Source organism: Dendrobates tinctorius, unplaced genomic scaffold, assembly GCF_039654945.1.
Source record: "Dendrobates tinctorius isolate UK_male_01 unplaced genomic scaffold, ASM3965494v1 ptg000039l, whole genome shotgun sequence".
In the NCBI taxonomy this organism is placed as follows: Eukaryota; Metazoa; Chordata; class Amphibia; order Anura; family Dendrobatidae; genus Dendrobates; species Dendrobates tinctorius.
The window spans coordinates 26,698,970-26,843,148 of record NW_027361707.1 but is presented as its reverse complement, the minus strand read 5'-3'; the positions used below and the strand labels follow the sequence as shown (position 1 = coordinate 26,843,148).

Genomic DNA, 144,179 nt, shown 5'->3' with positions numbered 1-144,179 from the left:
CTTATAACTTTCCATGGTAAACATGGTTGTCACAATTTCCAAGTGTAACAAGTGTGTTGTACTGTAAATGCCCTGCTAAGGGCTGTACTGCTAAAAGGCCCAGGGAGAAAGGCGGAAAGCACTATAAAACCACTCACAAGGCCTTAGCAGCTTATGGACACTGGTTAGTGGTGGGTGTGGAGGGGAGAACACTGTCAAAGCCCTTACAACTGATCGAATATAGAGGAACCATCCAGGAGTTGTGAAAAGAGATAAAGCCCTTAACATTTTAAGAAATGCAGATGAACTCCATGAAAATGTTCCTCTCTTAAGAGTGTTGTACCAATTAAAAAAGATATCCCCTGTTCTCCATTGGACTGGCAAAGATAGGCAAGTATCGTACTTGATAATTTCCAACAGTCCCATAGACAGAATAGAGAGGAGATGTGCATGTTCAACCTACTCTCCATTCAGCTTTAGAGCTTGACGTCCATACTTGGCACAATTCTGTGCGTCAAGGATAGGTGATAGGTGGCAGGACAATGAACTTTCTTAGAGTGGAGTCAGGGTGCACATACTCAACTGCCGCAGAATTCATCCCTTGGAATTGGCTCTCATCGACTGCTCCCATAGTCAATGAATGGAGCTGCGGTCAAGCGTCTGACCTGTTGTGCCATTTTGTACAGGCTATAAAAGCTTCCTGTTTGGGATAAAAAATTTCCAGCCTCCCTAATGGTTTTGGTCCCAGTAGTTGGACCCCCACCGATCAGCATGTCATTACCTATCCTGTGGATAAGGGGTAACTTGTTTTAACTGGACAACCCCGTTAATGCTGAATGTGTTATTCTCCAAAACCCTCAAAAACTGTATTCTGAAGCATGGATTCAAGTTGTATACTCACTTAATCTTGGCATATACACTGCATTAGGCTTACAGAGTCACAGTGCCATTTAGTAAGCTGGCTACACATGTCTAGGATAGTTGTCACCGACATTCCTGAAACATTTCCATACTATCTGAGAACTGTGATGACAGCTATTTCTTGAAAATCAGCTACCATTAGAAGGGATCATTATTACTGAAACTGTCTATGTACAAGAAACACAACTCCCAGCACATCTTAAAACTGCATCAAAGGCTGCTAAATATTCTGCTCGTTGTGACACTGAATTACATTTACTCCCAAGCAGGTTAGAGAGAAGGATGATAAGCAAAGGTTCACTGCAAGTACAGATCTTCAGAGCAAAAGCTATTGCTCAACATATAAACAGGATAGATAGATAGTAGATAGATTATTGATAGCTAGATACATAGATATGATATAGATAATAGATATAGAATAGATAGATAGATAGCTAATAGATAGATGATCGATATAGACTAGATGGAGGCCTGATGCTATCGCATCGGGAGGGCTTTAGACCCGGGGGGCTGCACCCTCCCCTGATCTTGTTTTCCCTAGGCTATGTGTGGTCCTCCTCACCCCCCTTTCCTGGTATGCATGGTCACCCCCCTTTCCTGGTCTGCATGCTCCCCTCACCCCCTTATCCTGGTATGCATGGTCACCCTCACCCCCCTTTCCTGGTATGCATGGTCACCCCCCTTTCCTGGTCTGCATGGTCCCCTCACCCCCTTATCCTGGTATGCATGGTCACCCTCACCCCCCTTTCCTGGTTTGCATGGTCCCCCTCACCCCCCTTTCCTGGTATGCATGGTCCCCCTCACCCCCCTTTCCTGGTATGCATGGTCCCCCTCACCCCCCCTTTCCTGGCATGCATGGTCCCCCTCGCCTTCCTTTCCTGGTATGCAAGGTCCCCCTGACCCCCCTTTCCTGGTATGCATGGTCCTCTCACCTCCCTTTCCTGGTATGCAAGGTCCCCCTGACCCCCCTTTCCTGGTATGCATGGTTCCCTCACCCCCCTTTCCTGGTATGCATGGTCCTCTCACCTCCCTTTCCTGGTATGCAAGGTCCCCCTGACCCCCCTTTCCTGGTATGCATGGTTCCCTCACCCCCCTTTCCTGGTATGCATGGTCCCCCTCACCCCTAGGAAACTGCACACATAAAAAAATATTTATACTCACCCATCTTTCCTGTGGTCCAGCGCTGTCCCATTCTGCTGGAGGCTGGGGGAGGAGTGTGGCACCAGAGAACGCGCATGCCCATACTGTGCTGTTCGGCACCATTTTCCTGAAGACACACTGCAAATGTGTCTTCAGGAAAATGGCGCTATGCGCCGGCGCGATTCCAACCCGCACTCCTGCCTCGGTCACCGGCAGAAGAGAAGCGCCGCGGCAACGCTCCTCCCAGTGAGGTAAGTATGTAAGTATGGCGGAGGAGATCGCGATCTCTGGCGCCATACCGATGACCATACAGTACCTGTCTGTCACGGAAATCCTGCGTCGCTGATTGTTCGAACCCGGCCGGCCGCGACCAACCAGCGGAGGGGGCCGTCCGGGTTCGACCAATCAGCGGCGGGGGCCGGCCGGGCTCGACCAATCAGCGACGCAGGATTTCGGTTACAGACAGACATGATAAGACGACTATATATATATATATATATATAGATAATAGATGGATAGATAATATAGATCGATCACTATCTATAGATACATAGATAGATAGATAGAAGGATAGATAGATAAGATAGATGAGATAGAAATATAGATAGATAATAGATGGAGAGATAATATAGATCGATCACTATCTATAGATAAATAGATAGCTAGATAGATAATAGAAGATGGATAGATATATAAATAATAGACAGATCGGTAGATATATAATAGATCGATAAATAGATAGAAAATAGATAATAGATAGACAGACAGATAGATAGATAAAATATAGATAGATAATATATAGATTGCAAGTGCATGAAGTTGTCATCACGCAAGACCTTAAGTTTAACCAAAATGCTTTGGAATATAGGTATGGTCATATAATGGGAGAAAACTGACAGCCAAAAGTTTTGCACATACTATTTATTGATCACAAGAGTAATTCATTGCTTACACTGCCATAACTTAGTATTTTCTAGCTTAACCTCTTGCTGTAATTACTGCCCCACACCGACGAGTGTGGTATAAGACATCCTGAGGGATCTTGCTCCATTCCATTTGCAAATCTGCAAACAATTCATCTTTATTGCTATGGGTACGGGCCCCAACTCGTTGCCCTAGCTCATCCCAAAGGTGCTCTATAGGGTTTACATAAGGTGATTGGCTCGGCCATTGCAACAGGCAAACAATTTTCTTTTCTAACCAGTTTTTTACTAAATTAGATGTGTGCTTAGGATCATGGTCTTGTTGGTATTTCCAGTCCCTGCCTACTTTGGTTTTTACCATGTGGCAGCATTATATTCTCCAGTATATCCTTGTACATGGTAGAATTCATATTTCCATCAATTCTATGCAGAGGGCCAATGCCAGATGCAGAAAAGCAGCCCCAAACCTAACATGCCATCACTACCAAACAGACTTATTCCCGACCACAACACCTTAGACCAATCTGTCTCATTCCATTGGCTGTGTTCTTTGGCAAACACAAGTCGGACCTTCAGGTTCTTTGCAGAGATGAAAATCTTATTGACTGGAACTCGTGCATTCAACCCTACTGCTCTTAGCCATGGCACCACAGTTTGGCGACTCACTTTGACCCCATATTCTTCATTAATTTCGTGTTGTATCTTTACAGCACTTTTATGGACGTCAGATACTGAATTTTTCTTAATAATCTGATCGACTTTGGAGGAAGTTTCCCGTGGTCGCTCACTTCTAGGTGTCAGCTGTTCCATAACCTTCTTTTTCTTTCTTTATTGTATGTGACGCAACTCTGAGAGCAGCTGAATTCTTCTTTTTGACTTTTCCCAGATTTCACTCTCAGAATAAGCTTCCTGACATCTGGAGCTAAATTTGGTTTTATCTTTGCCATGTTTAACCAAAAAACACACACAAACACAAAAAAAAATGTGACTATCCATGACCGCAAATACAGCTCAGCTCTTTTGTATAATGTCCTCCATGTTGCTGCAGCTTGTCTCTGTTAGGCTGGTTTCACATTAGCGCTTTTTAAGCGCACGCACGGCCGGGGGTAGCTCCGCCCCCGAGCCGGCTCTCTGCCCGGCGTGCCCGCCCCTTGCTTGTAGCACCGCCTCCTAGCGCACAGCGGCGCCTGCGATCGGCGCACCCTATCTTTAGCATAGGGTGTGCAGATCGTGCGCAGGCCGTGCGCTAGTTGCGCTTTGACCTGCGCTGCGCACTTTTGACGGTGCGCCGTGCGCGCCAAAATCAAACTTTTCGAATTTTGGCGCGCACGGCGCACCGTCAAAAGTGCGCAGCGCAGGTCAAAGCGCAACTAGCGCACGGCCTGCGCACGATCTGCGCACCCTATGCTAAAGATAGGGTGCGCCGACCGCAGACGCCACTGTGCGCTAGGAGGCGGCGCTACAAGCAAGGGGCGGGCACGCCGGGCAGAGAGCCGGCTCGGGGGCGGAGCTACCCCCGGCCGTGCGTGCGCTTAAAAAGCGCTAATGTGAAACCAGCCTAAGCTAAAAAGTGAACAAAGAGCAGGACTTCCCCTCTTTGTGCTGAGCTGTTTTTTGAGAAATCACTGTAGCTTGTTTCTTTCCCCTTCTAATTGTTCTGAAAAGTTACTTGACTCAGAAATAGACAAATCCAAGTTTTAGCTTAGTTAATAAAGGGTTCATTCTCTAGCAGGACTTGGCCCCTGTCCACACTGCCAAAAGTTTCAATACCTGATTTAAAAACAACAGTATCACTGTGCTTGATTGGCCGCAAACTCGCCTGACCTTAACCCCTTAGAGAATCTATGGAGTATTGTCAAGAGGAAGATGAGAGACACCAGACCCAACAATGCACATGAGCTGAAGGCTGCTATCAAAGCAACCTGGGCTTCCATAACAGCTCAGCAGTGCCACAGGCTGATCGCCTCCATGCCACGCCACATTGATACAGTAATTGATGCCAGAGGAGCCCTGACCAAGTACTGAGTGCATTTACTGAACATACATTTCAGTAGGCCAACATTTTGGATTTTAAAATAATTTTTTCAAGCTGGTGTTAAAAAGTATTCTAATTTACTGAGATAATGACTTTTGGGTTTTCATTGGCTGTAAGCCATAATCATCAACATTAACAGAAATAAACACCTGAAATAGATCACTCTGTGTGTAATAACTCTATATAATACATGAGTTTCACTTTTTGTATTGAAGAACTGAAATAAATTAACTTTTTGATGATATTCTAATTTTGTGACATGCACCTGTATATGGCATCATGCGAAAAGAACATTATGAGGCAAAACTGAAGCAACATCTCAAGTCATCATAGCAACAAGCATTTCCTGGATATTGACAATGCAGTAACTGAAGGCACAATTCATGCAGATATTTTTTGAAAACCTACAGCCATCTTTATATATAATTGCCTTAAATTGTTTGTCATCCACTTCTGGATGTCCCCGAAACCCACAATCCATTGCGCCGCACTGGAAGTACACGGACCACTATTTTGGAACACCCAAGTGATGCTGCTTGGATCCAGGACACAGCAGTGATCCCGAACGCCGCTGCGATCCCGACCGCCGCTGGGATCCCAGCTGCCGCTCAGATCCAGGCCACCGCTGCGATCCCAACCGCTGCTGTGATCCCAGCTGCCACTTGGATCCAGGTCACCGCTGCGATCCCAACTGCCGCTTGGATCTAGGCTGCCGCTGCGATTCTGAACGCCGCTGCAATCCTGGCCGCTGCTTGGATCCCAGCTGCCGCTCAGATCCCAGCTGCCGTTCAGATCCCAGCTGCCGCTCAGATCCAGGCCGCCTCCGCGATCACAAGGCTGTGAAAGGGGTGTAACAAGGGGATATAATGAGAGGGGTGTAATAAAGGGGGTATAATGAGAGGGTGTAAGGAGGGGGTGTAATGAGAGGGTGTAATGATGGGGGAGTAGTGAGAGGCATGCCGCCGCTGGACCCCCGCCAGGACCCACCGCCTGACTACACGCGCAGGATCCCGCCGCTGCCTGCCCACCCACCTCCGTGCAGTCACAGTCAGCAGGAAAGACTGCGGCCTGAGGCCTGTGCTGGAGATTGGGTGCGGCCACCCTATGGTGGCGCCGCACACCATCTCCGGCACATGCCGCAAAACACCGTCTTTCCTGTCGGTTATGACTGCACGGAGGTGGGTGGTCTGCCACTCCCAGCGCCACAAAGCTGTCCCTGTCTGCGAACCTGCCACCAAGGCTAGGATTTGTTTACTCAGAGGCGAAGGACACTTCCGAAGCAAGAGTGTAAGCAGGTTACAGCCCAGACACTGAGGAGACAGTTGTACTTAACCAACACTATTTAACTATCACAAAATGGAAAATTTATAAGTCTATACAGCTCTGGCAAAAATTAAGAGACCACTGCAAAATTTTCAGTTTGTCTAATTTTTCTCTTTATATTTTTGAGTAAAATGTAAATTGCTCTTTTATTCTACAAACTACTGACAACATGTCTTCAAATTTCCAAGCACTAAATTTTTTATTTATTTTCAGAAAATGAGAAAAGGTCAAAATAACAAAAAAATGCAGAGTGCTTGCAGACCTCAAATAATGCTAAGAAAACAAGTTCATAATCATTTTGAAACAATACTAATGTTTTAACTCAGGAAGAGTTCAGAAATCAATATTTTGTGGAATAATCATGATTTTTAAGCCCAGCTTTCATGCGTCTTGGCATGCTTTTCACCAGTCTTTCACACTGCTTTTGGGTGAACTTATGCCACTCCTGGTACAAAAATGTAAGCAGTTCTTTGTTTGATGGTTTGTGACTATCCATCTTCCTCTTGATTACATTCCAGAAGTTTCCAATGGGGTTCAGGTCTGGAGAATGGGCTGGCAATGACAGGGATTTGATGTGGAGGTCCTTCATCCACACATTGATTGGCCTAGCTGTGTGCCATGGCGCCTTGTCCTGAGGGAAAACCAGTCCTCAAAGTTGGGGATCAATGCCTGAGCAGAAGTAATTAATTGTTTTTCCAGAATAACCTTGTATGCGGCTTGATTCACACGTCCTTCGCAAAGATTAACCTGTCCAATTCCAGCCTCGCTGAAGCGTCCTCAGATCATCACGATCCTCCACCAAATTTCACAGTGGCTGCAATAAATACACTGTGGCTTGTACATCTCTCCAGGTCTATATCTAACCATTGGATGACCTGGTGTTGGGCAAAACTGAAAATTAGACTCATCAGAGATTACCTTACTCCAGTCCTCTATGGTCCAATCCTTATGTTCTTTGCCAAACTTCAGCCTGGCTATCCTTTGCTTCTCATTGATGAAAGGATTTTTTCTAGCTTTACATGACTTGAGCCCTGCCTCTAGGAGCCTGTTACGAACTGTTCCTGCCGTGCACTTCACCCCAGCTGCCATTTGCCATTCCTTTTGTAGGTCACTTGATGTCATCCTGTAGTTGCTGAGTGACATTCGAATAAGATGACTGTCATCCCGGTCAGTGGAGAGTCGTTTTCGCCCTCTGCCGGTCTGTAGATTTGTTGTCCCCAATGTATGTTGCTTGACATTGCTGTAATGGACAGCCGTCTTAGAAATTTTAAGGATGGAGGCACCATGACACTCACTGTATCCCTCTGCTAAAGCCAGAATTGAGCCCTTCTTTTCCTCACTCAAGACTTTTCTTTTCAACTCCTTTGGCATGGTTAAAAGTTATTTTTTCATTCCTATTACTTTTGGGATATTACTAGCACTTGTTTTGCTATACAGCTTGTCCTATTACAAGAGCATTGAGAACACCACAGCAGGGTTTTATATACTTTCCTTGACTAAATAAGATTTGGTTCAGGTGATCACCTAATCAGAAGCACATTAAGTAGAATGAGGTGTACTCTGATTGGAATTCAACTGACACTGGAATGGAATGGCTGTCAGACAAGTAGAGAAGCTGATTTTTATAAAACTGCGCAGTGGTCTCTTAATTTTTGCCAGAGCTGTATGTATGTGTGTGTGTGTATATATATATATATTTTATAAACACTACTTTTCCGTATTGAAAATATAAAATGTAATAATTGTTTCTCTTGCTCTATAAATGGCACCCTAGAAGCCATACACTACCTTGTAACAGGTGTCCAATCCACCAGTATAAACAATAGGTTGCGGCAGCTAGTAGTTAATTTTGTCATTGGCTATGGCTATGATTGTACAAGGGTATATATAAATATTCCATGCACTGGAATTGGAGGTGTATATACCATACACTCACTGTGAGTTCCCCAATAACTGAGCTAGTAGTGGAAGCAGCCGCGGCCTCATCCATCACTTGTCAGTCGATTGCCTAATAGTCTTGACGATTGGAGACCGGGGAGTTAAGTTCCTCTTACAAATTGGTGGCAGCAGTGGGATCTGCGTGATCTGTCTTGTGTTATCCCTGCAAAACTTGTGACAGAGGAGGGATCTGCGTGATTCCCTGTGGTGTTATCCGTGACAAGGTTCTCTCTATTTTAATAGTGCCGCGTTCCTCTTTTATTAACTTCCTACACAGCAGCTGCACCTGCTACAACTCTTTATTCTGGCCATCGTTCCAACTCTGCTAGCTCTGCTACATCAGCCAGTATTGTTCCAGTACAGTTACATCAGCCAAGGCTGCTACAATTCTGCTGCTCCGGTAATCGCTACTCCACCACTGTTACATCAACCACCGCTGATATAATTTTCCTGTTGTGATCATTGCTGAACCAGCTCCTCTACCTTAGTTCACATCTCTCCAGCCTGTTACATTGTTGACACCACTTCTACCAACTCAACTGTCCTGCTGCACCAATGCTACCTTTGAAAATATGTCTAGTCCCATGCAGCACTCTGTGGGCTGTATAGTCTTGGTGCAACTCCGCACAATATTGCCAGATCATTAAAAATAAGAGTATCGAAGACTGCAGAAGTTCTCCAAGGGATCTCTTTATTGATTACTGAATAGAAAGGGTAAAAAATACAATCAACCTTATGGCCACAGATTATATTTGTCTTGTGCTACCTGTCCATATTGCTCAAGAAAGGCCCATGTGTACCAGAGGCTTAAAGGATCAACCTCCCCAGGTGAGACAGAACATCAAATATACTTTTTTTTAATATTTGATTCAATGATTCACACTGAGATTTTCAGGTCAGGGATCCCAACCAATAGCAACAATAAGGACCATCTCCTATAGCCTTCAATGAAGGTATGTGTTATCACCCAAGTCCTCTCCTATATGTAGCCACCTTGGTTTTCTGGACATGGTGCAAGGACCTGGTTATCCTTATTGCTTTGATTGCTCAAGTTTCACATTCACTTCCATTATGCTCATTATTCAAGTTGAGCCTGTATGAGCATCCGACGTTCTTGATTCAAGTACAGAGAACGTGAGCATTTCAGTGCTCGATCACCACATTTTTCCTGTGAACTGAGAATGATCAGTCCAGAAGAAAGAAGTGGATTTCTGTAAGAAAATATCTTGCAAAGTGTCTTATTTTCACTTTTACTATTCAGTTATGAAAATAATAAATATATGACGGCAATTCTATGAATTGTGAAAAATAGAACTCAAGCTTCTATTCCTTTTAATGGTTTTTTCTTCTTCTAATGAAGACATTTGAGTCGCAACAATTGGCTGTATATAACTCACGACAGCGCTTTCTGCAATGGGTTTTTGTGGTTTCATCACTATAAACCTTACAGAGCTGTAATTATACAGTAAGCCCGGATCGTTCCTGCTGAGCGGATTGCTGGAGGTAATTGCAATTTTGTAATAAAAACCGCAGGGTTCCTCCATCGTCACAAATCCTACATATTTATCATCTTGCATGAAATACTGGCTCCCATCACTGGGTGATGACCATGATCATTATCTTTCCACCAGGTGGATAAAAACCACATGGAGCCTTCAAGGAATGAAGATAATTCTTGTGTTCTGCAGAAATAAAACCAGAAGGAACATTGTGATGGATTGAGAAACTTGAGGATGGACAGCCGCTGGTGAAACCCTGTCCAATCTGTTAGGGTGCCACCACTTTGTTTGGAGTCCAAAGGGAACCCTTATGCACAATTGTATTTTTGGCATGGAGGTACTCGTTTTCTTTATGGTTGTGCCATTTTTCAAAACGTACGGTGCTCTAACTAAGGCCAGTCTCACACGTCCAGATAGTTCCGGTACCGGAAAAAATGGTACCGGAGATGTCCATGTGGATATGTGGTACATCCATGTGGCAACCGTGTGCCGTATTAGAACAACACGGAAGGCCGCCGGGGAAGAAGCACTACAGTATGCGCTGTTCCCCGGCGGCAGGTGCTGAACGCGGCTGTCATTCTTCTGCTCGCTGTTGCCGGTAGAGCATGATAGAAGAATGAATGAAAACCCGATTTGGGGTCCCCCTCTGTTTGTGAGCCAACCCGGCAAAACTTACAGCTGGGGGCTGCTAATCTCCTGCTGGTAAGGGACCATTGATCTTGGCCCCCTCAGCCTAAAAACAGCAGCCTGCAGCTGCCCAGAAAAGGCGGATCTATTAGATGCGCCTATTCTGGAGCTTACTAATCCTAGAGTTATTCAAGGGTTAAATAAACACACACAATAAGAAGAAAGTATTTTAATAAAAGAATACACTACACACAGTGTTTAATGCTTAATTATACTCCTAATTCCATATCGACGCCATCTGTCTCCTGTAAAAAATTATAGAATAATAAACCAACAATATCCATACCTGTCCGGTGATCAGTCACGTCCCACGGCGTAATCCATCTCGGGGGTTAATCAGTTTACAGCCAGAGCGCTGCTAATGTGACCGCTCCCACTGTAAACTACTGGGGAATGAATGGAAGCAGCACACAGGCTCAGTAACGTCACCGCTAGTTACTGAGCATGTGCCGGCTGCTTCCATTTATTTCCCAGTAGTTTATAGTCGGAGCGGCTGCATTATCAGCGCTCCGGCTGTAAACTGATTAACTCCCGACTGATCGCCGGACAGGTATGGATATTGTTGGTTAATTATTTTATAATTTTAAATGGGAGAACAATGGCGTGGATATGGAATTAGGAGTATAATAAAGCTTTAAATACTGTGTGTGGTGTATTCTTTCATTAAAATACTTTGTTCTTAGTGTTTATTTAACCCTTGAATAACTCTAGAACTAGTAATGGATATGTGTCTTATTGACACCTCTCGATTACTAATCCAGTCTTAATGTCACCTTACAATAGAAAGGTGACATTAACCCTATATAACCCCACTTGCCACCACTACAGGGCAAGTCGGAAGAACCCAACAAAGTTCCAGAGTAGGCGCATCTAATAGATGCGCCTTTTCTGGGCAGCTGTGGGCTGTTTTTAGGCTGCGGGGGGCAAGATCAATGGCGCCTTACCAGCCTGAGAATATCAGCCCTCAGCTGTGAGTTTTGCCGGGTTGGTTCACAAACAGAGGGGGACCCCACATCGGGTTTTCATTCATTCTTCTCTCCTGCTCGCTGCTCCCAGCAAAGCAGGAGAATGACTGCCGCGGTCAGCACCAGCCGCCCCGGAACAGCGGCTTACAGTATTTGCTTCTTCCCTGGAGGCCGTCCGTGTACACGGAGGACAGTGTGAACTGTTCTTCATGTGCCGTATTCAGCACGTTTTGCGGACCGTGCGCTCCCACAAACACTGACATGTCTCCGTGTTTTGCACACGGACCGTGTGTCCGTGAAAACACTGACTTGTGCAGAGAATCATTCATTTTAATGTGTCTACGTGTGTCAGTGTCTCCGGTACGTGAGGAAACTCACTACACGTACCGGAGCCACTGACATGTGAAACCGGCCTAAGCAGTTTTTTTTCTGCCACTCTATTCCCACAGACGTCCATTGCTGCCACCCTTCCCAATTGTTTAAAAATGAATACTTTAATGTGCATTGCATTTTTTGGTGCCATATTTTAATTTCTGACATTACAAGTCATGTAGTTCTAAAAGGAATAGTGGAAGCACATGACTGTAATGTTATAAAACAGGCCGTATAACGCATTAGGTTAAATTTTCTAAAGCCTTCGAAACTTGGCGCACCTTCAGACTGTCCAGCCTAAATTCATATTACCTGGTTAGCTTGCATGGTTAGAAAACTGAAATCAAATTTTTTAGAACATGGTGTTGCCTATGAAGTCACCCTCATTCCTACAAAAATGCTCCCACTTTCCTGCTGAGCCATAAGCACCGCGTCAAATGATGTCACAAAAAGTTTTTCAGACACTTAAGAAATGTGATATTTTTGGCATAGAATCCTGAAGTTGAAAAGATGGCTTCTACAAATGAAGATCATTGAAAATCTGTGGCTAGACCTCAAAATAGCAGCACATGCAAGACGACCCAGGAATGCCACAGAACTGGAAGAATTTTTCAAGGAAGAATGGATGAAAATCCCTCAAACAAATATGGAAAGACTCGTCTGGCTGCAAGAACAATTTACAAGCTGTGATACTTGCAAAAAGGGGGCATTTCTAGGTACTGCTCATTTTCTTTTTTTGTAATTTTTAATGCCTTCACCACCTTGGGTCTTTCAGTTTTTGAGTATGTTTTTCACTCTTCTGCTTCCCAGAACTGTAACATTTTTATTTTTCCGTCAATATGGCCATGTGAGGGCTTGTTTTTTTTTTGCGGGACGAGTTGTACTTTTGAACGACAATATTGGTTTTACCATATCGTGTACTGTAAAACGGGAAAAAAAAAATTCAAAGTGCGTTGAAATTGTAAAAAAAATAATATATATATATATATATATATATATATATATATATATATATATATATATATACGCGCAATTCCACAATTGTTTTTTGTTTTGCTTTTTTACTATGTTCACTAAATGCAAAAAACTGACCTGCCAAGTGGCGAAAAAAAATTAAAGTTTAAAAAAAAAAAAAAAAAAAGTTGCCATTTTCCTAGACGTGTAGCGTCTCCACTTTTTGGGATCTGGGGCTGGGTGAAGGCTTCTTTTTTGTGCGCTGAGTTGATATTTTAATTGATACCATTTTGGTGCAGATACGATCATTTGATTGCCCGTTGCGGCAACCAAAAAAACTAATTCCAGCGTTTTGATTTTTTACTTGTTACACCGTTTACTGATCGGATTACTTATATATTGATAGATCGAGCGATTCTGAATGTGGCGATACCAAATATGGTTTTTTTATTGTTTTACTTAGAATGTGGCAAATGGGGGGCAATTTGATCTTTTACATATTTGATTTTTCTAATTTTTTTTTTTTTTTTTTAAATGTTTTTTTACTTGCTTCAATAGTCTTCCAAGGGAGACTAGAAGCTGCGATTATCCGATCGCTTGTGCTACACAGAGCTGGATGGCGTTCATAACAATCCAGCAATGACAAAACAAAAAGGGGGTCTGCTGCAGAACTCTGGTTGTCATACTAACCCATCGGCAACCCGCAGTCATGTAACACAGGCGCAGATGGGTGGGTTTAGTGAGAATTCCGGCACAATCGTGTTAAATGCCACTGTCAGAGATTGACAGCGGCATTTAACATGATAACAGTTGCTGAAATCAGCTAACACGTGCCGGAAATGTTACGATGTGCATGCAGCAAACAGGAAGGGGGGGCAACAATAGACGGAACTATATGTCTAAGGTTGGAAAGTGGTTAAAATGTAAATAATGACAGTGATTTTTTTTAAATCTAAAATACAAAGGAAACCACCATGGTTACTTACCGGTAGCCGGTTTTTCCGGAACCCATGACAGCACCACCTGAGAGAGGGATCCGCCCCGCCAGGACCCTACTGAGACATAAGGGGCGGCACCTCTCCCCCCGCTTCAGTTGGGTTACAGAGCACTGAGAGGACTTCCCGGTTAGTTACATGTTTAATCCAACACCACAACACTCAAAAACACCCTACTAATTGTGCACACCCATACAGTGAAAAGGGGGGGGAATATACGGGTGCTGTCATGGGTTCCGGAAAAACCGGTTACCGGTAAGTAACCATGGTGGTTTTCCCTTCACCCATGACAGCACCACCTGAGAGATTTTTGGAGATTCGAAACACCTCAGGGAGGGACCACCGCTTGCAGCACCCTTCTACCGAAGGTTAAGTCAGCAGAGGAGGATAGATTCAACCTATAGTGCTTAAAGAAGGTTGAAGGTGAGGCCCAGGTAGCGGCCTTACAAATCTGTTCAATCGATACCTCTGCTTTTTCGGCCCAGGAGGTCGCCACGGCTCTGGTGGAATGAGCCTTGATGCCGTCAGGAATCGGGATACCACTAGCTGTGTAAGCTACACTAATGGCCTCCCTAATCCATCTAGCAATAGTCCCTTTTGAAACCCCATAGCCTTTCCTGGCACCCTGAAAAGCTACGAATAGGGACTGGGACCTCCTCCACTGGCTAGTCATAGATATGTATTCTTCGAGAGCTCTCTTAACATCCAGATTATGGAACTTTACCTCCCCCAGATTTTTTGGGTTCTCGCAGAAAGATGGAAGGACAATTTCCTGGCCCTGATGGAAATCTGATGCTACTTTGGGCAGATAAGCGGGGTCTGTTCTTAACACTACCCTATCCTGAAAGACTTGCGTATAAGGTGGATTTACTGAGAGAGTCTGTAAATCGCTTATCCTGCGGGCTGACGTGAGGGCCACTAACAGGATTGTTTTTAGGGTCAGAAACTTTAGGGGTAGCTGATGTAATGGCTCATACGGATCTTTTGTAAGGGCTTCTAGCACTAGGTTTAAACCCCAGGGGGCTATCCGGGGTATTGGGATAGGCCTAGCTCTATGGCAGGATTTAATAAATCTGGCAACCCATCTATTTGATGCCAATTTGCAGTTGTAGAGCGCCCCTAGTGCAGACACCTGAACTTTAAGTGTGTTCACTGCTAACCCCATCTGCAACCCCAATTGTAAGAACTCCAGGATGGCATTAATCGGGGGATCTTTTCCTAACGGCCTACCTAAGAACTGCAGGAACTTGTTCCATGTTCTGCCGTAGATGTTAGTCGTCACTGGTTTCCTACTCTTTAGCAGGGTGGCCACCAACCCGGGGGGAGAACCCTCTATCCGTTAAAAGCGACCTTTCAAATTCCATGCCGTCAGATGGAATCCTTTGACCCGAGCATGGAATATTGGACCTTGAGCTAGTAGGTCCAGGATTTCTGGCAGAACCCATGGATCGGAGAGGGACATCCTTCGTAGCAGAGCAAACCAGGGCCTTTTTGGCCAAAATGGAGCTATTAGAATCACCCTGGCCTGATCGTTTCTGATTTTTCTGACAACTGTTGGGATCAGAGCCACTGGGGGGAATGCATAAGCTAGCCTGAAGTTCAGGGTCGGACTGGGGTGTCTAGGGCCCACCAAGGGAATTAATTTTAGGGGCCCACCTACAGTAATGTACAACTCAACATTTAGGCTTTGAGACAGCGGAATTACACCATGGGTTCTTTTGCCGTATATCCCACGCCAAATCTGCATCATTTCAGCATCCTAATTCTACTAAAAGCTGCACCGTTGTTCATATGCTGCAGATCTTTCCGCACTACGATTCATTTAATCCTTTAGGGCCGCAGGCCTGTTTTCACCTTAATGCCCAGGCCATTTTTTTGCAAATCTGACCTGTGTTACTTTGAAGTTAAAAAGTGACCCCATTTTGGAATCTACACCCCCAAGGATTGACGTAGGGGGTATAGTGATCACTTTGTCCCAACAAGAGTTCCATGGTAGATGCTACACAGCCCAGCCAATCGAAGCGTTCGTATCTGCAGGGGGGGCTAAAATTCGCCCGGACCAGCCAGGCAGCGTTGCTGCCTGCCGGTCTTAGCGGCGAAAACCTCCCGGTACCCGTGCGATTAGCTGCCCCAATAGGCAGCACAGGTCCCCAATAGGCAGCACAGGTCCCCAATAGGCAGCACAGGTCCCCAAAAGGCAGCACAGGTCCCCAAAAGGCAGCACAGGTCCCCATAGGCAGCACAGGTTCCCAATAGGCAGCACAACTCCCCAATAGGCAGCACAGGTCCCCAAAAGGTAGCACAGGTCCCCAAAAGGTAGCACAGGTCCCCAATAGGCAGCACAGGTCCCCAATAGGCAGCATTGTTCCCTATAGGCAGCATTGGTCCCCAATAGGCAGCACAGGTCCCCAGTAGACAGCACAGGTCCCCAATAGGCAGCATTGTTCCCTAATAGGCAGCACAGGTCCCCAATAGGCAGGCACAGGTCCCTAGTAGGCAGGCACAGGTCCCCAATAGCCAGGCACAGGTCCCTAGTAGGCAGCACAGGTCCCTAATAGGCAGCACAGGTCCCCAATAGGCAGGCACAGGTCCCTAGTAGGCAGCACAGGTCCCCAATACGCAGCACATACAGACAGTAACTCACTGACCCGGCGTTGGCCTGTGTACCAGATACACAGGCGACAGGCTGCGACGCGTCTGACTCTGAAGAAGACGACTGTCACTGTAATCCCGCGGCCGCAGTTGAGGCCTCCTGGATGGCCAGGCCCCGCACCGCCCGTCCTGCTCCTCCGGCCTCCGGGTGTGCGCAAATCACCGGTCCGTCACGCTGCCTGGGCTCAGCTCACATTGACTTGACAAGTCTGGGCAGTGGTGGTGACTCCTCCAGCGAGCTCCAGTTACCCGCCAATGCCGCACTGCGCGCAGGAATCAGTGCGCGGGGCGGGAGCCTCCGGGGTGTGCTGTGCTCTGTCCAGTAGTCAGAAACAGAGCAGAGAACGACCCGGCGTATCAATGCGCGGTATCCAGCGTGGCGGGCGGGACTAGGAAGCAGAGCAAGAGTCCTCCTCTGCTCCTGCTCCTTGCCGGCTGCACTGCAGGAACATCAAAGTACCGGATCGCGGCTGTGAATCTCCCCGGTTCGGGGAACTGGCTGCTTTTTTAACAACCGGTTCCACCGAACCGGGGAGAACCCGCTGAATCCCACCCCTGGGCAGGGCCGGCTCCAGGTTTTTGAGGGCCCCGGGCGAAAAAGTGTCAGTTGGCCCCCCCTTAACACATACCACGACTCATGCCGTGTGACATCCGTGGTGACGGCCAAAAACGGACTTCTCTCTGTGTGGATCACACGGACACGCATGTAGATATAGTATATCTTGACTTCAGCAAAGCATTTGACAAAGTCTCTCATACAATCCTTATTGAAAAAATGACTAAGTATGGAATGGACAAGGCAACTGTTAGGTGGATTCATAACTGGCTTAGTGATCGGACCCAAAGAGTGGTCGTAAATGGCTGCACATCCAGTTGGAAGAATGTCTCAAGTGGGGTACCACAGGGCTCTGTCCTGGGCCCTGTATTGTTCAACATCTTTATCAACGATTTAGATGAAGGAATTGAGGGTAAACTGATTAAATTTGCTGATGACACAAAGCTAGGAGGGATAGCTAATACTAGAGAAGAGAGAGAGAGGATTCAAAAAGATTTAAATAAACTGGAGAAGTGGGCAGCAACTAACAGAATGGTTTTTAACAGGGAGAAATGCAAAGTACTACATCTGGGCAATAAAAATGAAAAAAGCATATATAGAATGGGAGGAATAGGGCTAAGTGACAGCACATGTGAAAAAGACTTGGGTATACTAATAGATCACAGACTGAATATGAGTCAACAGTGTGATGCAGCAGCAAAAAAGGCAAATGCAATTCTAGGATGTATTAACAGAAGCATACAGTCTAGATCACGTGAAGTCATTATTTCCCTCTACTCCTCTTTGGTCAGACCTCATCTGGAATATTGTGTCCAGTTTTGGGCACCACATTTTAAAAAAGACATCAACAAACTGGAGCAAGTTCAGAAAAGAGCGACCAGAATGGTGACCGGTCTGCAAACCCTGTCTTATGAGGAAAGGTTGCAGGATTTGGGAATGTTTAGTTTGCAAAAGAGAAGACTGAGAGGAGACTTAATAGCTGTCTACAAATATCTAAAGGGCTGTCACATTGTAGAAGGATCAACTTTATTCTCATTTGCACAAGGAAAAACTAGAAGTAATGGGATGAAATTGAATGGGAAGAGACACAGATTAGATATTAGAAAAAACTTTTTGACAGTTAGAGTGATCAATGAGTGGAACAGGCTGCCACGAGAAGTGGTGAGTTCTCCTTCAATGGAAGTCTTCAAACAGAGGCTGGACAGACATCTGACTGGGATGATTTAGCGAATCCTGCTTTGAGCAGGGGGTTGGACCAGATGGCCCAGGAGGTCCCTTCCAACTCTACGATTCTATGATTCTATGATTCTATGATCCACACGGACACTCGCTCTGTGGCAAAACACGTTCATGTGATGGAGGCTACTGATTAGTAGTGTACGCATGAAAGAAAGAAGAGAGGGGAAATAAAGAACAGAGAAAGAAAGAGAATGGAAGGAAGAACAGAGAAAGATACAGAGAGAGAAAGAAAGAAAGAACATAGAAAGAACGAACAGAGAAAGAAAGAAAGAAAATAAAGAACAGAGAGAAAGAAAGGAAGAACAGAGAGAGAAAGAAAAGAACAGAGAGAAAGAGAAAGAAAGAGGGTAAAGAAAGAACAGATAGAGAAAGAAAGAGGGGAAAGAAAGAACAGAGAGAAAGAAGAAAGAAAGAAAGAAAAAGAACAAAGAGAAAGAAAGAGTGGACAGAAAAAAAACAGAGAGAGAAAAAGAAAGAAAGAAAGTAAGAAAGAAAGAAAGAAAGAAAGAAAGAAAGAAAGAAAGGGGAATAAAGAACAGAGAGGGAGCGAAAAAAGGGGAAAGAAAGAACGGAGAGAGAAAAAGAGTTGACAGAAAAAAAGAACAGGGAGAGAGAGAAGGAGGGGAAAGAAAGAACAGAGAGGTAGAGAGAAAAAGAAAGAGGGGAAAGAACAGAGAGGAAGAGGGGAAAGAAAGAACAGAGAGAGAGAAAGAAAGAGGAAAGAGAGAACAGAGAGAAAGAACAGAGACAGAAAGAAACAGAGAAAGAAAAATTCTATAAAGATACTATAGCAGCCCAGCTCCCATTGTAGTGCTTACCTGAGCCTCCTGGTGCAGGACATATCATGATCCGCTCACATGGCCAGCATCCCCGATTCCAAGGCGATCTCGCTGTCCGCTGTCAGAGGAGGACACAGTGATAGATCTGAAGCATTTCCTGAAGTGCCTCCATGGTTCCGTCACAATCTCCTACTGAAATGACCTAATTTCTGGTCAGCTTCCAGCACGTCACTTCTGTTAGAATGTTACGTGCAAGTTTTAAATTGCTCCTTGGGGCTCCGCTGTGTACTCCTGTGTCCCGCGGGGAAAGTAAGCTCCCGGCTGGGGCAGTCTCTCTCTCAAAATCGGGACTGTCTTGCTGGATCCGGGACAGTTGGGACTCGGGAGGTATAAATGCTCCCCACCATACACCTCGTACACACACGGCTCCGCTTTGTATGCCTCGTACACACACGGCTCCGCTCCGTACACCTTGTACACACGCAGCTTCACTCCGTACACCCTCGGCTCTGCTCCGCTCCATAAACACACGGCTCAGCTCCGTACACACAGGGCTCCATTCCGTACATCTCGTACACACATGGCTCTGCTCCATACACCTCGTACACACACGGCTCTGCTCCATACACCTCGTACACACACGGCTCTGCTCCGTACAACTTGTAAACCCCTCCTGACCCCACCCAAGAACACACACGGCTCTGCTACATCCACCTTGTTAAACCCCTCCCTGACCCCACACAAGTACACACACGGCTCTGCTACATCCACCTTGTAAAACCCCTCCCTGACCCCATACAAGTACACACACGGCTCTGCTACATCCACCTTGTAAAACCCCTCCCTGACCCCTTACAAGTACACACACGGCTCTGCTACATCCACCTTGTTAAACCCCTCCTGACCCCACACAAGTACACACACGGCTCTGCTACATCCACCTTGTAAACCCCTCCTGACCCCACACAAAGTACACACACGGCTCTGCTACATCCACCTTGTTAAACCCCTCCTGACCCCACACAAAGTACACACACGGCTCTGCTACATCCACCTTGTAAAACACCTCCTGACCCCACACAAAGTACACACACGGCTCTGCTACATCCACCTTGTTAAACCCCTCCCTGACCCCACACAAGTACACACACGGCTCTGCTACATCCACCTTGTTAAACCCCTCCCTGACCCCACACAAGTACACACACGGCTCTGCTACATCCACCTTGTTAAACCCCTCCCTGACCCCACACAAGTACACACACGGCTCTGCTACATCCACCTTGTTAAACCCCTCCCTGACCCCACACAAGTACACACACGGCTCTGCTACATCCACCTTGTTAAACCCCTCCCTGACCCCACACAAGTACACACACGGCTCTGCTACATCCACCTTGTTAAACCCCTCCCTGACCCCACACAAGTACACACACGGCTCTGCTACATCCACCTTGTTAAACCCCTCCCTGACCCCACACAAGTACACACACTGCTCTGCTACATCCACCTTGTTAAACCCCTCCCTGACCCCACTGTCCCACACAAACGTTACCTCATCCATCCAGACCAGCACCATAATGAAAAGCGACCAGCACAACAGAGTCCTGCAGCCGCCCTGATAATGTGACCCCTGACTCCTCCCCTCCTGTGACCTCATCACAGGTCCTGTGCTGGCACCGCACACAAGATTACAGCCGAAGGAAGCGATGATAATTGCTGGCTGTAAGGGGCTGCGTCACTGCGTGGGTCCCTCGCGGAGGGCGCAGGATGGGGTCAGTACAAGGGGGCGTGGCGGCGGCCGGCGGGTATCCCAGACAGCGTGAGTGGGCCCTCCCATCTCGCCAGGGCCCCGGCGCTTGCCCAGGTGCGCACGCCGGCCCTGCCCCTGGGTACGAGCGACCAGTGAGTGACAGTGACATTCGGGGGCGGGGCCCACCGAGAGATTCAACGGTACCTCGGTGGGCCAGTCCGAGCCTGCTGAAGTTCCACTGGATGTGCAACGAGTCCACTGCCCATGGTTTTTCTCTCGGGTTTAGAGAGCAGAACTTTTCTGTTTGCCTGTTGTGTTTGTTGGCAAAGAGGTCTATCACCGGTTTCCCCCAAAGCTGAATTATTTTTTTGAAAAATGGACCGGTTTAGCGCCCATTCCCCCTGCTTCAGGGTATTGCGACTCAAGAAGTCTCCCTCTATGTTTTCTGCCCCATTTATATGTAAGGCTGTCAAGGAGTGTAGGTGTTCTTCTGCTCTGCTCAGAATGTCTGTCGCCGCTTCCATTAAGGAGTGTGATCTTGTCCCTCCTTGGTGGTTGATGTATGCCACTACTACCTAGTTGTCTGACATGATGCGTACATTTCGACCCTGGAGTAGCGGAATGAAGTGACTTAGGGCCTTGCTCACTGCCCACAGTTCTCTCAGGTTGGAGGATGCTCCCCTTTCTTGACGTGTCCAGGAACCCTGACCTATGATGCCCCTTAGGTGTGCCCCCCACCCCGAGGAGCTTGCATCTGTTAAGATTATATCTGACGTCTGTCTGTCTGTCCCACGGTATTCCCAAGGTCAGATTTCTCTTGTCCAGCCACCAATTGAGAGAGTCTCTGGTTTTTAAGGAAAGCTCCAGCTTTCCTTCTAAATGCCCTTTTAGCAATCTTTGTACCTCCCACTGGAGTTGCCGGGTGTGAAACTGAGCCCACCTGACCGCCGGAATACAGGATGTTAGGGTACCTAGCAGGGACATTGCTCTTCTTAATGTCATACGTGGTTAGTTTTGGCCCGTGAAGGCCAGATTCTGCACCTTTTCTATTTTGGACTCTGGGAGCAGACACTCTTGCTTTTCTGAGTCTAGTACAAATCCTAGGAAGGTCTGTTTTTTTAGGGGTTGCAATTTTGATTTTTTGAAATTGACTATCCACCCTAATTCCTGCAAGGTGTTGATCAACTGGGTCAACTGCGCTGTACAGTGGTCCTCTGAGCTGCCTACTATGAGAAAATTGTCCAGGTATGGTATTATGACCGTGTCGTGAATCCGGAGAAAGGCAGTCACTTCCGCTATGACCTTGGTGAAAACGCTCGGGGCTATAGATATGCCAAACGGAAGAGCCCTGAACTGAAAGTGCCTTAGTGTGCCTTGAATATAAAGTGCTACCCTCAAGTATTTCTGGTAATCTGGGTGGATAGGGATGTGATAATACGCATCCTTTAAATCGACTACTGCCATGAAGCAATCTTGGTGTAGCAGCTTCACCGCCGTAGTTACTGATTCCATCTTGAAGGTCGAGTTCCTTATCCATAGATTGAGCCGTTTGAGATTTATGATTGTCCTGAATGTTTGATCGGGTTTTTTTTTTTATCAGAAAAAGGGGTGAATAGAACCCCCTTCCCTTCCTGTAGGCGTGGTACCTCGGAGAGTACCCGCTTGTCTATCAGGCTCAGGATCTCTGTTTCTAAGGCCACCTGCTCTTCGGTCACCTTCCTGATGGGTGTGATGACGACCACGGATTTTGGCTGACGAATGAAGGGAATTTTCAGGCCTTCTGTTAGGATGGTTAGGATCCAGGCGTTGGAGGAGATCTTCTCCCAGGTTTGAGTGCCAATCTCCCACTGGAATACTGGCGTCACTGTGGCGACTTCTTTGAGGTGGAGGTGCCTCCATCAAACATAAATCCCGATTTTTTTTTCTTTTATCCTCCCATCTTCTCCTGTCAGCGGGAGGGCGCCCCCTATTGAATCTCCCCCCTCCGAAAGGGCTGTCTCCTCTGATCCATAGGGAATCTGGGGAAGCCTTTTTTCTTATCGCCTGCTTTCTCCAGTATATCGTCCAAGTTCTTGCCGAACAAGAAACGACCGTCGCAGGGGAGAGAGCATAATTTGGCCTTGGACTGAAGGTCACCCGGACAGCCCTTAAGCCATAACGCGCGTCTAGCAGCATTTGATAGTGACGCTGCCCTGGCTGTCATCCGCATAGAGTCCGCCGAGGTATCGGCCAAAAAAGCTGCTGCCCCGTGCAAGAGATACATCTCCGATAAGATTTTCTCTTTTGGGACCCTTGAAGCCAGCTTTTCTTCTAACTGCTGCAGCCAGATCATGAGGGAGCGTGCCGTGCAAGTGCCCGCTATCGCCGGTTTTAGTCCTCCTGCTGTCGCCTCCCACGCGTGCCTCAAATATGAGTCCGCCTTCTTGTCTAGCGGGTCTCTAAGAACCCCTGCGTCTTCCAGGGGCAGGGCCGACCTTTTGGAGGACCTGGACACTGCTGCATCTATTTTGGGGATTTTGTCCCATATCTCTGCATCCTTATGCTCGAAGGGATATCGTCTCTTAGAAGTGGATCGAAGGGCCCCCGATTTTTCGGGCTTTTTCCACTCTTTCTCAATAAGTGCCTGGATCTTCTCATTTACTGGAAAGGTTTGTTTTTTCGTCTCCTAAAGCCCCCCAAACATAACATCCTCTAGGGTTTTAGCCGCCTTTTCTTCCTGTAGGCCCATTGTAGCTCTAATGGCCTTTAGGAGGGCGTCTGTGTCTTCCACAGGGAAACATGGTTTACCCCCCATGTCGCAGTCTGAGGAGGATGATTTTTCCGCCTGAGATGATATTGACGCGGAATCCGAGGGGGAACTAGGGGGATCCTTCCTGGTTTTTTTCCCTTTTTTCAATAGGGACTTAATTGAGCCTTCCATTTCTGACCTTAGGGCAGATATCAGGTTGGCTGCGAAACTAGGCGCTTCCTCCGCCATAGTCCGCTGAATGCACGCAGCACAGAGATCTTTTTGCCAATCTCTTGCTAGGGGAGATTTACATATAGCTCAATCCCTATTGTTCTTCTTGCTTCCCGCTTTTCTAGGTCTTTCCTACAGGGTGAAGCATACAACAGAAGCCCTATTAACATAATGCTAACATTCACGAAGATCACTCACCACCCGAAATCAAGGGTACCGGACTCGGAGGCTGCGTCGGGGCACGTGACCTGCGCTCTTTGGATCTTGAGGAGTCCCCCGATCTGCGGCTGGGGCGACTGCTTGTGGAATGGCTTCCGTGCTTTCTGCCAGAGAGCTGAGAGGGAGGCAGGGACGCTGAACGTTCCTGCTCTGACTCCATGTTGCACCGCCGTCTGCTGCCGCCTTCTCTTTTTCAATACCGCGCCTCCGCTCAGGTGAGCGTCTCTCCCCTCCCCCCTGCGACCGCCAGCAGACCGCTTCAGAAAAACCGGCCGGCGTCGCACCCGGCGCCATTAAACCGTCGCCCTTCTCTGACGTCAGCCGGCTCACCCAGCATGCAACGCGCCGCTGACGTCAGCGGCCGGAAGCCAGCGTCTCTCCCCTGCTATGGGGATCGAGATGAGGCGTGCGCGGGGGGAGGGCGGCGCGGTGGGGGCTTCCCACAGCCCCGGGGATCTCACCGACGCCCGCACGAACCCGGAACCCCGGAGGGCCCGGGGACTGTGCATCCAGCACCCGATGGCCGGCGCTGCAGGTAAGACACCTGTTCTTCCTGCGCCGGGACGGGGCTGGGTCCATCTTCTTTTCTTCACCCATGACAGGTACCGCCGACAGTGGGGTTCCTTCCAGGACAGGAACCCAACTGAAGCGGGGAGAGAGGTGCCGCCCCTTATGTCTCAGTAGGTTCCTGTCCTGGCGGGGCGGATCACTCTCTCAGGTGGTGCTGTCATGGGTGAAGGGAAAATATGTTATCTTTAACTTAGGCCTCTAGGATATAATTGCATCTATACCTTAACTCTTCACAATAACAGTAATTTTGACCAGGGGTGCCCAAACTTTACATGCCACTGTAGTCTGTCATTTTTATCTTTGATTTTCCTGACAACATCTCTCCTCTCTCTATATCCAAAGATTTCTGAAAGTCCAGATTAATGATTCTTTCAGTATATACTACTCGTTTTTATAATAGATTTTTTTGGCAAGTTTGTAATTTTTTTTTGTTTTTTGTTGTGGAATAATATTAAATTATATATATCACACACACATATGGTGTCTTTTGCGTTCTATCCATTAGGGCGGTTTCACAAGTCCAGATAATTCCGGTACCGGAGCTATCCGTGTCCATATGTATGTCATCCATGTGCTATCCGTATGTCCGTGTGTACCATCCGTGTGCGTGTTTTTGAAAAATTATTTTCAATGTTAACCCTTTGATTCTTAAAAACGCACACGGATCGCACACGGACAGCATCCGTGTGCAGTACGTGTTTACACGGACCCATTGACTTGTATGGGTCCGTGTGATCCGTGCTGTTGCACAAAACGGACATGTCAGCGGGTTTTGCACACGGACACACGGTCCGTGAAAACACGCCGACATCTGCATAGACACATTCATTCAAATGTGTCTACGTGTGTCCGTGTCTCCGGTACGTGAAAAAACTGTCACTACACGTACCGGAGACACTGACGTGTGAAACTGCCCTTAGTCCACGAGTATGATTGCTAAAGGCACAGTAGATGTCAGGGTGTGACTTACCATCACCATGTGGAACCTTTTAACCTGATGGACATTAATAAAGTTTAAAGATTGTACTGTATTGTATTTGGATGTACCTATGCTCCTTTACTTTTACATTTCGGTTGTGTTATTTTTGCCCTCTCAAAATGATTTTGGTTTGTTTCTCAATGGATTTGTACAGATTATGAGTGACATTAAGGTGAAAAAAAGTTCTGGAATGATTCATGCGTTTTTTTTTTAAGGGCCAAAAACTGTGCATCTACTTGTAGAGAACACTAGTGATGAGGGAACGCGCTCAGATAAGGTGTTATCTGAACATGCCCAGGTACTAACCAAGCGTCTTCGGCGTGCTCGAATAATGTGTGTGCGTACCCGCGGCTGCATATCTCACCGCGGTTCAACAGTCGCAACACATGTAGGGATTGCCTAACAATACAGCTGGTGCGGGGACTCAAAACATATTTTGAGCACTCTAAAGACACTGTTAGCACGTGATCTTAAACACTGACCTTCAAAACCCTGCGCCATAAGGTGGTCCGATATATGCCTGGAAATGGTAGGCTCACAGAATTCCTGAAATAATAAGTTCACGATAATGCACTAGCAGTCACCACTAGAAAGGTTTGATGGGAAGCAACGCAAAGAACATTGAGGTTTCAATCATTTCATACAGACACGGCAAAGGTTTCATAGAAAAGGTTTAATTACTATCACAATCATCTGATCTCTAAAAGGCAACATGAACTCATTCGGCGCCATAAAATATGAAGAATATATACACGATCCAAATTTCTACAATGTGGCTACTAAGGAGAATTTTTGGCAACTCTACGAATGTTAGAAGATTTGGAATAAATGATTCGGATTTTCTAGAGAAATGTGTTTGGACAGACTGGACGATTCCCCTGAAAAGCAGACGCGGGCTGTCCGGGGACGGGGATCACATCTGTCATGGAGAGATTCCAGCATTCCCGACAGAAGCGGGACTCACTCCGCACAATGGTGGGGAACACTTGATTTGGCCTTTTATATGAAATGTCTCTGTTTTCACCTCCGTTGCCGATCACAGCTCGTTGTGGGGGAGGCCATCCTTAGACACGCGGCTTGTTAAATCCTGCAGATGCTTCTTTACCTACGCGAGATGAGAACATAGAAATATCCAAAGTGTTACTATCCTTAATTGTCTGGCTCTGTCTGACCGCTATGCAGGGAGGATAAGTTAAGCTGGAAAATAATGTGAAAAGTGGAGGAAAAAAAAAAACCAAAAAACACAAGCATAAAGCGGAGGAACGGCGATGATAAGTGACGATTGTCGGATCTTGTTATTTCAGTAGCACCAGGAAGCAATTTCTGTAGCACCAGGAAGCAATTTCTGCAGAATTTCCATGGAGTTTTTTTGTAAAAACGACTCCCCTCTTTCATCTCATGACGATCGGCTTAACCCATTCCAAACCATAGCTTAAAAAGGATAAAACGGTCTCTATTTTTGAGTTTTTTCTTACATTTTAATTTAATTTATTTTTTTACAAAATGTATTCATTTATTGCTCTGGGGCAGGAGAAAAAGCTGGAATGGTAATACCTGCTTCTTCCTAATGTTCTTTATATATAGATCACGAAAACATAGATCTCTCAGTTAACGGATTCTGCAATTAGCAAAAGACACCAACACAGCGGCTAACGGAGGCAAACGGCACAAAGTGATTAATGAAACCCACCTGCAAAGATGTGCCTTTATTAGCCCCCAATTACATTTATGGTAAATAATTGGAAAAAAAGTCCTCAAAAAGGTGGACAACTCTAAACATGGCTTCAGCCAAACTCTAATAGCGGAGTGAAATCAATCTAGCGGACTGTAGATATATGCCCCACCTACACGAGGCACCGACAATAAGGACATCGTTCCCATCTTCCCTGCCTGTTTACATCCAGACTTCCATTTTAGGGGGGCTTCAGACTACACAGCCACACTGCCATTATAGGGGGGCTCCACAATACACATCCACACTGCCATTATAGGGGGCTCCAGATTACTTAGACTGCTGTTATAGTGGGGGGGCTTCAGATTACTCAGACTGCTCTTATAGGGGGGCTCCAGAATACACATCCAGATTAAAATATCTATGGAATGGTTCAGATATTATTAGGAATACAATGTTATGTTACATAACTAGCAATGAAATTATAAAGAGCGATTAAAAAGACCTCAACATAGTACGTTTCTTTCTGTGTAAGCACTAGGACAGAAAACATCTCAATGGCAGCTGCCCTTTATACCATCATGCTGGTATATACAGGGGCAGGTAAATACAGCATATTAACAATGTGGGCCAAGTACATCAGCCCTATCAGGCAAATGTCAGGAGCTGAAGAACCTCACTGGTGGTGAATACAGATGGTGTTTTCTGTCGGACATTCACTGCAATAAACCTTGTTCTGGAGATTATACAAAAGACAAGGATGCGCTGGGTTATGTACAAACATGACAGACCAAGGAATCACCGAGAATTTTGTGTTCAAGTCGACTGCTGCATAAAATCCTTGTAAGCAAACACATTTTCTTATGGAAAAAAAAAAAAAAAAAAAAAAAATCAAACAATTTGATCAAAATACAGAACTTTCTATAGTATGGAATCCGAGCTGGCGTCCTCCTAACATGTCCTTTCGTTAACTCTTGCAGTCTCCATGAAACAACCCGTCTCATCTTTTCTTAAAAATCTACACTGTGTCGCTGTTATTCCCCTTGGAAATGCGTGAAGAAACTGACTACTGGATATTCCCAGTCTCCTAAACACAGCGACAATTTTCCAGCTGCAGCTTTATTACCCTTCACCTTCCCGCTTTCTTTGTCTCCTCGGTTATTGAGAGGGTTTCTGTACATTTACAGAGGGGGCAACAGGTACAAAACAGTAGATGATGGGGAAAGTAATACTTTATTCAAAAAAGCTACATTACAAACATTATGTACTGAAAAGCACCAATTTATGAAAAAAAAGCGTAAGGATTTTTTCACATCAAAATGTAATGACACTAACATATAACATCACTTTGGGGGTCCAATCACTGGGACCCTCACTGATCCTAGAAATTAAGTGAATAGTGTAGCTCTGCTTCTCCTAATTTTTCCCTCTTGGTTGTGCAGAGATCTGCAGTCGCCTCTATTCACTTAAAGACAACCTTTAACTGGATTAAATTTAAGGGGAGTTCCTTTCCCAATTGGGGCTGCTCCACAAATTCTGGAACAGTTTTTCTTTTTCTTCTGTGCCACTCCGTTCTAAAGTTATGCTCTGAGTGATAAAGATGCACATTTTCCTTTCAACCTACTGGGCGTGTACCACAGAACTTCTGTGGGCGTGGCAGTATTTTGATTGGTCAATGTCAGAGGACAAAAAGAAAAACGCCCACTAGGGGTCAAAGAAAAACAAACAACCAAACCCAGCAAATCACACATTTATGATCTGCCCTATCAATATGCCAAAATGTAAGTAGCTCATAATATAAAGAAAAACAAACAAAACACCCAAACTTGTGGATACAGACCTTATACCCCAGCTCCTTGATCTTGTCCGTGAGGGCATTATATTTCTCTTTACTCTTCTTGATATGCTCTTTGTCCCCAGAGCCTGCAATGTGCTTTAGTTTCTCCTGTGAGATTTCAAGCTGCTTCTGATAATGTTGGTGTTTCTCGATTTTTGTTTCAAAGTGTTTCAGTTCCTCCTTTAAAAAAAAAAATAAAAAAATTTAGATGAAAAATTTAAATTTTTTATAGAAGTGATTTTTGTTATATTCCTTTACCTTGAATGATTCCAATTCACTGGGAGAGAAGTTTGCACTCCTTGCCATGTCCCACAAGTCATTAACCCTTGGCTCGTTAAAATCTGAAATAAGAAAAACAATTGACAATTTTCATAAAATATTTACTTTTGCCTTTTTCTTCTGGCGACATTTGTCATATGACTGCTTTTCTTTTTTTTGACAAGTTGTAGTTTTGAATGACACCATTACAAATAAATGTTTAGCTTCAGTTATCATTCTGAGCGCCAGAACCATTCGATTTTTCAGTGGATAGCGTTTCTTTGCGGGATGAGCTGTAGTTTTTATTGGTACTTTTTTAGTGTCCACAATAATTTATGATACTTTTTTTCGGGGGCGGTTGGGGTTAAGGGAGGGGGACAGAATTTTTTTTTTTTTTAAATAAAGGAAGGGGCGATCCTAGCAATTCAATTCTGCCTTTCCATTTACTGTATGGGATGCATTCCAATATTCCATTATTTTGGGCAATTATACAGTGATACCAAATTTTTTTGAATTTATTAAAAAAAATTATATTATATTATATTATATATATATACACACACACACACACACACACACACACACACACACACACAGTGCCTACAAGTAGTATTCAACCCCCTGCAGATTTAGCAGGTTTGATAAGATGCAAATAAGTTAGAGCCTTCAAACTTCACACAAGAGCAGGATTTATTAACAGATGCATAAATCTTACAAACCAAAAAGTTATGTTGCTCAGTTAAATTTTAATAAATTTTAAACATACAAGTGTGGGTCAATTATTATTCAACCCCTAGGTTTAATATTTTGTGGAATAACCCTTGTTTGCAATTACAGCTAATAATCGTCTTTTATAAGACCTGATCAGGCCGGCACAGGTCTCTGGAGTTATCTTGGCCCACTCCTCCATGCAGATCTTCTCCAAGTTATCTAGGTTCTTTGGGTGTCTCATGTGGACTTTAATCTTGAGCTCCTTCCACAAGTTTTCAATTGGGTTAAGGTCAGGAGACTGACTAGGCCACTCCAACACCTTGATTTTTTGCCTCTTGAACCAGGCCTTGGTTTTCTTGGCTGTGTGCTTTGGGTCGTTGTCTTGTTGGAAGATGAAATGACGACCCATCTTAAGATCCTTGATGGAGGAGCGGAGGTTCTTGGCCAAAATCTCCAGGTAGGCCGTGCTATCCATCTTCCCATGGATGCGGACCAGATGGCCAGGCCCCTTGGCTGAGAAACAGCCCCACAGCATGATGCTGCCACCACCATGCTTGACTGTAGGGATGGTATTCTTGGGGTCATATGCAGTGCCATCCAGTCTCCAAACGTCACGTGTGTGGTTGGCACCAAAGATCTCGATCTTGGTCTCATCAGACCAGAGAACCTTGAACCAGTCTGTCTCAGAGTCCTCCAAGTGATCATGAGCAAACTGTAGACGAGCCTTGACATGACGCTTTGAAAGTAAAGGTACCTTACGGGCTCGTCTGGAACGGAGACCATTGCGGTGGAGTACGTTACTTATGGTATTGACTGAAACCAATGTCCCCACTGCCATGAGATCTTCCCGGAGCTCCTTCCTTGTTGTCCTTGGGTTAGCCTTGACTCTTCGGACAAGCCTGGCCTCGGCACGGGAGGAAACTTTCAAAGGCTGTCCAGGCCGTGGAAGGCTAACAGTAGTTCCATAAGCCTTCCACTTCCGGATGATGCTCCCAACAGTGGAGACAGGTAGGCCCAACTCCTTGGAAAGGGTTTTGTACCCCTTGCCAGCCTTGTGACCCTCCACGATCTTGTCTCTGATGGCCTTGGAATGCTCCTTTGTCTTTCCCATGTTGACCATGTATGAGTGCTGTTCACAAGTTTGGGGAGGGTCTTAAATAGTCAGAAAAGGCTGGAAAAAGAGATAATTAATCCAAACATGTGAAGCTCATTGTTCTTTGTGCCTGAAATACTTCTTAATACTTTAGGGGAACCAAACAGAATTTTGGTGGTTTGAGGGGTTGAATAATAAATGACCCTCTGAATAAACTTTTCACAATTTAAAAAAAAATTAAACAAAGAAATAACATTCTTTTTTGCTGCAGTGCATTTCACACTTCCAGGCTGATCTACAGTCCAAATGTCACAATGCCAAGTTAATTCCGAATGTGTAAACCTGCTAAATCTGCAGGGGGTTGAATACTACTTGTAGGCACTATATATATTAGCTAAAGGTCATTCCCTATATAGGATCACAGACCTTACTAATTAACATACATAACAAATTGTGAAACAAACATTTACAAAAAATATATAGTTATACAATATACAGAGTGCAAGATACTAGTAAAGAATAAATCTTTCCATATCGATTTACAAGATAATCTATATTTTTACAAGCATTATTGCAACAAGAAGCAAAATGGATCCTGAAAGCGAACGCACAAGGTCCTTTGGGACTAAATGACCGGATCGATCTATCAGTATTTTTATAAAAAAATGTTATATAAAAAAATTGTATGTAAAGTTATTTAGATTATAATCTTCTTATGATATTGTAAAAATATAGATTATCTTGTAAATCGATATGGAAAGATTTATTCTTTACTAGTATCTTGCACTCTGTATATTGTATAACTATATATTTTTTGTAAGTGTTTGTTTCACAACTTGTTATGTATGTTAATTAGTAAGATCTGTGATCCTATAAAGGGAATGACCTTTAACTAATCCCCTCACCTGGACCTGTAGAAGCGAGTAATCGCGAAACGGCCGTTGTCTGGCACCTCCCTCCCCTAGCATTCCTCCACGTCCTGCATGTCCACACATTTGATGGAAATTATGTGAAATAAAGACTCACAGTTTTTCAGCTACATTGGCGAGTGCTGCATATTTCTTCTTTTTTTTGCTTCACATTGAAATATTCATGTTTTTTCATGCAAGCACCTCCATTTTTTGACTGAATCATATGCCGCAATACTTCAGATAAAGAGCTCAGTCTGGTAATGTGGTGATTTGTGTGCCCTAGTATGCCGTCCATCTGTTTGCTCTTTGCTGGGATTATATATATATACACACACACACACACACACACACACACAGTGTGTATATATATATATAATTTTTTTTTTTACATGTTTAATTAGTTTTGCGATTGCTTGATTTTATTCTGAAATACATTAGTAAAGCAGTCTGAATGTATAATTGACGATCCCCTAAGAGGCACAGACACAGATGAGTTTTCATAGGTATACTAACATGGCAGGGGCTTTCAGTAGGCCACCGGCTGCCACGTCAATGCCATCAACACTCCAGGAGAACGACAGAATGGATGCCGGACATGATTGTCATCTAAGGATTCCAACTGGCGCAGATCCCATGAGTTACTCTCGGGTAACTGCAGTATAATGCAGTCGATAGCCGGAATGTATGGAGCCAACTTGACTCCTGAGCTCACTCACTTCATGCGCCACGCACGCCTGGCAGATGTCGCTAACGACACCAACATGCAGAAGATCCCTTTCCAAACCGGTGTTATTACTTATCTTGTAGGGATTCTATTTTGCATTACCGCACTTTTATCTTAGCAAAATTCTACACTCAACTAGACTAGCAACCCCTTCTAGCTCAGGTTCTCTTGGAGCCTACACCTTGGGAAGTGTAGTTTGGATACATCATGTTCCTGTACTTCACGTTTAAAAAAAAAAAAAAAAAAAAAAAAAAAAGAATATAATATAATAAATCAGTGGCTTGGACTTTAAAAACTAAGTGGTTAGAAAAGTGTATTTTGACAAAATTTCAGCAGGATTATGAATGCCGCTCTTAAAAGCCAGATAACGAAGCAGTGTTTGAGAATGCACGAAGGCCAGAGATAGCCAAGCACTCGTCACGTTCCCAGACTTTGGTGTTCAAATTGCGAGATCCCAGCAATCGGCAAGTCAGGATAGGTGATAAAGGGGTTGCTCCAACTTGGCAAATTAAGTATTACACAAGATTTAACTTGGGGTTCAACAGAAGTTAAATAGATAAATAAGTGATGGATTTACAAAGAGACTCAACTTTTAAAAAGTATAATTTGAGTAGAAAGCGCGCTGAAAAATGGTCACTTTACCGCCTTCGTTGCAAAAAATTAAGCTGTAAAATGGGATTTCATTATGTGCATTACGTGTCGGACACTCACCTCTTTCGCCGTTGAAACCTTCATGACTTATTTTCCGAAGACGGTCAAATCCTTGGTTTATGCTCCGGAGTTTCTCCTTTAAATCTGTGTGTCTGCTGTGCAGATCTTCTACCTTAATCTCATTTTCATCGGGGCTGATAATATTTTTGTGGATTTCTGTTACCAAAAAGAGAAATAGAAAGAAATGTGTGTCTTGTGTCCACTCCGCTGTGTCAGTGTCTTAGAAAATACTTTATTATTTGCTCAGCCATTTTAGGAAGAAACTCACTATGGACCAGAATAATTTAAGGATATGTACACATTATGTTTTTTAGAATGCCGGTGTACCAGCTTTGTTTTTGAAGCAGAAGATGCTTTTGGGAAATACCGGTGGCGTTTGCTCTGAAGCTTCTATTCTAATGTCTTTTACGGGCAGCAATTTTTTTTAAAATTCCTAATATAACATAGCGGCTGATGCCACGAAAAAAACGGAACCTAAGAAGAACGGACCTCAGGCTTTGAAAGCCCGAAGAGGATAAAAGTCCAAAAAAAAAAAAAAATCATATACAGCAAGTTTTTATGACATTGCAGTCTTTATGTTCCATGATCTTTTCGTATTCTGTAGCGTCTTTTTCAAGTGTTAGCTGCCTGAAAAAAAAACAAAAAAACACAACAACAACAACAACAACAACACACACACAAACACAGACCTCGCCCATAAATGTTAAAAAAAAAAAAAAAAAAAAAAAAAAGTGTAAAAAGCAAATTTCCAGTCTTTGGCCCCAATTCAAAGCTTTTACGCCAGAATCCTGCGTAAAAAGCTTTGCAAAGCCGCAAATGTTGGTGTAACACAGGCCTGCGTTTTGCAACTTTAGATGGTCTCAGTTTTTTTGCCCAGTTCAGACAAACTGGGCAGAATCTTGGCGGGAAAGGGGCATGACATTCCCCAATTAGCATAAATTCAGGTCTTAGCATTTCTTAGCCAAAAATGTTACTCCAGTTCCCGGATGGAGCATGATCTGTGGTGAGGCGCTCGAATCTGAATAAAATCAGGAGCGTTTCACTCCAGGCTGGTCTAGATCGGATTCTGGGCCTTTGAAAAACAGATGCCACGGTGATGGTAAATATGGACGAGTACCAGACACCGTGCACAAGTGGGAAACGTGTTGCAGATTTCAGCTTTCAAAAAAGTCATCAGCACTTAGATATTATGGGACAATAAAAATATTACCTTGGGACATACAGTAACCATTATCTGTACTATCATAACACTGAGGATCATAGGAGAAAAAGAAACCAACGGGGGTCATACAATACAGTATTAAATGAAAAACAATGCCTTCTGCCATAGTCCCTGCAAAGCATAAGCCTGAAGCTGTTTAGATTTAAAAAAAAAAAAAAAAAAAAAAAAAAGGAGCAGAAAGTCCAACTAACTCCCCACCAACTGTGTGGATCACACGGTCTATATGGAGTAATGACGAGAAGTACAAATATCTGGCTCCAAAAGATGGAGTAAAATCCTATTTCACTTTATTGAAGAAACCACATAAAATAGAACAGACATAAAGTACAAAAAAGTGAGTCACATGTATCTATGTAAAAGGAATATAAATGAAAAAGCGTCACTTTTTGCATCGTTGTAGTTGGATGTTTTACTTCTTTGCAGCTGTTGTATACTCCAACAATATTTATTTTTTTTAAATAGATCAGAAAAAAACAAAATACCGTAATTCAGAAAAACCACAGGATCTACACCCTTTCAAGGGTAAAAGTTCATACAATTCCAAGCTTTTCTTTTAAACAGAATAGGACAGCAATTGGATGGCATCTGCGTGCTGCAGGTCTCCATTTTTTCCTCTTTAGTTTCTTTTACAAACACTCGTTCCACCAAACTCCACAGACGTATGAACCGCTACAAACTATAATGGTTATGTGGATAGAACAAGTAAATAAAAAATGTAAGTCTGAATGAGGCCTTAGGCCTGTTTCACACTTCCGTTTGTGACCATCAGTCAAGATCCGCCGATTTGAAAAAAAAACCGGATCCGCCATTTTTCTTGGCGGATCCGTTTTTTTCCTCATAGACTTGCATTATCGGCGGATCTTGACGGATGGTCGTCCGTTCGATCCGCTTTTGTACGGATCCGCCAAGATTTTGGCGTCCGCTCAGCGGCCCGGACGGACCATGTAACGTTATTTTGTTCTCCGGATCCGCTATTTACTAAATTAACCTGCATTTCTGTCTGGCTGCTGGATAAAATTCTCTCTCTCTCTCTCTCTCCATACCCCTCCACATCGCCGCTGCCGATTTCTCTCTTCCACGACATACTCATCCACATCGCCGCTGCTGTCCCGCGAGATCTCTCTCGCTCCTCCACGACATACTCCTCCACATCGCCACTCCTTTACGGCAACTTCTCCACGACAGCGCACCTACTGATGCCGCGACCACCGCTGCTGCTCCCGCTACTTCACCGCTGCTGATCCCGCCGTGCCCACAGCTCCCGCGTCACCATGCCCGCTCACGGACAACGCTACATCGCCGGTAATTTTACTATTTTTTTTTCACAGGCGCGGTTCCTTTAATTTTTCAACTTCGGCGGATCCGTACATCCGCCGATCCGATGCCACCCGTTTTCCGCTATTTTGGCGGATTCGGACTGACAGGAAAAACTGAAGTGTGAAACAGGCCTTATTAGCGGGCACCCTTATGTGTACTTAAAAGGGTCCATCCTTGCTTGTGGATGGTAGATGAGAGACACCAGGGCACAAAAAAAAAAAAAAAAAGTTAGACTACCTTCCAAAAAGAGTAAATGGCACTAGAAAGTTTTTAAGGTCTTACCCTACATCTTTGGGGTCACAAGGAGGACCTTTGGTCACAATAAGATTTTATAGGATCTCACTTTTTTTTTTTTTACTACACCATAAGCAAAAGATGCCATGAAGTCCGAAAACTAGTATCACATACAAGTAATAAAAGAAAAAAACAAAAAGAAGTACAAAAATATATCACAAATAAAAGATCGGGACCATGGAAATGGTCTTGACGTCTCATGTTGTTACTAAATGTCCGTTTGACTACAAAACAAATGTCAGTTAAGGTTGTGGATTAGATTTATGAGAGTCATTTGCCAGCGGCTTAGACAAAACCCTTTACTTAGTCATCGCCACCTGTACCTCACCCCGAAAAGGGCAAGTATTATTTACCGGAATCCTCCCGCAAAGATCAAGGAAAACACTACACTTATTCTTAGTCTTCACCCTCCGCCTCTGGCACAATATTTCTGATCTTTCCGTGAAAGCTCTATATCCGGCCTTTAATGGTCTCTGTGCTGACAAATCTCCCATTCTGTCCAATGCTTTATCTATACAAACAAAAGCCTCTGACACGTACACGCTCAACCCGATTGAAAGATTGCATAAAAATACAATTACAATCTGAGAACATGGACCGAGCAAGAAGATTAATTAAATGGTATATTCTGCAAGAATCACAGAGATTGTCTGCATCAATAGAGGCTATGGATGAAACTGCAAATAGATTAAAGCGTGCTCAAGGGGCTTCGGCGTTTGCTGCTCACAAGCTTTTAGTCTTTGGACCGCACGATTAACAAAATCATCATTTTAGAAATGTGAGAGAGCTGCAGGTTTTTCTGTAAAGAGTTGACAATGCAGGTTTTTCTGAAACACTGCAGCAAACCAACCATGACATTTTGAAGGGTTAACCCAGTCTATTACAATGTATAAATTATAAAGAACAAGTGTTGCAACTTGGAAGATTCTGGGACTGAATAGAAATGCAAAGAAGGAATTCAGTAGCTTCACATTTGGTGGAGGATGCGGGCACAACTGTTACATCTGCACCATTTATAGCTATAAACCAAAAATGGAATAGGAAATGTAGTAAAACTCCACTTTATTAACTCCTTTAACTATATCCAATAAAGAAGGTTTACTGGACTTGCTGCATGTGTTCAACGTGTTCTCCACTCATGTATTACGTGGGAGCCACAATACTGCTGGCCTGCAGTATAGAAATGCATGGAGGAGGAGTTGGCACTCCCAGGAGAGATCTAGAGACAGGATTTTATTTATTAACCCCTTAAGCCCCAAGGGTGGTTTGCACGTTAATGACCAGGCCAATTTTTACAATTCTGACCACTGTCCCTTTATGAGGTCATAACTCTGGTACGCTTCAACGGATCCCGGTGATTCTGGCATTGTTTCTCGTGACATATTGTACTTCGTGTTAGTGGTAAAATATAATTCATATAACTTGCGTTTAATTGTGAAAAAAACGGAAATATGGAAAAAAATATTGAAAATATTGCAATTTTCAAACTTTTAATTTTTATGCCCTTAAAATAGAGAAATACAGTGGGGAAAAAAAGTATTTAGTCAGTCAGCAATAGTGCAAGTTCCACCACTTAAAAAGATGAGAGGCGTCTGTAATTTACATCATAGGTAGACCTCAACTATGGGAGACAAACTGAGAAAAAAAATCCAGAAAATCACATTGTCTGTTTTTTTTTCATTTTATTTGCATATTATGGTGGAAAATAAGTATATGGTCAGAAACAAAATTTCATCTCAATACTTTGTGATATATCCTTTGTTGGCAATGACAGAGGTCAAAGGTTGCCACACACTGTTGTTGGTATGTTGGCCCATTCCTCCATGCAGATCTCCTCTAGAGCAGTGATGTTTTTGGCTTTTCGCTTGGCAACACGGACTTTCAACTCCCTCCAAAGGTTTTCAATAGGGTTGAGATCTGGAGAATGGCTAGGCCACTCCAGGACCTTGAAATGCTTCTTACGAAGCCACTCCTTCGTTGCCCTGGCGGTGTGCTTTGGATCATTGTCATGTTGAAAGACCCAGCCACGTTTCATCTTCAATGCCCTTGCTGATGGAAGGAGGTTTGCACTCAAAATCTCACGATACATGGCCCCATTCATTCTTTCATGTACCCGGATCAGTCGTCCTGGCCCCTTTGCAGTGAAACAGCCCCAAAGCATGATGTTTCCACCACAATGCTTTACAGTAGGTATGGTGTTTGATGGATGCAACTCAGTATTCTTTTTCCTCCAAACACGACAAGTTGTGTTTCTACCAAACAGTTCCAGTTTGGTTTCATCAGACCATAGGACATTCTCCCAAAACTCCTCTGGATCATCCAAATGCTCTCTAGCAAACTTCAGACGGGCCCGGACATGTACAGAATTAAGCATTGGGACACGTCTGGCACTGCAGGATCTGAGTCCATGGTGGCGTAGTGTGTTACTTATGGTAGGCCTTGTTACATTGGTCCCAGCTCTCTGCAGTTCATTCACTAGGTCCCCCCGCGTGGTTCTGGGATTTTTGTTCACCGTTCTTGTGATCATTCTGACCCCACGGGGTGGGATTTTGCGTGGAGCACCAGATCGAGGGAGATTATCAGTGGTCTTGTATGTCTTCCATTTTCTAATTATTGCTCCCACAGTTGATTTCTTCACTCCAAGCTGGTTGGCTATTGCAGATTCAGTCTTCCCAGCCTGGTGCAGGGCTACAATTTTGTTTCTGGTGTCCTTTGACAGCTCTTTGGTCTTCACCATAGTGGAGTTTGGAGTCAGACTGTTTGAGGGTGTGCACAGGTGTCTTTTTAGACTGATAACAAGTTTAAACAGGTGCCATTACTACAGGTAATGAGGGGAGGAAAGAGGAGACTCTTAAAGAAGAAGTTACAGGTCTGTGAGAGCCAGATATCTTGATTGCTTGTTTCTGACCAAATACTTATTTTCCACCATAATATGCAAATAAAATGAAAAAAAACAGACAATGTGATTTTCTGGATTTTTTTTTCTCAGTTTGTCTCCCATAGTTGAGGTCTACCTATGATGTAAATTACAGACGCCTCTCATCTTTTTAAGTGGTGGAACTTGCACTATTGCTGACTGACTAAATACTTTTTTTCCCCACTGTATGTGACACAAAGTAATTACTAAATAACATTTCCCATATGTCTACTTTACATCAGCACAATTTTGGAAACAAATTTTTTTTTTATTAGGAAGTTATAAGGGTTAAAAGTTGACCAGCGATTTCTCATTTTTACAACAAAATTTACAAAACCATTTTTTTTTTTTAGTGACCACCTCACATTCAAAGTCAGTTTGAGGGATCTATATGGCAGAAAATACACAAAATTGACACCATTCTAAAAACTGCACCCCTCAAGCTACTCAAAACTACATTCAAGAAGATTATTAACCCTTCAGGTGTTTCACAGGAGCAACATTTTTTTATTTTCCCAAGGGTATTTTCCCCAAAAGTTGTTGTCCAATTTGTACTGAGTACGCTGATACCCCATATGTGGGGAGGAACCACTGTTTTAGCGCATGGCAGGGCTCAGAAGGGAAGGAGTGTCGTTTGACTTTTTCAACCTAAAATTGGCTGAAATTGAGATCGGACGCCATGTTGGTTTGCAGAGCCTATGATGTGCCTAAACAGTGGAAACCCCCCACAAGTGATCCCATTTTGGAAACTAGACCCCCTAAGGAACTCATCTAGATGTGTGGTGAGCACTTTGAACCCCCAAGGGCCTCACAGAAGTTTATAACGCCCGGGTGTAAAAATAAAAAATCATATTTTTTCCACAAACATGATCGTTTAGTCCCCAATTTGGTATTTTCCCAAGGGTATCAGGAGAAATTGGACCCCAAAAGTTGTTGTCCAATTTGTCCTGAGTGCGCTGATACCCCATATGTGGGGAAGAAACACTGTTTGGGCACACGGCAGGGCTCGGAAGGGAAAGAGCGCCGTTTGACATTTTCAACCTAAAATTGGCTGAAATTGAAATCTGATTCCATGTTCCGTTTGGACCCCTGTGTGCCTAAACAGTGGAAACCCCCAACAAGTGACCCCATTTTGGAGACTAGACCCCCTAAGGAACTCATCTAGATGTGTGGTGAGCACTTTGAAACCCCCAAGGGCTTCACAGAAGTTTATAACGCCCGGGCATAAAAATAAAAAATCATATTTTTTCCACAAACATGATCGTTTAGTCCCCAATTTGGTATTTTCCCAAGGGTATCAGGAGAAATTGGACCCCAAAAGTTGTTGTCCAATTTGTCCTGAGTGCGCTAAATACCCCATATGAGGGGGAGAAACACTGTTTGGGCACACGGCAGGGCTCGAAAGGGAAGTAATGACGTTTTGGAATGCAGACTTTGATGGAATGGTCTGCGGGCGTCATGTTCCGTTTGCAGAGCCCCTGATGTACCTAAACAGTGGAAACCCCCCACAAGTGACCCAATTTTGGAAACTAGACCCCCTAAGGAACTTATCTAGATGTGTTGTAAGCACTTTGAACCCCCCAAGTGTTTTGCTAAAGCTTATAATGCCCGGGCATGAAAATATAAAATCCTATTTTGTTTCCACATAAATTATTTTTAGTCCCCAATTTTTAATTTTCCCAAGAGTAACAGGAGAAATTGGACCCCCAAAGACGTTGTCCAATTTGACCCGAGTACGGTGGTACCCCAAATGTGGGAAAAAACTGTTTAGGCACATGTCGGGGCTCGAAAGGGAAGTAGTGACGTTTTGGAATGCAGAATTTGATGGGTCTGCTGGCGTCATGTTCCGTTTGCAGAGCCCCTGATGTGCCTAAACAGGAAAAAAACCCACATGAGACATCATTTTGGATACTAGACCCCCAAAGAACAAATCTAGATGTGCACCCAACTACACTAATGTAAATTAGTAGTGCATGGAGGTGTGGTACAATTTGAAGCAATCCTTCATACACAGGCCAGGTTTTTCGGGGCAGGTGTCGCACTGGTAAATTGTGTCCTTGCGTATTCCCTTTTTGTAACACACTCGGCACCTTTTTTGCGGCTTACCTTTTCTACCAGTTGGCGGGACCACCCCCGGAAAATGCTGACCTGGTACGATACGAGCACCTTCAGTTCCGGAAGTACTGGGACCCGCTCCTTCCTGAGCGCCAAACATCAGGGCCTTAACCACTACCTCCTGGAAATGAAGGTATGACGTATCGGTGGGGTGTGCATTGTGACAGCAGGAATGCGTTGAGCATTGCCATTTGTACGATGTGCACGGCCAGCTTTTTGTACCACGCCCTTGCCTTTCTGAGAGCATTGTACGGTTGGAGGTATTGATCGGAGAGATCAACGCCCCCCATGTTTTTGTTGTACCCAACTACACAGGTCGGTGGGCACAGAGGTGACGCAAAGGGGGATTGAGGGGGTAAAAAGAGGGGGAAGGGTGGGGATGAAGAGAGATCGGACAGGGATTAGCACTTACGCGTGTAGTCAGGTGGCGCAAAGGGGGGGTGAAAAAAAAAAAGGAAATCAGCAAGCACAAGCTATGATAAGTGAACTATGTCAACTTATCAAAGTTTGGCGGCTGTAGGATGCGAATACAGAGCTGGCGCAAAGGGGGCTTAGGGACAAAAAGCAAGCACGAGTGTGGATTGGTGAACTGCGTCACCAATCAACGCTCGGCGGCTGCTAAATGTGCGCACGGAGGTGGTGCAAAGGGGGGGTGGAGGGGGGTAAAAAGAGGGTGTAGGGGGAAGCTAGATTGGGGGGGGGATGAAGCTAGATTCGGCAGGGATCGCGGATCAGGCAATACTTACAGTTGTAGGGTTTTCTCTCTTTCTTTCTTTCGCAGGTATTGTGATGCTACAAGCTGCTGTGGCACCACAATACCCAGCACACCAGGAGATCCAGACGTATGACCGCTCTCTAGGGAATCCTCATCTAGTGTGAGGACCCCCTGCAGAGCTGTCATACAGGTCACAGGCAGGTCAGGGGCAGGTCACAGAGCGGTCACATCGCTGCTGTGACCTGCCATTGGTGGGATCGAATGATAATATCGATCCACCAATCCCTGCACTGCCTGGTGACCATGGCAACCACCTAGGATCGGAGCTCACAACTCCGATTCAAAGGCAGGTCATGCCCAGGTCATCAGGAGGGCACAGAGCGGTCACAGAGTGACAGCTGCTCTGCCCTCCGATTGGGGCGATCGATGCGATCGGCGATCGCGCCAATCCGGGGGGGTTTTGCCGGTGCCTGGTGTTGCCAGGCATCGGATCCAGGATCGATTACATCGGTACTCGATCCCAGCCTAGCACATCATTGTTTCAGCAGCGCCGATTGGCTGAAACAATGAGAAGCGCTGTGATTGGCTGTTTGGATTTCTACAGCCAATCACAGCGATCGGGAGGAAGGGAGGGCGGCGACAGACCCCTGGATGCCGAGGCCATCTACCATAAGGTAGGATGGCGTCAGAATTTTAATGCGATCATCGCGACTGAAGTCGCGATGTCGCATTAAATGCCATGACGTACTATCCCGTCCCGGGGAATTAAGTCCCAGGGCACATGGACGGGATAGTACAATAAATATATGTATATACCAATGGCGCTAAAGCGTACACCCACAGAACACAAAGCAGCAAGTAATAAGACAACACACCACTCAAGTTGTCTCCATAAAATAATAATAATAAATAAACCTGATAGAAACTTGCGCTAATTAAATGTGTCTTGGTTAAATAAAGATATCTTATAAAGAAATCTATTACCTTTACTGAAGCTAAAAACTGGCGAGGCAGGGAAAAAGGTCTTCAGAATGCAGGGTGGATTTCCAGGTCCTTTCCCAATGATACTCCCCGACACAGGTATATAAAAAGTTACTGGAGCTAAAGGGTGCTACCTCCTAGCATGCCGCCGTCCCGGCCGGTGACTGGCGCGCAGCTGGAGGTGTATATCGGCAGGCTGTAAGAGTACCAGCCGCCGCTTGCAAAAGCAGGCCTGCAAGGTCCGAAAAAGCTGAAGGACCTTGCGTGACGTCACAGATTATGCAATATTCAAAGGTTTTTTTGCTCTCCACATAAAGAACTATCAGTCCCCTATAGTAAAGAAGGTATTAATCTAGGCAACAGCTCTTTGAAAACATTGGAACAGCTTCTCATAAAAGAGATGAGGGACCTATGGGAGATTGCCACATTGGAAAGGTACATTTCCAGGGATATCATCCCTAAGGGACTTGTTGTATATAAACCCCTTTCGGGGGACATTGGTGATGGGGACACTTTAGCTCAATGGGACAATATGTTCCATGATTTTTCCAAAAAAGCAGTTTCCTTTATCATCAAAAAAAGAAAGGATGGCTTGATTAAGATTAGGGATGAAATCTCCAGTTTATTTGAAGTCATAAAAGCATACGAAAAACACCCTGATATAATACATCTCTCCGCTAGTATACGGAGGAGGATACATGTAAAGGAAAAGGAGATTATAGAAAGGAAAAAAAAAGAAATTTGGGAGAGATTTTGAGAACGATCCAGGCAATCAACATCATTCGACACGCTGGCATCAACCCACTTACTGTAGTAATGATTCACATATTGAGGAAAGCCATGTCTACTCCAGACCATTTAACCCATTGGTGACTCTTGATGAAGTACATGGACAGGAAAATTCTTCTCTTTTATCCTCTAGTGAAAGATTTTCGATCCATTTAACCTCTGGTATGGACGATATCAATGTCAATAATGGACAAGAAACAGCTCATATACAATGTGGGGACTCTAATGTAGATAATATACTACTCGGGGAGACGGCGGTGACTGCATCCACACCGGTGCCCGCTATTCCCACCCAAAATAGATTTTCTCCTCTTGCAAGTACAGTTAACCATCCTTCTACTTCTAATAACAATTCCAATCAATTACCCCTAGCCCTCAATGAGGGTCCTCTTCTCACAAAAAATAAACATAAAACTAAACAAAGCCATTTGCCGTTTTTTCAGGTGGGTCCAAAAAAATACGGCAGAGGGGATGTAGGGGCGGGAAATTTACCAAAAAAAAGAATAAACAACAAATACCAGAGGATCAAGTGAGCCATTCAGAACAAAAATTTTTTAATCTTAGTGACTACAGTTTAAAGGATAATGAGAAAAGATTACTGAGTAAAGGCCTCAAATTTGCACCCAGTGTGGGTTTTAACAAGTTCCAGGCGTTTATTGGTATCAAAACTTTTATGAGGAGATTAGCCATAAAAAAATTCTATATGAAAAAAAGAGTGACTTCTAGCGACGTCACGAATCCGTTTGAAATTATAGACCCTTATCAGCATACCGGTCTAAAGAAGAAATCCAATTTCAATCCGATTCAAGAATACTCAGAAGCCTTTGAGGCATTTCAGAATAACGTGATACAGGATATTACGAGTATATCTGATAAAAGATGCAGAAAATTTAAGTATAATTTATCTAGCAGTGAACGTTCAGCTATTAAACGGCTTCAGACAAATCATGCAATTACACTAAGACCGGCTGACAAAGGGGGCAGCATAGTAATTTTGAACACTTCTGACTATGAGGAAGAGTCTTTGAGGATACTATCGGATTCACGTACCTATGAATTATTGGACAGTGATCCTTCAGAAAGGTACCTTGCAGAAATGCAGGTCCTCATCAAATGTGGTTTCGATAAGGGGTATATAAAGAAAGAGGAATTTGACTTTATCAACACCACTCACCCTAGGATACCATATTTTTATTACATCCCAAAGATACATAAGAGTTTGATCAAACCCCCAGGCCGACCAATAATATCGGCTATTGGCGGCCTGACGGCTAATCTTTCTAAGTTTGTGGACTACCATTTACAGCAATTAGTCCCTGCCCTTCCAGCCTATTTGAAGGACACTACTCATGTTTTACAGGTTTTAAATACTATAGAATGGAAAGATCATTTCATCTTAGGGACTTTAGATATAACTTCCCTTTACACAGTTATTGAACATGAAAAGGGTTGCAAATCTGCGGAATTCTTTATGTCAGAGGCTAAAAGCTTTCCCAGCGACCAGATTGCTTTTATTGTCGATTGTATTTATTTTATACTCACCCACAACTATTTTTACTATGGAGCGAACTACTACTCCCAGAGTGGGGGACCGCTATGGGTACCAGATTTGCGCCCAGTTATGCAAATTTGTATGTTGGCAAGTGGGAACATGAAACCATCTTTCCCGAGGGCAGGCTGCGCGCGAATCTGGTACTCTGGCACCGCTTCATAGATGATATTTTTATTTGGTCTGGTGGGCCTACTCTTTTAACAGATTTTATTGATGAATTGAATAAAAATTGTTATTTTTTAAAATTTACCGCAACTACTAGTCTCACGGAGATTAACTTTTTAGACTTAAAATTCTTTATTGAGGACAACACCATTCAGACACAACTATTTCACAAACCCACTGATTCAAACAATTATATTTCGCTAGAAAGCTGTCATCTCCCAAGTTGGCTTCTTAATATTCCAAAGAGCCAATTCATACGGGCTCATAGAAATTGTTCCAAGTCACAGGACTATTTAACTGAGGCTGAAACTCTAATCAAAAAATTTTGTCAAAAAGGTTATGATACCCAATCCCTGCTAGCAACCAGGGAATATATTGGACATATACCAAGGGAACAATTCCTCAGACCTAAAATAAAAAATAAAGAAAATATTAGTATAGACGAGATTCCTATCATCACCCAGTATAATTCAAATAGTCAAATTCTCAGAAAAATTGTAAATAAACACTGGGGTATTTTGAAGAATGATAAAATCATAGGGGAAGTTCTACCAGCCCGCCCTAGGTTTGTCTTTAGAAGGGCAAATAATTTAGGTAACCTGGTAGCCCCTTCTATTTCAATATCTAAAAAAGGCCCCAATTCTCATTCACAACAGCAATTAAAAGGTTTTTTTCCCTGCAAAAAACGTGCATCTTGCAGAAAATTAGGCAGTAAGAAACAATTCTCTATTATAAATAAATCCATGGAGATTCAGATTCGTGATTTTATCACCTGTGACACGAAGGGGGTGATATATTGTGTCACATGTCCATGTGATAAATTATATATAGGTCGAACGATACGTCCCTTAAATGTCAGAACTGGGGAACATTTACGGAATATTTGTAAGAAATTCACAGGTCACCCCTCTCTAATCATTATCTTACACATCATGGGAGCTCCCTAAGGGACACTAAAGTGACTGGGATTCAAATAGTTAAAAGAAGTATCAGGAAAGGTAATTTTATCCATCAGATGTCCAGGGTGGAAAGTAAATGGATATTTGAATTGAATACTCTGATCCCAAACGGTTTAAATAGCGAGATTGAGCTATTTGCTTTTAATGCATAGTATAATGCTCCATTGCTATATACTGGAGGCTATATAAGGGTTCCTCTTGCTCTAGGGGGCCATCCCTGAAGAAGGAATCAGTGAATTCCGCAACGCGTAGGATTTGCCATTGCTTTCTGGCCCCATCAGCGCCCCATAGGGCTTTCTTGCCTGTCACGTGATCTATCACGTGACTGTGACGTCACGCAAGGTCCTTCAGCTTTTTCGGACCTTGCAGGCCTGCTTTTGCAAGCGGCGGCTGGTACTCTTACAGCCTGCCGATATACACCTCCAGCTGCGCGCCAGTCACCGGCCGGGACGGCGGCATGCTAGGAGGTAGCACCCTTTAGCCCCAGTAACTTTTTATATACCTGTGTCGGGGAGTATCATTGCGACGGGATAGTACGTCTCATGGCAGAAAGGGGTAAATATCTCCATTAAAAAAAAACAAACCCTCAAACCACCACCACACACGCCGTTCCATGTTAACCCTCTGACGCGTTTCCGGTGTGCCGCACGCCCTTAGTCATGGAGATAATTCACCTTAGACTGACCATATTTAACCCCTTCATGACCGCCAATACGTCTTTTAACTGACGTGCGATATAAGAGAATAGCTTCCCCATACAGGTGACCATCCAGCATCTGTCGGCTGTACACTATAGCTGACAAATTGCCACGATCAGTGTTCGCACCGCCCAAATCATTTTAACCCCTTAGGCCTCTTTCACACATCCGTCTGTCACCATCAGTCAAAATCCGCCGTTTTGCAAAAAAAAAAAAAAAAAAAACAGATCCGCCATTTTTCTTGGGGGATCTCTTTTTTTTCCTATTGACTTGCATTATCGGCGGATGGTCATCTGTTTTTTCACGGATCCCGTCTGCACACATGACAGGACGGACACTGCAACGTTTTTTGCTGGCCGGATCTGCATTTGTACACTGTGCATGCCTGGAAGAATTTAACCCTACATGCCAGGTCTGGCGGCTGAAAAAAAATTCTCTCTCTCTTTTAAATTTCTACCTTCCCCGGATCCGTCAAAGCAACGGTCCCGGTAGCACACGTTGCTTTCAAAACAGTTGCGGATCCATGTCCCGCCATTTTCACGGATTGCAAATGATATAAAAAAACGTACCTGTGAAACAGGCCTTAGATGCTGCTGTTAATAGTGACAACATCATATAAATGGTTAAAGGGAATCTGTCGCCCTTTTTTTGCCCTATTGGCTGCCGGCATAAACATCGGGGGGCTTATCTACAGGATTCTGTAATGCTGTAGATAAGACTCCGATGTAACCTGAAAGAGAAGAAAAACACGTTATATTATACTCACGGAGGTGGGCGGTCCGGTGGGTGTCGCTGTCCCATCCGGCGCCTCCCTTCTTCATGCGATGACGTCCTCCTCTCCCATCCTGTAATGCCTCCGGCGCAGGCGCACTGCTCTGCCCTGTTGAGGGCAGAGCAGAATTTTGCAGTGCGCAAGCACCAGACCTCTCCCGACGCCTGCGCATTGCAGGACTCTGCTCTGCCTTCAACAGGGCAGAGCAGTGTGCTGGCGCCGGAGCCATAACAGGACGGGAGAAGAGGACTTCATTGCATGAAGGGAGGCAACACCCATCGGACCAGACCGCCCACCTCCGTGAGTATAATATAATGTGTTTTTCTTCTCTTTCAGGTTACATCGGAGGCTTATCTACAGCATTACAGAATGCTGTAAATAAGCCTCCGATGTCTATGCTGGCAGCCAACAGGGCAAAAAAAGCGTGACAGATTCCCTTTAATAGAGTGTGGGGGCTTCCTCTTTATCCCCATTGGCACCCTGAGATCATGATTGTGTGGTCCTGATGTTTGCCATGGCAATTCACGACCAAATAGCGGCCTTAGAGTCTGACAGCTGTTGTAACCTGTTCAGAAGTTAGCCGCATTTAGGTGGTAAAAATACACTTTTTCATTTGTCATGCCACTTTGCATTAATTCCTCAAAATGACCTGATGGGTTAATAAACTACCTGACAGCAGTTTTCAATATGTCAAGGGGTGCAGTTTTTAAAATGGCACAACTTTGGGGGTCCTATATATTGGAAAACGCCCAAAGTCACTTCAAACCTGGATAGGTCCCAAAAAAAATAAATAGTAAATTTCCTTCATAAAATGAAAAATTACGGCTACATTTTGTTAACAAAATAAAAGAACGTTTTACAAATGGTGCTGATGTAGAGCAGACCTGTGGGAAATATTTATGAATGTTTTTGTGTGGTATGACAATCTGGATTAAAAGGGATAAGCATTGAAAGTTTGAAAATTGCTAATTTTAACATTTTTCTCAAATATCTGATATTTTTTATAAATAAAAACAAAACGTTTACCTAAATTTACCGTTATCATAAAGTACAATGTGTCACGAAAAAACAATCTCAAAATCACTGGATTTGTTGAAGCGTTCTAGAGTTATTACCACATAAAGTGACACTGGTCAGATTTCAAAAATTTGGCTCCGTCACTAAGGGCCAATGACATGTAAACAACCATATAATGTACATAATATACAAATATAAAGTATTACTATAGACAGGATGTTGTTATCCTCAATATATACACACACATCGTATTATTTTTATATTTTAAGCTATTTGGTTGTTTGGTGTTAAGCAGCAAAATCAAATGCATTTCTCATTAATTTTTATGCGCGAATTAGCTCTCCTTTCCGGGCAAGTAACCGTTTCCAACCCCTAACATATCAAACTACTGATACTATTATTAGGTTTCTCTTTGAAGTGCTTATGGTATTTAGGGGCAATACCTTCTGAATCCCTATGTTTCCTCTCCTTTGGGCAAATCAAGATACCTGAAGCAAGTGTAAGCAGCCTGAGTTCTCACTTACTCTGTTATGAATGGGTCACAGAGGAGGATGGCAAGAACAGGCTAAGCCACCAGAAGACCAGAGAGGTTGGTAACCAAGCGGATGCAGACCCCTGATCCTATCCACACAACCAGCAGTAGCCGTGGAGCGTACCTACGATGCCCTAGACGCCTCAGCATAGCTGGAGAGCTAACTAATCCTAAAGCAAGAAAGGGGAAATCTAAACTGCCCCGGAGCAGACCCCAAAGGAATAGATAGCCCCCAAACAGATTGACGGTAAGACAAGATGAAACACAAACGCAGGCAGAAAAATAGACTGAGCAAATGATGGGGCCCAAACTGACTAGATAGGATAGGAAAGGAAAGACACTGTCTGCGATCACGCAAAAACCCTGAAAAATCCAACACGTCTGATGTACAAAAAAACAAAAAACAAAAACACTGAAGTCACATGACTTCGCCCCCACTATATCAGCACTCCGGTATGAGCTGGTAGCAAAGCAAAAGAAACCAATATAACAGGGGACTGAACAAACTGACACAGGCTGTAACATATGGAGCGGTGGTCCAGCACAGCCCCCAGAGGAGCAAGCTGAACCCGCAGAGAGAGAGACAAAACCAGATCAGATTCAAAGGATTAGCAAATGAACCACTTAGCTGAACAATGCAGGATCAGGGCAGGAGACATCAGATCTCAGAATGCACAGGAAAGCAATCACCAGCAGGGATTGAAGGAAGTCTGCAGACTTAAACATTCCAATCAGTAACCCCAGATCTCCAATCGTCGTCATCATCATCATCATCATCATCAGGTGGCAGGCCTCTGTCAATCTGGCCAGCTCCACTACCTCCAGTAACCACCGAAGGGAGCAGGGGGAGCTTCCGCTCAGAAGTCTGAGCCAGGGAATTCACAACATACTCTGGATGTCAATTACGTCTGTAGGAGAGGAGAGTGAAGCCAGTGCAGACTGGCCACAGGGATCACATGACAGAATGTCACGCGATCACCAGGAGAGCCAGTGTTAACACCACTGGAATGGTTCTAGCACCGTAGCAGAATATAGGCATTATATAATTGGTAATAGATCTTATTGCTCTACTACCAGATTACAGCAGTTTCATTGCCCCACTACCTGAGAACAGCCGTCTTATTGCCCCACTACCCGGGGACAGGCATCTTGTAGCACCTGGCCAGTTTATGCATTGCAGTCTGTGCTTGTACTGTGTTACACAGACATTTGCATGAGCCATTACAATTATAAGCAACCTTTTGAAGGCAACCATAATGAGGATGTGGTCCTCTGAAATGGAGGATGACATTCCCAAATTCTAACATGTATCTGTATTACAAGCGATTTACCTTTTAAACTGCACAGAACTTTTATTATCTGTACCATACGATGAATTACTTCTACACCAGTCAGAGACTGAGGAATACAAACTAGTGAAGACAATGGAGATGAGTCAATTGGACCATTAGAAACCTCCTACGACAACACAGTCACTGTCTTGCTACCTACAACCACGCATTTTACTACCAGCACCAAGCAACAGGACATAATATTGGATGCAAGACTCAGCCTCCTCTACAAGGTGTGAAGAGAGGAGCTCGGACTGTCAGGACCATTGTTGCAGGATGGGTAAATTGTATTTCGTAGACATACTGTATATTAGAAAGACGTAGGGGACAAACAGAAGAAAGCGTATTTGCAGCATCATACTACATAACATTCTGTTACCATAGAGACATAGGACTCCTCATAAGAGCTGTATACGCAAAATTGTAGGACAATGTTAATTTAGACCATTTTCAAAGTTGCCTATTTTCTTCCTTCATTTTAGCAATACAAAAATGGAAACAGTGATAAGCCAAGGACGCTACCTTCAGTCCTGCTCACAGTGTCGAGCAATATATTGTATTCATTGGTCTTCTCCTTATGATGGAGGAACTCCCGCCACAGGTTATCCAGCTCCTCATCTGAAAATTTCCCTGATGTCTTGGCCTAGAAACGAAAAATCCCATGTTATACAGTGCAAACGCGCAGTCTAGGTTCTCCTAGAGCTTCCGGACTCACCTTGTTCCACAGCTTTTCTAACCGAGGATCATTTAACACATCATTTTCTGTGCCGTCCTTAATATAATTATTCTCTTCTGTCTGAGTTTGCTTTTTCCCATCCAGACCAAACTTGGCCAATATTACTGAAACACAAATATATAATAGGTGACAATACTGGAGCAAACCCCAACACATTTTTGGATCCCTTATCCCGATCCAAAAGTTGTCCACTCGGTGGAACCCCAAGTGATCCCAAGAACACTCCCATGGAACACCTAGAGCGAGGCGCTGTCCAACCACCTTGGATAGAAAGGAGGTTCGGATGCTGGACCTCTGCTCTATTCATTGTCTATAGGACTGCAAGATACAGCACAGCGCTATATTTGATTTTTAGGCAATCCCATAGACAATGAATGGAGCAAAGGTCGAGCATGTGCAGCTCGGCAGAGCACCATTCTCAGAATTGCAGAATCCTGATCTTAGGATCTCTGGTGGTTCCAGCGGCCTGACCACCGACAATTACAAAATGATCCCCCATGTGATGGATAAGGAATAACTTGTTTTGGGAAAAATCCCATTAATGAGGCTGACTGGCTTCACCCTATTCCCTGCAGTGTAAAGCATGGAAGAGAAGACAGACAAGCAGCAGACCAAATTGTGGTCACTGACCAAACTGTTCCTTAATGGAGCAGAGCTAAAAATCATCCGATATGTAAGAAAACCAGCAAACTATGGACTTTTGTTTAATGTCAAATACCGGCCTCAGAATTTTTTTTGTTAAAAGGAAACATAATATACAGCAAATCGGTGAAATTTAAAACATAACTTTTACTTTGTTCAATAAAAGACTTGAAAAATGTGTCACCAAAAATCATTAAAAATTGTTGATCTAGTAAGAGTACCTAATGATACAACAGAAATCAGGCCCAAAAATCGACACATTTAAGGATATCAATTGTCACCTAAATGCAATTAGACAACAAAACAAGTAATAGGATACAGCGATTTAGTTCATCAAATATACGCGCCATAACCCAAAATGCACATACATAGTAAATACAAGTATTAAGAGCCCATAATGCTGGCTATACATATGTATGAAAAGATGAGACCATAGGAAAAAGAGAAAAAATTGGAACAATCTCACCAAAAAGATGAAAGAAGGACGGGAGCCTTCAGGGATCATATAATAACAGAGGTCCCTGGAACAGGAGGTTGGGAAGACAATACCCTGTCAATCCCTATGGGGCTAGCAATCATCTATTCCCCAAAACTCCCACCCTAACAACAGCAGTCCGCATCTAACCCTGTATTGCACATGCCCTGCACTTTCCCTAAACAGGTGTCCCAACGCGTTTCGTCCAAGCGAACTCCTCAGGGGACTAGCTTGTCATAAAGTGCCATAGTGCTAAAGCTGGAGAGGCAATTAAAACCTTCTACTCTCAATGCTGTCCGCAGAGAATGGAGGAAAAGAGGGCATATTTATAAAGATTCACTTCCTGTATAATCATCAAAATGGTTAACAGATGTCACCGTAATCATCTCAGATGTGGTTCCTGATTGTAGTAAAGAAGCGCGCTCCCGATATCCTACCTGCTCACTGTCAGTTTCAAAGATGCGCGCCATTAACGTGATGGTATGTGAGGCGTGCCATGGCGGGTGTGCGCCGCTCACCAAGGTACACGTCATTTCCGGTGGCGCGCGCCCACAGCATCCCGACTTCAAATCATGGAATACCGAGCTGTGCGCCCCCGCCACTTCCGGGCCATGAGGCGCACGCCAGCGGGGGCGTCCCGCTCCCTGGAACGCATATGTCATTTCCGGTGCACATCCACATACCCGTCCGTGGAGCGTATCAATAAAAGGAAACACCAGTAAGAAATTAGCCATTTAAAATAACTCATTTACTTTTTTTTTTTGCAGACAGTTCCAAGAAATGCACTTTGAAGCAAAATAATGAACATATTAACTATCTGCAAAAAGCCATCAAATCACATTCCCCAAGATGATGGAAGGTGCTCATGATTACTTATTAACACTAAATCCTAGGGGAACAGGGTCAGGCAGCAAAGTGATCATGTGAGGAGGCAATAAGGCACCTGCAAAAGGGTAAAGAAAGGAAAGCACCATTCCCAAACCCCAGCCACAAATCATTGTGAAAAAGCTGACATTAACTGCATACATTACTAGACATGATTAGACTCGTGCTTACTGTACCAATCCATGTCAGAAAGGCAGTATATCCTTTACTGAAAGTTTAAAATTCCCTCTCCACCCACATAGCCAGACTTGCCTGCTCCTCAGTGTACTTTCTCCCTGCTGCATCTCCTTCCATCTAGCCTAAATGACAGCTCCTCACTCAATGCCCCTCCTCCCTGGTGAGATCTCACACTGCTCAGGACAAGCTGCAGCTGTCAATCAGGCTGGGTGCACATACACCGAATTCACTTGGACTACAAAATACACTCACTCTTTGCCAGGACTAATATATTGCATATTTTAATAATGTTATGCAGCCATTCTGACATGGAATTTCAAAGAAAGCACACCAGCCTCATCAGATCTAAGAGATCCATTTAATGATCTACTTAAGGGTATGTGCACACGGCATCTTTAATGAGCCAGCAGAACAGCCAAGTTTTCCAAGGTGAAGCCGATTCAGGACAAAGTGTCCAGTCTTTTTTAGATGCGACTTCGCTGGCGGTTTTGCGGCAGCTCCACTGCCGGTGTCTTTGTGCTGTAATTTCAAGTAAATAGAGCAGGCGACCTACAAATGAAGCCACTCGAAGAATGACCATTTACTAATTTTAACGGCTTCAAGATTTCCAAACTCTTATGTGTAAGGGTAAAAGGAGTAATAAAAGATGAAACATGTAAGGCTGTGCTCACACACAGCATTTTTTTAGCGGTATTTTTAGCAGTTTTGCTAATAAAACCGCTAAAAATAAGCTTCCCATTAATTTCTATGCATTTTGCACTTTGTGCATATTGATGCGTTTTTTTACTGCGAAAAAAAACGCATCGCGGTAAAATAAAAGCAGCGTGCTCATTAATTTTGCGGATTTTTCTGCGTTTCTGGCTAGTTCTATAAGTTTTGAAAACGCGCCAGAAAAAAAAAACGCGCAAAAACCGCAACGAAAACGCGCGGAAAACGCGCAGACAAAAAAGGTGTGGTTTCTGGGAAGGGAGTCAGGTTTTTGAGCAGAAATGTTCTGCTACGTGTGCACTTAGCCTAAAAAAAACAATGTCGTGCACATGTTCATTTTTTGAAGGCACGGATTCAGTGAGAAAAAGATGTACACACAAGGACAACACAAATTTACAAATTTTTCAGAGTTATTATACTGGCATTTTTCCTGTTTTTGCAGCAACACAGCATATTGGGAAGAGGAGAGGCGGGAGAGGAAAGACAAAAAAAAACCCAAAAAGTGATAAAGAGATATAATAAAAAAACAAGCATCCCCCCCATCACTTTCTTTTGTCTATCACTAGGTGCTTTTCAGCTGCACCTTTCTGGATGCCAACTCCACAGGCCTAGCACTTAGTCTCCAGTGATGAAGTTCTGGACCTGGGGAGGGCGAGTCTGGTGTAGAGTAAGTTGCCAACGGAAAAAGTTCTATAGGTGTATATATTTATTGCATGGTTATGAGGATACTATGTGAATGAAGGTTATATTATAGTACACGTGTTCTATCAAATATAATACACTTTATTTTACTAGGTTCCGCCCTCCCCCTTTGTTCAGTGCCACGATCAGAGCAATGAACAGGTAAAGTGTCACGATTCCACCACTCTGTCTTTGACACAGTGAGTGACAGTTCAGCAGTCCAATCTGGGGCAGGTGCGTGCTGAGCTGTCAGTATTGTGAGTGACAGTCCGACAGTCCGGTGTCTCCGATATTGGATCTGATTACTGCCAGTTGTAGTCTTGGCTCGGTGGCGCTTGTGTGCTTCTGAGCGATTGCTGCCTGACTTCGGACCTTGCCTCTAACCATCTGTTTGCCTAGCCCCTTTGTCTTGATCAGCTAACTTTCAGGAATTCTGACCATGACCCGACTACACCTTTGTTTTTTCCCTTAGATTATAACAAGCTCTCTTGGTATCTGATGACCCTGGACTTCTTGACTACCCTGCCCCATGGCATGTCCGTGAGTGGTGACTAGCGTCACAAAGTGCCAGGATCAAAGTTTTCTGTATTTCCAAGAATTTACAACCTGCATGCCCAGAAAACCCCTCAGTCACTGATAAAGTCTGGCTAAAGTATTGCAGTAAATACTTGGCTACTAGAGAGGGAGGAGGGAGATGCAGCTGCAGGTTCCTGAATGCTTTGTAAAAATGTACACATTAGAAGGGGAAGAGGAGCAGATATGGGCAGGTGACCAGGCGGCATATAGTGCAGAAAAGGTATGGAAAAATACCTGAAGTGCACAGGATACATTAAGATCTCAAAGAATAGAAAAGAGCAAGTACCATTCAGGGATCGTCGGAGTTTGGCCTCTTTCTCTCCATCGTCGTCTAAACCTTCCGCCTTCAGCTTTTTCCAGTTCAGCTCATCCTTCTCTTGGATTTTCAGATCACTGTGAAGTTCTGCCAATTTTACAGCAGAAAACTGGAGCTAAAATGGAGACAAGAATCAAAAACAGGGAGCTCAGGGTTACAAGTTCCCCCATTTAACACGAGGAAAGGTAAAGTAAAATACGGGCGATGGTCGCCTGCTGGACACACAGATGGTTGGATTTTTTTTTTCTTCATTTTGCAAAACCAAGCAGAGTAACCTGATAAATGTATGGTAAGGTGATTTACTGTATGTATATGTCTGCCTAATTAAGGGTTTTATCCAGTCCCCAAATATTGAGCCAAGTTAAAGGGGTGGTCCGAAAGCAAAGCTTTTTTCTCAACTCCCTATCTACTTAGTCCCATAATTCTAAGCTATTTTCAAATATACTTGCTTTAAAAATTCCCTAGCTACACCATCTACCTGTTTTTATATCCCCCCCCCACCCACCTGTGTGATGACGATTCGTTTGAGTATCATCAGTATCCTCCGGTGACTCATTCATAACAACTATTCTTGGAAGATTTTCTACAAGATTTTGGAGGAGTCTGTGGGAATTTTTGCCCATCGATCCTGAAGAGCATTTGTGAGGTCAGAACCTGATGTTGTGAGCCTGGGCTGTCCCCAATCTCCATTTTAGGTCATCCCTAAAGGTGTTCGATGGGATTGAGGTCTGGGTTCCTTGCGGCCGGTCATGTTCTTCCACACAAAATATGTCTCTATGGACCTTGTATACTGGGCACAGCCATGGGGAACAGAAGGGGGCCTTCCCCAAAGGTCAGAAGCTACAATTGTCCAAAGTGTCTTTTGCTCGACTATTAGCATTTCCTCTTGCTGGAACTAAGAGGCTGAGACCCACCCCTGAAGAACAAGCCCACAGTATTCACCAATCAACTGACACAATGCCGTTACGTTCTCCTAGTTTTCAGTAACATGAAGCTACAGGTTTCAGGCAAATACATCTTGTTTGTCTTGCACAATCGAGGGAGAACTTTGACATATTTTTTAATGGCCCTTTATTTTTCTGGCATATCTCCGGTTTTTCTGAAGACAACAAGCTCCTTCGATAATGGGAAAAAGATAAAATTTAAAAACCCCACGCTTCACTGTAAAAAAGTCACTTGCAGATTTCTCGCGCCGTTAGTCAAATATTAGGTGACATTTTAAGCGCAGAAGATTAATCTCATTCAAATATTCAAACACCAAATCCACGCTGCTATTTCCAATAAAAGCAGACTGACATTTTCAGAGGAGGTGAACAAACACCTTCCATGGTACAATGATACACACAACTTGAACTCTCAGAACTCCAATTCCCCCTGTATATCCACTGGGCACTATATGAATGTACAGGCCTAATTTACAGGACTTGTTCACTATGATCTTTATGACTAACGGGGCCTTGATGATGTAACGGGGCCTTAATTCGGCATTCAAGATCAGATCGGTGGTGGTCCAACATCTGGCAGCCCCCCCAGGTCAGCTGTTCTCAGCTCCGGCAGAGGACGGATGTAAACATATGGAACAGAAAAGCACTGCTCCATTAACAGTTTAGTATCCTCTCCAGGTAATTTCATTTTTTTCCTCACCTTCCTTCAACAGAAATTTTTTTTCCTCTTTTCATTATCGTCACATCAGGGTTTTTTTTTTTTGCATAACGAGTTACTATATACCATTTTTGCTATAGAATGTGCTAAAAAGTATGGGGAAAGAAAAACAAAAACGTGCAATTCCAGAGTTGTTTTTCATGTTTCCGTTTTAAGGTGCTCGCTCATTGTGTGATAAAAAAAGGGACCTGGCAAGGTTCTTAATGCGAGAAGGATTACGGCAATACCAAACTTATAGAGATATTCCCACCTCCAAGAAATAATAACTACATTTCTAGAGGCATTTTTTTTTAACATTATTATACACACACTACATATTGGGATAGGATCTTTGAGATGGGACTAGCCCTTTAAAAAGGTTAAAAATGTGAAACTTTGTAAGTAATTTCGTTTTTTGTTGCAAATTTTCCAAGACTTGTAAATATTTTAAAAAGGGCAAGTAGGATCAACTCTTCCCAATCAGTCTAAAGGCTATGTTCCCACGATGAGAATGTGAGTTTTTGATTTTGAAGATTTTCTGCACCCATTATATAGATTAGATGGCTTGCGTTTTCAATGCATTTTTCCTTTACATAAATTTTTATTGTTTTTGACGTTGAAGTTTATGCCCCTCTTTGGTTTGTCATGCTTTAAATAAAGTTGCTTTGGTTTTGGATATTTCCTGATATTTAGCTTTGACAAAACTTTATTGATAGAATAGGTTAGGTCCCCATTAGAGAAAGCTTGCCTTGTTGTGGCTGGTGGGCTCACATGAATTGACCAACTTGTGTGCCAAGTATTTTCTATGTGGCAGTATTGCAGCTCATTATTTCATATTGTCAATGTTTGCACATGTTAGCCTATAGAATACAGCCGCCTCTGTGAGCGCTATGTGCACACGGTGCGGATCCGCAGCGGATTTGGCCCTGCGGATTCGCAGCAGAACAGCACGTGATGTACAGTTCCATTCTTTTCTATGTAAAACAAAATTCGCAGTGCACATGCTGCGTTTTTTTCCGCACAAATTAGGTGCGGAATGGAAAAAGCAGCATGTCACTTTTGTGCGCTTTTGCTAGTTTTCCCACCTGTTCCATTCTAGAAATCCGCAGGCTGAAAACTGCACAAAACATGCATTAAAAATGCAGACCTGCGGATTTAGTGAATTCTGAACAGAAAATTCCTAAGCAGAATATGCACTGTATGCACGTAGCCTTAGTCTGTAAATTATGCAGTCACAGACGCTCGCTTCTGTTAGGTGCTCGCCAGTTATTTTTTTTCCTTTAGATGAAGGCTTGCATTTTTTTTTCGCGTGCGAAGCTTTAGTTTTTAATAGATAACATATTTTGTACATACAATCGCTGTTCATTAACATTTTAATAGGCTCCCAACCTGCATAGGCCAAGTCCCCACGTTGCAGAAATGCTGTGGAAATGTCCGTAGCATTTCCGCAACTCCCTGCTGCGGTTAAAACGCATGCAGAATTCAAAACACAAGCGTTTTGCAAGTGTTTTTTAGCTTGCAGAACGCTAGTGCTTTTCCAAGCGATTGACAGGTTGGTCACACTTGTCAAGCATAGTGCTTAACAAGTGTGACCAACTTTTTACTACTGATGCTACCTATGCAGCATCAATAATAAAAGATAAAATGTTAAAAATTAAAAAAAAATAGAATTAGACTTACCGGTAATTTGGTTTCTAGGAACCTTCCACGACAGCCACCTTGGAGGTTGTCTCCCCGCTCTAATGGGGGACAGGAAACACAAAGAGGTTAAAGAACCCTCCCCTTCCTGCTACCTTCAGTGTTTTTTCTGGACATACTAGCATGAATAGTTACCGCCAGTAGAGCAGGAATCATCCGGTAAACATTATATAGGGAGAGAAATTAGTGCTGTCGTGAGAGGTTCCTATAAACCGAATTACCGGTAAGTCTAATTCTATTTTCTCTTGTCACCTTCCACGACAGCCACCTTGGAGTTATACCAACGCAAAATTCTTAGGGAGGGACTACGGCCTGCAGGACGCATCTGCCGAATGTTAGATCCCCATTGAAATTTAACCTATAGTGTCTGGTAAAGGTGTGTAGAGAGGACCAAGTAGAGCTCTGCATATCTGCTCCGAAGATGCGTTCCCCCTTACTGCCCAGGATGTAGCGACTGATCGAATAGAGTGGGCTTTTAGCGACTCGGGAGGAGAGAGATCTCTTGAAGAATATGCCAGGGAGATGGACTGTTTGATCCAACCCGCTATTGTGTTTTTTTGCCGCTTTCTTCCCTTTATTCTGTCCTGAATATTGAAGGAACAGATTCTGATCGATTCTTCAGTCCCTGGTTGATGATTCGAGGTAGTGGAGAACCACTCTGCGGACCTCCAAGGTATGAAATTTTTCTTCCTTCGAGTTAGAAGTTAGAAGGATTTGGGCAAAATGAGGGCAACACGATATCCTGACCTCTATGGAATTCTGACACCACTTTGGGCATAAAGGAGGGGTCTAGGCGCAGTACTATACGGTCCGAATTGAGCAGGAGGTATGGTTCCTGTACCGATAGGGCCTGTAGCTCCCCCACCCGTCTAGCCGTGGCGATTGCTACAAGAAAGGCTGTTTTGAGTGTGAGAATTCTTAATGGAATTTCTGACATTGGCTCAAACGGGGCCTGTGTTAGGCTATTGAGCACTATATTAAGATCCCTGGGGGGAACCCGACTAGGGAGCGAAGGGCGAATTCTGCCTGCAGCGGTCATGAATCGGTGTTTGGCTAGGTCTTGGTCAAAAAAGGAGCTAAGGGCAGATACTTGAACTCTTAGTGTGCTTGGAGTAAGTCCTAGATCTGACCCTTTTTGTAAGAAATCTAGGATCTGGGCAATATTGGGATGGGTGGGATCAGGGGCCCCTGGAAAGCACCAGGAAGAAAAATTTTTTCCATATTTTGCCGTAAATGGCGTTGGTTACCGGCTTTCCACTTTTTTTTTTGAAGGGTTCGGATTACTTCATCCGAGAAGTTGGCCTCAATAACCAAGCCGCTAGACATAACTTGCTGGGGTTCGGGTGCAGTAAGGGACCTTGGAAAAGGAGGTCGGTCGGGGTAGAAGCAAGGGACCTTCCTGGGCCATGTCCAACAGGGCGCTGTACCAGCTTCATCCTGGCCACATAGGAGTCAGCAGGATTGTCGTGACCTTGTCTGCTCTGATGTTCTGTAACGTTCTTGTCAGCATAGGGATCGGGGGAAAGGCGTAGGCCAGTTTGAAGATCCATGGATGAGCGAATGCACCGTCCCCCGGGCCTCGTACGTGGGACTGAGGGAGAAATAGGTTGTAGTCTTTGCATTTTGCGCACTTGCAAATAGGTCAACTTCTGGGTCTCCCCATCTCGAGGCTAGTGCCTGGAAGACCTCCTGGTTCAGACATCACTCACCCGGATGGACATCTTTCCTGCTTAGGAAGTCTGCCTGGATGTTTTCCGACCCCTTCAGGTGTACCGCGGAGATGGATAACAGGTGTCTCTGCCCAGAGGAAGATCCTTGTTGCCAGCTTCTTTAGACTGGCGTACTTCGTGCACCCTGGTGTTTGAGATATGCCACCGTGGTTACGTTGTCTGAGTATATCCGAACGTGATGGTCCTTGATAAGGGAAGACGCGGCTTTCAGTGATTCTTCCACTGCCGTCAATTCCCTTTGGTTCGAGGATCTGGATCTTATGTCCTGGGGCCACTGTCCCTGAAAGTACGATTCCTCCACCACGGCTCCCCAACCTCTCAGACTGGCATCGGTACACAGTATTTTTAGAGGAAGCTGGTCCCAGCTTATTCCTCGTCTCAAGTTTCGATAATTCAGCCACCACAAGAGGGCCGATTTTACATGTCCTGGAAGTGGAACCCTTTTTGACAGGATGTTTGGACACTTCCTTGCGTTTACCATGACGTATGACTGGAGGACTCGCATGCGTGCTTGTGCCCAGGATACCGCCTGAATGCACGGTGTCAGGGAACCCAGGATAGACATGGCGTCCCTCAGCGTTGGTGCCCTTTGCTCTCTGTACCGGGCTATTCTCTGACGAAGGTCTGCTTGATGATCCTCGGGGAGAAAGGACGATCTCCTTTCTGAATCCAAGAGGATACCCAGGACTTTTTTCCTTGGGGAGGGATAGAGGGCCGACTTCTGGAGATTCGGTATCCACCCTAGGAATTCGAGTATCTGCAGGGCCTTCGATACGTCCTGGTTCAGCCTGGATACCGATGGAGCGACGATCAGGAGATTGCCTAGATATGGCACAATGCATATCCCCTGAAGACGAATAGAAATGACTACTTCCTTCATGATTTTCGTAAATACCCTTGGTGCCGGGGATAGGGGATACGCCAAATGGCAGGGCGTTGAACTGGAGATGACTGATCCCCTGGTCGTGGGAGACCGCGAACCTCAGGAACTTCCTTTAATCCGGATGAATTGGGACGGGGTAATAAGCGTCCCTTAGGTCTATTGTAGCCATCTGCCAGCCCCATCCAATAAGAGGAATTGCCGATTTCACTAACTCCATCTTGAGCCTTCGGTATTTGATGAAGCAATTCAGGGGTTTCAGATTTATGATAAGCCTGTGCTTTCCTGAGGGCTTTTTTTATCAGGAACAGGCAGGAGTAATGTCTTCTTCCAACCTCTTGTGGAGGTACATACGAGAACTCTTTCCCGTAATAGATCTTCTATTTGAAGAAGTAGGACATTTTGTAGACTTGGGGACTGTGCAGGGGTGATTCTTAGAGCATGTGTGTGTGTGTGTGTGTGTGTGTGTGTGTGTGTGTGTGTGTGTGTGGGGGTGCTCGAACTCCAGATTCAGCCCAAATTGTATAGTATGTAGGATCCACTGATTTGAGGTCGTGGCCTGGCATTGGGCGAGAAACTGAGTGAGATGACCCCCAACCTTGGAGTCACTGTTTATCCGGGGGCTGTTGCTGCTGGGGCACAAGGATGTTTCTCCCTTTACCCCCTTTCGGGTAGCTCCATCGTCCTGTCTTGCCTTTCCCTCTGAATACCTTCTGAGAGGTCTGCTCTCTTATGGGAGGGAGAAGAAAAAAAAAATAAAAATTTGCCTTTTGGTGGCTCTCTGCTCCGGCAGTGATTTGTTTTTGTCGGAAGCCTTTTCAAGGATGTCATCCAAGACTGGCCCAAACACGTGGCGCCCCTGGAAGGGGATGGCACAGAGCTTTGTCTTAGAGGTGATGTCGTCTCCCCATGACTTCAGCCACAAGGCTCTTCTGGCCGAATCTGAAAGGACTAGGGACCTTGCTGCTACCCGCACCGTTTCTCCTGAAGCATTGGATAAATAACCTATTGCTTTCTGTAGGATTGAAAGGGAATCTAAGATTTCCTCTCTGGGGGTACCCCCTGAGAGGTGGTCCTCCAACGTACGCAGCCAGAAGAACACAGATCTGGCTACGCAAGTGGACACAATATTTGCTTTGAGCAGGTTCGTAGAAGCTTCCCAGGATTTTCTAAGATGACTTTCTATCTTGCGATCCATAGAATCCATCAACTGGGAAGCATCCTCAAAGGGAAGGGACGTCTTCCTAGCAACTTTAGAGACTTGAACATCTATTTTAGGGATCTCCCACATAGAGTTGTCACCTTTGAGGGGAAAGCGATTTTTTAGTTCAGAGGGCACACAGAGTGCCTTCTCAGGGGAGGACCACTCCTGAGCTATCAGATTCTGCATAACTTTATGAACCGGGAAACCCTTCCTACCTCTGGGTTTCAACCCCCCAAACATCTCATCTTGGACTGAGAGCTTGACCTCCTCCTCCTCCACTCCCATGGTATTTCTCACCATGGAGACTAACTCCTCCATATCTTCAGAGGAGAAATAGTATTTTTTCACGTCATGTTTGGAGGAGGATGTGGAGCCCTCATTCTCCCAAATATCCTCTGACCCGGAGGAACGGACTTCCCACGAATCTGAGTCGGCATCCGTAGGCACCCTTTTCCTCTTTTTTGGAGGAGGGCCCTGGGTCACCGGGGTCTGGGCTGCCATGGAGGTCTGAACCTCCTGCCTAATGAGAGTCTTTATGCTGTCAAACAGGGAGGGTTGCTCGGTGAGTAGGATATTCTGCGTACAGGGTTAGCATAACTTCTTTTTATAATCAGAAGGAAACCTGGCACCACATATACCACACTTGCGGGGGTTTCTTCGGGCAGAGGCCTTGTCCTCCTGCAAGAAGAGAGATAAGGCTTCTCAGACCCGTGCCACCAATTTTGACAGATAAGGGACCAGCCCTGCTACTCACTGTAGGAGGGGGAACGCTGGGCTCCGCAGATGCAGCAGTTGAGGGCTTTTCCCCATCCATGTCTGCAGTCACACCACAGACACACTGTGCTTACCTGGAGCAGCGGCACCCTTATGTGGGTGTTGCAGCGTCTGGCTGTTTGGTGCTCCTCCTTCCTCCTGTTCCTGGGGAGGAACCATCATTCGACCCCTGCTGCCATAGGACTATCTGAAAGGGTTTCCCCCGGATCCCCGGCGTGCGTTTCCCATCACAGGAACGCAAACCGGAAGTGCACGCCACCGTCACTTCCGGTCTAGAGCCCGAGCCCCCCCCCCCCCGACGCGCGCGGCCTCCGAACCGCAGCGTGGGAGGAAGGAGGAAGCTGGAGAGCTGCTGGAGGACCCCGGTAGGCACCATACCGCCCCGCTTTACCCCGGAGGGCGCGGGAGGGGCGGAGGAAGTCCAGAGTCACACCAGCGATGGAGATGGGAGCGGCGCCGAGGAGGAGAGGCGACCCCCCCCCGACCTCGGCTGCCCAGCTGTAAGTATATAGAGGCTCCGCTCGCTGGCCACGGCAGCCCCTTGTAACCTCTTCATGCCACGATAGGGGACAGGAAAAACGCTGGCGGAAGCAGGAAGGGGAGGGTTATTTAACCTCTTTGTGTTTCCTGTCCCCCATTAAGGCGGGGAGACAACCTCCAAGGTGGCTGTCGTGGAAGGTGACTAGAGAAATCTGGTTATTCTCACCTTCTGACGGCCCCCGATCTCTTCAGCGGCGCTCCCGGTACGTTCCGTTCCCAGGGATGCTTTGTGCGAAGGACCTTTGTAACATCACGCTCGCGAGACTGCGACGTCATCTCAGGTGATTCGCGCAATGCATCCCTGGGAACGGAAGATGCCGGCAGCATGGCTGAGAGGCGGGAGCCATCAGAAGGTGAGTATATCACTATTTTTTATTTTAATTCTATTTTTTACAGGAATATGGTACCCAGAGCATGGAGGAGAGTCTCCTCTCCTCCAGACCCTGGGTACCATCCACACATGAAGCGCTCACTTTACGCATGGTGGGCATAGCCACATGCGTAAAGTGAGCATTTCAATGCAATCCTATGGCGGATTCCGCAGAATCAATGGACATGCTGCAAATTTTACCGTTATGCGATTCCGCAGTAGTTAAATCCGCAGCATGGGCACAGCAACTGCGGAATCCCATACGATTGCATGGGATGCGTTTTGTTAGCTTTTTTTAAGTGTTTCCGCTGCAGAAAAAAAGCAGCAAAAACGCTTAAAAAACACAAAAATAAATAAAGGCGGCAGTGGTTTTTTTTTTTTTGGGGGGGGGGGGGGCTCACCATTTGTTGGAATTTCCTTTTTTTTTTTTTTACCATTTTCCAGTGCATTGTACGGTAAAATGAACGGCGTCATTTACTGTAATACGAACAAACAAATGAGCCCTCACACAGCTACAACGATATAAAGCAAAAAAAAAAAAAATAGCTCTTGGTAGAAGTGAACAAAAGAAATAACGAAAAAAGTCACCTTTTCCATTCTCCTTTTTAAGAAACGTTAAAGAAAAAAAAAAAAAAAAAAGAGAAGTACCGTACATAATGTCAATGAATATCCAGAGGATATATTTATTCACTGGAGTTAGTGATTTGTAGATTTCTCATTATAAATGAGCACTTATTAACTTTACGAGCCGCTAAGAAATGCATCATCTCATTACCGTCGGATGTGTTCACATTGAGGTTTTTTGACAAGTGTTTCAGGCTGAAAGTCCATGTAAAAAAATGTTTTTAATTATAACACAGGGTGTAGGGACGGCTTTTAGACTTTTTTTCTATTAGCATTATGTTGACCAAGTGCCCTATTTTATTTTTCATGTACTATTGCTATGTATTTATTGCAGGGTATTACCTTGTTTTTATCTCAGGTTCTGTCTTGTTTAGTGGCCAGTGTGAACACGCACTTACACACCGCATGCAGAACTTATAGTTCATTTGTTTAGGTTTCTAAATATTACAAAAAAAAAAAAAAAAAAAAAAAAAGGGGAAAAGCCAAACGCTGCAAATGCAAGCTTAAAAACATACATTTTCGTCAGCAATTTAGGCTTGGAAAATGTGGCAAAGAATTAAAATGGATTTTTTGTTTTTTTCATTACTACACAGGAAATCTATTAGGCTATTTGCACATGTAGATTTTTTTCCTGCGGGTTTTTCTGCACGGATTTCTAAAAATCTGCAGGTAAATTCTCAGGTCAAAAGACCTGCGGTTTACCTGCGGATTAGGCCTTTTTCACATTTCCATTTATTGACGTCAGTGTAAATCCGCCAGAATGTGAAAAAACGGATCCGTTTCCGTTGTGGCACAAATGGAGGCCACCGGACCAGTTTTTTTTTGACGGATCCGCATTATCAGCTAGTGGTGCAAATTTAAAGGAGAGAGGGAGGCGCCAATCTGTTCAAAATGTTCATATGGCGAAATTATCTTTTTTTGGGGCCGCACAAAAGATAATCGTTCTCGACAGCACATTATACTGTGAAAATAGAGCGCTGCCGAAATTAATTCCAGCCTATCCGCAGTCTATTCAATGAGGCTCTGAAGAGTAAACTGGCGAATAACCCATCAACTCCCGCCGATACACCTTTTAACGGTGGCAGTTAAGAGTACTTATTCCTCAGCAACGCTTTTTACCGGGCTGAGAAATAAGCGTATAGCGCTCCCCAGCGCCAGAAAATCTCTGGGGTCACGGCTACCGGAAGGGTGTTTTGCTGAGACCCCAGAGAACATGATTTGAGTCAGTTTTTTACCATCTCCTGTCACGTGATCGCTGTTATTCACCAAACAACAACAATCACAAAAAAAAAACAAAAAAAACTATGTACAATTCATTTCTCTCTTCCCTGATATGATCTAGCATACCAGACGAGAAAGACATGGTGTCTCCTCCCGTCCCGAGTGCCCCCCAATACCTCCGCCATTCCCGGACTCTTCCGCTCCGGCCCTCCGCGTGATCTTCCTGGAAGAAAACAGCGGGCACATGCGCAGTGCGCCTGCCGAAATCTGCCGGCTGGCACCCGGAAACAAGAGATTTTTCCTATTGGTTCATGTTGATCACTGTGATAGACCCTATCACAGTGGGAAGAAAAAAAAAAAAAAAAAAAAAAAAAAAAAAAATAGTAAATCAACCCCCACTTTGGTAAAAATAATAACATTGTAATTTTTTCCATTCCTTGCAGTTAGAGTTGGAGTTAGAATTGGGGGGGGGGTCCCACTCTTTAGGTACATCAAGGGGTCTCCAAACGCGACATGGCGCCCGCCGTCAATTCCAGCCAGTGTTGCATTCAAAAAGTCAAACGGTGCTCCCTCTCTTCTGAGCCCTTCCATGCACCCAAACAGTGGCTTTCCCCCAGCTATGGGGTATCGGCGTACTCAGGAGAAATTGCACAACAATTTAAGGGGTTAAGCAGCCATGGTTGGTGCAGACACTGATAGCTGCGTGATTTTCACCCATCGGGGGGCGCTGTTCCCTTAAATCTCAGGTCAGTTTTAAGTCATACTAAGGGCTAAATGCCGCTAATTGAGTGATGTAAACGCAGCCCAACTTTTCTGATTTTAGGCAAATAAGGCTCGGTGAGCACTGAATCTGTGGCTCCAGTAAGTGTGCACATGCCCAGCAGGGGCCGCACAATGGCTGGATGACGCAGGGTGATAAGAGGCAGCGCACGCTCCATCTCGGCTTTATGCGGGGTCTATGGCAGTGTCTAGCGCGGCACAAAACTATTTCACAGATTTCATATTTCTCAAATTGAATTTGCACTAAAGTTTCTCCATGATAAAGATCAGCAGCACACAAGCAACAATGATGAGGCCATTTGTGGTGCAATATCTCACATTTGTGTGTTTTAAAGGGGTTTTCCTGCCCCGCTCACTGCTGCGCTGAGGGTGATCTGCGCCAATAACATTTATTTTACTCACTTACATAGAGCCATTAGTTCCTCAGCGCTTTACAGACATTATCGGCACTGTCCCCGATGGGGCTCACAATCCAAATTAGAAAACCCACACGAACACAGGGAGAACATAAAAAAACTCCTTGCAGATGTTGTCGTTGTGGGATCTGAAGCCAGGTCCCCAAGTGCTGCAGTGTTAACCACTGAGCCACCGTGCTGTCCTATACAAAGCAGTGCTATCCACCAAGTAGCCCTGTATATAGCACAGTGCTAACCACCGAGCCATCATGCTGCTCTATATATAGTATAGTGCTAACCACAGAGCCATCATGCTGCTCTATATATAGTATAGTGCTAGCCACCGAGCCATCATGCTGCTCTATATATAGTATAGTGCTAACCACCGAGCCATCAAGCTGCCCTATATATAGTATAGTGCTAGCCACCGAGCCATCATGCTGTCCTATATATAGAATAGTGCTAACCACCGAGCCATCACGCTGCTCTATATATAGTATAGTGCTAACCACCGAGCCATCATGCTGCTCTATATATAGTATAGTGCTAACCACCGAGCCATCATGCTGCTCTATATATAGCATAGTGCTAACCACCGAGCCATCATGCTATCCCATATAAGACAGTGCTAACCACAGAGCCATCATGCTGCCCTATATATAGTATAGTGCTAGCCACCGAGCCATCATGCTGTCCTATATATAGAATAGTGCTAACCACCGAGCCATCATGCTGCTCTATATATAGTATAGTGCTAACCACCGAGCCATCATGCTGCCCTATATATAGTATAGTGCTAGCCACCGAGCCATCATGCTGTCCTATATATAGAATAGTGCTAACCACCGAGCCATCATGATGCTCTATATATAGTATAGTGCTAACCACTGAGCCATCATGCTGCCATATATATAGTATAGTGCTAGCCACCGAGCCATCATGCTGCCCTATATATAGTATAGTGCTAGCCACCGAGCCATCATGCTGCTCTATACAGTGCCTACAAGTAGTATTCAACCCCCTGCAGATTTAGCAGGTTTACACATTCGGAATTAACTTGGCATTGTGACATTTGGACTGTAGATCAGCCTGGAAGTGTGAAATGCACTGCAGCAAAAAAGAATGTTATTTCTTTGTTTAATTTTTTTTTTTAAATTGTGAAAAGTTTATTCAGAGGGTCATTTATTATTCAACCCCTCAAACCACCAGAATTCTGTTTGGTTCCCCTAAAGTATTAAGAAGTATTTCAGGCACAAAGAACAATGAGCTTCACATGTTTGGATTAATTATCTCTTTTTCCAGCCTTTTCTGACTATTTAAGACCCTCCCCAAACTTGTGAACAGCACTCATACATGGTTAACATGGGAAAGACAAAGGAGCATTCCAAGGCCATCAGAGACAAGATCGTGGAGGGTCACAAGGCTGGCAAGGGGTACAAAACCCTTTCCAAGGAGTTGGGCCTACCTGTCTCCTGGAAGGCTTATGGAACTACTGTTAGCCTTCCATGGCCTGGACAGCCTTTGAAAGTTTCCTCCCGTGCCGAGGCCAGGCTTGTCCGAAGAGTCAAGGCTAACCCAAGGACAACAAGGAAGGAGCTCCGGGAAGATCTCATGGCAGTGGGGACATTGGTTTCAGTCAATACCATAAGTAACGTACTCCACCGCAATGGTCTCCGTTCCAGACGAGCCCGTAAGGTACCTTTACTTTCAAAGCGTCATGTCAAGGCTCGTCTACAGTTTGCTCATGATCACTTGGAGGACTCTGAGACAGACTGGTTCAAGGTTCTCTGGTCTGATGAGACCAAGATCGAGATCTTTGGTGCCAACCACACACGTGACGTTTGGAGACTGGATGGCACTGCATACGACCCCAAGAATACCATCCCTACAGTCAAGCATGGTGGTGGCAGCATCATGCTGTGGGGCTGTTTCTCAGCCAAGGGGCCTGGCCATCTGGTCCGCATCCATGGGAAGATGGATAGCATGGCCTACCTGGAGATTTTGGCCAAGAATCTCCGCTCCTCCATCAAGGATCTTAAGATGGGTCGTCATTTCATCTTCCAACAAGACAACGACCCAAAGCACACAGCCAAGAAAACCAAGGCCTGGTTCAAGAGGGAAAAAAATCAAGGTGTTGGAGTGGCCTAGTCAGTCTCCTGACCTTAACCCAATTGAAAACTTGTGGAAGGAGCTCAAGATTAAAGTCCACATGAGACACCCAAAGAACCTAGATAACTTGGAGAAGATCTGCATGGAGGAGTGGGCCAAGATAACTCCAGAGACCTGTGCCGGCCTGATCAGGTCTTATAAAAGACGATTATTAGCTGTAATTGCAAACAAGGGTTATTCCACAAAATATTAAACCTAGGGGTTGAATAATAATTGACCCACACTTTTATGTTTAAAATTTATTAAAATTTAACTGAGCAACATAACTTTTTGGTTTGTAAGATTTATGCATCTGTTAATAAATCCTGCTCTTGTGTGAAGTTTGAAGGCTCTAACTTATTTGCATCTTATCAAACCTGCTAAATCTGCAGGGGGTTGAATACTACTTGTAGGCACTGTATATAGTATAGTGCTAGCCACTGAGCTATCATGCTGCTCTATATATAGTATAGTGCTAGCCACCGAGCCATCATGCTGTCCTATATAAAACAGTGCTAAGCAGAGTTGCCATATAAATAGCAGTCCTAACAACTGAATCACCATGCTGTCCGATATAAAGCAGTGCTAACCACCCAGCCATCTTGTTACCATATATAGCAGTGCTATCCACTGAGCCACAGTGCTGCACTATACATAGCACAGTGCTAACGTGCTGCGCCAAACAGCTTGCATAATACCACGCCAGGTGTGCGGGGTTTCTTTCTTCCTTATACCATCTCTTCTTGCTGTTACCGTAAAGAACGATACTTGTTTACATTCAGGGGAAACTGCACGAGAATCCCCCTCACCTGTGCTGTAATCAGGCTGGGAGAACCTCGGGGGCGGGGCAATGCACTCTGACACCGCCCCCCCAATGCACTCCCAGGCTAATCTGCATGTGGCTTTAGAGCCTGATTTTTCAGCGCTGGCAGATCAGATCACTACAAGACTGCCAGGATCATCTTGATTGCTGTGTTAGGAATTATCGAGCCACAACAGGAGTCCGAATGAAAAATTATCCTGCCAGGTCCCTTTAAGCAGGGGTTCTTCTGGCTTCAGTGATCACTGTGTGGCAGGAGGCCTAGTGCTTCACAGCTGAGCCGTGCATCCAGCCTGTACCTGGGAGCAGCAGTCAGTGGATCAGTGCGCACCGGGAAACAGACCTGCAGCCATCACTGACCAATGCACGGTCTATGGAGAGCACATGACCTCATTCACATTACTCACCCTCTGCGCCTTCTCCCACACTTGATTCAGCCTCTGTATCCGGAACTCAGCCGCCTCCTCGTCCGCCCGGTTCTCATTCACGTCCCGGGAGTATTTTCCACCCCCGGCCCGGACACCGAGCAGCTGCAGGGAGCAAAGCAACAGCAGCAAGTAGCGCAGCGGTGCGGACATGTTTACAGGAGAGCACAAGGACACCGCAGCCACCGCCGCTCAGGGTTAGGCCGCAGGATCTAGCTGCTGATTGGTCAACTCCTGACACTGAAGCCATAGTGGCAGTTCATTGGTTGCCCGCAAGCACGTGGACCGCCCATTGTAGAACGTTAACTCGATCACTGCTGCAGTGCTGGGCTGCATTCCTCAGCATCATTACCTGCCGCAGACCGAGCTGCAGCAAGAGAAAGGGGGCAAACACCTGAGATTATGGGGGGATAGAGGGACGAGGGTGCAGGCAACAAGACTGCAGACCCCAAAGCAGCCATAAAAGTGCAAAAAATAAAATGTTCACAACGGGGTTAATTATAAATTAACCCCTTCTTGACTAACCTTTTTTTTATTTTTTAGCTTTGGTTTGTTTTTTTCCTCCCCCTTCCTCCAAGAGCCAGAACATTTTTTTCCATCTACATACCAGTTATCAGGGCTGGTTTTTTTTCGGGATTTTTTTTTTTTACACTTTCCGACCACGTTCAGTATTTGGTCAGTATTTGACATCAGTATTTGTAGCCAAAACCAGTAGAGGAACAATCAGAGGAAAAGTATAATAGAAACACGTCACCACTTCTGTATTTATCACCCACTCCTGGTTTTGGCTTACAAATACTGAGGTAAAATACTGACCAAGTACTGAGGTAAAATACCGACCAAATACTGAGGTAAAATACCGACCAAATACTGAGGTAAAATATCCACCAAATACTGAGGTAAAATACTGACCAAATACTGAGGTAAAATACCGACCAAATACTGAGGTAAAATACCGACCAAATACTGAGGTAAAATATCCACCAAATACTGAGGTAAAATACCGACCAAATACTGAGGTAAAATACCGACCAAATACTGAGGTAAAATACCGACCAAATACTGAGGTAAAGTACCGACCAAATACTGAGGTAAAATACCGACCAAATACTGAGGTAAAATACTGACCAAATACTGAGGTAAAATACCGACCAAATACTGAGGTAAAATACCGACCAAATACTGAGGTAAAATACCGACCAAATACTGTGGTAAAATACCGACCAAATACTGAGGTAAAATACCGACCAAATACTGAGGTAAAATACTGACCAAATACTGTGGTAAAATACCGACCAAATACTGAGGTAAAATACCGACCAAATACTGAGGTAAAATACCGACCAAATACTGAGGTAAAATACTGACCAAATACTGAGGTAAAATACCGATCAAATACTGAGGTAAAATACCGACCAAATACTGAGGTAAAATACTGACCAAATACTGAGGTAAAATACTGACCAAATACTGAGGTAAAATACTGACCAAATACTGAGGTAAAAAAAAAAAATACTGACCGAATACTAACCGTGTGAGCATGGCCTTAAATGACACATTCATTTTACCATATCATGTACTAAGAAAAAAAGGAAACCAATTCAAAGCGGGGTAAAGCTGTAATTCCGCTGTTGCTTTTTGGGGTTTTGTGCTGACGGGCCTCATGATGATGGAACAATCTGATTCTCCAGGTCAGCCCAATTACGGCGATACCAAACTTGTACTTTTTTCTTACATGTTAGTGGCATTTTAGGCCTTTAATGCTCATTTTAAATACATTTATATTTTAATAGATCGGACGTATATGGCTATGACTGCAAAAGGTAGGGTTTTTTTTATTATTTCTTTATTTTTGCATAGGGTTGTATTAAAAATGTTACTTTTTCTGTACATTTTGATTATTTTTTGCTTTGTTTTTTAGTCTCCCTGGGGAAATGTAAACTGTGCTCATTGAATTGCTTGTCCTATACACTATATACTTCTGTTTTGCCCTTTTTAGTGAACTTGACGTCCTCTTAAAGAGCAGCGTCAGTTTGAGTTTCACAGGAGCGCTGTAGCACACAGGATGGCATTTACGGGGCCTTTTCAGTATGGCTCCAGCTAGCATGCCAACCCATCAGTACACTGGGATTTCTTTGGGAGGATAGAGGAGGCAATGGGTGCTGCACATACTGGCAACGAGTCCATTTATATGTCAGTGATTGACAGTGGCATGTATAGTGTTGGACAGCAGCAATCGGAGGTAGCTCTGGTTGCTGCTGTCTCAGACACATGCCAGCTGTATAACACATTTCCGGAGTCCCCACCATACACCTGCACCTGATGTAAGATGTTCGTCGGGAAAAGGTTAATGACTTATCGGCTGCCCCCACCACCACACAAGAGAAGGAAAAGGCAGAAAAGCTCCAGCCGGTGACCTATGAACCCCACATTGTAATCAGCGTCGGACTGGAGCACCTTGGGTCCACCAAAGAAAATCATTCTTGGGGCCCACTATGTAACTACATAGAAATAAATACAAGACCGCCAATTGTGTGGTAAAACACGCTAATATCAGGGCATAACCTAAGGTAGTACACGTCTTAATGACATAGCAGGGGTTGGGGTAGCCCCCTCATAGAATATAATGCAGCCCCCCTAATATAGTATAATGCAGCCCTCCTGTGGCATGGGGAGCAATGAATATTCATTTCTCTTTAGCAGCGGGCACAGGCTTTAGCCGCAGCAGTCGGCTCCGGTCTCCGGTCACCCGCTGCTCCTCCACTGGGCGGGCCCCCCTGACTCACGGAACCCATAGCAGCTGCATAGTGTGCCGCTATTAGTGACACACCACTGGCTGGGGGACCCTGGGGCAGAGGGGGCCATAGGCAGCTGCCGGCCCTGTATGTCAGCAGATGTCAGTGCCTGGGACCACTGGAGAATCCTTCGGTTCCCGGTGGGCCAGTCCGACCCTCATTGTAATACCCAGTGTGATTGTCCTTGGTTCTGCAGCTCAGCCCATTCAAGTGAACGGGGCTCTGTGTGGTTGAGTAGCAGTACTAGCCATGGCCACACTCCTATGGATGTCGCTGTCCCAGGCACTGCAGAGTAAGTCTGTGATCCCCAACTATCAGTGATTGGTCTAAGGATTGGCCATGAATATCACTGCGTATTAAAAACCCCATTAAGATGAATCAAAGACTCTTCCTTAACAACAAGTGAAGGGTAAATGCTTTGCTGACAATAATCGGTGCAGCAAATCGGAAGATATATGCACACTGATCACTGAGCTGTCAGCACTGGGGATGACTCTGAACCCTATACTCAGCTTGGTCTATCAGTCCTGTAGACCTACAAAGAAATCCATAGCAGAAGTCCTAATTGTGACCCCCACAAAAATAAAAAAACAAAAACATTCGGCGAGGTCGCCGAAAAGCCTATCTCATAACTTTGTAGCCTTTGCAGGTATTGAAGCCTCTCAGTAATCTCACCTTTTTTATGGCCTCCTTAAATTATGATGCCAACAAAAGTGCCCTCCCCCAATTCACCCATGGTGATTTCCTACACAATACCCACCACATGCACAGTTTGATAGCCCTAGGTTACCCCCCACCCAACAAAGTATGATACCAACTATGATACCTCCACAGTGACACCAACACAGTCTTCCACTCAGTATGATGACCCCAACACAACCCTCCACATTGTATAATAGCCCATGCACAGTAGAATGTCCCCCAGTAGACCTCCAAACAGTATAACGGCCCCCACATAGCCCTACAAACAGTGTACTAGCCCCCACATAGCCTTCCAAACAATATAATTACCCCCACATAGCTCTCCAAAGAGTATAATGACCCCCTACATAGCCCCCCAAACAGTATAATGGTCTCCATATAACCCTCCAAACTGTACAATGGTTCACACATAGCCCTACAAACAGTATAATGGTCCTCATGTAGTCCTCCAAACAGTATAATGACCCCCACATAGCCCCCCAAACTGTATAGTGGCTCACACATAGCCCTCCAAACTGTATAATGGCTCACATATAGCCCTCCAAACAGTATAATGGTCCCCATATAGTCCACCAAACAGCATAATGGCCCCCACATAGCCCTCCAAACTGTATAATGGCTTACACATAGCCCTACAAACAGTATAATGGTCCCAATATAGTCCTCCAAGCTATAATGGCCCCATATAACCCTCCAAACTGTATAATGATCCCCATATACCCCTCCAAACTGTATAATGGCTCACACATAGCCCTCCAACAGTATACTGGTCCCCATATAGTCCTCCAGTCAGTATAATGGCCCCCACATAGCCCTCCAAACTGTATAATGGCTCACATATAGCCATCCAAACAGTATATTGGTCCCCATATAGTCCTCCAAACAGTATAATGGCCCCCACATAGCCCTCCAAACAGTATAATGCCCCCCACATAGCCCTCCAAACTGTATAATGGCTCACATATAGCCCTCCAAACAGTATATTGGTCCCCATATAGTCCTCCAAACAGTATAATGGCCCCCACATAGCCCTCCAAACTGTATAATGGCTCACATATAGCCCTCCAAACAGTATAATGGCTCCCACATAGCCCTCCAAACAGTATAATGGCCCCCACATAGCCCTCCAAACAGTATAATGGCTCACACATAGCCCTCCAAACAGTATAATGGTCCCCATATAGTCCTCCAAACAGTATAATGGCTCCCACATAGCCCTCCAAACTGTATAATGGCTCCCACATAGCCCTCCAAACTGTATAATGGCCCCCACATAGCCCTCCAAACTGTATAATGGCTCACATATAGCCATCCAAACAGTATATTGGTCCCCATATAGTGCTCCAAACAGTATAATGGCCCCCACATAGCCCTCCAAACAGTATAATGGCCCCCACATAGCCCTCCAAACTGTATAATGGCTCACATATAGCCCTCCAAACTGTATAATGGCCCCCACATAGCCCTCCAAACAGTATAATGGCTCCCACATAGCCCTCCAAACTGTATAATGGCTCACACATAGCCCTCCAAACAGTATAATGGCCCCCACATAGCCCTCCAAACTGTATAATGGCTCACACATAGCCCTCCAAACAGTATAATGGTCCCCATATAGTCCTCCAAACAGTATAATGGCTCCCACATAGCCCTCCAAACTGTATAATGGCTCCCACATAGCCCTCCAAACTGTATAATGGCCCCCACATAGCCCTCCAAACTGTATAATGGCTCACATATAGCCATCCAAACAGTATATTGGTCCCCATATAGTGCTCCAAACAGTATAATGGCCCCCACATAGCCCTCCAAACAGTATAATGGCCCCCACATAGCCCTCCAAACTGTATAATGGCTCACATATAGCCCTCCAAACTGTATAATGGCCCCCACATAGCCCTCCAAACAGTATAATGGCTCCCACATAGCCCTCCAAACTGTATAATGGCTCACACATAGCCCTCCAAACAGTATAATGGTCCCCATATAGTCCTCCAAACAGTATAATGGCTCCCACATAGCCCTCCAAACTGTATAATGGCTCCCACATAGCCCTCCAAACTATAATGGCCCCATATAGCCCTCCAAACAGTATAATGGCCCCCATATAGTCCTCCAAACAGTATAATGATCCCCATATACCCCTCCAAACTGTATAATGGCTCACACATGACCCCCCAAATGGTAAAATGGTCCCATCTTGTAGATTGTGAGCCCTCACAGCAGGGTCCTCTCTCCTTCTGTATCAGTCATGACTTGTATTATTTAAGATTACTGTACTTGTTTTTTATTATGTATAACCCTCCTCACATGTAAAGCGCCATGGAATAAATGGCGCTATAATAATAAATAATAATATAGTCCTCCAAACAGTACAATGGCCCCCACATAACTCAACAAACAGTACAATGGCCCTCACGTAGCCTTGGAAACATCCTGTGAAGTGAGACTTTGGTTACCTTAGGCCTCTTTCACACTTCCGTTTTTGACTATCAGTCAAGATCCGCCGATTTGTAAAAAAAATGGATCTGCCATTTTTCTTTGCGGATCCGTTTTTTTACCCATTGACTTTCATTATTGGCGGATCTTGACGGATTGCCGTCCGTTGCATCCGTTTTTGTGCGGATCCGCCAAAATTTTGCTGTCCGTCAACATGCTCAAAGACTTCCAAACGAAGCTTGCAACATTTTTTTGGCCAGCGGATACTCCACACACTGATTTAACCCGAAATTCTGTCTGGGTGCTGGACAAAAAAAAATTCTCTCTCTCTCTCTTTCTCCTTCCCGGCCAGTGGCTCCTTTAAAATTCTTCATTCTGCGGATCCGTCATAAAATTACAGACGGATCCGCTTTTCCGCCTTTTTGGCGGATTTTGACTGATGCAAATAACTGAAGTGTGAAAGAGGCCTTAGTATACAGCAGTCTAACGAAGGCCATTGGAGTAAATATATACAGTATGCTTAGTAATCATTGGGTCCCATGGCACTTGGACCCCTCTCAAAAAGCAGCGAGAGTAGTGGACCATTGGCAGGGTTGGTACATGTAGATGTAGTCACATCCCACTTCCTAACATACTCACCGTGATTCCTCTGCTTTCGATGATGCTTTTTCAAGGGGGGGGGGTATCGGGAGGGAGTGAAAATCCCAAATTGGACTTTTGCTCACTGTACCCCATGATTTGTATGGGCATCCCTGGTGTATTTTGCTTATAGGCACACAGATAAGAGAACTAACCGATACACCGCACAGTGCACTTTGTCGGACACTTTTGTGCTCAGTTTACCACTCTATTTGAGAGAGAGATGATATTGACACGTGTGCACATTATAGAAGTGCAGGATTTCTGGAAAAGTCAGTAACTTCATTTTGAGAACCAACACTGAGAATCAATTGCAGATCTTTAGGCATTACTGGACTTAGGGGAATCGATTTAGCAACTTTAAAGAGCAAAACCTGAATCACAACTTCAGTGATAACGATCCGCTCATCTGCAGTCTGTCTCTTAAAGGGTTTGTCTCCTCGTAGACTTTTATGGCAAGTCATTTGCCATCACTCTCTGTGTATCCAAAGTGCAGCACATATTACCAGTAAAAACTCTTCCAGACACTAAAGGGGTTCTTCAAACTTGAGGCTCAAGTCTGCAATCACTCGATGTGACTGCAGACTTGTAAATCCTCACAGCATGCAATGTGCGCTCTGTTATGTTTTTCTGATGCCAGCACCAGAAGCAGGCGTGTGACCGCAAATACCGTATGTGATTTGCATACATGCAGTCACATGCCAACTAGACGTGCGTGGTCTCGCTCAGGTCAAATGAATTGAGCGAGGCCAAACACGTCTAGTTGGAATGTGGCTGGAAGTATGCAAATCGTATACTTGCAGTCAAAGGACTGCCTGCTCCCACTACTGGAGAGTGCAACATTAGGCATTTTTCACATGTTTTTTTTAAACAGTTATTCATTCTGTATTACTGGTGGAAGAAACACAGAATTTCACAGTAACACCAATGTGAATTAGATTTCTAAAATTTCGTTTACACAGTGCTTTTTTTTTTTTTTAAATTGTTAAATTTAATTTTGTAAAACCCATGTTCACTAACATTGCACAGAAGAGCCGACAGTAAAAGCTGCCAATGTGAATGCCATACTGTTGTGTTTTTACGGTCCTGATCCATAAGCCCGGTTCTGGGTGATGGGGGTTTTCAGGTGACTGGTGATATCTAGGCTCCTGTTCTATCTGCTGCATTCCAAATTTAATTCCAAAAGAAGGTTGGCTTGGGTATTAAAGAGCACCTTTCACCAAATTTTTCATGTAGAGCTGATCACACAACTGCAGAGTGGACTAAAACTTTTTTGCTATTTTTTTCAACTTCGCCTCTTGACCTGACTAGCCCTGCAGGTGAAGGGGGCAAGCTCAGTTTAAAGGGGACCTTTCATTGCATTTTCACGTTACACTGGACACACGATGTGACAGTGGTTGCAGAGCGGAATAAAACTTTTTTTTTCTTGTTTTTAATTTCGCCTCACGCTTGCGGAGATATTAGCAATCAAAGTCTTGGCACCTAAAGAGTTACCTTTTGCCCAAGTGGGCGTGGTCAGATAGTGACTCGCCCCCCAGTGGACTTAGCAAAAGTTAACTCATTAGGTGTCAAATACTTTGATCACTAATATCTCCACAATGAAGAGGCGAAATTTAAAACAAACAAAAATGTTTTGTTCCGCTCTGCAGGCACTATTACATCCTGGGTCCAGTTCAACATGAAAAATTTGGTGAACGGCCCCCTTTAAACTGTGCCAGCCCTTTTCATGCACAGCACTAATCAGTTGACAACACAAGTGTGTCAAAGTCAAGCCAGGAGGGGAGCTAAAAGGACCCAAGACTGGCTGCAGGACGCCAGTAGTTTCCCTACTTAGTATTAAAATTTAAAATGAGAACTTTATAAGTGAAGCTCTACTCATAAAACTCTGATATGTATTTTCAAAGCAAGTACACCAGTCCCATCAGATCTAACATACCTATGTTATAACATATGCAGCTTGTATTGGAGAGGCTGACGTATGATCCGTTTTAATCATTTTCAACCTTTTCACTATAAAAGGTGGCCAAGGTTTTGGAATTATGAATTTTTCTTTTTTTTATCATTGCCATGAACAGCCTACCAGTCTGCCTGACCTTTCCAACCCGTGCAAAAAAAAGATTTTGATACACAGTTATTCAGACAAATAGTAGATTTCAGCATTATTGGCAAAGTGTTGCACATTTATCTCATTTTTTCCCACAAAAGCAATAACTTTCTGTCTTTATCTTCATTATTACACTTTGAAAGCTTGAAGATGTTTTCCACACAAAATCAATTGAACGCTGAGATATTATTCTAGATACGGAAAAAAAAAATATAGATATTTTTTTTTCTCTCTTTAGACGAAGTCAGGGAAGATAATGCTGCCAACGAAATACACACACTTTTATAAGAAATTCTCCATTATTTTTCTATTTCAAACAGTTAGCCCCTTCCAGCTGAAGACATTTATTTCCTTTCTTTTTTATATATTTTTTTTCCATTGTCACATTTGTATCAGGGCTTGTTCTTTATAGGATGAATGCCATGATTTTATTTACCATATAATATGCTAATAATAGGAAAAAAAAATAATTTGTGGAGGATTGTGTGTGTGGGGGGGTCATCATACTGTGGGTAGGGAGGTTGGGCCCATTATACTATATGGAGCGCATTCATACTGTATAGAGTGCTGTGGGGGCCTCATACTGTGTGGCAGCTTCTAGTCTTCCATGGAGACTATTGTAGCATGCCAAAAGTAAAAAAAAATGTTTTTAAAAATATAAAAGTTCAAATTCCCCCTTTTGCCCCATTCAAAATAAACCTGATCGCTAAACAGAGTAGCAAGAAAAAAAGTAAAAACGCCAAAATTACTTTTTTTTGGTTGCCGCAATATTGCATTAAAATGCAATAACGGGTGATCAAAAGATCGCATCTGCACCATTATAGTATCATTAAAAACGTCAGCTCAATGCGCAAAAAATAAGCCCTCACCCAATCGAGATCATGAAAAATGGAGACACTACTGGTTTCGGAAAATGGCACAATTTTTTTTTTTTAACAAAGTTTGGATTTTTTTTCACAACTTACATAAAAATCAACCTAGACATGTTTGGTGTCTGTGAACTCGTAATGACCCGGAGAATCATAATGGCAGCTTTTTTAGCTTTTAGTGAGCATAGTAAAAGATCAAAACAAAAAACAACTGTGGGATTGCACTTTTTTTTGCAATTTCACCGCACTTGGATTTTTTCCCCATTTCGCAGTATACAATATGTTAAAACTAATGGTGTCGTTCAAAAGTACAACTTGTCCCTCAAAAACAAGCCCTCACATGGCCATATTGACGGAAAAATAAAAAAGTTATGGCTCTGGAAAGAAGGGGAGCAAAAAACAAAATGCAAAAACGAAAATACCTCCGATCATGAAGGGGTTAAAGCTGATCTCTTGAACCTGATGAGTCATGTATGCTTATTTTGTAGATCCATATCAGAATGGATGTGTAATCATTTTTGAAAGTTTTAACTTACCTAGCCTGATTGACAGCTTGTCAGTGTCCCTCCTCCCTGTTGCTGAAACCTCACCCACCAGCCTGATTAACACCTTGTCAGTGTCCCTCCTCCCTGTTACTGAAACCCCACTCACTAGCCTGATAGACAGCTTGTCAGTGTCCCTCCTCTCTGTTACTGAAACCCTACCCACCAGCCTGATTGACATCTTGTTAGTGTCCCTCCTTTCTGCTGCCGAAACCCCACCCACCTAGCCTGATTGACAGTTCTTCAGTGTACCTCCACCCTGCTTTTATTGAATCGCTGTCCACCAAGTCTAATTAACACCTCTTCAGTTTCCTTCCACCCTGATGCTGCTCAATATACATCCACTTAGTTTGATTGGTGTCATGGTCACGCGCGGCTGGACACAGCACCCCCAGCAGGGCGGATTTAGATGACACGCGTGACCCTGGATACACTGCCTCCAGCTGGGTGAATTTAAATAATAACACGTGCAGCTGGATACGCCGCCTCCAACAGGAGAATGTAGGTAATACACGTAACACGTAAATCTGGAAACCCCGCCTCCAGTAACGCGAATTTAAACAATAAGGGAAAACCTGGGTAACAATAGCAATGGAGGCCCTGCGATAGGGAAACGGGGAAGTGGAGACCTCCTGCACTCCCCTGAGTCAGTGTCTTTACACTCCTTGCGTTCCCTAGGCCGGTTCCGCACCGGGCGCCGCTCAGGATACCTTTAAACCCTAGCTCGCCCTCCACCTAAAACCTCACTAGTGAAGTGGACGGTGCGAAAACTAAACCCACCACTGCACTAAACACACATAAGGAAAAGAGACAAAACAGGGGAACACCACTTAGCTTTGCTCTGTTGCATACGCTCCCAGCAATAGAGCCCACCACCTGCGTGCATATTTTCTTTTCCTCCGACCGGGTCCAACACCATAGTGCAGCCTTGGAGCAAACAGAGTCCACCACCTATGTGCAGCTGTCCAGAAAACAGAGTCCAGAATAAGAGTCCAGCTTTCCGCAAAAGAGTCCAGCATGTTGAGTCCAGCTTTCCAGCAACCGAATCTAGCATCATGAGTGCAGCTCTACACCATAGCTGCCACTCCACCAAGCCATGCAAGAACTCCTTGCTGACTCCATAGCTGCAACTCCACCAAGCCATGCCAGCCCTCCTTGCAGACACAATAGCTGCCACGCCAGGACTCTCATTGAGCTGCCCGGGTGTTGTGAGTTCATTTTCCCCTTCACCGTCGATGTCTGATGAACTCCCTCTTCTGGTGAAGGAAGGTAGTGAGGCTGATTACCAAACACCTGATCTGGTAGATGATGACTGGGTAACAGGAACTTTTGACTGGATATAAGGCAGCCAACGCCCTTCTGAGTCGCTGGTGATTCTCTGCTGGATTCTTGGAGACCAGTCTGATTCCTGCTTCCCAAAGATAAGTTTTTGCTCTGCTATTGAACTTATTAGTTTTGTTTTGTTTACCTTGTTTTTTGGAGTTCAGCCATCCCCGGTCGGGAGTGTGCTGAGTTCCATTTTTGTCTCTGATCAGTTTGTCTCTTTGCTCTGTCTTCAGAATTTACCTGAGTGCTGATATAGTCATTTTGAAGTCCTAGCGACTTCAGGGCCTGTTTTTCCTATCAGACAGTTGGGACATTTTTTGGTAGGGTTTTTTACGGATTGCAGATAGCAGCTTTTCTATCCTGTCCTTTTTAGTTAGCTTGGGCCCCATCATTTGCTCAACCTATCTTTCTATCTGTGTTAGTGTTTTCATCTTGCTTCACTGTCATTATATATTGGGGGCTGCCTATTGCTTTGGGGTCTGCTCTGGGGCAGTTTAGATTTCCCCTTTCTTTCTTTAGGCCTATTTAGTTCTCCGGCTGTGATCGAGGGGTCTAGGGCATCGTAGGAACCCCCCCACGGCTACTGTTAGTTGTTGTGGATAGGATCAGGGGTCTGCAATCCGATAGCTACCAACCTCTCCGGTTTTCTGGACTTAGCTTGTATTTTTGTTTTTTCCTCCTTCGGTGACTCATTCATAACAGAATCACCAGCCATACCGCAGATCCTAGGGTACTCAAAAGTAGGGAGGAATTGTAAAAAAAAAAAAAGTTTGTCAGAATATTTTTATATTTTTTTGTGTATATTTTTTCCTCTATGTCTCTGAGGCCGTAGGGGGAATTTTTTTTTCTTTCTCAATGGAGATGAAGCAATTGTCTGATCGTGTGGAGCAGCTCACTGCTGAAGTGCAGGGAATTTCCGCCTATCTTGCTCATTCACATGCTGCTGAACCAAAGATCCCTACTCCTGATGTGTTTTTTGGGGATCGGTCTAAATTTTTGAATTTTAAGAATAATTGTAAATTATTTTTTGCCTTGAAGCCTAACTCGTCAGGGAGCTCCGTGCAGCAGGTTGAAATTGTCATCTCTTTGCTGCGTGGCGATCCCCAGGATTGGGCGTTTTCTTTGAAACCTGATGATCCTATTCTTACTAATGTGAATGCATTTTTTCAAGCCTTGGGGTTGTTGTATGATGAACCTAATGCTATTGATCAGGCTGAAAAGGCCCTGTTGGCATTGAGCCAGGGTCGGGATTCTGCAGAGTTGTACTATCAAAAATTCCAAAAGTGGGCGGTCCTTACTACCTGGAATGATGGGGCCTTGGCTGCTCTCTTTCGGAAGGGTTTGTCAGAAACCGTAAAAGATACTATGGTGGGATTTCCTCTTCCCTCTGGTCTTGACGATTCTATGTCATTAGCCATTCAGGTTTATCGGTGTTTGCGTGAACGCAAAACCACACGGGAGGTGTTGCCACCTGATGAACAAATGTCTGAACCTATGCAATGTGATAGAGTTTTGTCTAGGGTGCAACGTCAGGAGTTCAGAAGGCGTAATAAGCTGTGTTTCTTCTGTGGTGATGCCTCGCATATTATTTCTGTCTGCCCTAAACGAGAGAAGCGTTTTGCACACACATTTGCTGTGGGTGGTGTTCAACCTAAGTTTCTTCTGGCAATTACTCTGATCTGCTCCCTGTCCACATTTTCCGCTAAGGCTTTTGTGGATTCGGGAGCAGCTCTGAACCTGATGGACTTGGATTTTGCTAAACGTTGTGGATTTCCTATGACACCTCTGCGGACGCCTATCCCTTTGAGGGGTATTGATGCTACTCCTTTGGCGAAGAATAAACCTCAGTTTTGGACCCAGGTGGTAATGCGGGTCTCCCCAGACCATCAAGAGAATTGCAGATTTTTGGTGTTGCATAATTTGCATTACCATTGTTCTGGGGTTTCCCTGGTTGCAAATCCATAATCCAGTTTTGGATTGGAAATCTGTGTCTGTGGTGAGTTGGAGTTGTCGGTGTGCCCTTAGTGATGTTCCTATTTCTCCACCTCTCCCCAGTCGCATGATGTTCCTGACTATTTGGCTGATTTTTATGATGTATTTAGTGAGAATGAGTCTGCGTCTTTGCCTCCTCATAGGAGTTATGACTGTGCAATTGAGCTGAGCCCTGGGTGTAAATTTCCCAAGGGTCGACTTTTCAATTTATTTGTACCCGAGCACGAGGCTATGCGATCCTATATTAAGGAGTCGTTGGAGAAGGGTCATATTAGACCATCCTCTTCACCCTTAGGTGCTGGGTTTTTTTTCGTGGCTAAGAAAGATGGGTCATTAAGGCCTTGTATTGACTATTGTTCCCTCAACAAAATTACTGTTAAATATCAGTATCCGTTACCTCTGATGTCTGATTTATTCTCCAGAGTTAAGAGTGCCTGCTGGTTTACTAAGCTTGACCTCAGGGGGCGTACAGTCTTATTCGCATTAAGCATGGGGATGAATGGAAGACGGCATTTAATACTCCGGAGGGACATTTTGAGTACCTGGTGATGCCTTTTGGGCTCACTAATGCCCCTTCTGTCTTCCAGTGCTTCATGAATGATATTTTCCGGACTTGGTAGATAAATTTTTGATCATCTATCTGGATGATATTTTGATCTTTTCCAAGGATTGGGACTCTCATGTGGAACATGTTCGGACTGTGTTCCGGATTTTGAGGGAGAATTCCCTGTATGTCAAGGGATCGAAATGCCTTTTTGGTGTACAGAGGATTTCATTTTTGGGATTTATTTTGTCTCCGTCGACTATTGAAATGGACACGGCCAAGGTACAGGCCATTTATGATTGGGTTCAGCCCACTTCTTTGAAGGCCCTCCAGAAGTTTTTGGGTTTTGCTAATTTTTATTGTAAATTTATAGTTAATGTTTCTGGTATTGCCAAACCATTGACTGATTTGACTAAGAAGGGTGCTGATGTGCTGAATTGGTCTTAGGAGGCTGTTTCTTCCTTTCAGGAGCTGAAGCGAAGGTTCACTTCTGCTCCGGTTTTGCGGCAACCTGATGTCTCACTCCCGTTTCAGGTAGAGGTGGACGCTTCTGAGATTGGTGCAGGAGCTGTTTTGTCCCAAAAAGATCCTGTAACATCTAAAATGAATCCCTGTGCTTTCTTTTCCCGAAAGTTCTCCCCATTCGAACGTAACTATGATGTGGGGAATCGGGAACTGTTAGCCATGAAATGGGCATTTGAGGAGTGGAGACATTGGTTGGAGGGAGCTAGACATCAATTTGTGGTCCTCACCGATCACAAGAATCTGATTTATCTGGAGTCAGCCAAACGCCTGAATCCTAGACAGGCTAGATGGGCCTTGTTTTTCATGCGTTTTAATTTTGTGGTCTCTTTTCTTCCGGGCACTAAGAATGTTAAGGCAGACGCCCTTTCTAGGAGTTTCTTTGCTGATTCTCTTAATGTGACCGAGCCTACTACTATCCTAGGTGAGGGGGTAGTTCTTTCTGCCATCTCGCCCGATTTGAGACGTGCTCTGGAAGAGTTTCAGGAGGACAAACCTGAGCGTTGTCCCATTGGAAAATTGTATGTTCCTGACCAGTGGAGGAAGAGAGTGATGTCTGAAGTTCATTGCTCTGCATTGGCTGGTCATCCAGGTATTTTTGGTACTAGAGATTTGGTGAGTCGGTCTTTTTGGTGGCCCGCCTTGTCTCGTGATGTCAGGAATTTTGTGTAGTCCTGTGGGACTTGCTCTCGGTCTAAACCTTGTTCTCGCTCTAGTGGGTTGTTGATGCCTTTGCCGGTGCCCAGGAGGCCATGGACCCATATTTCAATGGATTTTATCTCTGATATGCCTGTCTCTCAGAGAATGACCGTTATTTGTGATAGATTCTCTAAGATGGTCCATCTTGTACCACTCCCTAAGTTGCCATCTTCCTCAGAGTTGGTGCCCTTGTTTTTGCAACAGGTGGTTCGCTTGCACGGGATTCCTGAGAACATTGTATCTGACAGAGGAGTTCAGTTTGTGTCTAGATTTTGGATGACTTTCTGTTCCAAGCTGGGAATTCAGTTGTCCTTTTCCTCTGCGTTTCACCCTCAGACCAATGGGCAGACAGAGAGAACAAACCAGACTTTGGAGTTGTCGTATTTGAGATGTTTTATTTCTGCTGATCAGGATGATTGGCTTTCATTTTTGCCCTTGGCCGAATTTGCTTTAAATAATAGAGCTAGTTCTGCCACTTTGATGTCACCTTTTTTTTGTAACTTTGGGTTTCATCCTCGATTCTCTTCAGGGCAGGTGGAACCTTCTGCCTGCCCAGGTGTTGACACTGTGGTGGAGAGAATGCACCAGATCTGGGACCAAGTGGTGGATAAGTTGTCTCTCTCCCAGGAAAAGGCCCAGCGGTTTTCCAACCGGCATAGGACCTTTGGTCCCCAGTTTAAGGTGGGTGATATGGTTTGGTTGTCATCAAAGAATATCGCTATGAAGGTGGCTTCTCCAAAGTTTAAACCTAGATTTATTGGACCTTACAAGATTTTGGAGATTCTTAATCCAGTCTCTTTTCGATTGGCTCTTCCTGTTACATTTAAGATCCATAACGTGTTTTATAAGTCTCTGTTAAAGAGGTTTGTTGAGCCAGTAGTTCCTGTGGTGGCACCTCCTGACCCGGTATTGGTTGAAGGTAATGTGGAATATGAGGTTGAGAAGATACTGGATTCTCGCCTGGCTAGACAGAGACTCCAGTATTTGGTTAAATGGAAGGGTTATGGCCAGGAGGATAATTCTTGGGTCCCTGCATCCGATATTCATGCCGAAAGATTGGTTTGTGCCTTTCATCGGGCCCATCCTGATCGCCCTGGTGACGTGGATGAGGGTTCGGTGACCCCTCCTCAAGGTGGAGGTACTGTTGTGAGTTCATTTTCCCCTTCACCGTCGATGTCTGATGAACTCCCTCTTCTGGTGAAGGAAGGTAGTGAGGCTGATTACCAAACACCTGATCTGGTAGATGATGACTGGGTAACAGGAACTTCTGACTGGATATAAGGCAGCCAACGCCCTTCTGAGTCGCTGGTGATTCTCTGCTGGATTCTTGGAGACCAGTCTGATTCCTGCTTCCCAAAGATAATTTTTTGCTCTGCTTTAGAACTTATTAGTTTTGTTTTGTTTACCTTCTTTTTTGGAGTTCAGCCATCCCCGGTCGGGAGTGTGCTGAGTTCCATTTTTGTCTCTGATCAGTTTGTCTCTTTGCTCTGTCTTCAGAATTTACCTGAGTGCTGATATAGTCATTTTGAAGTCCTAGCGACTTCAGGGCCTGTTTTTCCTATCAGACGGTTGGGACATTTTTTGGTAGGGTTTTTTACGGATTGCAGACAGCAGCTTTTCTATCCTGTCCTTTTTAGTTAGCTTGGGCCCCATCGTTTGCTCAACCTATCTTTCTATCTGTGTTAGTGTTTTCATCTTGCTTCACCGTCATTATATGTTGGGGGCTGCCTATTGCTTTGGGGTCTGCTCTGGGGCAGTTTAGATTTCCCCTTTCTTTCTTTAGGCCTATTTAGTTCTCTGGCTGTGATCGAGGGGTCTAGGGCATTGTAGGAACCCCCCACGGCTACTGTTAGTTGTTGTGGATAGGATCAGTGGTCTGCAATCCGATAGCTACCAACCTCTCCGGTTTTCTGGACTTAGCTTGCATTTTTGTTTTTTCCTCCTTCGGTGACTCATTCATAACACCCGGGACTCTCTTTCAGCTCCACCCTTCACCCAGGCTTGCATGTAACTGATGACTATCACCAACAGTGATTGACACACCTGACACTCTTTTATAGAGCTATCACACCTGTTACATAATCATGTGCACAAACTAAGGTAACCAGAGTGCAATGACTCTAATGGCCACCGGGGGGAAAACTACAACTGAAATCACCACAGTGCAATGACCCTAATGGCCACCGGGGGCAAAACCACCTTTGGCACACAGCTAAAGGAAAAAAAAAGGTTACTTTGTGCATTTAATCTTACAGATCCAATCTGAATCATGACAATTGGCAGCTTATCAGTGTCCTTCCGCCGTGCTGCTGCTAAATCTCCGAAAACCTAGTCTGGTTGACAGATTCTTCCCTGCTGCTGTTTTATCGCTGTCCACTGTCCACGCTGTCCACAGCCTGATCGACAGCTATCCAGCATCCCTCCTCCCTGAAGCTGCTGAGTCTCCACCCACCTAGCCTGTTTATGAGCTCCTCAAAGTCCTTCCTCCTTGCTGCTGTAGAATTGCTGTTCACTTAGTGTGAGTCTCAGCATCTCAGGGTCTCTCCTCCCTGCTGGAATCTCTACCCACCTATCCTAACTTACCTTTTCTCACAGTCTCTCTGACTGCTGAGATCTCACACTACTCAGTACATGCTGCAGCTGGTTGAGTAAAAATTAATACATTGGACTGATGAGTTCTCACTCTCTCTCTTTATGTGGACTAATAAAATGCTTATTTTAAAACCAGGATTATACAGTTATTCTGACAAGGATTTACAAAATAAATACACCAGCCTCATCAGTTCTAAAAGGACTATTACATAGTATAGAAAGTTTATATTGGATAATCGGATGACATCTGTTCTAACACAGGTTTTATAATTGGAAATCACTATAAACTTGCTATCTCAATAAGACTGACCCTACTAGGGTTTATAGCAGGTGGGGGGATGGTTCTCCTGCTAACAAACAGTTCAAATACACCTGGTCCATATGGAGGCAGAGTTCATGGGCACCAATGCAAAAGCTTTGACAGGAGCCCCACCTGCTATGTTTCACTATGTTAGTGGCAGAGGAGTCCTGCTATCCTTATGCTTCAGAGTCAAGATGCAACTGCAGCTTCTGCATTCCTGATACAAGAAGTATTCAATAAATCTTCTATGTTAGAGAGCTGAGTTTTCTGTGCATGTTGAGAGATATCTGGACATGCAACACACACAGTAGAAGTTCAGTCTGATGAAAGCTTTGGAAGTGACAGGATGGCAAGTGCAGTAAAGTGCGGCGATACAAAGAAAGTGAAATATTTGGAGCTTTGTTCTGTGTGTCATGTCCTCACTAAATGAACGGGATTCATATAGCTTAACAAGCAGCAAAACCACTATACCGGGGTCCAATAAGGGAGACTGTAGTTGAATCTGTGATTTATTGAACGTAGGTATATAGATGTATGTGGTAAAACTACAACAGAAACAGATACATAGGATCAGTATTGGGTTCATGGAAATATACAATACATATAACATACAATCTGAACTACTAGCTGAGCAGGGGGTGTAACTAAGCTAGCTAATATAAGACAGAAATCATATACAGAGAGGGTGATTACATACCACTGATGGTGACACAAGAGGAAACAGAGCGATGAGGTGCTTCCAAAATGCAGACTTGAAAGAAATGGCCGACTGAAGAGAGAAAGGGGGCTGGGATAGACCATGGTACCTTGCAAAGTTACCCAGAATACATTAGGAATTGGAGGGAAATAATACAGGAAATACAGTGCATAATATCATGCAGTTATAACTTTTGGCCACTAGATGGAGCTGGAAACAATAAACATTAAATGTGTGGTAAACTGAGCATTATATACATACAGCATTGTATGTTATCAGAACAGGCACTTAAGAGTCATTGCTTATGTCGGAGACAGAACACTCCCCATCTGACATCAAACGGATGTCACCATTCTTATTCTCCGAGGGCAACAATAGGACCAGCTCAATCACTGGTCTGAAGAATGTCTTAGGTCCATCTCCTTTGGCCATCCTGAGTTCGACTTTACGAACATTGCCATCTTTACTCGGAAATGTAGTAGTCACTAGTCCAAGTGACCACTGGTTCCGATGGGCCTGGCAGTCTTTAAAAAGGACGAGGTCACCAATCTGAAGATTAGGCCTGGTAGATTGCCACTTCGTCCGTGGCTGTAGGGTAGACAAATATTGTTTGCGCCACCTGTCCCAAAATGCATTGGCAAGACTTTGTACCTGCCTCCATTGGCACTTGTAGAGGTCCTTAGCGTCGAATCCTCCTGGAGGGGCACTGGATAGTCCTGTTTTCTGGGTTAGAAGAGTAGCTGGAGTCTTTGTATGAAGTGTAGACACCTGAGGGTGGATTTCAGCACGAGTCCTCTCTCACAAGTTCAAAGTTGTCTGGACAACGTTCCTCAGTGTGCAATAGTTTTGGTCCTGAGAGCCATGTTGTGCTCTCTAGTTGACTTGCGTCAACTGCTCTAGTTGCATGATCTGCAGGGTTTTGGTCCATGGGGACGTAATGCCACTGTTTTGGATGAACTGATCTCCTAATTACAGTGGGGAAAAAAAGTATTTAGTCAGTCAGCAATAGTGCAAGTTCCACCACTTAAAAAGATGAGAGGCGTCTGTAATTTACATCATAGGTAGACCTCAACTATGGGAGACAAACTGAGAAAAAAAAAAATCCAGAAAATCACATTGTCTGTTTTTTTTCATTTTATTTGCATATTATGGTGGAAAATAAGTATTTGGTCAGAAACAAGCAATCAAGATTTCTGGCTCTCACAGACCTGTAACTTCTTCTTTAAGAGTCTCCTCTTTCCTCCACTCATTACCTGTAGTAATGGCACCTGTTTAAACTTGTTATCAGAATAAAAAGACACCTGTGCACACCCTCAAACAGTCTGACTCCAAACTCCACTATGGTGAAGACCAAAGAGCTGTCAAAGGACACCAGAAACAAAATTGTAGCCCTGCACCAGGCTGGGAAGACTGAATCTGCAATAGCCAACCAGCTTGGAGTGAAGAAATCAACTGTGGGAGCAATAATTAGAAAATGGAAGACATACAAGACCACTGATAATCTTCCTCGATCTGGTGCTCCACGCAAAATCCCACCCCGTGGGGTCAGAATGATCACAAGAACGGTGAGCAAAAATCCCAGAACCACGCGGGGGGACCTAGTGAATGAACTGCAGAGAGCTGGGACCAATGTAACAAGGCCTACCATAAGTAACACACTACGCCACCATGGACTCAGATCCTGCAGTGCCAGACGTGTCCCACTGCTTAAGCCTGTACATGTCCGGGCCCGTCTGAAGTTTGCTAGAGAGCATTTGGATGATCCAGAGGAGTTTTGGGAGAATGTCCTATGGTCTGATGAAACCAAACTGGAACTGTTTGGTAGAAACACAACTTGTCGTGTTTGGAGGAAAAAGAATACTGAGTTGCATCCATCAAACACCATACCTACTGTAAAGCATGGTGGTGGAAACATCATGCTTTGGGGCTGTTTCTCTGCAAAGGGGCCAGGACGACTGATCCGGGTACATGAAAGAATGAATGGGGCCATGTATCGTGAGATTTTGAGTGCAAACCTCCTTCCATCAGCAAGGGCATTGAAGATGAAACGTGGCTGGGTCTTTCAACATGACAATGATCCAAAGCACACCGCAAGGGCAATGAAGGAGTGGCTTCGTAAGAAGCATTTCAAGGTCCTGGAGTGGCCTAGCCAGTCTCCAGATCTCAACCCTATAGAAAACCTTTGGAGGGAGTTGAAAGTCCGTGTTGCCAAGCGAAAAGCCAAAAACATCACTGCTCTAGAGGAGATCTGCATGGAGGAATGGGCCAACATACCAACAACAGTGTGTGGCAACCTTGTGAAGACTTACAGAAAACGTTTGACCTCTGTCATTGCCAACAAAGGATATATCACAAAGTATTGAGATGAAATTTTGTTTCTGACCAAATACTTATTTTCCACCATAATATGCAAATAAAATGAAAAAAAACAGACAATGTGATTTTCTGGATTTTTTTTTCTCAGTTTGTCTCCCATAGTTGAGGTCTACCTATGATGTAAATTACAGACGCCTCTCATCTTTTTAAGTGGTGGAACTTGCACTATTGCTGACTGACTAAATACTTTTTTTCCCCACTGTAGTAGCACTCTGTTGTTGACATAAACGTAGAATCGCCTGGTTTCATTGTGGATGTATCCCAGGACTACCTTGCTGTCTGAGTAGAACTTGGCTTGTGTCATGTCGATATCCATCTCGGATGTGATGAACTCTGCTAACTCGACGGCTAAGACTACAGCACAAAGTTCTAACCTTGGTATGGTGTGCTCTGGTTGTGGAGCAAGTTTGGCTTTCCCCATGACGAATCCAATGACATTTGGAGTCCACAATTTTGAGATAGGCAACAGCAGCAATTGCTTTGACAGAAGCATCTGCAAATACATAGTCTTTGGCTCTGTATCTCTGTAGACAGTACAGGGGTGTATGGCCTTGACACATTTAGGTTGGAGAGACCTGCTAAAGAGTTCTTCCATACCTTCCACTGGATTCTCCTGTCAGGTGGCAGAGGTGCATCCCAGTCAGAAGTCTCCTTGTTTAAGTCTCTTAGTATGGCTTTGCCTTGTATAGTAACAGGAGCTGCAAAACCTAAGGGATCGTACAGGCTGTTGATGGTAGACAGGACACCTCTGCGTGTGAAAGGCTTTTCTTCCTGGCTGACCTGAAAGGTAAAAGTGTCTGACTGTAGATTCCAGAGAAGCCCGAGGCTGCACTGCATTGGTGTTGGGTCTGACCTCAGGTCTAGGTCTCTGAGACCGTTACACAAGTCTTGTGAAGGGAATGTTTCCATGAGTTCTTGGCTGTTTGAGGCTATTTTGTGAAGCCTGAGGTTAGAGCAAGCAAGCCTCTCCTGTGCTCTCCTGAGAAGACTGATGGCAGTCTCATTTGAAGGCATGGCTTTCAGACAGTCATCAACATAAAAGTCTTTTTCTACGAATTGTCTGACATCTGATCCATATTCTGAGTCTCCTTCTCGAGCTGACCTTTTGAGTCCATAGATGGTGACTGCAGGAGAAGGGCTATTGCAAAAAAGATGTGCACTCTCATGCGGTACTCTGTGACTTCTTTAGTAGGATCATTGTCTCTGTACCAGAAGAATCTTAGGAAGTTCCTGACTCTCTCTCACAAGGAAACTGTTATGGTCGGCGGAACACGCTAAATAAAAATATAAATAAAGCGTGTTCGCCGCTCGGGGTCCACCGTGCGGCAGATGTAGAAACCGCTGCTAAAGAGGCAGAGCACAAGGACGGTAATGAGCACAAGGACGGTAATGTGTACAGGATTAAACTGTACCTGGTGCACAAAAGCAAGCTCTGTTGAACTCACAGAACTGCAGGCCTAAACATATGTAAAATAACGCTGAAGCAGTCTGTTTCACACACAGAGCTGCAAGCAAAACACATATACAAAAACTCTGAGTCTGTTTTAGCTTCACAGAAGCTCAGCGCGACAGACGTGGTATAGGGTCACAGGAGTCGCCAAGAGTGACCGACCTGACTCCGTCTAGACCTACCGATAAACGTCTGACGCAGTGACGTTGCAACCGCGAACGCACACTAGGCTGCAACTGCAGAGCGGCAGCAACAGAGCCGCTGGAAAAAGCGCTGCAAAGATGCTGGCGCAATGCAGGGCGCAGGCTGCTGCAACAGGTGAGGCTTGAGTGCGCTGGCACTAGCGCTGCTAGAGACTGAATCCCACACACGTTTTATCAGAGGGAAGGGGTTTCTTAATGAGTCAGTCACCAGTCCAAGCATCCATCACCATACACACAGCAGCAGTATGAAAATACTAGCGCATGGCGGAACAGCCATGCGCACTTTTTATAGCGTACGGGACCTTCCGGAAATCTCCAGAGCCCAGAGCTGAACCAATGAAATCAGGAGCAGGACCTGAGCACCTGACTCCTGAACTCCAATGAGTGCTCTCCCGTGAGCATGCTCAGAAGCTGGGAAAAAGGACTTAGCCTCTGGAGATAAATGTGAGAATCTGGGTTGCTGCATGGGCATAGAAAGACCCAGATTCTTAACAGAAACAATGGAACATTTGCTGGATGTCAGCGATGAAGGCAATGGAATGCTTACGGAAGCGCATAAGTACTCCCAGCAGTTTGTTATTGAGATCTGATCCTGTCAGTAGAACATCATTCAGGGAGACATCATCAAACTTAGCACTGGAGTCAAACACCACTCTTAGGCTACTTTCACATGTTCGTCTGTGGCATTCCGGCGCCGTGCGGCAAAAAGATGGCGTGCCGGATCCAGCCGTGAACGGAGGGACCGGAAGTATATGCGGTACATCTTACGGTGCCTGACACGGCTATGTTGCAAAGGAGTCGCCGGGGAAGAAAAGGATCCACGAGCCGGTGAACGGGGTATGAAAAAGAGAGAGGGAGAACGGGGTATGAAAGAGAGAGAGAGAACGGGGTATGAAAGAGAGAGAGAGAACGGGGTATGAAAGAGAGAGAGAACGGGGTATGAAAGAGAGAGAGAGAGAGAGATATCCGGGCATGCGCACAGGGTAAAACCGTGCATGCGGTGGCCGGATCAGGTAGAAGCGTGATCCGGCGGCCGGAATGTGCCATTGAGAAACATTGTCCCGCAGAGCCGGAAGGGACGCATACGTCCATGTCCTGCTTTTTTCGCCAGACAAAAAAACGCTGCAACACCCGTCCTGTCCGGCCGCCGGACAGAGGAATTCAGCCGGATCCGGTAAAAACCGGAACAAACGGAAGCACATGCGGCGCGATCCGGCGCATGTGCTTCTCAATGACAAAAAAACGCATCCGGCGGTAAAAAACAATGGATCCGTTTTTTTACACACATGCCGGATTGTGCCTGACGGCACAAACCGGATGTGTGAAAGAGGCCTAATCTGGCCTGGTTTCTTAAGGTGGTATACTCCAAACATGGGTAGGAACCAGGATTCTTCAGAGTCTTTGAGAGTGGGAGCTAGTTCTGCATGGCAGTTCTCAAATATCTTTGACAAGAAGGAGAAGAAGTGATCTCTCATCTCTGGCTTCTTTTGCAGATTATGTTTGAGAAAGGAGAAACGTTTTAATGACTGATCTCTGTTGTTTGGTAGACGAGGTCTGTGGGTTCTGAAGGGGAGAGGTGCGACTCAACTGTTGGTCTCATCTTTTACGAGCCCTTTGTCCATTACCTCTAAGAACAGCTTATCCTCTACCGACCTTGCTACCTGGCTGTCTTGCTTAGTTCTCTGGAAGACTGTGCACCCCAACCGATCATCATAGCTTTCTGACATCATACTGCTGTCATGAGTAAAGTCTATTAAATGATTGGGTAGTTGATTGCTGTGTGGTAGTTCCTTAACATGGAACTCGTTGTTGCAAGGTTGAAACAGAGATGGGCGTCCTTTCTCCAGTGTATTTGTTAGCATGCTTTTCACAGAAGGTGAGGCGTGCATGTGTCCCAAGCATACGTTTCCTATTATTACCCATCCTAGGTCTAGCTTTTGGGCATAGGGAGCATTGTTGAGTCCATTGATATGACTTCTCACTTTATGAACCTGCAGGATATCTCTTCTCAACAGCAATAAAAAAAAGAGAAGAGCCAGCACTGCCAGTGGTCAGAACGCATAACATGAGGTGCATATGCACATATCTTACTGCATTCAAAATGAGACATTTAGCAAAATATTGATCAATATATTGAGCCACCCCGCCACGCCAAGGCAATCTCATATGGGGGGTCCTACTCTACATTTTTATTATTCACTGTGCCATTGCGGCCTCCTAAATGTTTTAAAAGCAAGACCATATCAAATGCAATCCATACCTGAAGCATATCTGCATCACTCCCGTGCAGCCAGATGGAGCAGGTGCAGATGAAGGCCAACCAGGTCTGAACACAGACATCTCAGGTTTGACCTCCACACACTGCCTGATCAGCAAACACAGATGAAGGGCAATGCAGGCTCAGACATGGATGCAAAAATAAATAGAGCCTGGGGCAGGGTGGGGCTGCCTTGAGTGTGCACAGCAGCCTAGATCAAACACAATAAAAACAGAAAAGATGGCGAACATGACCCAGCGTGCACGGCAACAGTGGTGGTCAGCCACAAAACCAATTTGCAATGAAAAAAGAGAAGAGCCAGCACTGCCAGTGGTCAGAACGCATAACATGAGGTGCATATGCACATATCTTACTGCATTCAAAATGAGACATTTAGCAAAATATTGATCAATATATTGAGCCACCCCGCCATGCCAAGGCAATCTCATATGGGGGGTCCTACTCTACATTTTTATTATTCACTGTGCCATTGCGGCCTCCTAAATGTTTTAAAAGCAAGACCATATCAAATGCAATCCATACCTGAAGCATATCTGCATCACTCCCGTGCAGCCAGATGGAGCAGGTGCAGATGAAGGCCAACCAGGTCTGAACACAGACATCTCAGGTTTGACCTCCACACACTGCCTGATCAGCAAACACAGATGAAGGGCAATGCAGGCTCAGACATGGATGCAAAAATAAATAAAGCCTGGGGCAGGGCGGGGCTGCCGTGAGTGTGCACAGCAGCCTAGATCAATCACAATAAATCACACATTGCTAAATGTCTCATTTTTGAATACAGATAGAAACCAATGTGTGTTTTCACACTTAATGTATTACGTTCTGACCACAAGCAGCGCTGGCTTCTCCCCTTTTATCTTGATATTGGTTTTGTGGCTGACCACCACTGTAGCCGTGCGCGCTGGGTCATGTACGCTATTCTTTCTGTTTTCTTAGTGATTGATCTAGGCTGCTGTTCACATTAACAGCGGCCCTGCCCTGCCCTAGGCTTTATTTGATTACGCACCTGTATCTGGGCCTGGATCGTCCTTTATCTGTGGTGCTGGTCAGGCAGTGTGGAGGTTGGACCTGAAATGTCTGCATGGACCTGGCTTACCTTTATCTGTGCTTGTCCTCTCTGATGCCATAGGAGCGATTCTGAAATGCTTGAGGTACAGTGTGCATGTAATGAGGTCTTGCTTTTATACATTTAGGAGGCCGCAATGGCACAGCGAACATAAAAAACGTAGAGTAGGACTCCCCATACGAGACTGCCTTGACGTGGCGGGGTAGCTCAAACAATTGATCAATTTTTTGCTAAATGTCTCATTTTTGAATACAGATAGAAACCAATGTGTGTTTTCACACTTTATGTATTACGTTCTGACCACAAGCAGCGCTGGCTTCTCCTCTATTTTCTTGATATTGGTTTTGTGGCTGACCACCACTGTAGCCGTGCGCGCTGGGTCATGTACGCTATTCTTTCTGTTTTCTTAGTGATTGATCTAGGCTGCTGTTCACATTAACAGCGGCCCTGCCCTGCCCTAGGCTTTATTTGATTACGCACCTGTATCTGGGCCTGGATCGTCCTTTATCTGTGGTGCTGGTCAGGCAGTGTGGAGGTTGGACCTGAAATGTCTGCATGGACCTGGCTAACCTTTATCTGCGCTTGTCCTCTCTGGTGCCATAGAAGCGATTCTGAAATGCTTGAGGTACAGTGTGCATGTAATGAGGTCTTGCTTTTATACATTTAGGAGGCCGCAATGGCACAGCGAACATAAAAAACGTAGAGTAGGACTCCCCATACGAGACTGCCTTGACGTGGCGGGGTAGCTCAAACAATTGATCAATTTTTTGCTAAATGTCTCATTTTTGAATACAGATAGAAACCAATGTGTGTTTTCACACTTTATGTATTACGTTCTGACCACAAGCAGCGCTGGCTTCTCCTCCTCTTTTTTCTCTTCTCAACAGCAGTATTATCTGTGCCTGAGGGTCAAGTTGCGGTATAAGGTGTGCTATGCGTTTTAAGTGAGCATGATGGAATGCAACATCCGGCGTAGATATTTCAGATTTGTTGTCTGGGATCTGATTACACTCGATGATTAAAGGTAGTGGCAGGCAGAAATGTCCGTCTAAGGACTCAATTTGGTAGTCAGTGGCTTTCCTGCCCGCTGTTGTTACAGTGCCTGCACATGTCTTTAATGAGTAATGAGTGCTTGGTCCTTTAATGTTGAATAGGTCAAAGAAGGTTGATCTAGCCAGGGATCGATTGCTTTGATCATCCAAGATAGCATACAGTCTCACAGCTTTGTCTCATGGCCCTTTGGGTACACTCTAACGTGGCATATTTTAGAACAAGACCTACTGTCTATTGTCCCTTTACAGACAGTACATTGTGAAGTGATCTCTAACATAGCTGCATCAGTGCTCTTTTCCTCCCCGCCATGCTCACTGTCAGCTGGCGTGTTTTGTGCACTCCATGGAGCTGGGTCAAGGTGTAGGGCAATGTTATGATCTGTGGTACCACATTCTGTGCATTTTACACTGACCTTACAATCCTTGGCGAGATGAGTGGTGGATGAGCAGCACTTGTAGCAGATACCGTTCTCTTTCAGTAAGCTTCTGCGATCCGGCATAGATTTTCCTCTGAAGGCTCTGCATTTTGGGAGAGGATGAGGCTTCTGATGAAGCGGGCACTGCTTGTCAGGTTCTCGTACCTTTGTCTCTGAGAGCAGCCAGCAGACCTGTAATTGGAACTTGGAGAAGAAACATTAGTCGTGTACACTGCCACAGATGTTCTGCATGGGTTTGCAGCTGGTGGTGGTGCGGCATATGACATTGTAAAGTAAAAGCCGGGATCATTTCTGATTGCCGCTTGTTCGTGTATAAAGTCTACAAAAATGGAGAAGGAAGGGAATGAAACACTGTGTATGTATTTGTATGTGGAGCCACGTGTGAGCCACCTCTCCTGTAGATTGTAGGGCAACTTTTGGAGAATAGGGTTAACACCTTTGGCTGTGTCGAGGTATGCAAGTCCTGGTAGGTCACCTTCACATTTGGCATCTAGGACCTCTTGTAGCAAGTCACCTAGTTCTCTAAGTTTTGGGAGACCTTTGTTACATATTTTAGGAAAGTCCTCGATTCTTTTGAACAAGGCTCTCTCTATGACCTCTGCAGAGCCATAACACTCATCTAGCCTCTTCCAGTTCTCTTTAAGGCCTATTTGAGGGTGGTTTATATTAATGTCTCTGATCCTTACTGCATGTTTGACTGACTAGTCTCCCAGGTATTTGACTAAGAAGTCTATCTCTTCCCTGTTTTTTAGCCCCAAGTCTGTAGTAACATTTTGGAAGGAATCTTTCCAAGCTCTGTAACCTTCTGCATGGTCAGTGAATTTCATGAGTCCTTTGGCAACTAGATCACGTCGTCTGAAGATCCTAGCAAGTTCTGATGTGAACCGGTTGACAGCAGAGTATACTGGTGTTGGGTCACCCTGATAGTGATGTGAGGTGCGTTCATACCTGTTAGTATCCCCAGGGTGGCGCCAGCCGGTGTCATATTGCTTCGGTCTGTCATGCGGTGTGTCAGGAAGGTGATTCACGTTGGTTACCTGGTGAGGGGCAAGGAAGACAGGAGAGTTGCTTTGCTTCACGTTTTCCTGGAGCTGAGCCTCATGATGACTCTCACTCGTTTCACTGGATGAGTCGTGATCTTGGTTATAGTTTGGATCAGGAAGTTCATTTACATACTGAGATGTGCGTTGTGGTGAATCTTGCAGCGGCAACTTCAGGCTTGACGTACTGCTGCGGCTATGCAGCTCAGGGTTGTGTGCGGCTTCCAGAGCTTCTGCCTCTGCCGGTGCTGCAGCCGCTTCCTTTTTTGCAGCTAGGCTCTCTAAGGCGGCATCCACACGTGCCTTCTATAACTGCGTCTATCTCTCTTGCTCATCTCTTTCTATGCGTGACTTTCTCTCTTGATCATCTAGGCGTGCCTTCTCTAATTTAAGTTGCAACTCTTCCTCAGCATACCTTGCTCGCATTTTGGTGGCCTCAGCATTTGCGCGGGCAATGGCGACCGCGCTGCTAATGGATACAGTCTTTGAGAAGACGGATGTAGCAGATTTTGTCCTGTGGGATTTTTGGGACATGGTGTCTTAGAGGGATGCTTGGCTGTGCAGAGATTGCTGTAGCTGTGTTAGTCTCTGTGTAGCCGGTGACTTGAATCTCACTAGATGGATTTCTGCAGCACTACTAGTTTCTGCAAGCTGGATGAAGGGGTGTCTTTTCCCTGAATTGCACTAGCTGGATAGCGCTGTGTAACTGGCCTCTGCAGGATGGAAGGCTGTTCTCTCTGTATTCCCACTAGCTGGAGAGCCGGTGTTTTACTGTCATGTCCTCACTAAATGAACGGGATTCATATAGCTTAACAAGCAGCTAAACCGCTATACCAGGGTCCAATAAGGGATACTGTAGTTGAATCTGTGGTTTATTGAACGTAGGTATATAGATGTATGTGGTAAAACTACAACAGAAACAGATACATAGGATCAGTATTGGGTTCATGGAAATATACAATACATATAACATACAATCTGAACTACTAGCTGAGCAGGGGGTGTAACTAAGCTAGCTAATATAAGACAGAAATCATAAACAGAGAGGGTAATTACATACCACTGATGCTGACACAAGGAGAAACAGAGCGATGAAGTGCTTCCAATATGCAAACTTGAAAGAAATGGCTGACTGAAGAAGAGAGAAAGGGGGCTGGTACCTTGCAAAGTTACCCAGAATACATTAGGAATTGGAGGGAAATAATACAGGAAATACAGTGCATAATATCATGCAGTTATAACTTTTGGCCACTAGATGGAGCTGGAAACCATAAACATTAAATGTGTGGTAAACTGAGCATTATATACATACAGCAATCATTTTATGTTATCAGAACAGGCATTTAAGAGTCATTGTAATGTCGGAGACAGAACACTGTGATTAAATTCTTTATAAAGGAAGATGAATATGAAAATTGCCTTTTCATAGAGGAAGAGGACTTTTATTCTATAGTGTGACCTATACCATGGTACCGTTAGGCTTGAATGAGAAGATCAGTTTTGCCCCTTTCTTGTACTATGCCCTGTGTGATCTCGTCCCCTAATCATTAGTAGGTGAGTGTAAAATGTTCATCCACTATCCTTGCAATTTTTTATTGTTATTTAATTTTTTGTGTCTTATTCTTGTTTTAGCAATGCCACAATAGCTTTCATCAGACCACAAACACCACAACCACCGAGATTATCCTCTGCTGCTATGACATCTTCTCATGAAAGTATGTGGATCACCTGCAATTAGAGGTTTGAATAATACAGACATCTTCTCTCTTTTCCACTGTATATCAACTTCTGAAGAACTGCATGTGTTTTCATTATTATATGGGGGGTTATATTCTTCTATATACTTACGTACTTTGTGGGGCATTCATGTATATCCTTTTTCTTGCTGCTTTGTGGACATATTGGATATCCTTTTCCAATTTTTCCACAACATGTACTGGGTATCGTTTCACTTTAGTATTTCCAGATCCTTAGTTGGTGTGGACATTTTTTGATGTATGTTCTACATTAATCTTACCTATTATCACTACTAAGGATTGATCCTTTTGAATATTTTTCATTAATGGATTTATCCTTTCTTTGTGATTGACCATATATCAGTATAATAGTTGCACTTGTCACTTTTTTTCATCGTTTACACATGCACTTTTCACCTTATTACACTTACCTAAGGATTGGACTATTTGTGACAACTATCAATTTGCACTGTTTTTTTTTCTTTTTTTTTTTTTTTTTAATAAACCTTAGACCTCGATAATTTTTTTGCACCATATGAATTTTTTCTCATTTCTATACCGCGACCTGTTGGAAGCAGCAATCCTTTTCCCTTGGCATGCCAGAGCTGATATGTCACTCTCCAGAAGGACAAATGTTACTCATTAGACCTCAGTTACAAAGGAAGAAAAGAAGTCTAAAGAAATCCATGAAAGGATGATTGCTGTATATGATGATGATGATATACCTTGCTGCTACCAAGTAAAAGTTTAGGCAAGCAGTTAAAATGAGGTAAGGACTCAATTGAAGATGACCTCAGTTCAGGTCATCCTCTCGAAGCACCCTCAGAGGAAATGTACCGTAAAGTGGAGGCCATCTTTTTAGTAAATCGTCAGGTCAAAGTCCGTGCCGTAACTCGTTAATTAGGCAATTCAGTTGGCACAGTTTCCAATATACCATAATTTTCAGATTATAAGACGCTTAACCTAGAGTGTGCTTCCTTTCTTGTTTGAATGTATATGACTCTAGGTTAAGCACCTGTTCACACTATGCTTATGCTTGGATGTGACGGTCAGTTTTTGAAATGTGAAATTTCTCCAATAAAGGCATTACGTGAGGCAGTCACAGAAATGCCATGGGAAGTTGACGGCAACTTCACACCAATCTATGAAATCACAAGCTGTTATCATGGGGCTCAACCGTCCACAATACAGTCCAGACTGGGCTTCCAGTGATTACTTTCTATTTCGGAATCTGAAGAAATTTCTGCGTGGGGAACAATTTGAGGCAGTGACGGGGGTCTTGCAACAGAAAGAAGTCTCCTTCTATTTTGAGGGCATCCAATCACTGGAGGCAAAATGGAATACGTGTGTTGAAGTCCAGGGGATTCCATGGAAAAAGAATAAATTCAAATTTCTCAGAAAATTTTATTTTCATATTCAGGTGTATAAAGTATTGAACACCTCTGGTAGCTACCGCCTTCTCCTCCATGTCTTTGAAAATGTTATGTTGTCCTTTTATAAGAATTAGTCAAAAATATTCTGTCATCTTGGAAAAAATACTAAAATTGCTAAATATACATTGACCAATCCCTTTAATCTAAATTGGTTTGAAAGCAGAATAAACACAACAATAAAGGAAATATTGATCCATTTATTCTCTACAAATCATTTAATGCTATAGATAAATATGGAGCCGGCATCTATTATTGATGGAACTTTAATCTCCCACTTATCAAAACTCCATTATCTTTATACTGAAAAGCCATTGTAATATAATAATTCATTTATGTTGTGCAGTGAATTCTCAGTATAGGGGACAACTCATATAGGAGCAATAGAAATGGCACGTAATGCATTTAACCCTTAGTGTACAGAGATGAGAGAGGTGTTAGGCTGGAGTCACACACAACGTCTGAAAAATCGGTCTGATTTTGACGGACCACAATCGCATCGTTTCATGAACAGTGATGCGTCTTTCATTCAATTTTCATGCGAGGATGTGATTTTCTGACATCTGAGCATCCATGTTACATCCGTATGCCGAGATTTAGTCGGTGGCTTGAAAAATAGACATATAAAGGATCCCAATGACATGGTAAAATAGAAACGAAAGAATAGATATATACACATAGAATACACACACATATATATGTATGTATACAGTATATGTCATTGAGACACATATACATATACAGTCATGGCCAAAAGTTTTGAGAATGACACAAATATTATATTTTCACATGATCTGCCGGCCTCTGGTTTTTATGTGTGTTTGTCAGATATTTTTATCACATACAGAAATATAATTGCAATCATATTATGAGTAGCAAAAGGTTATATTGACAGTTAGAATGAGTTAATGCAGCAAGTCAATATTTGCAGTGTTGACCATTCTTCTTCAGGACTTCAGCAATTCTCCCTGGCATGCTCTCAATCAACTTCTGGATCAAATCCTGACTGATAGCAGTCCATTCTTGCAAAATCAATGCTTTTATTTTGTCTGAATTTGAAGGTTTTTGTTTGTCCACCCGTCTCTTGATGATTGACCACAAGTTCTCAATGGGATTAAGATCTGGGGAGTTTCCAGGCCATGGTCCCAAAATCTCTATGTTTTGTTCCCTGAGCCATTTAGTTATCACCTTTGCTTTATGGCAAGGTGCTCCATCATGTTGAAAAAGGCATTGTTGATCGCCAAACTGCTCTTGGACGGTTGGGAGAAGTTGCTCTTGGAGGACATTCTGGTACCATTCTTTATTCATGGCTGTGTTTTTAGGCAAGACTGAGAGAGAGCCCATTCCCTTGGCTGAGTAGCCACCCCACACATGAATGGTTTCAGGATGCTTGGCAGTTGGCATGAGACAAGACTGGTGGTAGCGCTCACCTGGTCTTCTCCGAATAAGCCGTTTTCCAGATGTCCCAAACAATCGAAAAGGGGATTCATCAGAGAAAATGACTTTACCCCAGTCCTCAGCAGTCCACTCCCTGTACCTCTTGCAGAATATCAGTCTGTCCATGATGTTTTTCCTGGAGAGAAGTGGCTTCTTTGCTGCCCTCCTTGAGACCAGGCCTTGCTCCAAGAGTCTCCGCCTCACAGTGCGTGCAGATGCACTCTCACCTGCCTGCTGCCATTCCTGAGCAAGCTCTGCACTGCTGGTAGCCCGATCCCGCAGCTGAAACACTTTTAAGAGACAGTCCTGGTGCTTGCTGGTCTTTCTTGGGCGCCCTGGAGCCTTTTTGGCAACAAGGGAACCTCTCTCCTTGAAGTTCTTGATGATGCGTTAGATTGTTGACTGAGGTGCAATCTTTCTAGCTGCGATACTCTTCCCTGTTAGGCCATTTTTGTGCAGTGCAATGATGACTGCACGTGTTTCTTTAGAGATAACCATGGTTAACAGAAGAGAAACAATGATGCCAAGCACCAGCCTCCTTTTAAAGTGTCCAGTGGTGTCATTCTTACTTAATCATGACAGATTGATCTCCAGCCCTGTCCTCATCAACACCCACACCTGTGTTAATGGAGCAATCACTGAAACGATGTTAGCTGGTCCTTTTAAGGCAGGGCTGCAATGATGTTGAAATGTGTTTTGGGGGATAAAGTTCATTTTCTAGGCAAATATTGACTTTGCAAGTAATTGATGTTAAGCTGATCACTCTTTATAACATTCTGGAGTATATGCAAATTGCCATTAGAAAAAATGAAGCAGTAGACTTTGTAAAAATTAATATTTGTGTCATTCTCAAAACTTTTGGCCATGACTGTATATATATGTGTCTCAATGACATGTATGTGTATATATATATATATATATATATATTTATATTTGATAGAGTTCTGCATAGCAGAATAGCCGCTAAATCAATTGCCGGCTTCTGTAAAATCATTCTAAGACCCGACATGAAATGACACATGGTTTACATACAGTAAACCATTTCATTTCATGTATTTTTTTTTATATGTCCCTGACTAATAATTAGATTAGGGTTTGTGTGCAAATTTTGGGAGATCTAGGTGTTAAATAAAGGGGTTAATTCATTGAAAAAAATTGCGAGGGCTCCCGCGGTAAATGCGCAACCAGAGAGGGAAAGCCAGTGAGTGAGGGCATATTTTAATAGCCATGAAGGGGACCATTGTTTTTGTCCCCCCCGGCTGCAAAAATCTGCCCCCAGACACCCCAGAAAAGGCGCATCTATAAGATGACATATAAATATAAGATGACATAAGATGACATATAAATATATATAAATATGTGGGTCTCAATGACATGTATGTGTATATATATATATTCAGACAATGTGAAAAACATATAGCCAGCTCACCATAAAGGAGTTCCTCTTGATGCAGTAATCGGTGTTCACCCTATGCTTTGCACGGATCCAGGCAGGGAGTATTCCCCAACAAATAGAAATATGAGGAAATTGGGATCCAGCAAAACGATGAAAGTTCACCAGATTTGTAAAAACTTCTTCTTTATTAATCCATTATGTCATAAAAAGTATGAGGAACTCCAATCAATTAGTAGCATTCCAACAAGGGACTACATGTTTCAGCACTATGTGCCTTCCTCACGGTCCTATTTGAACTGAGCTCCAACACTAGCAATATATCCTCCTTTGTGGAACATATTCAAATGACCCTTAATTAAAAACAGTGGAACAAACCAATTAAAAACATCTGAGTAGATGGTTGAAACTCAGTTCAAAAATGTTGCCAGAAAAATACCTATATTGAACATGTTTTATACATAGACAAATGATATAAACATTTGGTAATGAATCAACAATAATATGGAATAACTGCCACAAAAAGCAACAATATATAAACATATATGAAAAGATGCATCATATAGTAGGCATGATCTAAACATCAGAAACAATCACAAAAATAACTCTCAGAAGGTCTAATATCATAGAGTAGGTTTAAGATAAAGATATAATCTTTTGTAAATTCATACATGAACTCTATCCCTTTTCTTTTCCTCTCCCTTTCCTCTCTTCCACCTTCTGCAAAAAAAATAAATAAATAAATAATTATTTATTTTTCTTCTACTATTACCTAATATTGTGTATTTTTCTGGCAACATTTTTGAACTGAGTTTCAACCATCTACTCAGATGTTTTTAATTGGTTTGTTCCACTGTTTTTAATTAAGGGTCATTTGAATATGTTCCACAAAGGAGGATATATTGCTAGTGTTGGAGCTCAGTTCAAATAGGACCGTGAGGAAGGCACATAGTGCTGAAACATGTAGTCCCTTGTTGGAATGCTACTAATTGATTGGAGTTCCTCATACTTTTTATGACATAATGGATTAATAAAGAAGAAGTTTTTACAAATCTGGTGAACTTTCATCCTTTTGCTGGATCCTAATTTCCTCATATTTCTATTTGTTGGGGCATACTCCCTGCCTGGATCCGTGCAAAGCATAGAGTGAACACCGATTACTGCATCAAGAGGAACTCCTTTATGGTGAGCTGGCTATATGTTTTTCACATTGTTTGAATATTGCTTTGGGAGTATTAGCCGAGCACCCATAATCAAATTATTGAACTTGAAGTTCTATTACATATGACTAATCCCATTAGTAAAAAACCTTTTTTTGCTATGGAAGCGGATTACTGCAATACAAGACGCAATAAACTTGCCTTGATATTTAATGACAATGCTAATGGAGTGTATATAGCATTAGAGGGATTGAATTCCATCATGTATAAATTGGAACGTATTATGATAAAGGAACAGAAATTATGGTGGGACCACAACGCTCTCACCTGTTACTGGGAGAGGAAAATGATCCCACGTGGTCTGAGATTAAAAAAAGTGGCTACAACAGCTTACAATAATGAATTCCAGACCAAATGGGAAAATGTCCTTAGTGAATGCTCTCTCAACCTTATAAAATTAATTATTGAAGAAGAGGAGATGGAACTTACAAAACTCAGTGATGAAATTAAGATTGTGAAAGATTCTTTGGAAATTTATCAGGGCAATCATTCTTATAAATTACTATATGACAAGATGCAACAAAAATTAAATAAACTGGAGGATACCTTTATTGAGACTAAAAAAAGAAAATACACACGAGATTTGGAGGATTACAACAATAAATGTGTATATAATTGGAGTAAGAATCCATCATCAATATTAAAAAACGGAAACCCTGGTTTAGCAAACAAAGTGACTTTTCAAAAAATTCAAGAAAATATGGACACTACTTTTGGTGATACTTCGGATGATTATTCAGATTCATCAGTGGCTTGTGCATCCAATAATAGTATGGAAAAAAGAAAAAAATCTTCCCAAAGAAATTACAACAAAGAGGGAGCTAAACCAAAAAACGGATTAGAAGGAGAGGAGGAAGACGCCATAAGAGAACAGGCTTACCAGGACAAACTCCGGAAATGGAAAAAGTAACTGTACCAGTCTATAATCTTTCCAGTTATATTCTTTCAGCACCGCAACTTTCACTTTTATCAAAAGGACTTAGTTTTTCCCCGGCATGTAAATTTAACGTATATGACACGGTGTTGGATGTTAATCATCTAGCACGTTGTTTAACCCTAAAATGTCATTTTGAGGATAACATTTGTACTGATAATCCTTGTCCTATAGTAAATAGGGATGTTGAAAGGTTACTTACGTTTGAAGAACAGGTGGGTTTGTATAATTTGAGACAATTGGAATCTGAAAGCTCCAAAGAATACCAGATTAATTTAAATAATTCTTTTCACGTAAAAAATACAAAATTTTACCCACTTAAATCTAGACCTCCGATGCTAGATGTTTTTCAAGAAGCGGTGGAAAGGGATTTGGTGGAATTAAATAACAGAGTTGAATTGACCCATCATAATCTGACATTTATGAGCGTAAAGCTCTTCAGGAATTGAGTAAGAATAAAGATCTAAAAATTGTCCAGTCGGATAAGGGTGGATCAATTACTATTCTGGATGTCGGTCTATATAAAAAACTTAATTTAATCGCATTGGGTAACTCCACTGTGTATAGGGAATTAAATGAAAATCCCACTCTCCCTTTCAATAAGGAAATGAAAAAAATTTTGCAGGAAGGTGTATGTATAGGAGCTATTTCAGAGAAATTGAGTGAAGCTTTATATTGTGACCATCCTATTATACCTATTTACCACTCACTCCCCAAGGTGCGTAAGGAAATTTTTCCTCCCCCACTAAGACCTATTGTTTCGGGGATAGGATCTTTTAGTGAGCGCCTTGGAGAGTGGGTGGACCATTATTTACAACCCCTTGTGGCTTTGACTCCTAGTCATTTGAGAGATAGCAAAGCAGCTATTAATATGGTAGAAAAAATTGAGCGGGAGAATGATTTTCTGTGGCTTTCATGTGATGTTATTGGATTATATCCATCCATTCCACATTCTGTTGCATTGGAGAGCCTCAAATATTACCTATCTAAATATAGTGAGTAAACATTTGAAATTCAACATTTTTTGTTGCTTACAACACACTTTTTGCTCACTCATAACTATTTTGTTTTTGATGAGAAATATTATTTACAGATACAGGGAGTGAGCATGGGGGCCAAATTTTCACCATCTTTAGCAAATTTAACTATGTCAGTATGGGAGGAAAGGTATATTTTTCATCTTAATAATCCATTTGGTTATAACATTTTTTGGTTGGGACGTTTCATTGATGATTTGGTTTTTGTGTGGAGGGGGAAGAAGGATTTAGTATCCTCCTTTTCATATTTAAACAACAATAGTTTTAATCTCAAATTCACATGCCACATGAATGAGTTGTCAATCAATTTTTTAGATTTGACCTTGAAATTAGATTCGAATCGAAAAGAAGTGTTGGTGGAACCCTATCGTAAATCTACAGCTGTGAACAGTATATTGATGGCAAACTCATGTCACGCTAATCATGTAATTAGGAATATACCTACTGGGGAACTGATTCGAACGAAAATAAATAGTACAGAAAAAGATACTTATATGAAAGAATCTGAACTATTGGTAAAAAGATTAAAATCTAGGGGTTACCCAAACTGGTCCCTAAAAAGAGCGAGAGGCATAGTAGACAATTTAAATAGACAGGAATTGTTGGAATATAAAAATATCAAAGAAAAAAAACAATGACTTGGGTATAGTTTTTAGCACCAAATTTAGTCCACAGTATCAAGAAATAGTCTCCATTATTAAAAAACATTTTCCCATTTTAGAACAAAGTGGTGAATTGAAAGAAATATTAAAAAAACACTCAATTAAATTTGTTGCGAGGAGAGCTCCTACTATAGGTTCTATGTTGACGGCAAGTTTATTTACTGATCCAGACAAAAAATTGAAACAAAATTGGATGAAAATTGTAGGCTGTTATGGTTGTGGTGCAAAAATCTGTAAGTGTTGCAAATATATTGTTAAAACAAAAACATTTTCTTCTATAAAAAATGGAAAAAACTTTGAGATTTTTTCCTTTATTAATTGTAATACAGAAAATGTAATATATCTTATTGATTGCAATATTTGCGGACTTCAATATGTGGGTTGCACCACTAATTCATTGAAACAGCGTATGCGAAAACATTTGTCGGATTCGGTTAATTTGCCTATTGCAGGAGCCTCTGCGGTTTCTAAACACTTTGCTAATGTGCATAAAGGAGATTTAAAAAGTTTTTCCTTTAGGGGAATAGAGGTGGTTACAAAACCACATAGGGGTGGTGACTTTAAAAGTAAAATCCTTTCTAGAGAAAGTAGGTGGATCTTTCTATTAGAGACTAGAGTTCCAGACGGACTGAACAGTAGAATGGATCTCATTACACAATATTAGGTAAGAGTAGAAGAAAAATAAATAATTTTTTTTTTTTTTTTGGAGAAGGAGGAAAAGAGGAAAGGGAGAGGAAAAGAAAAGGGATCGAGTTCATGTATGAATTTACAAAAGATTATATCTTTATCTTAAACCTACTCTATGATATTAGACCTTCTGAGAGTTATTTTTGTGATTGTTTCTGATGTTTAGATCATGCCTACTATATGATGCATCTTTTCATATATGTTTATATATTGTTGCTTTTTGTGGCAGTTATTCCATATTATTGTTGATTCATTACTAAATGTTTATATCATTTGTCTATGTATAAAACATGTTCAATATAGGTATTTTTCTGGCAACATTTTTGAACTGAGTTTCAACCATCTACTCAGATGTTTTTAATTGGTTTGTTCCACTGTTTTTAATTAAGGGTCATTTGAATATGTTCAACAAAGGAGGATATATTGCTAGTGTTGGAGCTCAGTTCAAATAGGACCGTGAGGAAGGCACAAAGTGCTGAAACATGTAGTCCCTTGTTGGAATGCTACTAATTGATTGGAGTTCCTCATACTTTTTATGACATAATGGATTAATAAAGAAGTTTTTACAAATCTGGTGAACTTTCATCCTTTTGCTGGATCCCAATTTCCTCATATTTATATATATATATATATATATATATATAGATATATATGTGTATTCTATGTGTCTATACCTATTCTTTTGTTTCTTTATTAAATATGTCAGTGTGATTTTACTGTCTAGCAAAATGAATTGCCGGCTTTTGTTAAAGCACAACGGGTGCGATTTTCTCGCAAGTCACACTTGTGGTCTGTTTGTAATCCGATTTTTTATTGCACCCATAGACTTGCATTGGCGAGTCCGATCCGATAATCGGTGACAATCGCAGCATGCTGCAATTGTATCGGCCCAAGGAAAACGGCCGATAAAAAAATCGGATGATGGGAGCTGCCCCATAGATTAACATTGGGACAATTGCAATGCGATTTTTTTATCGCATTGCACTCGTCCGTTTTTGTCGCTAGTGTGACTCCGGCCTTAGAGTGGTCGTGATATGAGGATTCACAGGTCTGCAGTCACATAGAGTGACTGCAGACTCGTAGTCTAAGGATGAACAACCCCTTCATTGTGCTATTTGACCTGAGCAAGGAGTTTAGTTGTGTGTTATTTGCTGTGTGTAAGGAGCTGAGTTATGAGTTTGTCTGATTGTAAAAGTATTGTAAGAGAATTCTTGGTGAAACTGTGTTACTGGGGCACTCTGTAGGGTGGTAGTTATGGACAAGGAGCTTTTGTGTTCCCCCGCCTTGGCACCCTACAATTAAACAGTGTTCTGATTCCCATGTGCTATGTATGTTGTGCAGTACACTCATGTTTCGGCCGCAGGCCTCCTTGATTCCAGATCCAGAAACATCCGCACACAAATCAGGGGACAATCGCCTCTTAACAAACAGTTCAACTTTACTTAGCATCTTGAGTTCAATTGCAGCTACAGCACAGTACGTTTCCACAGTCTCTGTTTGTTCTGCCTGATCTATCCCTTAACTTAATGGTGCCCTTGGTCCTGAGATACTCCGTCCGGCCTCACAGTTTCCAAGAGTCCAGTCTCCTTCACGCGTTTCTCCGTCTGGCTTCCACTTGTTGGAAGGGAATAAGGCACGCCTCTCAGCACCTAGTTAGGGCCATAGGCTCCAGACGCTACAGGGATGTCCATTGACAAGTGTTGGCAACGTTCTCATACTGCCAAACAGTCCTTACTACTTGTGCCCTCCAGCCATCTGTCCTTGAACTCCTGCTAAGACTTTATCTAGCTCAGATCTAATCTTCAACTCTAGACTCACTGCACTAATCAGAAAGTACTTCCCTTATTAACTGACGTTGCTCTTCCCATGCAGGGGCTGGTCCCAACCAGTTAACTGTATATTAACCTTTAAACCCACATACTGTATCTAAGGTTTCCACAGCTGAATCTTTCCATGTTATAACTTAATCCCTATGTCCTATGCTATACCATTGCCTTTTATTTAACCCTGTTCTTTTCTTATATACTATACATAAATCTTTTTTTACATTTATCACAGCACATTACATTAAGGCATACATTAGTGCCTATAATATTCTAAGGGGTAAGGTTTCTCCTAGTGGAGAGTGACATACCAGCTCTGGCTTGGCAAGGAGGCTTATTCGCCGTGCAATGCTCCTCTGGGAAAATAATATGCAAATTACCTCTTCAGAGAGGAAGAGGACTTGAACTCTATAGCACCACCTGTTGGTAGTAGCAATCCTACAAGTCACAATCAACCCTTTAACGAGTCAACCCTTTTATCCTAAGTCATATTACAAGGACCACAACTTGATGTCTAGCTCCCTCCAACCAATGTCTCCACTCTTCAAATGCCCATTTCATGGCCAACAATTCCCGATTCCCCACGTCATAGTTACATTCAGATGGGGAGAATTTTCGAGAAAAAAAGGCACAGGGATTCATTTTAGAAGTCACTTGATCTTTTTGGGACAAAACAGCTCCTGCACCAATCTCAGAAGCATCTACCTCCACCTGAAATGGAAGTGAGACATCAGGTTGCCATAGAACCGGAGCCGAAGTGAATCTCCGCTTAAGCTCCTGAAATGCCGAGACTGCCTCTGGAGACCAATTCACCGCATCCGCGCCCTTTTTGGTCAGATCAGTCAGTGGTTTGACAATACCAGAAAAATTACCTATAAATTTACGATAGAAATTAGCAAAGCCCAAAAACTTCTGGAGAGCCTTCAAAGAAGTGGGCTGAACCCAATCACAAATGGCCTGTACCTTGGCCGGGTCCATTTCAATAGCCGACGGAGACAAAATAAATCCCAAATATGAAATCCTCTGTACACCAAAAAGGCATTTCCATCCCTTAACATACAGGGAATTTTCCCTCAAAATCCGGAACACAGTCCGGACATGTTCCACATGAGAATCCCAATCACTGGAAAAGTTCAAAATATCATCTAGATAAATGATCAAAAACTTATCCACAAAGTCCCGGAAAATATCGTTCATAAAAGATTGGAAGACAGAAGGGGCATTAGTGAGCCCAAAAGGCATCACCAGGTACTCACAATGTCCCTCCGGAGTATTAAACGCCGTCTTCCATTCATCCCCTTGCTTGATGCGAATAAGATTATTTGCCCCCCTGAGGTCAAGCTTGGTAAACCAGCAGGCACTTTTAACTATGGAAAATAAATCAGATATCAGGGGTAACGGGTACTGATATTTAATAGTGATTTTGTTAAGGGAACGATAGTCAATACAAGGCCTTAATGAACCATCTTTCTTGGTCACAAAAAAACCCCCAGCACCTAAGGGTGAAGAGGATGGTCTAATATGACCCTTCTCCAATGACTCCTTGATATAAGATCGCAATAATCATGTTCGGGTACCGATAAGTTGAAAAGCCGACCCTTGGGAAATTTACACCCAGGCATCAACTCAATTGCACAATCATAACTCCTATGAGGAGGCAAAGATGCAGACTTACTCTCGCTAAATACATCAGAAAAATCAGCCAAATAATCAGGAATATCATGAGACTGGGGAGAGGTGGAGAAAACAGGAGTGTCACCAAGAACACACTGACAACCCCAACTCACCACAGACACAGATTTCCAATCCAAAACAGGATTATGAGTTTGCAACCAGGGAAAACCCAGAACAATAGTATCATGCAAATTGTGCAGCACCAAAAATTTTCAATTTTCTTGGTGGTCCGGGGTGACCCGCATTATCACCTGGGTCCAAAACTGGGGTTTATTCTCTGCCAAAGGTGTAGCATCAATACCCCTCAAAGGGATAGGAGTCCGCAGGGGTATCAGAGGAAAACCGCAACGTTTAGCAAAGTCCAAATCCATCAGATTCAAAGCAGCTCCTGAATCAACAAAAGCCTTAACTGAAAATGTAGATAAGGAGCAGATCAGAGTAATTGCCAAAAGGAACTTAGGTTGTACACTGCCCACAGCAAATGTGTGCGCAAAACGTTTCTCTCGTTTAAGGCAGACAGAAATAGTATGAGAGTCATCCCCACAAAAAAAACACAGCTTATTACGCCTTCTAAACTCCTGATGTTGTGCCCTAGACAAAACCCTATCACATTGCATGGGTTCAGACGTTTGTTGAAAAGGCGGCAACGCCTCTCGTGTAGTTTTACGTTCATGTAAACGCCGATCAACTTGAATGGCTAATGACATAGAATCATCAAGACCAGAGGGAACAGGAAATCCCACCATAACATCTTTTACAGTTTCTGATAAACCCTACCGAAAGAGAGCTGCTAAGGCACCATCATTCCATATAGTAAGGACCGCCCCCTTTCCGAATTTTTGACAGTATAACTGCAGAATCCTGACCCTGGTTCAATGCCAATAGGGTTTTCTCAGCTTGATCAATAGCATTAGGTTCATCATACAACAACCCCAAGGCTTGAAAAAATGCATCTACATTAGTCAGAATAGGATTTTCAGGTGTCAGAGAAAAAGCCCAATTTTGGGGATCGCCGCGCAGTAAGGAGATGACAATTTTAACCTGCTGCACAGAGCTCCCCGATGAGTTAGGCTTCAAGGCAAGAAATAGTTTACAATTATTCTTAAAATTCAAAAATATAGACCAATCCCCAGAAAACACATCAGGAGTAGTGTTGAGCGATACCTTCCAATATCGGGAAATATCGGATCAGATTGGATCGGACCGATACCCAAAAAGTATCGGATATCGCCGATTCTGATACCGGAAACCAATGCAAGTCAATGGGACAGAAATATCGGAATTAAAATAAACCCTTTCTTTCCTTGTAGGTTAATTCTACATGAAGGAAAACAACTAAGAATAATTCAGAATGTATTGGGGGAGGTGGAGGAGACATTAAAGGCATAGAGGTTTAGCCCAATCAAATGTAATAGCAGGAATTAATTTTTTTTTTTAAGACGCTCGGAGTTACAAAGATATTGACTATGTTAACCTTTTTTATATTTTGTCAGATATGTATGTTTCACTACTTCCATGCTCTTCACCTTCTTTTTTACTTCTCCCACACTCTCCCCTTCATTATCCTCAGCAGGAGCAGCATCTTTTTCATCAACTTCTTCTTCACCTTATTCATCTTCTTCTTCTTCACCTTCTTCCTATTATTCTTTTTTTTACATTCTTCATATTCTTCTTATTCAACTATTATTCTTCTTCACATTCTACTTCTTCGTCTTCTTCCTATTCTTCTTCTTCATCATCATATTCTTATTTGTGACAGGCATTCCTGTAGTTGTTATCTATAAAAGTTTGAAGATTACACCTTCCGTTCTGCCTGTGACAAAAGATTTACAACAGGATTTATCCGCGTTTAGTTTGGCCTGCAGCAGCAGGCATTTTCCAGGGGCACCAAGAGGAGGAACGGACTCACCCCCATACACTGCTTAGTCTTCTTCTGCTTATAATTTAGATAATATCTTTTGCTCTGATTTTTAGTCTTATGCTTAAGGTTCTTCTGCTTCTTGGTCTTCTGCTTCTTGGTCTTCTGTCACTTGTTGTTCTGTATCTTGGTGGTTGTCTTCATGTTCTTTGTCCTCTTTGTCATCTTCTTCAGGGTCATCTTTTTGGTCTTCTTCGGGGTGGTTTTCAGGGTCGTCCTCTTCAGGGTCATCGTCTTCGGGGTCGTCGTCTTCTTCGGGGTGGTCTTCAGGGTCGTCGTCAGGGAGATCCAGATTGATTAACAAAAGCCATTTCAAAAAGCTTGCACTTGGAAATATAGCAGAATGTTCAAGAAGGCTGAGGAACTGCCAAGGACCAGCTGACGGTACTGGAATAAGGATGGGTAGCAGAAGGAACAAGAGCCAATGGCACTACCGAGGACCAGCTGATGGTACTGGAACCTGGTTACTAAGCAGGAGGTACTTGTGCTAGAAAGCACTACCAAGGACCAGCAGACGTTGCTGGAACTCGGATACCGAAAAGAAGGCACCTAAGCCAAAGGCACTGCCAAGAACCAGCTGACGGTGTTGGAACCCGGAGGGGCAGCAGAACGAAAAGAGCCAATGGCACTACCGAGGACCAGCTGATGGTACTGGAACCCAGTTACTAAGCAGGAGGTACCTGTGCCAGAAAGCACTACCAAGGACTAGCAGACGCTGCTGGAACTCAGATACCCAGAAGGAGGCACCTAAGCCAAGGGCACTGCCGAGAACCAGCTGATGGTACTGGAACACGGAGAGGTAGCAGAAGGTACCCATGAAAAACAAAGTTGCAAGGCCACGAGCCGGCCGCAGTTACCGAAACCCAACAGTCCAACAGGGGGTGCTTGTCCTATTGGCACTACGGAACCAGCCTTTATTGCTAGATCCCGCAGCCCACATAGGAAGCACCTAAACTGCAGGCACCATAGAGTCAGCTAACCCGACCGCAACACGACAGGACAAAGTTTTGGAGGTAAAGTGACATTGACACTACCCGGAAACAGCTGGCGTGCTGGAACCAGGCAGGGCAGGAGGGAGTACCCGTGCCAAAGACACTGCCGGGAACCAGCTGGAGGTGCTGGAACCCAGGGTAAATACTACAAACAGAGTGGAGACAGAGGCCTTATTGGAGCAAGTTTAAAATCTGTAGTTGTGTGAGTGTGGACAGAGCAGGAGAAATTGCCGGACACACAGCTGGGGAGCAGCTGACATTACTGAACCCCAATAACACTGGAGCATATGTTGACTGTGCAGACCGCACTTCTGAGCAGCAACTGGTGGTGTTGGAGCCCAGGGTCAATAGTACAAACAGAGTGGAGGCAGAGGCCTATTTGGCGCAAGATTAAAATCTGTAGTTGTGTGAGTGTGGAAAGAGCAGGAGAAATTGCCAGACACGCAGCTGGGGATCAGCTGACATTACTGAACCCCAATAACACTGAAGCATATGTTGACTGTGCAGACGGCACTTCTGAGAAGCAACTGGCAGTGTTGGAGCCCAGGGTCAATAGTACAAGCAGAGTGGAGGCAGAGGCCTATTTGGAGCAAGTTTAAAATCTGTAGTTGTGTGAGTGTGGGCAGAGCAGGAGAAATTGCAGACACACAGCTGGGGATCAGCTGACATTACTGAACCCCAATAACACTGGAGCATATGTTGACTGTGCAGACAGCACTTCTGAGCAGCAACTGGCGGTGTTGGAGCCCTGGGTTAATACTACAAACAGAGTGGAGCCAGAGGCCTAATTGGATCAAGATTAATACCTGTTGTATACTACTACTGATTTTAAACTTGCTCCAATTAGGCCTCTGGCTCCACTCTGTCTCTAGTATTTACCCTGGGCTCCAACACCGCCAGTTGCTGCTCAGAAGTGCCGTCTACACAGTCAACACTTGCTCTTGTGTTATTGGGGTTCAGTAACGTCAGCTGATCTCCTGCTGTTTGTCCGCCAATTTCACATGCTCTGTCCACATTCCCACTACTAGTAGTGGGAATGTGGACAGAGCAAGAGAAATTGCCAGACACACAGCTGGGGATCAGCTGACGTTACTGAACCCCAGTAACACAGGAGCAAATGTTGATTGGGCAGACGGCACTTCTGAGCAGCAACTGGCGGTTTTGGAGCCCAGGGTAAATACAAGAGACAGAGTGGAGCCAGAGGTCTAATTGGAGCAAGTTTAAAATCAGTAGTAGTGTGAGTGTGGACAGAGCAGGAGACATTGTAGGCTGAGGCCTAACTGGAGCAAGTTTAATATCTGATGTTGTGTGAATGTGGATGGAGCAGGAGATATTGCCGGACGCACAGCAGGGGAGCAGCTGGCGTTACTGAACCCCACTAACACAGGAGCTAGTGTTTTTCTCTGTGCAGACAGCACTTCTGAGCAGCAGCTGGCGGTGTTGGAGCCCAGGGTCAATCAGGGTGTAGGCTGAGGCCTAATTGGAGCAAGTTTAATATCTGATGTGTGAATGTGGAGGGAGCAGGAGATATTGCCGGACACACAGCAGGGGAGCAGCTGACATTACTGAACCCCACTAACAAAGGAGCTAGTGTTTTTCTCTGTGCAGACGGCACTTCTGAGCAGCAACTGGCGGTGTTGGAGCCCAGGGTCAATCAGGGTGATCAGGGTGTAGGCTGAGGCCTAATTGGAGCAAGTTTAATATCTGATGTTGTGTGAATGTGGAGGGAGCAGGAGATATTGCTGGACACACAGCAGGAGAGCAGCTGACATTACTGAACCCCACTAACACAGGAGCTAGTGTTTTTCTCTGTGCAGACGGCACTTCTGAGCAGCAACTGGCAGTGTTGGAGCCCAGGGTCAATCAGGGTGTAGGCTGAGGCCTAATTGGAGCAAGTTTAATATCTGATGTTGTGTGAATGTGGAGGGAGCAGGAGATATTGCTGGACACACAGCAGGAGAGCAGCTGACATTACTGAACCCCACTAACACAGGAGCTAGTGTTTTTCTCTGTGCAGACGGCACTTCTGATCAGCAACTGGCGGTGTTGGAGCCCAGGGTCAATCAGGGTGTAGGCTGAGGCCTAATTGGAGCAAGTTTAATATCTGATGTGTGAATGTGGAGGGAGCAGGAGATATTGCCGGACACACAGCAGGGGAGCAGCTGACATTACTGAACCCCACTAACAAAGGAGCTAGTGTTTTTCTCTGTGCAGACGGCACTTCTGAGCAGCAACTGGCGGTGTTGGAGCCCAGGGTCAATCAGGGTGATCAGGGTGTAGGCTGAGGCCTAATTGGAGCAAGTTTAATATCTGATGTTGTGTGAATGTGGAGGGAGCAGGAGATATTGCTGGACACACAGCAGGAGAGCAGCTGACAGTACTGAACCCCACTAACACAGGAGCTAATGTTTTTCTCTGTGCAGACGGCACTTCTGAGCAGCAACTGGCAGTGTTGGAGCCCAGGGTCAATCAGGGTGTAGGCCGAGGCCTAATTGGAGCAAGTTTAATATCTGATGTTGTGTGAATGTGGAGGGAGCAGGAGATATTGCCGGACACACAGCAGGGGAGCAGCTGACATTACTGAACCCCACTAACACAGGAGCTAGTGTTTTTCTCTGTGCAGACGGCACTTCTGAGCAGCAACTGGCAGTGTTGGAGCCCAGGGTCAATCAGGGTGTAGGCTGAGGCCTAATTGGAGCAAGTTTAATATCTGATGTTGTGTGAATGTGGACGGAGCAGGAGATATTGCCGGACACACAGCAGGGGAGCAGCTAATATTACTGAACCCCACTAACACAGGAGCTAGTGTTTTTCTGTGCAGACGGCACTTCTGAGCAGCAACTGGTGGTGTTGGAGCCCAGGGATTACAGTTCAGGTGGTAGAAACATGAACACAACAGGAGACCTGGATACTGTTGTCAACCAATTATTTAATCTGGAAGAGGACTGGCAAATTCTGGCGAGATCCAGGCCTTCTTCATTTTCAAAAAAGTAAGCCGGTCAACTTTATCGGAGGATAGTCACATGCAATGGTCTGTTAGAACACCACCTGCGGCACTAAAGACGCCTTCCGATAATACACTAGCAGTAGGGCAAGCCAGCACCACCAATGCATAATGGCTTAGCTCTGGCCATGTATCCAGCTTAGAGACCCAAAACTTGAAGGGAGAAGAGCTGTCTGGGAGTACACTGAGAGGGCAAGACATGTAGTCTGTGACCATCTGACGGAAACGTTGCCTCCTGCTGACTGGAGCCGTCTGTGATGGTGTAGACATTTGTGGCGGGGACACAAAACTTTGCCACATTTGGGCCATACTGATCTTGCCTTGTGCTGAGGCGCTGCTTCTGCTCCCTCTTTTTGTGCAGAGCTTCCTCCACTGCCTCGACGCACAGAGCTGCTTTGTAAAGCACTAGCAGCACTGCTCTCGGGTGGAATGGAGAACATGATGGAATGCACCAGTGTGTCTTGGTACTCCCGCATTTTACGCTCCCGGTTCAGTACGGACTGTTGACGTTTGGCCACGGCTGTGTTCATAACGGTCGTAATAGGTAAGCGTTCACGGGTCCATGTGGAGGTAGACTGTGACGGCTCCTGCAGCGCTGATTCAGAGAAACTGGAGTATAAGGAGGAGTCAATGTGTACAAACTGGATTCCTGCAATGCTTGGAGTTGGCAGAACACGTACAGCGCCACTCTCAAGATCTGTACCCGGCTCCACAACATTTACCCAATGGGCAGTGAGGGAAAGGTTTTGTCCCTGTCCATGGTTACTGGTCCACGCATCGGTGGTCAGGTGGACATTGCTACTGATGGCGTTAAGTAGCGCATGTTTAATTTTTCCCTCCATATGCTTTTGCAGGGCAGGGACGGCTTGCCTGCTGAAATAAAAGCGGCTGGGCACGTTGTATTGTGGGACTGCCAATGCCATGAAGTTACGGAAGGTGTCAGTCTCCACCAGCCTGAATGAGAGCATTTCAAGGGACAGTAGTTTTGCAATGCCAGCATTCAGAGCCTGTGATCGGGGATGGTTTGCCGAGTATGGCCACCTTTTCTCACATGCCTGTGCTACCGATGGCTGTAGAGTGGCCTGGGAGTGTGAGGATGACAGGGAACATGGTGCTGTGGGTGGAATTACACTGGGTCTCTGTACAGCAGTGCCAGAGGTTCTTCCATGGCGATCCTGTGAGGAAGCCGAACCAGCTGTGTGTGAGCTGGAGGAAGAGGCTACAACACGAGCTGAAGAGGTGGTAGGTGGTGCTGTAGGTTGGTCTACCTCTTCAGTGTGTCTTTGTAACTTCACCACGTGCTTGGTCCGCACATGTTTCCACATATTTGTGGTATTGAGGTTGCTGACACTTTTCCCTCTTTTGACATTCTGCTTACAAAGCTTGCATTTGACAAAGCAAATGTCATCTGCAACTGTGTCAAAAAAGGACCACACACTGCAAGTCCTGGGAGCGCCCGTTTTGGGTTTTGGAAGAGGAATGCTCCTAATGGGTACCGAAGTGGAGGCTACAGGCAACCAAGTCTGCCCCCTCCCTCTCCCTCCTGTTTTGGCCATTCGGGGAATTTCTTCCTCAGAGCTGCTCCCACCACCTTTCTGTTCCTCACGCCATGATGGGTCAAGGACTTCATCATCTACACTACCCTCTTCAAACACCTGCTTAGTCCTGGGTAGTCTCGCCAGCACAGTACGCACCAGAAAGTGGCATCTGAGTCTCATCATCAGATGCGTACTGAGGTGTGCTGACCATAGGCACTGGCCCACCCGCCTCTTCAGATTCAGAGAGACAAAGCTGTTGCGCATCACTGCATACTCCCTCTTCTTCACATTCTAGAATGCTGCTTGGCTGGCCCCCTCTTTCCAAGCCAAGAGATTCAGAGAACAGAAGTAGAGATGGCTCCTGTCCAGGGCTCTCTGACTGTCTGGGCAATTTGGCAGGTTGTGAAGAGACAGATGGTTGCTCTTCAGTGCTCTGGACCTGAGAGGATGTGGAAGTAATTGAAGTCGATGCGTTAGCTGCCATCCATCCGACAACGGCTTCTATTTGTTCCTCCCGCAGCAGTGGGGTACGGCGAGCTCCTACAAAGCTGCGCATAAAGGACTGTTCCCTGGGAAAACTGGGGGATGCTGAGTCACTGGTGCCCGCAGCAGGCACAGAATCCCCAAGTCCTCTCCCTGCTGAAACTCCACATCCATGACCACGTGCCTTACTCCCTGCCTTCTTCATCTTGGTAGACTGATAAAGATAGGCAGAAAAGTACTAAGGGCTTAGTGTGCTTATTCCTGACCAGCTGCTAACAGGTATAAAAAACACAAATTTTATAAAGTGTGGACTACACTTTAGTATGAGCTAATGTGGCCAACACAACTGTAAAGTGGAGTGTTTGGTGACCTTTTTTTACGTTTTTTTTTCACAAAAAAAGAAAAGGATGTGACCAAAGATGTAAAAGCAATAGTATCACAAACTTTTTGTAGCTATTATAATGCAGGAAGGTAACCTACAATGCAATAGATGAGGCTACAAAAAATAGGCTAATACTAATCTGGCTGGGGCTGCAGGGCACAAGCCAGCAGAAAGGCTCCTGTATCTACTCCTATATAGTGTTTGCAACCAATCTAGCTGGATACGGATGGAAGCACACTAATAGGAGAAATTCAGGAAAAATAAGCAGCACTACAGCAAAAAAGGACAATGTATGAGGCAGTGACGCACGCTGAGCGGACTACAACCAGAGGTGGCTGCAGAACACACTACAGCGTGAGCTGCACTCACACACAGAGACCTCACAGACAGCCGTGAACAGTGCAGAGAACTGTGCACTAGCACTGAAAGGCTGCAGAAAAGCTCCGCTATCTGCTCCTATATAGTGTTTGCAACCAATGTAGATGGATATGGATGGAAGCACACTAATAGGAGAAATCAGGAAAAATGAGCAGCAATAAAACAAAAAAGGACAATGTATGAGGCAGTGACGCATGCTGAGTGGACTACAACCAGAGGTGGCTGCAGAACACTACAGCGTGAGCTGCACTCACACACACAGACCTTGCAGACAGCTGTGAACAGCGATGCAAGGCAAAATAAAAGCTACAGCGGTTGATAAAGTAGCCTGGGTAAAGCACTATATAGAAAATCGCTATCTCAAACTGTCCCTCAGAGTCTGAACAGCAGCGTCCTGTCCCTAACTGAATTCACAGCAGAGTGAACCCAAAGTGGCGGCGGCGGCTTTTATAGTGCATCATGACATCATCATTTCAGCAGCCAATCACAGCCATGCCATTAGTTAACATGCCTACATGCCTAACATCATGTGCCCACACTTCTTAGGATTCCTCATTGGCTGAATCAAATCAAGCTGGCTCATAGCATTATGGGAACTTCCGATTCCGGTATTCTATTTGCAAAAAGTATTGGAACTCAGTATCGGAATTCCGATACCGCGAATATCGGCCGATACCCGATATGTGCAGTATCGGAATGCTCAACACTAATCAGGAGTAGGGATTTTTGGTTCAACAGCAGGTGATTGAGCGAGATAGGTGTAAATTCCGCGCACTTCAGCAGCGAGCTGCTCAACACGATCAGACGATTGCTTAATCTCCATTAAAGAAAAAAATCCTCCTACGGCCCCAGAGAAAAAGAGGAAAAAATATATATATATATAAAAAAAAAAAAATTCTGACCCTTTTTTTTGCAATTCTCTCCTGCTTTTGAGTACCCTAGAATCTGCGGCTTAGGCTGATGATTCTGTTATGATTGGGTCACCGAGGAGGAAAGCAAGACCAAGCTAAGCCAGAGAAAACCAGAGAGGTTGGTAACTAAGCGGATTGCAGACCCCTGATCCTATCCACACAACTAGCTGTAGCCGTGGAGTGTACCTACGATGATTCTAGATGCCTCGACACAGCCGGAGAACTAAATTAGCCTAACGCAAGAAAGGGGAAATCTAAACAGGCCAAGAGCAGACCACAAAGGAATAGATAGCCCCCAAAGATATATTGTTGGTGAGACAAGATGAAAACACAAACGCAGGTAGGAAAATAGACTGAGCAAACGATGGGGCCCAAACTAACTAGACAGGACAGGAAAGAAAAGACTGTCTGCAATCACGCAAAAAACCCTGCAAAAAATGACCAACACGTCCAATAGAAAAAATACTGAAGTCACTAGACTTCGCCCACTATATCAGCACTCTGGTACATTCTGAAAGCAGAGCAAAGAGATGCCAATCTAATAAGGGACAAAAACAAACTGGCACAAACAGTAACATAAGGATGGAAATTCAGCACAGCCCCAACTGGGGCTGGCTGACCACACAAAACTGAAATAGACAAAACCAAATCAAATGTGAACAATAGCAAAAGAATACTTAACTTGAGCATGCAGGGTCGGAGCTGGAAACTAAGACCACAGGAGGCAGGAAAAAATCACCAGCAGGGATAGAGGGAGTCGGCTGTCTTAAATCCAGTCAGAAACTCCAAATGTCCAATCGTCCTCCTCATTATCAGGTGGCAGGCCTCTGTTAATTAGATCAGCTCCATTACCTCCTGTAACCACCAGAGGGAGCCCGGAAAGAGAACTCGCGACCCCTCTGTCAAAACAACTAGCTCCACTACCTTCACTAGTAACCAGAGGTAGGCCAGAAAGTGAATTCACAACAGAGATCAATCCTTTGCAAGCATACCTCTTACACACTCGTATTATTACTCAGACCATCCTTGGATTAGATATTCCACTGGTACAAGAGTCTTCCTTGTATGCAGCATTTCTGCAGCACTGATGTACAGTACAATCTGTGTGCTGTGTGTTGTGAACGTGTAACACATGTGTTAGGCTCCAAGGAAACAATTTGCTGTAAATAGTATAAGTGGCGCTAAACCAGACAGCTCATCTCTGGGCTTTTACAGATGTTTGACTTGTGCTGGAAGAAAAATCAATAGAAACTAAATTCTTCTTCCAAGTCAAACCACATCCAGTTACATAAATTCTCAGGTCGTTGAAGCAAAGATCACAGAAAGAGTGGTGTAGGCTGCTGACCCATCATGTCTAGTGACCATTAATGTAAATTGGCTCTCTCCCAGAAGGAATGCCATAAAGCATTGGCATTCAGTCTTTAAGGTGAACATGTTATGAAGTCAAAAGAGGACATTGTTTTTCTATTCTATTTCCACCCCTGCCATGAGTAGTCATTTTATTTATTTTTTCAAAATCCGCCATATGGTTCCCGAGACAAGGGCTTTTTATTTACTGTTCATTTTTACAGTCTTTACAAAAGGGCGTGACTCGCAGGGAAATTATGCAGAGCAGCCTAAAGACACGCCCCAGAGGATCCTGAGAGTAATGCCACCTTGTAAAGAACTGAAAAATTAGCACTAAATACATTTTTTTACCTTGTGATAGGTCATCTTTAAGAAGAGCTAGTCTCTCTCCCTCCACCAACCCGCCTTCCGAAATAAAAAAGCTAGTGACCATTACCAATCAAGACTAAAATTCTATCCAAAAAAAGTGTACCTAGCTCATCTTTGTACTTTGCCATCTCCAAACATAAGATTAATGATCCTGTGAGTATAATAAAATATTAGTATCAGCCAGGTACGGACTGGGGCTGAAATTCAGCCCTGGCATTTGAAATCATACAGGCCCATACTCTCCCCCTCCAGAAGCAGCAGATGGAATACCGTATATTGCTAATATTACCCTGGATGGAGGAAAGCAAGATTTACTACATGCCCATATTTCTAATGATACCTGTTGCCCGCTGAGCAAGTAAATGTCAAGATGTACCAACTGTGGATATAACATGTGAAGTACTCAGTAAAGAAAGTGTTAAAGTTAACTTGGACTGTGTCTCCATTGCTGGGGGTTGCCTGAAATAGGGACCGTCATCGTCTGGGTAGTGCCCAGAAGAAGCTGAAGCTGGAGATGCAGGTATGCTAAAGAGAAGAGTACAGTTTTCTGTAGGGGAATGACTGGACATAGATATTGCGGTTATTCAGGTCACGACTACAGTCCTGTCCCTCCCTTACACCCCCTCCACACAAGTCACCCTATTTTGGAAACTAGACCCCTTAAGGAATGTATCTGCATGTGTGGTGAGCTCCTTGACACCCCAGGTGCTTCACAGAATTTTATAACGTTGAGCTGAGAAAACTTCAAATCAGATTTTTCCCACAAAAATAAGTTTTAGCCCCAATTTTTTCATTTTGACAAGGGTAACATGAGAAATTGCACAATACAATATGTTGTGCAATTTCTCCTGAGAACAACGATACCTCATATGTGGAGGAAAACTATTATTTCAGCGCCTGGCAGGGCTCAGAAGGGAAGGAGCGCCGTTTGACTTTTTGAACTCAGAATTGCCTGGAATAGATATCGGATGCCATGTCATGTTTGCAGTTTCTAGTGTCCTAAAAAAATGGAAATCTCCCGCAAGTGACCCCATTTTGGAAACTAGATCCCTCAAGGAATTTATCAAGATGTGTGTTGAGCAAAAATGCTGTTTTAGCCCCAATTTTTTTTTTAAATTTTAACAAGGATAGTAGAATCATAGAATCATAGAATCTAGGAAGGGACCTCCTGGGCCATCTTGTCCAACCCCCTGCTCAAAGCAGGATTCGCTAAATAATCCCAGACAGATATCTGTCCAGCCTCTGTTTGAAGACTTCTTTTGAAGGAGAACTCACCACCTCTCGTGGCAGCCTTTTCCACTCATTGATCACTCTAACTGTCAAAAAGTTTTTTCTAACATCTAATCTGTGTCTCCTCCCATTCAGTTTCATCCCATTGCTTCTAGTCTTTCCTTGTGCAAATGAGAATAAAGATGATCCTTCTGCAACGTGACAGCCCTTGAGAGATTTGTAGACAGTTATTAAGTCTCCTCTCAGTCTTCTCTTTTGCAAGCTAAACATTCCCAAATCCTGCAACCTTTCCTCATAAGACAGGGTTTGCAGACCGGTCACCATTCTGGTCGCTCTTTTCTGAACTTGCTCCAGTTTGTTGATGTCTTTTTTAAAATGTGGTGCCCAAAACTGGACACAGTATTCCAGATGAGGTCTGACCAAAGAGGAGTAGAGGGCAATAATGACTTCACATGATCTAGACTGTATGTTTCTGTTAATACATCCTAGAATTGCATTTGCCTTTTTTGCTGCTGCATCACACTGTTGACTCATATTCAGTCTGTGATCTATTAGTATACCCAAGTCTTTTTCACATGTGCTGTTGCTTAGCCCTATACCTCCCATTCTGTATATGCTTTTTTCATTTTTATTGCCCAGATGTAGTACTTTGCATTTTTCCCTGTTAAAAACCATTCTGTTAGTTGCTGCCCACTGCTCCATTTTATTTATATCTTTTTGAATCTTCTCTCTCTCTTCTCTAGTATTAGCTATCCCTCCTAGCTTTGTGTCATCAGCAAATTCAATCAGTTTACCCTCAATTCCTTCATCTAAATCGTTGATAAAGATGTTGAACAATACAGGGCCCAGGACAGAGCCCTGTGGTACCCCACTTGAGACATTTTTCCAACTGGATGTGCAGCCATTTACGACCACTCTTTGGGTCCGATCACTAAGCCAGTTATGAATCCACCTAACAGTTGCCTTGTCCATTCATTTTTTTAATAAGGATTGTGTGAGATACTTTGTCAAATGCTTTGCTGAAGTCAAGATATACTATATCTACAGCATTTCCCTGATCCACCCAATCAGTCATTCTGTCATAGAAGGAAATTAAGTTAGTCTGACATGACTTATTAGTTACAAACCCATGCTGACTCTGTTTAATCACTTCATTGTTATCCAGGTACTAACATACATGTTGTTTAATAATTTGTTCAAAGCTCTTTCCTGGTATAGAAGTCAGACTCACCGGCCTTTAGTTGCCTGGGTCTACCTTCTTCCCCTTTTTGAAGATAGGAACAACATTTGCTCTTCTCCAGTCTTCTGGGACTTCTCCTGTTCTCCATGAATTTTCAAAGATTATGGAGAGCGGTTCAAAAATTTCTTCTGCTATCTCCTTCAATACTCTGGGGTGTAATTCATCCAGACCTGGATACTTGAATTCATTTAGGTTAGCTAAGTGTTTCCTCACTATATTTCTGTTTATAGTTATCCTGGATTCTTCTATTCCCTTAATACAACAGTGAAGAATAGCTGATGTTACATTTCCTTTCTGAGAGAAAACAGATGCAAAATAGGAATTTAAAAGTTCGGCCTTCTCAACATCCTGTCTTACCATTTCATCATTTTCATCCTGTAAAAATCCTATAGCATCTTTGACTTTTCTTTTACTTTTGACATATCCCCAAAATCCTTTATTATTGCTTTTGATGTCTCTTGCAAGCCTCAATTCATTGTCAGCTTTAGCTAATATGATTTGTGCCCTGCAGGTTCTGCAGACAGCATTATATTCTTCTTTAGATATGCCTCCCTCTTTCCATTTTATAAACATTTCTTTCTACCTTTTTAGCATGTGCTTAAGTTCTGTGTTCATCCATCCTGGTTTCCTTAAATGCTTCCTATTCTTCCCTCTTTTCGTAATTGTTAACAATTGTGCTTTGAGAATTTCATTTTTCAAGATTTCCCATCCTTCCTGGACATTTTTGTCCTTAAGGATATCCAGCCATTGGATCCCTCCAATTCTCTTTCTGAATCCCTTAAAATCTGCCTTTCTGAGTTCTAACCTTGACGTCTGAGTCTTCACAGGTCTTCCTCCTCTAGTTATCCAAAATTCTAAAATAGCAGTAGGCAAAATAGTAGGCAATAGTAGGCAAAAATGGACCCAAAAATTTGTTGTACAATTTCTCCTGAGAATGCCAATACCTCATATGTGGTTAGAAACTAATTTTGAGGCACAGTGCAAAGCTCAGAAGGGAAGAATCACCATATTGGAATTCAGATTTTGCTGAAATGATTTGAGGATGCTTTGTTACATTGGCAGAACCCCTGTGATGCCAGAACAGCAGAACCCCCCCATAAATGACCTCATTTTACAAACTAGACCACCAATTAATTCATCTAGAGTTGTACTGAGCATGTTGACAACACATGTGCCTCACAGAATTTTGGGTGAAGAAAGAATACTTACCACTAAAATGTTGTTTTAGCCCCAAGTTTTTAATATTTACAAGGGCTAAAGAGCAAAAAAATGAACCTGTTTATTGTGCAATTACTCCTGAGTGTGCCAACGCCCTATATTTAATTGAGAACTACTTTTCAGGTCCAGTACAAAGCTAAGAAGGGAAGGAGTGCCATATTATAGTGTACATTTTTCTGTATGGTTTCCAGGTGCCATGACCCACATGACCTATATTTCCATTAACAGATAACGGGCCCGAATGGGGACTTTCTTTTTTTGTGGATTGATTTGAAGCTTTTTTTGGGAACAAAAGTGCTCTACGCTAAGCACTTACATTGGGGTTTCCATCTGAATCTTTGAATGACATCAATCAGATGAAACCCCTGAGGGATCTATTCACCATTATGAGGCATCAGAGTTACTCTGAGCTCATTCTTGCCTCTGTTCAGCATTGTCCTTTTCAGAAGTGCACAACACTGTGGTGGACCACGCCTAAAAAGACGGACACCGCCAGATCACAGGTCCCATGGCATCCAGAGTGTCTCCATCTGCCTCATTATAGGGAATCTTCTGCCAGGAGTTCCATCTGAATCACATATTTCAGAGATTTACATGGAAATCCCAGTGGAAGCGCTCAGCGCAGTGCGCAGGGTAAATGTGAGCCGAGCCTTATTGCGATCTTTAGGAAACAGAAGGAACAAATCCACAACATATGAAGAAATGGCGTTATTTATTTTTTACATCATTCCTGGTGCGGTATAAGTGAATAGGCAACTTTATTCTTCGAGTCTGTGCGATTACGGCGATACCAGATTTTTATGGGGTTTTTATGTTTGGTTGCTGACACACACTGAAAGACGCTTTTTATTGCAAAACTAATTTGTACATCACCATATTTTGAGATCTATAATTTTTTTTTTACGAGTTGACATTTTTATTGGTACCATTTTTGGTCACATGAATGAACAAAAAACAAGCAATTCAATTTTTGCTTTTTATGCCGTCTCATGTTTGGTAAAATTGATAAGGCAGCTTTATTCTTCGGGTCAGTATGATTTCAACGATATCACATTTATGTAATTTTTTTTTATGTTTTGGCGCTTTTACACAATAAAAACTTGAATAACAAACTTGGCTGCCGCGCTAGTAGCAAGCTGTGAATACTGTTCCAAAATACTAAATCTCCGTGCGGTACTGAGAATGGCACTTACTTGTACGTGCCTGATGTTAATGATTACAAGGTTATTCAGTCCGTGCAGATGAAGATAAAAGTAGTCCAGAACAAGGGAGCGTCCTCCCATTCTCAGAAGATTCCCCTCTTGCTCGTGGCTGTAAAATATGGCGGTCAACCTTGACCGATGGCGCCACTGTGTAGTAACGTGACGAGCGGAGGGCGTGGTTAGCGGTGACGTCACCTGCCCATAGTAACGGACACACACAGGGGCCAATCCCGATGCATTTCGAGGGATCTGCCCCTCTTTCTCTTTAGCACAGCAGCAGAGTTTGTTATTCATGTGCTGACTGATTTTTAGGCAGGGTTGCATGCTTTACTTGCCAGGGTGCCAGCAACTTTTAACAAAACTGCATTAAGCCAAGTGCCAGTGTGATCTTTTATCAGTATTTTAACCCCTTTACTCCCAAGGGTGGTTTGCATGTTAATGCCCGGGCCAATTTTTACAATTCTGACCACTGTCCCTTTATGAGGTACCGTATTTTTCGGACTATAAGACGCACCGGACCATAAGACGCACCCCAATTTTCAGAAGGAAAATAGGGAAAAAATAATAATGTGTCAAATGGGGGTCCGTCTTACAGTCCGAATTCAGCTTACCTGGGACAGATCTCGTTGCCGAGATTTGAATCTCGTCCCCCGAGATCTCGGGACGAGATCTGAACCCGCGCATGCGCCGTCCCCGACCGGCGGCTATCTTTCCGGTGTCCATGTTCCCGGAGGCCACCGCAACATGGCGGCAGCCAGCAAGGGATGTGCAGGGGCCTCCGGGCTGCGAGGAAATGCCGGCGGAGCCGCCGCCCCTGCACTGGAGCACAGCCCGCCGCCACCCCCGCACCGCAGAGCCCTGCCCGCTGCCACCACCGCACCGCAGAGCCCCGCCCGCTGCCACCACCGCACCGCAGGTTAGTATATTGCAACCATAAGACGCACCCCCCATTTTCCCCAAAAAATTTTTGGGAAAAAAGTGCGTCTTACGGTCGGAAAAATACGCTTCCATGGATCCCGGTGATTCTGACATTGTTTTCTCGAGACATATTGTACTTCATGTTAGTGGTAAAATTTCATTCACATAACTTGCTTTATTTGTGAAAAAAACTGAAATTTGGCAAAAATTTTGAAATTTTGCAATTTTCCAAATTTGAATTTTTATGCTCTTAAATCACAGAGATATGGCACTCAAAAAACTTAATAAGTAACATTTCACATATGTTTACTTTACATCACCACAATTAGGGAACGAAAATTTTTTTGTTAGGAAGTTATAAGGGTTAAAAGTTGACCAGCGATTTCTCATTTTTACAACACCATTTTGTTTTTACGGACCACATCACATTTGAAGTCACTTTGAGGGGTTTATATGACAGAAAATACCCAAAAGTGACACCATTCTAAAACCGCACCACTCAAGGTGCTCAAAGCCAGATTCAAGAAATGTATTAACCCTTCAGGTGCTTCACAGGAATTTTTTGAATGTTTAAAAAAAAATGAACATTTAACTTTTTTTCACAAAAAAATTACTTCAGGTTCAATTTTTTTATTTTACCAAGGGTAACAGGAGGAAATGGACTGGAAAAGTTATTGTGCAATTTGTCCTGAGTACGCCGATACCTGATATGTGGGGGGAACCACTGTTTGGGTGCATGGCAGAGCTTGGAAAGGGAAGGAGCGCCGTTTGACTTTTTCACTGCAAAATTGGCTGGAATTCAGATCGGATGCCAAATCAAGTTTGGAGAGCTTCTGATGTACCTAAACAGTGGAAACCCCCCACAAGTGACCCCATTTTGGAAACTAGACCCCCCGGGAACTTATATAGATATGTGGTGAGTACTTTGAACCTCCAAGGGCTTCACAGAAGTTTATAACGTACAGCCGTACAATTAAAAAATCATATTTTCTCTACAAAAATGATCTTTTCACCCCCAACTGTTATTTTCCCAAGAGTAACAGGACCCCAAAAGTTATTGTGCAATTTGTCCTGAGTACGCTGATACCCCATATGTGGGGGTAAACCACTATTTGGGCGCATTGCAGAGCTCGGAAGGGAAGCAGCGCTATTTGACTTTTTTGGCTGGAATTGAGATCGGGCGCCATGTCGAGTTTGGAAAGCCCCTGATGTTCCAAAACAGTGGAAACCCCCCCAATTCTAACTCCAACCCTAACCCCAACACACCCCTAGCCCTAACCCTAACCCTAACCCTAGCCCTAATGGGAAAATGGAAATAAATACATTTTTTTATTTTATTATTTTTCCCTAACTAAGGGGGTGGTAACGGGGGGTTTGATTTACTATTTATGGCGGGTTTTTATTTTTGGCAGCTGTTGCAAGCTAAAAGATGCTTTTTATTGTAAAAATAGTTTATGCATCACCACATTTTGAGAGCTATAATTTTTCCATATTTTGACCCACCGAGTCATAGGATGTCATATTTCTTGCGAGACTAGTTGACATTTTTATTGGTACCATTTTCGGGCACGTGACATTTTTTGATTGCTTTTTATTCCGATTTTTGGGACGCAGAATGAACAAAAACCAGCGTTTCATGAATTTCTTTTGGGGGATGCGTTTACACCGTTCTGCGTGCGGTAAAATTGATAAGGCGGTTTTATTGCTCAGGTCAATACAATTACAGCGATACCTCATTTATGTCTTTTTTTATGTTTTGGCGCTTTTATGCAATGAAAACAATTTTGTATAAAAAATAATTATTTTTGCATCGCTTTATTCTGCGAGCTATAACTTTTTTATTTTTTTGCTGATGATGCTGTGTGGTGGCTCGTTTTTTGCGGGACAAGATGACGTTTTCAGTGGTACCATGGATATTTATATGCATCTTTTTGATCGCGCGTTATTGCACTTTTTGTTCGGCGGTATGATGATAAAGCATTATTTTTTGCTTCGTTTTTTATTTTTTAAGGGGTTCAATAAAGGGGTTAACTAGTGGGACAGTTTTATAGGGTGGGTCGTTATGGACGCGGCGATACCAAATATGTGTACTTTTATTGTTTTTTTTTCAAAAAATGAATTTATTAGGGAATTTTTTTTTTTTTTTTTATTTATTTAGCGATTTTTTATAAATTATTTTTACACTTTTTTTTAACTTTATTACATTGTCCCAGGGGGGACATAACTGTCATGTGACAGATCGCTGATCTGTTACATCACAGATCGCTGTGACAGATCAGTGATCTGTCACAGGCAGTGCTGCAGGCTTCCTCATGCTGGCGCTTTGCAGGCATGAGGAAGCCGCCTCCCTGCAGGCCCCCGAAGGTCACCGCCGCCATTTTGGATTCAGGGACCTGCAGGGATGCAGGGAAGGAGACCCCCGCAGCAGCGCTGCACATCACGCTGCTGTGGGGGTCTCAGGGAAGCACGGAGGGAGCCCCCTCCCTGCCGATGCTTCCCTAAGGCCGGGATCACACATGCTAGAAACAAGGCCGAGTCTCGCATGTTAATACCCGGCACTGCCGCCGGCACTCGGATCGGAGCGTGTGGCCGCCTAGCAATACATGGAGTAGCACGCTCCACTCCCAAGTGCCGGCAGTGGTATTAACATGCGAGACTCGGCCGTATTTCTCGCATGTGTGATCCTGGCCTAAACCCCCAATACACTGCGATCGTGTTTTATCACAGTGTGCCAGGGGTTAACGTGTCAGGGGCGGTCCGTGACCACCCCTGACACATAGTGCCGGGTGTCAGCTGTGATAATCAGCTGACACCCGGCCGCGATCAGCTGCACTCCCCCTGTGAGCGCAGCTCATCGTGCTAGACGTACTATTCCGTCCTTGGGACTTAGGTCCCAGGTCACATGGACGGAATAGTACGTCTAATGTAGGAAAGGGGTTAACCTTTTTTTGTGTACACAATAACTATTTATAGAAAAAAAAACAATTATTTTTGCATCGCTTTATTCTGAGAGCTGTAAGCTTTTATTTTTTCACTGATGTAGCTGTATGGCTGATTGTTTTTTGTGGGACAAGATGACATTTTCAGACATTTTATTCCACTTTGTGTTCAGCGCTATGATGAAATGCATAATTTTTTGTTTATTATTATTTTTTTGCGGTGTTCACTGAAGGGGTTAACTAGCGTGACAGTTTTATAGGGCTGGTCGTTTTTTTCAATAAGGATGCAAATTTATGGGTATAATATATTTTAAATTTTCTAAAATATTTTATGATTGTTTTAATTTTTTTTTTTACTTTATTTTAAACAAACTTCAGGAAAGTAATACTCTGGCCTTTCCTAAAGTGTCTTCCTTTTGATAGACTTTGCTGGCTCACTTGGCTGAAAAAAACAAACTGTGCACATGACCTAGGGGAGTATTTGCACTTAAAAGGATTATTGTGAACAGGTGTTCCTAGAAATGCTTGTTTCATAATGATAATCTTTCAGTCTTTACAGGTTGCTAATCACCCGAAGCATGAGCAAAACGCTTGTTCATCGGCTGAAATGATCTTTTGTACTGCACAAAAGATCATCGTTCTCAGCAGTGCATTATCCCGTGTAAACAGGACTCTAACTGTTTAGAACTATGGCAACCTATGTGCACCGAATTTTCTATTATAGAGCATAGAATGTGTATCGTTAAAGGGAACTTTTCATGTTGGACATATGAAGGGGGTACAGGGTCGGTTGCTGTGGGCCGGAACTAAGTTCTCTTTGTCCTGAAACCCCTCTTCTAAACAGGAATCAGAGTTGAGTGTGATGTGCTGTTGCGTACTTTCTTTACTCGTAGTTTGGGAGTCCCTGTGACCTCGCCATCCATGGTAAACGATACAGCTATGGACATAACAGGAGACCATAGGTCCATTCCAACAGGTTCAGATTTACTGTGCAATTCGGATGCATGTGGATTGACAGAGTGAGACAGCATCCCCTCCGGATGATGTTCTCTTTGTTCAGTATACTATCAGTCCTTGACTCTGTTCTGCCTGACCTGTCCTTGCCTCAACAGCCCCTGGGACCTTCTATCAGGCATAACAGCTTCCCTGAAGCCCACCATCTTCCATTTGTCTACATTTTATCTACCTGAATGGATGCACAGCAGCCTCCTGCTCCCGCTAGCTAAAATAGTTATGACTGTCACAACCCCGTAAGGTGAGAATAAACAGTTTTTGGTTTTCCCTTTTTTACATCGGATAAGACCCTATTTGCGATTTATTGTCTCCGCAGCCTAATTTTATCCATCCAGGAGACCAGAGACACAAACTGGCCATAAGGGTAAAATGCAAAACTCTTTATCAAAACTTATAAGTATAAAACATTCACAAACGCTATTCACATTACTCTTCTTGACCCGACTTCTTCTTCTATCCCCCAACACATACAGTCCGATCTGTGAACAGCAGTCTTGAGAAGGTGAAGCTGAGCAGAATGATAAATGGGTTTGTTGGAAAATATTCAGTACAACTGGTAATTTATTCATTGAAATTCCTGATGTTTGTATGAGTCTGGTGAATGGTCCAACTTAGAGATTGACAGCTATTTCTGCATGCACAGTCATACAGGGAAGACTGTCAATCACTGAGTAGGACCCTCCACTAAACCCAAATCCTTACAAACAATGGGATTTGAATAAATAAAATGCAAGTTTTGCTGAAACTTTTACCACAAAAATGTAAATAAATTCCTAACATCCAAATATAGATATAAATGCTTTTAGATGGGAAATTATGATATGTTCACGGTGGGATTTAGGAATTCCAGATGTTTTTGGAAGTTTCATCAGCTGCGTTTTTTTTTTTAGAAGAAAGTTCAAAATTGTTAGGAAAATGTCCAACAGTGCTCCCACCCCTAAAATTTTGTACTATTTGATGGTACACACAACTATTTGCAGAATAAAGTTGCAGAACAGGTTGACGACAAAAATAAAGAAAAATTTTGAATTTGAGCAAAATTCGTGAACCACGTGCGCCATGTTATAGAATTTGACGCAAAGAAAAGTCAAGTAATACTACAAAACATAAAAGAAAAGCGATTTTTAAAAAATGTAAATGATGCTCTGTGGGGGGATCTTTCCACCGTCCTCATCTCTAGTTACATTTATTACAAACGATAAAAGAAAGTATAATGAACTGTCTATTCGTTCTTGTATAATGAGTGCGGTGAACTAATGCCGACACAGATGAGTTATCTTACAAATGTTCACACTTAGAGCTGCAAATTGCCTTATGTGATGATAACCAAATCCCTGCTGTTCTGCAGGATTAGAAACTACAGGATGTGAAGTGTGTATAGGAAACGTAGAGTCTCACATGGTATTAGTTTTGGTGGGAAAACTTGTTTCTTGCTTTCCAAAAGGAGTCTGAAACTTATGGCTCTTTTATAGGGGTCAATGATCAGTCGGTTGAACATTTGTTTTCCACTAGGCATGATCGGATCGATTTGCAGAACTCTGGTCAGGTGGCTGGCTACATCTATAGTCCATGGCCACCCGTCGAGAGCCCTGCAAAGTAATTCCTATCGGCTGGAACACCTGGCACTTCTTCTGTTTCGAAGGCTTGGCACAATGTCAGTGTAGGACCTACTAATCAGTAGATTATAAAAAATGTAAAAAAAAAAAAAAATGAAAAAAATTATAAAAGTTTGAATCACGCCCCCCTTTTTTTCAGTTTAAAGATAAATACAAATTGAATAAACATATATGGTATCAATGTTTCCGTAAAAGTCTGATTTATCAAAATATAAAATTGATTAACCCTTACAGTAAATATTGAAAACAAAGAAAAAAATATTGAAATGCTAGACTTGCTATTTTCTGTTCTCCGCACCTCTCTAAAAAACTGAAAAGCGATCGTAATGTTTTATGTAAATCAAAATGATATCAGTAAAAATATAATCTCTCCTCACAAAAAAAGAAGTCCTCGTTCACCGTCATCAATAGAAAAATGAAAAAGTTCTGATTTTAATTTTAATCTCTAATAATACATGTACAGGGTGGGCCATTTATAGGGATACACCTAAATAAAATGGGAATGGTTGGTGACGCAGATCGGCGCGCTGAATTTGCAGAATGGGCAAAATAAAAATTGGAACAGGACTCTCAGTTTACATAGAACATTATGTTCAGTGAAGAGGCAAACTTTTTTGGGTGGCCATTTATATGGATACACCTAAATAAAATGGGAATGGTGACAGTTTTCTTGCGTAGGGTGTCTTGCATTGAAATCCACTGCAATAACCCGGGTACTGCGTTCACTAGACATCAACACAATTTCTATCCGCTCCTCACGTGTTAAACTCATGAACACGGTGTTGCTACCAGTGTGTCAAGAGTGGGAGAAGAGGGTTGCATTGAAAATCCAACACAATGGGCAGCACTTTGTTTTCCAAACGTTTTATTGGAGTTTTAATAAATGGGGAAGAAGGTGTAGGGGAGGGAAGGAAAGATGAAAAGGAAAAGAAGGAAAAGAGGAAGGACAACAATGTCCAAATGTAAAGAATACATAAAATGTAACATGTTAATGCAGAAGGATGTTATACAATGAACTATTACAAAGTTAAGTATTTAAGCATATAATATATTACATTTGTTCCAAGCCAAAGATCTATCCCCAAAGGGGCCTAGGCAGGCGCACTCTGGTTGAAGACCTTAAGAGAACAGCTCCAGCCATCTAGCAAATTTCAGTGCAAAGGAATGATGAAGGCTAATTTTGTCTATAATATCGTTAATTTGTGGAGGTTTTGGATTTTTCCAAAGGAAAGCGATATTGTGTTTGGAAACTAGTAAAATGTGCATAATCAACAGCCTGTTAGTAGGGTCAATTTTGTCAGCGTCTAGAGAAAGAAGGGCTAGACGAAGAGACAAAATAAGTCGCGTTCCTAAGACAAAATCGATAAGATTTGAAATCTTTCTCCAAAAGGGAACAATTTTGGGACATTGCCAAAATATATGCAAAATATTTCCTGGCCTTCCACAACCCCTCCAACAGAGCGGAGAATTGTCAGTGTTGATTCTATGAAGTCTAAGGCTACTTTCACACTTGCTTTTTTTGCAGCGCATTTTTCCCGCAAAGAAACGCATGGAAAAAACGCATACAAACGCATACAAATGCTGCGTTTTTTTTCAAGCATTTTTATGAGCATGCAAAAAGGGATGCAAAAAAACGCAGCGTTTTTATGCGTTTGTATGCGTTTTTAGTGCGTTTTTACCGCGTTTGCGTTTTTTCCAACATTAGTTGGCCCCTCACACTAACCCAAACCATGACTTTACTAACCCTAACCCTGACCCTAACCCTGACCCTAACCCTTAACCAAACCATACCCTAACCCTAACCCTGACCCTAACCCTGAACCTAACCCTTAACCAAACCATACTAACCCTATCCCTTAACCAAACCCTACCCAAACCCTAACCCTAACCCTAAACCTTAACTGACCCTAAACCCTAACCCTTAACCAAACCATACTAACCCTAACCCAAACCCTGACCCTAACCCTAACCCTTAACCAAACCATACTAACCCTATCCCTTAACCAAACCCTACCCAAACCCTAACCCTAAACCTTAACTGACCCTAAACCCTAACCCTTAACCAAACCATACTAACCCTAACCCAAACCCTAACCCTAACCCTAACCCTAAACCCCCTTAACTAACCCTAACTATAACCCAAACCCCTAAATTCCATTGTCTAACTAATGGTCAATAAAAAAACGCATGCGCAAAAAAACGCATACATGAGCATGGCAATGCACACATATGCGCACCCATAGACTTATAATGGGTGTCTTGCTGTAAAAAAATGCATTGCGAGCGCATGCGTTTTTTTGAGGCAAGTCGGACGCCCAAAAAATGCAACAGGATGCATTTTGTGCGCCCGAGCGCACACCACAAAAAAACGCATGTGCGGAAAAACGCATACAAACGCATGTGTATGTGCACATAAGCGCATCCCATGCAAAATATAGGAAAAAAAAACCGCATGCGTTTTTTAGCGCTAAAATCCAGCGCAAAAAAACGCAAGTGTGAAACCAGCCTAACGGGGGGTATAATACCATCTCGTTAAAAGTTTTAAGCGGGTCTCTTGTAGTGATAAGGAAATGGTAGAGGCGTACGAGAGGGAGCATCCCTGTTCAAGGTCGGGAGGGTTAATTATTGTATGTAATTAGTTTTCCCATTTGATAATATTTTGAGTCTTGACCACTGCAAAGCTATTATTACACCACTTGTAAGTATACTCAAAACTCCAGAAAATATTATGGTCTATATTACAAATAAGATTAACTGCTGGTTCAGAAATTCTTGGTGAAATAGCAAGGAACTCATGGAGTTTGTCTTTAAGGATGACATATTGTAAGAAAGCAGGGGTAGTAGATTGAAATCTATTCTTGAGTTTGTTATAAGGTGTACAAAGAGCACCATCGTATAAATCTTTGAGTCTTTTGAGACCAAGTGCAGACCAAACGGGGTCAATAGTCTAATTGGATGCTTGAAAAATAACTGATAAGGTCAAATTTTTTAATGTGACTTCTTTATTAGAGCCTCTTTTTGGAACAGAAAATTTATTCCAACCTTCAGAAATAGCTTGAAAAATTGGATGAGAGTTTTCAATTAATTTTTTATGAAGGAGTTGGTTCAGAATTAGTAGGTGAAGAGGTTTATAATTGTTAAAAGACAATTCTAGTTCTTGCCATGCTGGTGTCTTATCATGTGGCCACCAGAATGCTCTTTGTTTGACTAAATTTGCAGTGTAATAAGCCGTGATATTTGGTGAACCAGCTCCACCATAAGATTTATGATTGTAGAGAATGTTTTTTGCTATTCTGGGTCTTTTGTTATTCCATATAAAGGAATTCAATGAGGCTTGGAGATGTGTAAGAGAAGAAGTGGGAACTTTTAAAGGAAGAGAGCGAAGTAGATATGTATGATTTAACCATCATGATTCTTCCCCACCAAAAGAGTCCATCATCTCTAGATATACGAAATTCATTAAAAAGCTTTTTGGTAATAATCTCTAAGTTTAATTTCATAAGAGAGTTTATATTTTTGACAAATTTTAGGCCTAGGTATGTCAGCCCATCAGTAGCCCAACCCCAAGGCGAGAGGCCCTCAATTTTTCCTTGGTCTATTCCTAGGTTAAAGCCAAGTATTTTGGATTTAGAGTCGTTTATTTTAAAATAAGTGACCTTGGAAAAAGTCTGGATTAGAGTTTGTAAGGCAGTGATAGAGTTGCTTGGATCAGTAAGGGTAAGAATTATATCATCTGCATATAACGCTATTTTAAAATCTCTGTGCAAGGTTTTAATTCCTGAGATCGTTGTACTATTCCTGATTAATTGGGCCAGAGGTTCAATGGCTAATGCGAAAAGCAATGGTGCAAGGGGCAGCCCTGTCTAGTCCCATTAGCTATATGAAACGTAGGGGAAAGATGATTGTTGGAATATACCCTCGCCCCAGGGCTGGAGTACAAAGCCATAATACCTCCCATGAGTGGAGAATTCATTCCAAATTTTTTGAGAGTTGCTTCGAGATAAGCCAATTAAGGCGGTCAAAAGCTTTCTCAGCATCAAGAGAGATAACAGTGGCTTTGAGGTTTTTCAAGGAAATGAGCTTAATTATGTTAATGAGCCTTCTTGTACCATCTATGGATTGTCTTCCTTTAATGAAGCCTAACTGATCGTTGGAAATTAGTGTCGGGAGAAATTGATTTAGTCTATTAGCTAAGATTTTTGCGTAAATTTTTACGTCTGTGTTGATGAGGGATATAGGTCTATAATTAAAAACTTGGCTAGTGTCAGAATTTGGTTTAGGGATTACGACAATGGTCGCTTCCAGCTTCTCTTTGGGAAATTTACCTGATTGGAAAGCTGAATTAAATACTTTTACAAGGTAAGGGGCCAATAAATTACTAAAAGACTTGAAATAATCATTACTAAACCTGTATGGTCTGGGTGATTTAAATGTTTTAAGTTTTTTTTTTATAGTTTCCAGGATTTCTTGTTCAGTGAAGGGAGAAGACAAAAAAGATAAGTCTTCAGAGTTGAGTTTTGGAAGGTTCATGCTGTAAAGGAATGATGCAATCTCTGAGATAGTTGGCTGCAAGTTAGGGTTATCCTGATTAATATTATACAGATTTTTGTAATAATCGGCAAAAGCCTTTACAATATCTTTATGGTGGACCAGAGATGTACCATTAGAGGAAGATATAGTGTCAATTCTATTCCGTTTCTGTATATTCTTAATTCTGTTTGACATGTATTTTGAATGGCGATTTATAGATAAGTAATGCTTGCATTTTGCCGATCTAATAGCTGAGTCCTAAAAATTAAATATGAGTTTCCTTAATTGCATTCTAATATCGGTAAGTTCTGATAATACAGCTTGTTTGCTAGAGGAACAGAGGATCGACAAAGTTCCTCTTCTTTAGATTTAATTGACTGTTGTAGGGTAAGGATTTTATCTCTGTTAACTTTTTTTGTCTGGAGGAAATTTGGATCAAATCTCCCCTCAATACCGCCTTGTGAGCGTTCCAACATGAAAATGGATTTAGGAGGACGGAGTCGTTTTCACTAAAATAATTCTGTAAGGCTGAGCTGATTTCAGATTTGGTGGAGGGGTTATGAAGCAAAGAGGAGTTGAATTTCCACATGAATTGGGGGTGAGTTGGTGGCCCTATTGTCAATTCTGCAGTTACCGGAGAATGATCTGAAATAGATTTATTAAGTATGGAGACAGAGGAGAACCTTGGCAAGGAGAAGACATCTGTGAGTATCAAGTCTATTCTAGAGGCCGACTGATGGCCATCAGAAAAATGAGTAAATTCTCTAGATGTGGTGTTCAAACAGCGAATGAGTCGAATAGCTCGTGATTATAAATCCAGCTGTTCAAGGATTGTGATCTTTGTCTGCTGGGGGAGGTGGAGTCTAGTGTATTATCCGGCACCATGTTAAAGTCACCTAATAAAAGTAGAGTTCCTGAGCGTAAGGTGTCGATTTTTTTCATTAGCTTATTTAGGAAGCTAAGTTGTCCGATGGTGGGAACATAAGTATTAACTATTGTGAAGGTGTGGCCGTTCAATTTGCAAAGGAGAATATGATGGTGACCTTTTACGTCCTTGACTTCAGAGAGAAATTCAAAGGAAATTGAATTACCAATCAGGGTTAAAACCCCAGCTTTCTTTCGTGGGCCGCAAGACTCAAATACAAATGGGAAATTTTTGAGATTTATAGAAGGGTGGTTGTCTTTTTTTAACTTAGTTTCTTGAAGGCGTACAACCTCAGGATGTAACCCGTTAATTTCTTTACCGATGGAAAATCTCTTCCAAGGGCTATTTAGCCTCTTGACATTATAAGACACAACTTTTATTTTCATGTTACAAGAGTGGCAAGGACCGTATGAAGTGGGGTAGATGAAATAAGGAATCCAGAGGGCACCTACCTTTGAAGAACTTAGTTAATAAAAAACACAAAAAACCTAAAACTGAAGACCTGTTTAAAACCAAAAACAGAATAACACAAAACAGTAAGAACAAAATTGTCCTTCAGAAAGAGCCTAGCCGGTAGGCTCTAATTCCTTAGTGGGGAAAGTTTGTGTAAGGATCCCATTAGAAGCATCCTTTAGCTGTCAATCATAACTGCACTGTTCCTAGAAGGAAAATAATCTCATGTGATATATGAGTCCATAAAGAAGTAGAGAAGTAAGAAAACCTGTGGAAAGAATAATAATAAGCAGAGTAATACACTGAACAAATAATCAAAAAGTGTAGATAGGCCTTTTAACCAGGAGAGAAAATATGTAGGCAGGGTCTTTCTGTTGGATCATCCCGTCTCTGAAGAGGGCCTGGGGTCTTGAGAGTTCGAGTTTCTATGGCGATCGGGTATTCTGCAGTAGGACAGGAAATCTCTTCCTTCCTTAGGCGAGAATAGGGCGGTCATCTTTCCTTTGTAGAATACCAAAAGTGGAAAGCCCCATTTATAGGGGATATTATTTTCCCTCAAGGTGGCGGTGACTGGCTTAAAAGACTTTCTTCCTTCAATCGTTTCCTTTGAAAGATCCGTAAATAGCTGAAGGTGAGCATAGGGTTCTGGAAAACCTCCTAGATCTTTAACCGATTTTTGAATTTTTTCCTTGATCTTGAAGAAGTGGACCCTTAAGATGGTATCTCTAGGTGAGATCTTTATCGATATTCCGTGGTTTTGGAAGTCTGTGGATCCTATCTATGATGAGATCCTGGTCTGTAAGTGCCGGTAGTAATTTTTTGAAAATTGTCTCGACGAAGTCTTCTAGCTTATCCGGTGAGATAGATTCTTGTATTCCTTTTATTTTCAAGTTGTTTCATCTGTTCCTATCTTCTATATCTGCAACTTTAATTTTAAGTCTGTGAAATTCAGATTTGAGGTCATGGGTGTCTTTTGATAAATCATCAGTGTGTTCTTCCACTACAGTTAGTCGCTTTTCATGGTTGTCTAACCTGCTACTAAATTTATCCAAGGTAGACTGTAAAATTTTATTTTGGTTTTCAAATGATTGAGACATACTGGACGTGATTTTCTGGGTGAGAGAATCCATGTAAGAGTGTATGAATATAACATCCAGATTTTGGGAAGGAGAAGGATTGTGTCGCGTCCGTCTGCGGTCTGGGCTGCAGACAGACAGCGCCCCGAGTAGCACCGACACCCTTTACCCCTATACAGGGATCTGGATTTACTGCAGAGCCCAGGAAGCGCTGTCTGAACAGGGGCAGAGTGCCAGAGCAGAACGGTCGCAATAGAACAGCAGGAAGGGAGCCAAAAATGGAGACGGAAACCAGGCGAGCAGCGGAGGTACAGAAACGGCAGGCAGAGGCAGAGTCGAGAGTCCAGGCAGAGGTCAAAAACCGGGAGAGTAGCGGAGGTACAAAATCGTCAGGTAGTAGAGGGGTCAGGAATCCAGGCCAAGGTCAGCGTCAGTAATCAGGAGAAATGCAAGGTACAAAAACGGCAGGCAACAGAGTAGTCAGAAGTTCAGGCTGAGGTCAGAGTTAACGATAGGCAATCACAAGTAACACGTAGGGGAACCAAGAATATATCCGGCGGCTTGCAAGCCCAGTCCCAAGGTATTTGAGGGATCAGGTCGTCCCTCACAGGCTCCCGGG

General features: G+C 43.6%; 1 protein-coding gene and 1 long non-coding RNA gene across 4 annotated transcripts; one reads left to right on the top strand and one right to left on the bottom strand.

The window, feature by feature from the left end:
• Positions 1-26,091: 26,091 nt before the first annotated feature.
• Positions 26,092-96,353, bottom strand: LRPAP1 (LDL receptor related protein associated protein 1). 2 transcript variants are annotated; one of them, XM_073574563.1, is made up of 8 exons: positions 96,229-96,353; positions 55,897-56,041; positions 51,446-51,570; positions 51,253-51,373; positions 33,355-33,510; positions 29,205-29,287; positions 28,950-29,126; positions 26,092-26,542 (listed from the first exon to the last, which is right to left on the bottom strand). In XM_073574563.1, the coding sequence occupies exons 1-8, from the start codon at positions 96,235-96,237 to the stop codon at positions 26,474-26,476; spliced, it is 885 nt and encodes a 294-aa protein (XP_073430664.1). In that variant the 5' UTR covers positions 96,238-96,353; the 3' UTR covers positions 26,092-26,473. The 2 variants fall into 2 exon arrangements, with proteins under 2 accessions (XP_073430664.1, XP_073430663.1); XM_073574562.1 differs by lacking the exon at positions 96,229-96,353 and adding an exon at positions 71,159-71,389.
• Positions 96,354-97,041: 688 nt separating this feature from the next.
• On the top strand, positions 97,042-135,188 carry LOC141088617 (uncharacterized). 2 transcript variants are annotated; one of them, XR_012231993.1, is made up of 3 exons: positions 97,042-97,400; positions 101,477-101,584; positions 135,059-135,188. It is a non-coding gene; the product is annotated as an uncharacterized lncRNA (long non-coding RNA). The 2 variants fall into 2 exon arrangements; XR_012231992.1 differs by lacking the exon at positions 97,042-97,400 and adding an exon at positions 97,462-97,940.
• The last annotated feature ends 8,991 nt before the right edge of the window (positions 135,189-144,179 follow it).

Bases quoted from the DNA above. Each gene is read 5' to 3' on its own strand.
- LRPAP1 (XM_073574562.1), bottom strand. From the start codon at position 71,329: ATGTCCGCACCGCTGCGCTACTTGCTGCTGTTGCTTTGCTCCCTGCAG. The intron at 51,571-55,896 runs GTACTTGCTCTT...TTTGTGTTTCAG, and splicing joins ACTCCGACGATCCCTGAATG to TAATATTGGCCAAGTTTGGT. The intron at 29,288-33,354 runs GTGAGTGTCCGA...TTCTTATTTCAG, and splicing joins AGGTTTCAACGGCGAAAGAG to ATTTTAACGAGCCAAGGGTT.